Here is a 125499-nt window from a genome sequence, read left to right on the forward strand (position 1 = left end):
AAAAAGTACAGCACCATGAAGAGGATGGTGCAGCCCTCCTTTTTCGTCCCCTGAGCCACAGTCCTGTAGCCGTCATTGTTGAATTTATCCACACAAACAACTTTATCCTCCAGGAAAAACCCAGCAGCGTAGGCCACCGCCACCATAAAATAACACCCAGATAAGAAGATGATGGGCCTCTCGGGGTATCGGAACCGCCTCATGTCCACTAAATAGGTGAGCACTGTGAATAAGGTGCTCACACAGCACAGGATGGACCAGATCCCGACCCAGAGCCGGCCGAATTTTACCTCATCCTCCCGGAAATACATGATGCCGGTGGGTTTTGTGGGCTCACACGGGGCTCCGCAGTCGCTGACCCCCATGAATCGGTAGCCCAGGTAGGAAGGCACCTCCAGCTGTAAAGGGCAGGAGAACTGGTGGTACGGGCTGTGCTGGGCCGGGCGTTGCTCGGGTCGGCCTAAGTTTGGGGGAAGGGTCACTGGATCGCGTGCATTGGGCAAAGACGGGGATGCCGGGCTGCTGGGTTCGGATGTGTTCTGACCAACGCAGATCTCACCGGCCCCGTGAACGGGGAAAGCCTCGCAGCGGAGCCGCTCCGGCCACTGGAAGCCGAATTTATTCATGAGGGCTTCACATCCCTGCCGTGCACGCTCACACAGGGACCGACACGGGGGGATGGCCTGCTCCAGCACTGTGCAGACCGGGCATACATGGAGCACAGGAAGAACTTTAAATCCGCAGAGCACTGGACCTTGACCAGAGGGTAGAACTGGTGCACTTCTAGTCCGGCGTCCTCCTGGTTCGTGTGGCCCAGGAGGTTCGGCATGATGGTCTGGTTGTAGGCGATGTCGGTACATAGCGGGATGGAGATGGGCTGGCAAAACCCGTGTTCTGGGATGGATATTCCACTCTCACTGTTGTAATGCTGAGCAGAACTAGGTAAGAAAGACAGCCCGCACACCAGCCACATGATCCGCAGCAACACGGAGCCAGTGGTGGACCTGGCCGCCGCCATAGTTGAGGAGGAGGGGGAGGGAAGGAAAAACTTTGATCCAAGTAGGGCGACTTGAAAACGGTTGAAAAGCAAAGAAAATCTAAATTAAATTAACAACATGTACCATGTAGTCCGAGTACTTAGAGTTGAAGTTGCCGTAATAGTCTTTTCCTCCTATTTTATGAAGATAAATCCAAGTTAAAACGTTCGTCATGTCATGACTTCTTGATGGTCTTTGTAAGTGACTCCAAGCAGTCCACTCTCACTCACAGTCCCGTGGGGGGGGGGAGAGAAAAAAAACACTTAAAGTCCCATTTTCTTGAAATTATTCAAACCGAAATTGTTCCAGCGCGTTTGACACTTAAGCGTTGTTACTTTAGCGCAAAACAAGACACATTTAAAAGTTAAAAAGGCTCATATTTCCATCGTTTTCCGACCTGACTGAACACACAGCGTCGGTTCACATGCGGAGCGGTTGGAAGTCCAGAGGCTCGCTCTCCTCACTCCGTGCAGATTCCACCGGTTTCCAGGCGCCCCCTCCATTCACAAGACCACCCGACAGATCGCGGGGCGCCTTGAAACCGATGCCGCGTCTCAGCCAATCCTAGCATTTGTTTTCCTACAGGACTCGTTCTTGATTGGCCTTTACTCCCTAGCGAAGAAAACGTGTTACAGTAATTACATTACACCAGAGATTAGACAAAAATTAATACTTTTTTTCTGGTTTGGTTTTCAAAAACAGTTTGCCTGTGGTTGGGTTTTTATAAAGAATTTAAATTTCATTGATGACAGGTAAAATGTATTCCTCTACTTTTGTTGCATTTATGAAAAAACAAGGGGTGGGGGTGGAAACAGCATGATGGCATCACCCCAACACATTACCTACTGTCATCAAATTCTTCTGTTAATTAGATTAATTATTCCTCTCTTTAGATATTTCTCTTCCTTACTTTTACTGAATAGTTCATGCTAGGGAATTTATTGAAAAACAAAGCAAACCGTGCTTCTTAAAAAAGGAATGGTAACACGTACAATAAAGCTTAAATTAGAGTGTTAAAATGTACTGCTCGTGTAGAATGGCACTGTTGCTTTTATTTAGAATAGCACAAAGCCTATAGATTCTGGTAGGAAACACTTAAAATTATAAATAAAGTGCATAAACACAGTCCCCTAGTTCCAGACCTGTAGTTACACCCCATATCTCAAATATGTTCATCTTTTTCAAATAGTTAATGTTAATGAGGTGACATGAAATGGTAATAGGTATGACTATCAGGCATGCACACAGTAAAGCCAGATTACCCAGCTGTTCACTTTCTAATGCTTGTACAAAATCAGGATAGAGCAAATTTTTCTATTCCTTGCTTTTTCCTTTCTATTTTATCATGCTTCATCTTCTATGCAAGCAATCACTTGCTGTAGTGCACGTGGTGGTGTTCTCTGTTCCGAACAGAAAGTTGTGTTTGTGCCTGTTTCGTTTTAAGCTTGAGTTCTTGAGCTCTCTCCATCTCCTCACAGAATCTCCTCCACACACAGTCACTCACTGTGTGCAGGGCATGTAAACACATTGCAGCACAAACCATGAAAAAAACATGAAACCCGAATGGATTCCAGCAACTTCACCACTCGACCACTGCAAGTACCGCAAGTACCTGTTGCTGTTTACTGCTTAAAGGGTTTCATTGCAAACAATCAAGCGCAGCTCCTGAACTGAACATTGTGGGAATAAACAGCAACAACAGTCAAAGCAGCGGTAATTTGGATTGACACCATGATCGATCTGCCCACAGGCGAAGTGTGGGAGGTGTAGGAGCTTCCTGGTGGCCTTGCTGCATTTGGTGTGTTTTCTACCCAGAGTGGGATAAAAGAGGGTGGGGGTAGTTTGGGGTGGGGGAAGGGACAGGAAGAAGAGAGAAGGTTGAAGAGGGCAGGGGGAGAAAGAGAAGGAGAGAGAGCAGGAATAGAAACTGAACCAAAAGGAAAAGTCAGTAGATTTACTCGTTGTAAACTGACCCGTAAAAAAGAAGAGAAGATTGAAACAGACCAGTAGGCTAATCTGAATTTCTGACCTACCGCATCTAGAAACTTATTCAGGCAAAATGCCATTCCTAGTCCTAAAGAGTCTTTGTGCCGCCTGTTGACCATAACACTACTCAAAAGACTGGAAAAGTGGGTTGGACTTCACAGTCCTCCAGGGCAGATACTTTTTCTCATTCAGCAACTAAAAGCAAATCAACATGACACGCTCTATCCCCACAGGCTCAGTCCGTGGGCCTCTTTTATTCAACCTAAACATGCCATTAGGTCAAATTATAGTTTTAGTTAGCTCTGTCACCAAGCAACTACAGGCCCATAACGATTCTCTTCACATGTACATTGAATAAATAACAGGCTGTTCCTCTAGCTATCCATAAAAACAAAGGAATAAAGGCTAGTGTTGAGTGATCATCTCCACTCTCGTGTTGTAATCATGGAATTAGATCTACATTTAAATATCCACATCAAATCATTAAGTGTGCTTACTATTAACATAGTCCATGTGGTCCATGCTCCCCCCTTCCCCCCTTCCCCCCTTCCCCCCTTCCCCCCTTAGCACACTGGATCTCTGAAACTGAAACTTCAGCTCACTCAGAATGCTGCTGCTATGGTCATAATAAAGGCAAAAAGAAAAACTGAACAGGTCACACCCATTCTCAGGTCTGTGCACTAGCATACATCCATCTGTTACCACTCTGGTGTCATCTTGTCTGCTAACCATTTCCAGAGTCCAAATTTTACATAGGGAAGCAGCATTTAGTCATTGTGCTCCACAGAGCTAGAACAAATCCAGAGAAGGTTAAAGACTTCCATCAACTTTATAAAACATTGATTATAATTACCTTTAAAACCAGTTTAAAAACATGTACATTCTCTACTGCCTTTGGCTGAACTTTAAGTACTCATTACCCACTTTGCACTTACATGTTTGTTGAATTTATTTATTTTATTTCTCTTCTTCTTTTTCTCTTTTACTTTAAAATGTGTTTTTATTTATTTTTTATCTAAGGTGAGTGAAATGTGCTATATATCTCACCTTTACCATTATAGCTGAAAATGCAAAGTCACATCAAGGCAATTTTAATTTGTATGTGTGAATGTTAAGTTTGAATGGTTGTCTGTCTATATAGGCTAAAATTTGTTAGCTCTGTGATCCCAATGTAGCCGTCCTGCCTCTCACTCAGGGTGTTTTGCCTCAGGCTCGCAAACAACCCTGCCCAGGATATGATTGAAGGGATTGACACTTGCTAATAATGGAAATCTGCCTTGGGTGTCCACACGTTTGGTATGCAGCTTGGACATCCAGGGCGTCTGCTGTTGGAATCCAGCTGTGGACCTTGGCAGATACGGGCCTTTTTCAAAAGTGGTTTTATAGATGAAATCAGTCTAAAACCTTATTGGCAAGGTGCAACAGGATGACCTCATCTGCAGCTGTGACGTTTACTATCTATATACCCAACCTGTGTTGCTAATACAATCAATACACGCTGACCTTAATTTCATACCCAGCAATATACTGATTACTGGAAAGCTGTATTGATGTATTGATGAGGAGGTTGGTCCACTGGAAACATATTCAATGTGCTTTTTGCACTTAAATAAACTGACCTCATCAGGGTGTGGAGTTGTTCGGAGATATGGGGGTCAAATATGTGACCTCTTATGAGTACATGAGTATATGAGCTGTATGCCACGAAGACTATGGCTGGGAGCTTATCAGTCTGAAGAATGTGTCAAAGTTGCTGGCCACTGCTTCTGATTAGAGGATTGGTTTTAACTGGTTGGGTTAAGCCTCGGTATGCAGAGCTGATGGACAGCTGTGTGATAATTAAGGACTCCAGCTATTGAATAAGACTGGTGTACTAACAACATGTACTAACACTGATTTCCCAGAACTACTGATAGATGGATGTATGGGGGTTTTTTTGTTGTTTTTTTGAGGGGGGCGGGCGTCTTTACATAAGGAAAATTATTATTTTGTCAGTTTTAAATTGACATAAGATAAGATGAGAAATAATTGTATTCATCCTGGAAAAATTGTTGCACCAAAGATACTCATACATACATTGATTAATTTGCACAACAATAACTCAAATCATATAACTGTGTAATTCAGATGATAATACCAATATCCACATGCAAAACACACATTTCACTGCATGAAAATTTCAGGTGATGGTACAGTTGGAGGTCAGTGAAAAAGACGCCTGACAGTCATGTACATTTCGGATTTATATGGACATTATTTATATTGATATAGCTACAACAGATTTATGAAAGATACCTAAACGTTCAGCTGTAGAAATAACACTCATTGTAATTAGGCACTTCAGAAGACTACAGGCCACTAAGTGGGGGACCACTAATTTGGAGGATAAGTGATGATAATATGAAACTGTTATGTAAATAGTTTGCTGGAGTTTGATGATTAAACCTGCTGGTACATTTTCAGCAGTAGAGTACTCCCACACAGGCACAAACATGCCAACAAACACACTTTGTTCAAATTTACAGTTTATGATTGAGGCAAGATGATGGTGTTTTGAATGGGCTTGAAATTATTTTGATTTCTTTCTCCCTGCCTCTCTCGCTCTCGCTCTCGCTCTCTCGCTCTCTCTCTCTCTCTCTCTCACACACACACACACACACACACACACACACACATTCCTCGTTTCTCCCTGTGGTGTAAAACGCAGCAGTTAGTAGCCACACCAGGTCAAATGGACGCACTTCATCGTGTTTAACTGTAGCTGTTTGTTTATCCGTGTGTATTTATGTAGATGGTGTCTGCAGTGGTCAAGCAGATGTGGGCAGTCCAGCAGGTTTCCAGACAGTCAGTCACTGTTTGAACTGCAGTCTGCTGCAGCTGGACATCTGCTGAAGAGGGGGGGAAGTGTTACACAAACAACAACTAGATTTACAGTAGACCAAGGTGAAATAAACAAAACAGTAAAGATTTTGGATTTGGATTGCGCTCGCTCAGTTCAAGGATAGCCAGAAGCGTGACCGCCATGCAAAGTATTCAAGCTACCGTGTGAAACCCAATACTGAACAACTATTTAGATGTGGAGTGGAGGTGGAAAAACACAAGCCTTTTTGTTTGGTCTGAGGATGGCTTACAGAAACATTTTGGCTGACCAAGTTGGTCTAACCAGCATTAAGTGTTTTTGAGGGGTGAGCAAAAAATTTACATGCATCATGTCAGTTTATGCTCATGTTTATGTATGTGAATGTTTTTTGTTGTTTCTTATAAACCCATGCAACCTGGGCATATTTGCATGAGAAAACAATAAAACATCACCATCATTTGTCTATCCATCCATTGATAACGTGGACTTTATATGACTACTGATCATTTTCCAGAGCATACCCTAGATGTATATGCTGAAAATGCAACGGTGTGAGGTTGTACTTTTGGATGCTTACTTTAATTTTGTTTGCTTTAAGTCTGGTTATGTGAAATTAAAGCAGCTACAATGAATATTTTTATATTAACAGTGGTTCACATGACGTGACAAACATGCACGGAGCTCTTAGAATCTGCTGCTGCCAATAGTTTGAGGGAGCTTAACTTTGAGCTCATTGTATAACAACTTTGTTTTAGTTCACTCTCTTTAGTAAAAAAGCTCTGATAAAGACACTGTACGCTACCTGGCCAGCACCAAACAACAGACAGACAAAGGTGGTGATTAGCTACTGAACAAAGTGTATCATTTTAGAGAAAAGCACAGGCAAAAGGTGAGTGAATATATTGGACCTTCATTCCTCCGGTGGAGTCAGTTATTGCAGGTGTTATTAAATAAATTAGAAAAAAAATAAGTACAATCATTCCCCAAACAAAAAATAATAATAATAAAAAGATAATAAACGTGCTGAAACATGATGGGAAAATGCGGGGCGTCAGTTACCTCAGACTCAAGATAGATGGCAAAACATCAGGATGAGTGACGGGTGCTGAATATGGTAGCTTTGAAGCCAGCTGTAAAAGGTGCAACATACACTTACTATATCTTCATTAAGCTCTTTCCTGGCTGGTTTCCGTGTGTGTGTGTGTGTGTGTGTGTGTGTGTGTGTGTGTGTGTACGTGTCTGAGTTATGGGTTGGTATTTATATATAGCATTATAGAAGTATGTGTGGGACACTAGTCTGAATGGGGGGAGGGAGATCGACCTTAAGAAGTCAGCAGAGAGAGAGAGAGGAATGCAGGCAGCTGGTTTGTGTCTGTCAGTGCAACACAGAGAGCCTACAGTACTGCACTACTCATATATACACACACACACGCTTAGACACAGTGATGAAAGAAGGATTTATTTGGACCAACAGAGTGTGTGTTCGGTCCAGTGGCAGGCAGCAGGAAGCCCACTGGCTGACATCTCAACTGCTTGGACAAAAACTCCATACGAGAGTGTGTGGCCAGAAAAATCCATGCAGTAAATTACACACAAAATGTTGGAATAGCAATAATAAAATACACTCATATGAAATACAATCAGAGTTAGCACGGTGTGTGTGTGTGTAGGTCAGTCTTGTATTTATGCGGCTCAGCTTTCTGAGACTAGCTAATCACCTCACTAGTGCTGCAAACTAATGGCAGTCAGAGACACTGACAGTGTTTTTCATTGTTTAGGCTCTGTTCTCCAGCACGATTTGAACGCATTTGAATTGCAACAATAACAATTGGGTATAAGTACTGATTTTTAGTTTTAAATCAGTTATCATTAAGAACATGTGTTAGGATCCATTTATCAATAACAACAATATGGAAGGAATTATCAGATCAATAATATCAGAATATATAATTAACTAGACTAAGAGTCTACAGACATGATAGCAGCACTGTAGGCTGTGCTTTGAGCTACATGCTAATGTCAGCATGCTAACATGCTCACACTGACAATGCTAAGATGCTACGCACACATAATGTTTATACCATGTTCATGTACTTAGTTTAGCATGTTAGCATGCGAATGAAAGTTAGTACAATTAAACATTATACTCAAAAAATGTCAACCTTGTGGTGGTGCTAGAAAAAAAGTCAGAGCATCACTAAAGTCATTAGGCTTCATCCTCTGGGCATCATAATTGTCTGTAAAAGATATGGTAATTATCGGTATTCTTTTGATATTTGTTGAGCTATTTAGTCTGGACCAAAGTGGTGGACAAACCAGCCAAAAGACTGACCGACAGCCAGACAATGCCTTCTAGATACTATACCATACTAGAGCCCTGCTGCTAGTATGAGTATAAAATGATAACATAAGATGATTAAATGTATAGAAGAGCACTAAGTTTAAAAATAGAAACATGCATACATATGTACGATACCGGGACAGTAATATTCTAAAATATTACACTGAACAGTAATTGTACATAACATCAATAGAACATGTTATAGAAGTTCACATGGTATGTTGACATAATGTTGCATGGTGAATAAGTAGCAACAGCATTAAAGTACTAAATGTCAGATGAGTGTTAAGTTTTAATGTCTTAAATGTTATGGAGCCTGCGGGTCTTTCAGTTCATACTCTGAGACTGATATTGTCTGCCAGAAAGCAGAAAGGTAAACAGTTTGTGCACTGGGTAGCAAGGGACCCTGATAATAATTTGGACCTTGCACGTAGACAACGTGTGTGGTTTAATGTCCTGAATGGCAGGCAGCTCCCTGCCAGTAGTCCACTGTTCTTACCAATCCTTAGAGGGCCTTGCGGTTGTGAGCAGAGAGCTGCCAAACCAAAGATGAAACCAGTCAGAATGCTCTCAGTGGTGCGTCTGTCGAAGTTCAAACCACCAGTTTTGTTTGACAAGTCCAGTAGACTTCAACCAGAAATGTGCAGAGCAAGGAAATTTAAGCTGCTGACCGTCTCAGCAGGAATGTGTTTGCTTCCTGTTGTCCGCTATCATCTCTTTGGTCTTGTTGATGTTAAGGTAGAAGTTGTTGTCACAACACCAGTTGACTGGGACTTTGACTTCCTCCCTGTATGCTGACTCAATGCTGTTAGTGATAAGGACCATGATGGTTGTGGCAGCCACAAATTTGCTAATAATGCACAAGCAGTGCATTGTGACGTTGTGGTGAGTGAACAGGTAGCTCAACAGAGGGCTGAGCACCCGGGCTGAGGAGGTGGGGCTGCCAACCTGTGACAGAGTCACTAATACATATTGGTGTTTCCATCCGATAAGTCCCTAAACATCTGTTGGACTGTAGTCTCAAACAGTCCTGCAGAGAGACACTCACACACACTGGACAGTTATGTAGAACTGGTTGGTCCTGTTTGATTCTTTGTTTGTGTGCTTCAAAGCAGGAGAATTGAGATATGATCTGCTTTCCCAAAGGCAGGGCGGGGGAAGTTGGTATAGCAGTGGTGGAAAAATGTGGAAAATGAAACTGCCTTGGCGTGGGCATTCTCCACACCACTGATAATATTACATTTATATTATATTACAGTTCGTCCATGGCGCTAGGTTAATTTCACTTATTGTGGAATGTAAACTACACTGAATTCTCGCGGGAGGTCGAAGAGTCTTACATCTGAAGTGATGAACTATAAAGACCATTTTACCTCCACTGATAGCATGTGTGATGGTAATATTATTACAACAGAGCCCAATCTCAACCATCTAACAGAGTGGTGTCGTGGCAGTAAACATGAAATCCAGTTGTTAGAAGTCCCAACACAGGATCAAGCCACATTTTGTTGTGATAGAAATTAATCCCAGTGCTCATTTAGAGGACTGAGCATCAGTGGTGCAGGAAGTATTCAGATCCTTTACTTAAAGTAAAGTTAAAGTAAAGTGATGAAAGTACTGATAGCACAATGTTAAGTAAAAGTCCTGCATCATCAGTATTAAAATACTATTATTATTATATAATGATTATTTTCATTATGGATTCATATGCAGATTATTTTCTACATTAATGATTGATTGTTTGGTTTGCAAACGTTCTGAAAATAGTAAGAAATGTTGTCACAGTAACCCAGAGCCCAAAGTAGTAACTAGTAATTAAAGCTGTCAAATAGTTATAGTAGTGGAGTTGAAGTAGAAAGTGGCAGACTCACATACAAGTACTTCAAATTTGTACTTAAGTACATTAATTGAGTAAACCAGAATAATAGTTGGAAGAAGGGTTCAAAGTACTTTTTGTTCTTGTGTTCTGCAAAGAGGTGCAAACAAATGGGAACTTGTGGTTGGCGCCTGTTGTGTAATTGGTCATGTAAAAGTCCGTTCAGACTCAGTGTTTTCTTTATCATATTGTATCAGCTTAAGTTAAAATAGACAAAAGTAATACAACAGCACACACAAAACACACGAGTAGTTTGTGAAAATTTGCCAAAGCATCTATTCTTTACACCGGAAGCAAAGTAGGACGGTCAAAGAAATTGATTAATTAAATGGATTTAACAAATTGAGTTAGGCAACACGGTAAATCTGTTATTTTCTTACACACAATAGTCTTTACCTCCCATCCCCCACGCACACACATTCTCACACCAATCTTGGAGGTGATGTGCTAATTGATGCAAAGTAATGGAGGAGGTGCAGCCACAATGGCTTCCCCGCTAAGCTTCATGCATGGCTTTTCTGCTTGTATTCTGTAAGCTATGTATTCTGTATGTGTTTTTGATTGTATGTGTTTTTGATTGAGAATTAATGAAGAAATTGGAATAAAAAAACAGAGGAGGGGAGGAAGATAAAGACGAAGAATAGGAGCAAAGGGAGAAAAAGGGGAATATGGAAAAGGAAGAGGATTAGGAAGGGGGAGGCCTCCTGCGGTTTTGAGGTCAAACACACAGCTGTGGTCCTCACCATTCACTGCGGGGGAATCACACTCACTCACACGCACACAAACTCTACTGTGATCATGACTCTCTGTGGGAATTTGACCTGTGCCAGATGGTCACCGCTGTCCCTTTTTATGGCTCCCCTTTTCTCTCATGTCCACACTAAGCTAGTGTTTTTCACACCTTTAAAAACAGAGCTTTTCAAATACGCTCTTCACAGTGGATACTTTTCAAAACACCAGTCTTGCATTGTAGTGTGAACGAGGCAAACAATGCCAAATCAATGATGTATCAATAACATGCCTTTACTGGGAGTTGTGTAGTAAAAAGACAAATTGCTGTCGCCTTAAACTCTCTGTGATCGCTCATTTTGAATGCCAATGGAGATCCCACAATGTAGGTTTGTGATTAACCTGAAAGCTTGTTTTGTGAAACTAAAAAAAACTCTCAGTAGTGGAGTTTTTCCAAAAAGAATAAGAGATTATGAAAACTAGGACAAAATTATGAACGATTAATATTTATTTAGTGTGAACATAGACAGTGATGACTGTGCATGGTTGTATACATTAATTTAAAAATGATTGTTAAAAGCTTTAGTCCACATTCTCACTCTGTCAGGCCTGCAATGCATAAGTGCTTGTATATTACAAACTTATGTATAGAATATTCCCAGTTAATGCAATATGATGTGTTTTCTACATCTAAAAGTTCTCCTTTAACGTTTTAAGAGTAATATCCCCATGCTGCCTAACTTTACAAATTTTGTTTTGTTTTGTATAATCACAACATTGTACATATTGTATACAGTATGTCCTGCATAGGCTGTAATCTAAATCTGTTCAGTACATGGATTTGTGGTCCAGATGGATGCTTGAGACTGTGGGATGATTTCTTTCAACAAATTTACAGTTTATTACGGTTTATTTTATTAATCAAAATTAATGGATAAGTAATATTAACAGTTTTAAAGTGTTTCATATCAGTAAGGGTCAAAATTAACCTGGTTTAGTTCTTCAGTGTTTCTTCTCCAGATATTTAATGCATGTTACCTTTGTTTCCCAGAAGGTCAAACTTCCTCCATTCAGGGGAGCGTGTTTGTGTGTGCGTCTGTGTGTGTGTGTGTGTGTGTGTGTGTATGTAAAGATCATGCCAAATTACCCTGTGCCTAAAATGTTTTCATCGAGCTCCAGACATGTGTTTTCAATGTTCTTTAAATACGCTGCCTACACACACATACATACACACACACACACACACACACACACACACACACTTCCAGCGCCAGATAGTTAAATTAAACCCCTCCCTTGTTGTCTCAGAGACAAAGTTACATTTTTGTTCTTTTGGCTTCAGATTACATGTGAATAAAATACTGATAAAAACAGCAATGAAAAACATCACAAATTACAATTACAGCTATTATTTATGAGTCTTTTTAAGTAAATCCCAAGAAGAAGTTCAAAATCTCTATTAATGCAAGATGCTAAGTCATAATTATGAGAAATAAATTCAGTTTTTCTTTTTCCTTTGTGAAGAAACATGCTTTTAAAAGCTGTGTTTGGACCAAAGGGACTATACCCCGGAACTAGGAACCTTTGGAGGAACTCAATGCGTTTCCACCGAAGGGACCAGAGTCTAAATTTAGTTCCAGGGTCTTTATTTTACCCCACAAAAAGTCCCTACCGGTACTTTGAGGGGGTGGGGCTTGCCTTGCAGTGAATTTCTGAATGGGCGAGTAGAGGCTACAAGCTTTAAATCGAGCATGACAGCTGTTTTTCTACAACTTCTCCTCTCTTTTCCACCTTGTTTGCAAGCCAATAAATCACAATCAGCAGTCAAATACCACACAAGTCTCACCTGAGATTGTACGTCGGCATTAAATGTGAGAAACAGCAGTCAGCATGCCGCGGTGTGTTTACAGCGAACAGCTGATTGAGTTAAGCTAAATACTTGTTCCGAAGCTGTTGTTTTAAATTTCCATCAGTCAGGACATTTTTACACAGAACTGAAGTGGGTCTCCTCCTCTCCAAAACAAGTGGAACAGCTGATTACAGCAGGTAATAAAGCTCGTTAAACATCCCGTTCCTCCGATGCTCAGGCGACACAGACGTGATGCTGTGGCTGATCTTCTAAAACTTCTAAACTTTCGTGATTTTATTTTTTGTGTTGCTTATATGCTGTAGTTATTTTAAGAACTTGATGGCTTTATCCAATTTGTTATTAAATGTGTAACAGACTTTGTCACGTGTCTCTTCATTATACTCCCACACAAAGAAAAAGCTGTTTTTAATGGTCGAGCAGAGCCTGTTGTTTTTCATTATATTCCAATCAAATCTGATGTTCATTTACAAATTTTGCTCATAGATAGTGGTTACAAATAATAATGCCTGTGCATCGCTTTGTACGGTGTACAGGTCTACAGCCTACGTCAGCTCGTTAATTTGCCTTCTGTCTTCGCAGGTCTTTAGACCACGGCGGAAACGCACACAACAGTGGGCTGAAGGAACCTTAAAAGTGCCGCGGCTATTGACAGAATGCATTCCCTAGCACCTTACCCTAACCTAAACCTAATTTTAACCTGAATCCTAAAATCAGTCTTAATCCTCTAAAAGCAGTCTCTTTCGTCCCGACTGGTTAGTGTGCATTAAAGTTAAAGTCCTCACAGGGATATACAAACATAAAACATACACATCCACACACACACACACACACACACACACATACACACACAGCCTCTGCAGTCTTGTAAATCCAGGTTGTGTTGATTCCAGCAGCAGTAGAAGTTTATGAGGGTTTGGATGGGAGAATACTGGCTGCTCAGGTCACGACATGGGGTTACCGTGTGTCTGTGTGTGTGTGTGAGTGCGCTGATGGGTTGGAGATTCAAGAATGGGAGTTTTGATGTTGTTTTGTCTTTGTTGTGTTGTCTGATTTTGTAAGTATGAACTGCAACCAACATGAAGTTTGCAAGTACAGCTTGTACAACTCGTTGCATGATCATGCAACCCCGTCTTTAATTAAAGGACTACAACAGTTTCATTATTTAAAACAATTTACTACAAGTTATATGTATATATATGTATATTACATTACATCCAACTCTTCCCTGTCTCCTATCAGACATAGTTTCCTATCTTCAATAATGGAAAGAGAAAATGAAGATTGCTGTCAAAGTTATGTTATTGTTGCATAGAAATACAATTGAAAACACAAGTTAACTTCAAAAGTTTGCTGATGTGGCGGGATCAAGTTCGGGTGAGAAGTCTGACATCTGTTATGTGACAGTAATCTGCAAACAGCAACCCATTCGATTTAAGAAGCTTAGGAAACACTCGCATCACCTCTGTGAAATAGGCACTGGTGAACTAACAGTGGTCCAATGTAATGCTGATGGTTTGTACCAAAAGAACATGAACAACAATGACATCAACTGTGTGTCTTCAAAATGATAGAGCTGAACTTGAGGACACTCAGATGTTTGTGGGATGAAAACTGAATATTAGATTAGCAAGAAGAATGAGTGTATGTTACATGTCAGACCCCAGAAGAGGCTGCCAGCAGCTGTGATGCTTTAATGTCTCATGTTCAGCTCCAAGAAGAAAAAAAATATCAGCCCGTCTTTCTCTGGATTCACTGCTCTTGTTCCTTTTTAAATTTTTTTCCCCCTGTGTTTTATTGCAGGCAGTAAAAGTCGGAGCCAAAACCTGCTGGACTCTTTTATATAGAAAACACTAAAACGGCAAACAAGAGCTGATCACGAACATGGTTGAAAGGGAAAGGGAAAAATGGATGTAATAGTGGAAGATAAATACAGACACCCTGAGCATATCTATCAATGTAAACATAGTGTGGAAGTGAAAAGAGAAGTGAAATTGTAGATAACATGATGAGACACAGGGCTTGATAGTCTCAAAAACTTCTTTAAAAAAAAAACAGTTCAGCTTAGAGAGTCCAAAATTACATCAGGAAGGGGGTCAATGGACCCCAGTATGGAGCCCAAAGCCAGGTAATACAAATGAGGAGTGTGGTGAGACACCATACATCTGTGATAAACATTATACTGTAGCTCTCTCAAGGACCGAACACCACCTCCGAACACTAAAGGGACAATTAAAATAAAAACGGAGCTTATATTGAGAGACTTCACAAAACACCTTATCAAAAACAATTATACTTGGTATTAACATGTTATGCATGCTGTGTTGTCTTATGTTGTATGTACCCAAAGACATGGTTCAAGGGTTTATTTGTAGAGCCTACATTTCAAACCTTGTTAAATATTAATGTGTCCAAGCCCTGTAGTTCTACCTCTTCTGGGTCCCGGTGCTCTACATCTGAGAGGAAATCTGAGCAGGTGTAGTGAAGAGAGACCTCTGCTGTTCCAACACAGAGCTGAGGAATCACATTAACCTTTACACACGTGTACATAAACTTTTTTAATAATAACAGCCATTATGGAAGTAATAAACATTTTCAGCTATCCCCTTGCTGTAAAGATAACACATAAGCCATTAAATTTTGGATAATTATTGATTATTTATCATAATACTATTATTAATTATTAAATATATTTACTTTTAAGAAGTCAATTGTGAGAGAAGTGTTAAAGTTAATATTGCATTGCATTTATAGTACATAGTTTTGGCCTTTAGTAGCATAGTATCACATGAAAAAACAATAATTACCTGAATCGACCTTGAAACTGCAAGCACGTGAAGCAAGCATTGAAGTTAACAGAGCAAAGCATTAAATGATTACAGTGGTTAGACGGCTAATATAAAACCGTATAAAACAAACACACTAAAGCACTCAACTGTATCTTTAACTGACAGGCTGTTTTGTTTTTACGCTTAAGTTAACTCAGCTTATATCAAGGGCATCACTTTGTGTTGTGGTGGGGACATAAGGACTCAGATTAGGGGCGTGATGATGTACATGGATCGTGACGATGCATGAGAACAAGACGAGAAGATTTTTAACACTATTTGAATAGAAAATGCTGAAACCTATGAGCGGTGGGGTCTGGGGGTTCTTAATTTCCTGCTTTCTGCTCCATGTCTTTTTTTATGTAAAACAAAACAAAGAATTCTGCTGGGAGACAATGATAATTCATAAATATAAAAACACAACAGAATATAATGCGGTAATCAGCTGCTTGTTCTTTTTAGCTATTTAGTTTTTTTTGGACAATGAACATTTGCTTCTCCTATATTTAAATTGCATTGCATGTTTTCTTAGTGTGGAAATAAATCTTTATCAAAACATTTTCCTTTCTTGGTGCTATCTTTCAGAACATTTTTAACAAATCAGCCATTTCAAAATGTGGTGGGGACATGTCCCCAGCGTCCCCAGTGTAAATGACACCTACAGCTTATTTTTGGACAAACATTACAATCAAAAACAGCTAGTATTTTACACTTAGGAGGAATTTGCTATGGTGATTAGGTGCATAGACATAAATATACAGTTGACATAAATAAAGATGGACTAAACACATGTTATAAAAGAATAATGGAAACATATGTAAAAGGAAAAAAAAAAACAATGTGGCAGTTAACTATGTGTTAAATAAAATATTGGCACATTAATGGGTAACTGTATCTGAAAAAGTAACGATGGTAGCCGGACTCCAGTGCTGGACCCTCTTTGTTTCACCTCTTTCACAGACCACAGCAGCAACAAGTGTGGCACCGCCGCAGTGTTTGTCCCTGCCCGGCTGCCATCCGTCGGAGAGAGGCGGCTACCAGGACCAACACAACTGTCAGACACAACTTCTGCTTTCACTGCGCCGCACTGATTTTTTAGGTACGAAAAAATGTCATAGCTCAGTGTTTCTGCCGCGACACTTACACAGTTATCCGGACATATCTTAGAGGTGCAACATCACATATCTCCGCGACGTTTTTCCCCGAGGTCAAACTGGGAGTTGGTAAGTTTAGTTAGCTTCTTTAGCAGCCGTAGCATTGAGCTAGCCAACTTCAGTCTACACGCACGTTTATTATTAATGAATAATAATACACGATCTGGCTTCATTCTTCATTCAGGAGAAGGAAAAAAAACCGTGTAACGTTAAACGTGTTGAAAAATGTATGTTTCCGTTATTATTCTGTGACAGAACACGTCTGCTGTTTATTAGCCAAGTTAATCTCTGTGTTGGCTTTTAACGTTAGAGCAGCGATTACGGGCTCCGTGTTGATGTGATGTTTCCACAGATACCGACACAGGTGGGTAACTTAGTGTTGTATTTTTTATGCAAGGGAGAGCTGGTAAGGAGCATGTAGCAACAAGTGCAAACCTCTCTAATCGTTTTACTGGGGATTGAGCTGTTGTGACATGTCAGCAGTGCCATCACAGACAGTAAAGCTCCCAGTGGAACAATTCGTTGGATAACATGACAAAAGACGACTGAAATGAATGTCCGGAGAGCGTGAACGTTTATTCTTGAACTTGGAAATGTTAAGTTTGACAAAATAATCTTAACTCAACGTTTCTGAGAGTCCTGGAAATTGTATATTGCTGATGAGGGATTAAGCAAATAATTGAGTTACAACAAACCATTGTCTTTGAAAAAGTTATTTAAAAAAAGAGAATAAACTAAAAACACATATACAGCTGGTCCAGAGACCTTCTCAGTCGTCTGGTCCCGAGCAAAGGGATACATAATCATTTACACAGTCCTCTACCAGCCTTGAATGAACATTCAAGGAGAGGAACAGCATGAGAGGAAAATACTAAATAATAAATAATCTTACAGCTCTGACCTGAACTCTACATATATGAACAGACTTATAAAGAGTATAATAGAAAGAAAAGGTCTTAAAAGAAACACACACACACACACACAGACATATGTGTGTGTGTTGTGTTTATTATAGCAAAGACATAACACTACTACTACTGCTAATAATAATAATAGAAAGATTAAATGTAGGGAGAAACAATTTTCTGCCATTACACTGAGCAAGCTGATGTGGACTGTAAGATACATTTGAAAGGACTGATGCCGATATTTAGAGAGCAGGGTGATGGTCGATATGTAATGCCGATACCAAAAGAAAGAAAAGTCATTTATAATACCATTATTCCATGCAGAGTACAATCTAATATACATGGTTATCTTAGCCAGTAATGTGTTGTTTTAAATTGAATTATAATTAATCAATGAAATACAAAAATAGATTAGGTTGTGCTGTAGACTTCAGAGCGTGACTGGTGTACAGTACATTCGAAAGAGACGTCATTCAACTGCATTATCCTGTACAGTACAACAATGTAAACACCAGATCTAATCTAAAACTAGTAATGGTTTCATTTAGGATGATATATCGTCTGACCGGTCTATCACTAGTTGAAAGTCTTGGAAAAAACTATTAAGTGGACCATGAGTGATGATTTGTTTTAGTAAAACTATAACGATAATATTAACGAGCATAATGTTTCCAATATACAGTTGCAGGAAAAAGTATGTGAACCCTTTTGAATTACCTGTATTTCTTCATAACTTCAACATACTTTTCCCACCCTGCACTGTGAATGTGTACACGCTGTGTTCACCAAAAACATTAAAACATATAATTGTTTGTGTGGTATCAGTTTAAGCAGACTGTGTTTGTCTATTGTTGTGACTTTGATAAAGATCAGGTCACATTTTATGACTGATTTATTCTGAAATCCATGCAATTCAAAAGGGTTCACATACTTTTTCCTGTGACTGTAAATATATGATATGGAAGGGGAGATCACATAAATCAAATGTTTAATGCAATAACACAGTTGAACACTCTTAGAATATTATTATTAAGTTTTAGATATTGCCATGTCCTTTCATATCTGTGCTAACATAAGGTGACAAAATATTCACTGTCATGGATTACCAATGTCAACCGAGTTTGTGTGTAGTGTTGATTTTAGCATAATGAAATGAACGCATATCCTCTGTGGACAGTTGCAAAACCAATAACTATATATATATATATATGATATTATTTTATAGTTTGAAAACAGTCAGCACTTTGGTCCTCTTAATAGTGTTTATAAAAGTTAACATTTGAATATCGTCCTGATCGGAGAACAAACTGATGTATAATAATAATAATAAATAAAATAATGTCTTTATTGCACAAGCCACACTTCATGTTAGTCAAGTAAAAACTGCATATTTGTTTTTTGTTTTTTGACAAAAAAAGGTGTTTTATAAAGAACAAGCACCTGAAGTAAACACCTGACCAAAGATGCCTTCACTGTCCTGTGGAATGGAGAGTCTGAAGTGATGGAGAACAGAGAGGAGAGGTACACACACACATTTGATCTGTCCCTGTCCTGATTGCATCTCCCCAGCTACCTCCAGTGGAAACATGTCGAATTTGAGTTGGTTTGGATAGAATGTGTTTAGGCTCATGGTCTGTGTATTTATTACATTTAAGGCCCATTACAGGCTAACGACAGTGATTAATTTGTTTGCGTTATTGCAGCCCTGCAGATGAGCAGGCCCCCACACCTCCAGAGCGAGGACTGCTTCACATCTGGCAGTCGACGGGCCCCAGTGAGCAGCTCTGTCCAGAGCGAGTGCTGCTGTCCAGGCCTGTCCTGCAGGTCGCCCTGGGTGAACACCATGGTCTCTTGCTAATACAGGGTGTGTGTTTGTGAGTCAAAGTAGGGCTGTATGATAGTTCAGTGCTGTCACTCGGATAAGCGGATTGCGATTTTAATTTCTCATATTAAGATAATGTTCGGCGTTCTCCTTTCTGAACATACAAATTGAAGTGTCGAAGACAAACCCTCAGCAGGGCCAGATGTCTTCAGGTACTTTTTACACACAAAACTTGGGTCGAACAGAGTATGCTGCGATTTTTTTTACTGAATATTCAAAACAGAATACAGGTGCATCTGAGCTGGTCGCTATTTCGTTTTTATACACTTTCTCACTTATGTGGGCCTTATTGTGAGGCCCACCTTCTCTAAACGTATCCTGCTTTCCTTACCAAAAGTGGCTTTGTTTAAAAATAAAGGCATCTTTTCCCCTCATGGCTGGCATCTAAAATGGACTCTTTCCCTTTTTGTAGAACTAATGGTGTCTCTTTCCTTCAGCAGACATGTACAGATTTATGCACATTAATTCTCTACTTCTGTTCTCATGATGTACATTAACTGTCTATTCCCTATACAGTACACAGAAAGCAGGTTAATTTCGCTATCTGTCCTCATACACACGTATACTAACTGGAGACACCATTACAATCCACAATCCATCTTGAGATATTAAATGTAAATGTTTTATCACAACATAAATGGTTGTCAAACTTAATTATTTATATATCAGGGATGATCAGGAAAAGAAATAATTCCCACAGAAGCGTGAGATTTTACTTAGTACTTTTTTTAATTGATTAAGCCTATTAATCAATGAATAAAAACGAGTCATGAGTATGAAGTGATTCTGAATCATTCAGGATCATTGAGAAAATATTGTAACATAATATCAAACATAATTTATTGGAAGCGGAGATTTTCTGCGGGGAAGCCTTGTCCAAATTAGACGCCTGTCCTTTTTACTGGCCTATTGTGTGGCTACACGTGTTGACAAATAAATGCAGGTCTTTAGTCCATAAAGGTCCACCGATCAAAAAGTTTTTCAAAAAAATTGATCCAAGTTGAAATTACTACAGTAAACTTCAGTTTTTATCCTTTCAACATTAGTCTCTCTTTCTGTTTCTGTGCGGTTGGCCTAGATGGCCTGTCTCTCAGAGCTAGATTAAATGAATGACTCATAATGTAATATATAAAGTAATATTCACACTGGTTGAAATAAACATTTCCATAGTGGCCTAGTATCTCCCATCTTTACTGAGTTTTGTGTGAAAGATTTAAGCCTGTCCCATAAATAGGCAAGGTGAGCAAATAAATGCCTGGGCTATTATTTGAAGTTTTACGGTAACAAGTAAAGAAGTTCTACCCTGAGCTACAAGTGCGTCGGAGACGTCTTAAAGTCAAAATGAGCGTTACAGTTGTTGCTGTCTTCCAGGCGGTCTGGTGTATTCATTTGGTGAGCTGTTGTGGAGGGATCTGAGCATCCCAGTGTCCTCTCCGCTCCAGGAGGTCTCTCTGCTGGGGAGGACGGTGGTCCGTGTGGCTGCCGGCGGCTTTCACTGCGGAGCGCTGAGCGAGCAAGGCACCGTCTTCATGTGGGGGGAGAACACTGCAGGACAGTGTGGGCTTACTGACAGGGACACAGACACAAGTATCACAGGTTGGTCAGAAACTTTCCTTCTGTCTTACTTCCTTCTTTCTGTTCTTCACCGTGTCCACACACTACTTGCCCTTTTCACTTTCTTCTTCCCTCAGTGTCTGCATCTAATCCTTCATTCCTATAATCCATTGTTGAGAAATAGGCAATTTTTTGGCCTCTTTTTTTTCCTATCATTTGTCTTTCTTTAAATTTGACTTATCCTTTTTCGTATCTAGTCAATTGCTAAATGTGTTTGTCAGACAATAAATAAGAAATAAGCTATGTAAAATATCCTGTGTCAGTTTCAGAGCCATGCCCAGTGACTGTGGTGGACAGTGACGTTGTTCCTCCAGCTGTGGTTCGGGTCGTGGATCTGGCTTTAGGACGGGAGCACAGCCTGGCTCTGTCGGCCCAGAATGAGCTGTGGGCGTGGGGCAGCGGCTGCCAGCTTGGCCTGGTCACCAGCACCTTCCCTGTATGGAGGCCAAAGAAGGTAAGTTTTTGTAAGGCTCAATAAATTTCAGCATTCGAAATTCAGAATGAATAAATTAACTTTATTTATATAGCACCTGTCATGCACAGAATACAGCTCAAAGTGCTGCAAAGTTCAAAACATAAACAAGAATGAAGAGAGAGAAGGAGTTACTCTATATAAAATAGCATTAACACATTTCTTAGAACAATTAAAACCGAGAGCTGCTGGTTGTAGGCTATATTAAAAATAAACTATTTGAGTTGTGACATTGGGAATAGATAAATAGAGTTGCAATGATTAATCGACTTGTTGTCAACTATTAATTAATAGCCAACTATTTTGATAATCGATTAATTGGTTTGAGTTTTTAAAATAAAAGTCAACATTCTGTGATTCCAGCTTCTTAAATGTGAATATTTTTTGGTTTCCTTACTATATGACAGTAAATGTAAAATCTTTGGGTTGTGGACAAGACATTTGAGGAGACATCATCTTGGGCTTTGGAAAACAATGATTGACATTTTTCACGAAACAAATAGGAAATAATCAACAGTGAAAATAATTGTTACTTTAAAAAGCAGTGGAGGATCTTACGGGTCATGGAAGATCATAAAGTGATAGGGAGTCTGAAATAGAATGGGACGTGGCCATTTAGTGCTTTAAAAACGTGTTTTTAATTTTATGACCGCTCATTTCAGTTGTTATTAAAACGCTGACAGTAGCATTCTGAAAGGTCTGCCCTTTTGCAGTGGCTGCTTTTGATGTATGTATGTATGTAGAGTATATGAAAGCCATTGACTCAACCCTGTTGTGGGTATTGAAACTCTTTACTATTGATTATTTTCAAACTGGGGAGAGAGCCAGTCAGACTAATGTGTTAACTGTTTGATGGTGAACTGATGGCCTTCTTGTATGTGTGTGCATGTGAGCACTTGACAAAACTGTCAATTTAAATGTAATTATTACAATTTAATTATTTACATCTCTGGCACAGGTGGAGCACTTGGCAGGCAGGCATGTAATTCAGGTAGTTTCTCTTCCTGTTATCTTTGTTGCCACATTTAAATTACAGTGAATGCAAATGTTCTGTGTCCAGAAATACCATCTCTATTTATTTCCCACAGGTGGCTTGTGGTGCCTACCACAGCCTGGCCCTGGTTCGCAGTTTACCTCCACAGAACTACAATACCCAGAATCCTTCGGAGACAAGGGAGCAGGGCCAGTCACCTCACCTCTTAGTGACAGAGAGGGAGGAGCCGTGTGCAGTTGATACTGGTCACTACTGTCCGCTGGGGGTGGAGCTGACTGAAGGCATGACAGGCGAGGTAAATAAACTCCAAGAGGAGAAATCATCCTGTCGCAACCAGAAAGATATGAAACTACATAATCTAGAGGCCGTAAAAATCTGTTACGACATGATCTTTGATTTACAGAGATTTTGGGTTGACTCCCAACTTTGGTTTGCATTCCCAGACCTCTCCCAGAAGAAGAGCCCAAGGACGAAGTCTCCAACCTGGGGGAAGGTCAGCTGGCAGCAGTTCATGTCCATTTTCTGAAGACTGCAAATCTAACACTAAACAGTACAGAATGACTCATGGGTCTCTCTTTTATACTTAAATCTTTACATTTTTGCATGTAATGTTTTGCTATTTCAGTTATTCTGCGTTCTCTCTCTTTCCCTTCTCTCCATTGCAAAACTTCAGGAAGAATCTTCCAGTTCACACCAAGCTCGAGCCAGGTGGGCACACCGACCCTCTCACTCAGTCAGACAGCAGCCTCAGGTCTCACCCACTGTCAGGCTGGAGAGCCAGTGACAACTCCGCTTTCCCTGACGAAATGGACATTCAGAACCTCCTCCAGAAAATATCTAGTCAGTCATTTGAGATGCGCCACATCGCTGGACCAGGAGATACCGACTCACTGAGCAGTTACACTTCAGGTTGGTGATTCAGTTCTGTTCTGTCTCCTTTTGTTTTGAAGTTTGTTTATTTGTTCATATCTTTATCCCTGTGGTCTTTTGGCTTTTTGTTCCCAAACTTGTTTATTCTTTTTCACTAGTTCCTTTCCTGTAGCTCGTTCATTTTGTCGTTCATTGCTTCTTTGATTCTTCCCTCATGCATTCCTTTGCTCGCCCCGTTGTTTGTTTTGACTTTGGTCTTTGCAAGTTTTGTATTTAATATATTTTCTTTCACCTCTGGAAAAACATCTCTGTTTTTCTTCTGTCTCTCCCGCCATCGTTCTCTCCAGATGACAGTTGTGTTTCCTCAACTCCTTCCACGGATCTGTTGACTTCCAGTTACAAAGAAGACTCACCAATTAAGAGTCAAACCAACAAGTAAGACCAAGTTTATTTGACAATGAGGCACTTTTTAGGCAATTAAATTAATCAGTGTGTCAATAATCTCATGTTGAGAGGTAAAATAGCATAATGAAAACTTTTATTGCTATTTTGGTGGATCTTTATTTTATTCAGAAGATGTTCTGCTGATGCAGATACACACTCAAACTAAACTCAGTTATGCTGCAGTATCCACATACCAAGGTGCCTCACATAAGGCGAATTTGAGCCCTGATTTTTGACCTCCTTTCCCACAGTAACAGTGGAGTGGCCGTGCCGTACTCCTCCTCCCCAGTGTGTTTGGAAGAAGTTCGTCTTTGTCTGGAGGCGGAGAAGCAGGCGCTGCAGGGCCAGAAGAGCTACAGTCTCACAAACATAAACCAGACAGGGAAATCAGGAGCAAACCTGAGACGCTCCCTGCCTGGAACACCCATATGTGGTAGGAATGGTAGGGTGTGAACAACTACACTTTTGGGAGATCATTTGTTTTTTTGCCAAGAGTTAGATGAGAAGATTGATACCCTGAGCTTTAAGTATGGAACCAGGATGCTATTAGCTTAGCATAAAGACTACAAGAAACAAAGATTTAAAGCATGTAACTCCCTCTAAAATTATAAGTTTTTACATTTCTGTTTTGTGTTTTAAAATAAACCAGCAAGATACATCATGTTAATTAGCCATGAGCTTTAGAGGTGCTGCTAGGGGTGTTTTTTAATTTTGGATAGAGCCAGGCTTGCTATTTCCCACTGTTTCCAGTCTTTATGCTAAGCTTTTTCTGGCTTCATTAAGTGTGCTATTGCCTGTGGAGTCTTTATAGATGCCAGGCACCAGACAACATAATTATCATTTTAGCAACAAAATATGCCACCTCAGGCTGCCAATACACTTCTCATACATTTTCTGGTATCAGTGAAATAAACAAAATGAGCAGTTTCTGCCTGTTTCAGACGTCATCGTTGTTATCTAGAGGTAACAGTATTTGCTTTCTTGAGATAACATGACAATTAACTTGTTATCAAGAGAAAATTTAAAAAATGACTTCATTTAAAATTAGAAAGCTTATTGTTACAAATGCTGGGCAGACAACAGGATTTGACCTTCAGGAAAACCGGTGACGCAGAAGACTAACTTCTTGTTTTCTGTTTGCTCATAGTTTCAGGAGTGTCAGAATGAAAGTCTGATTTTGAATAGAAGTAAACAGTTGCTAACATTTGTTAACCTGTGTGGCTGCACAGAAAGGTTTATACCAACTTTAACACAACTTATCTCATGTTTATATTCTTACATTAAGAGTCAGAGTTTTTCCTTTAGTTTTTCCTGCTTTCTGTTGTTATTGCTGTGGGTCCTCAACTTGACAGACATGCTGTTTTGGGGATACAGAGTTTTACAGTTGGTTTCAGAGGAGCTCACTAAGTCGTTAGGGTGTGTTCATACCAAACCTGTTTGGTGCAGTTTAGATGTGAAGTTTATTAAATGTGAGGTGAGAAAATTGCAGTCTGAACATCTGGTGCAGTTTGTTTGTGGAGAGAACGCAACACAGCCCGGCTACAGGCTTATGTTATGCTTGTTATGTGTGACACTTTGTGTATAGATTTTCTCTGATCATGTCTGCTATTCCCTCTCTCATGTTGCCGTAGGAGACACATCGTCTACTTGCTCTGTTTGTAGTCGCTGTTGTTACATACAACAGATGAAGTGCATTTGCAGTCTTGACAGACGCTCAAATGTAACTAGTAGGTGATGGTTCAGTTGGTTAAAACAACACTGTAACCAGGACTTTCTCATTAGGTCGTGTGTTTTTCTTTCAGGGTCTCCACGGCGACGGCGGCCTTGTCCCTGTAGGCCATCGTCTGCTGGTCGAAATCACGCTGCTGCACCGGAGGAGGCCGGAGACGGCCTGCCGTATCTGGAGACAGAAGTGTGGAGCTGGGGCCGCGGGTCTGAGGGGCAACTGGGCCACGGAGATCAGCTCGCTAGGTGTGGACACACAAACGCACACACCACTTAAAATATATCCTGTATGTATGTGTGTGTTTGTGTATATATATGTGTGTATATATATACAAACATATATATATGTGTGTGTGTGTGTGTGTGTGTGTTTGTATAATACACACATATACCACTTACACCACTTATAATATATCTTGGCTTGTATAGATATATTCTACATTTACAAAAATCAATATGAGAAAATAATACGACAGAAAGAGGTAGACGAAACATCTCCTGTATAGACAAACTGTTATGTGTGTGTGTGTGTGTGTGTGTGTGTGTGTGTGTGTGTGTGTGTGTGTGTGTGTGTCCAGACTCCAGCCGCTGTGTATCAAGTCTTTAACAGGCGAGGAGGTGATCAAAGTCGCTGCAGGGTCACACCATTCAATGGCTCTCACCGCTCACTGCCAGGTAACATACACAGAGCACACACACACACATACGATGGTTCTTCTATACATGACATAAGATGCTACTCAGCCACTGACACTTTCAATAACTATCATAACTACGAGCCTTACCTTAATCTCAACCTCAACCTTGAGCTGTTAAAGTCTCATACAACACTTTAGGCGAAGTCTGACTAGAATGTCATCACTTTCAGGGTCTAAAAATCAAATTGTTCCTGACCTCACAAACGTAGAAGTACAAGAGCACACGCAGATTTACACAAACCAACTCTCGCGTTTTGCAGGTGTACTCGTGGGGCAGCAACATGTGTGGACAGCTCGGCCACGTCAACAGTCCTGTCACTGTACCTCAACAAGCAAAGGTACACAACAATCTGTTCTTCAAGTCATCCGGTCATTAGTGCTCAACTAATACTAGTCATATATTTATTTGTTTCTTGAAATGCTGATTTCTTCTTCACATATTCACTGACATAAATTCACACAATCGACAACAACAATATATATATATATATATATATACTGCACAGTATACTGTATTCCAGGTACTGTGTGCATGTAACAACAACACATAACAATATACTGTAAAGAAATGTATGAATTTACAGGTTATCATTGAATCATGTTGAAGTCACACAAACAGATCTACAACAAGCCAGTAAATCACCTAATGGCAGTCTGTGTTTTGTCCCTGGCGGGCCACTGTAGCTGTCCGAGGATCTAAGGGTTTGGGACTTGTCAGCCGGTCAGAGCCACTCCCTCCTCCTGGCGGATGGAGACTGTGTCCAGCCAGTCCTGTTGTACTGCGGCCTGCAGCGAGAGCCAATGTCAGCGCAGAGTGAGAGGTCACACCAGAGTCAAAGTTCATGCCAGAGGTCACCCAGCAGAGCAGAGAGTTACACAGTCAGACCCACCCTGCTGCCCTTCTGCATGGAGGTTTGTATGAAACAGAACAGTTTGTGGAACAGGAGTGACAGTAGAGAAGATAATGGGTGGGGCACTTTTCCAACTGTAACACTGGAGTATGTTTTTCTCTTAGTATGGTTCAGAAAAAGTATGCTTGTAAAGCTACATCTGTGGTATTGTATCAGACAGCAGATACATGCATCCCACAGAGACAGCAGTTTAAAATCTGGTTGACACACATTGAACAAAGAGACAAAATAAAAAAAGAAAGAATGCAAGCTTGAAAAAGCCGTTTTCATGCAGTTAATGTGTGACTAACAGTTCTTTCTTCTGTGTATGTGTAGATGGGTTACATTAGAAGTGTGTGCAGCGGCGGTCAGAGTTATGCGTTGCTGGCAGACCAGAACGTCATGGGTTTTATCTCAGCTATCCATGAGCTGGCCTCCAGAGAGAGACAGTTCTACTGCTGGTTGAGCGACGTCAAGAAGCTCCTCCTCACACCGCTACGCAACAGAGGTGTGAGGGTCTCTGTGCTGTGGCATATCTTCTCGGCATTCCCACCTCTGACCCCTTTTACTATTGTGCAAAATACAACAAATAATCTGTGAAATAATGCATGCCGGCCTTGAGCGTCTAGTCAGTGCTGTAATAGTAAATTTTATGTGTGTGTTCTCCTCCACAGAGAATTTGAGTCCGTCGTTAGGTAAGCCATGCGCTGATCTCTTCTTCTCTCTTTGTGAGAGTTTTGTTCGTTTGAGCGTCCTGATCGGTCGACACTCCACGTCACTCAGCTACTTCCTGCACAGCGAGCAGGGCCGTGATGTCACTGCCCTTCCCCTGCTGACGCACACTGATCACTTTCTGGACATTTATAAAGAGTAAGGGTCACCTTTTGTCTGTACACACAAAACGTCCATTCTTGTTAGAAAGAGAAACTCTGTCACATGAGTTCAAAACACAAACCAGAAAGGTGGCATTGTTTTTCCAGAGCAAATAAGCTTGCGGAATTCTCTGTTGACAGTAGATTCAAGGACTGAACAGCCTGAAAAATTTCATTTCAGCAATAGTAAGAATACCACTGATGTTAGATAGAGGATACAAGTTGTTTTCACCAAGGACTTACTGATTATTTAACATTCCTCTATTGTATCTAAAATAAAACATCTCCTTGCCTCTGTGTCTCTCTCCAGGTATTGCTCTTCAGTAGGTAACTTCCATGTGATGGGTGGATTCCAATCACTCCATAAACTCTCACTGTAAGCTCCTTCATTTCTTCTTTATGTTTTCACTTGTGAGGAGTGCTGCTCGCCTCACTTGCTCCAAAAGTCATCGACTCCTCTGCAAAAGCCGCCAGCAACAGTGCCTTTTTTTTTTTGGTCTCAATGTAGCCTTAATGGTAGCAGGAAAATTATCTCTATTAATTCTGATGATCAAGCTTGGGCTAAACCAGTTTTCCCCCCAAAACAAGCCCCAAGCTTAAAACACATCACTTCCTGTGCAGCAGGAAAGAGTTACCAAACATCAAGTTTTCAGAATTCCATCGACTGAAAACACATTTAGATAAAAATAACTTATTTCTCTTTGTGTGTCTCTGTCCAGCGAGTGTTTAGGCTCTCAGCAGACCACGCTCGCTCTGCTGTGTGTATCAGACCAGTCTGCCAGTGGTGACGTTGATCTGGTTTCGTTGTTGTACTGGCCGCTGCAGCAGCTCCATCAGTACAGCCGAGTCCTGCTCAAACTTGCGGTCTGTTATGATGTGGTGAGGAGCAATCTCTGCTTCTTCTTTCTGTCGGCACTTGTGCTCTTTCTCACTGAAACACTCTTTTGATCTTCCTTTTTTTTCTCTCTCTCTTTCCAGATGTCTGTATTTCCCATGATTGAGTAACTTTTGATATATTGTAACTTATTACTGTCATTGTGTTGGCTCAAATATAAGATGCTCCACCTCTTCCTTTATGAAGATATAGTAAGAGTGATTGAAAAAAACATTATATTCATGTAGCTGGTGCTTTTATCCAAAGCTACTTACAAGAAGTGCACTGAACCGTACAGGTGCATCTCAAAAAATGCGAATGTTGTTGAAAAGTTCATTTTCTTCTGTAATTTAATTCAAAAAGTGAAACTTTCATATATTCTAGATTCATTACACATAAAGTGAAAATGTTCAGGCCTTTTTTTTGTTTTAATCTTGAAGATTACGGCAGACAGCTCATGGAAATCAGAACTCCAATATCTCAAAATATTATAGAATTTTAGAATAAAGAATTTATTATACAGAAATGTCGACCTGAGAAGAGCTCTAATTAGCTAATTAACTCAAAACATATATATATATTTTTTTTGGGAAGCTGTGGGAGATTTTGACTTCATTATCTTTAAACATTGACAATAACACATTTAGAGCATTTTACCGTCTTGACAGAGGTTTACGCTTTCTTGTGTTCAGTCAGTCCCCATCATAATTACTACATTGAATATATTCCACTGTGTCAGCCTCATTTCGTGGGCAGAATTAAAATGGTCAGATTTGCAGCCTGCTAGAATGTCTCTAAACTGTGATCTGTTAATGGAGATACACGTTTGTATAAAAGCTGGCCAAGTTAACTCTTCTGTAGGTTCTGAAATGAAAAGAAAAAACAATTAAACCTCTCTCACTTTTTCTTTCTCACCCCCAGTTAACAACAGAGTATCAGTCCCTCCATCAGGGCTGTGGTCAGTATGAGTCCCTTTCTTTGTCCTTGTTGAGGAGGAAGAAGGAGGCGGAAACCACCTTCCTCTTCTGGAAGAACCACTCTGGAAAAACTACAGTAAGCACAAATCTGTGTTAAGTTATTTAAACCGGCTTTCATTCTTTCTGATTGTACTGTTTAGGTAAGAAAATGTTACATACGGTGAAAATAATTTCTGAGGTCTACTCAGAGAAAACGCCACGCCAGCACACAGGATATAGGAACAGCTTTATTCACCAAACATGGCTTTTGTTGTTCCTTTTAAATCAGATATTATTCACAGAGACTTTTTGCAACAAGTCCTGTAGGTTATCTGATAGCTGAGGTTGAGATCAGGGGTTGGGTTGTAGTTATAGTCTGCAAGTTCTATCAAGCAGAAGGCACAACTCAAGAGAGATACATGTCAATAGTCCAGAGCAGGTAGTGAACGTGTCGCTGTTACATATACTTGATGTCAGTGCTCAGATGGAAACCCTCTTCCCCCAAAACGAGTGAGTGATATGCAGATCAAAGCTAACTAATGTGACCATTAAATCACAAATGTCAACATGTTGATTGTCTTTAGTGGCTAGTTTTCTACAGTGGAACAGAAAGTCTCAAGGTGGTAATTTGTAAATGCAGCATGTCCCTCTACTGAATCTACTCACCTGGTTAAAGCTAGGGTCGCAAGAGACTTTAGATGTATCCAACTGAAATAATCCCACTCCTTCCCTTCCAAATCCACTCCCTCAATACACATGTTCATGTGCAGTGAGTGCACAGACAGAGTGCACAGACAGAGTGCACACAGGTAGGTTGGCTGGGCTTATTACAGGCGTGTGACAGCCACAGATACCGGATATTTTTAGGAGCATTTGATTTATTGATTGCTGTCGGGATGTAAAGAGGTTTTCAACAAATATAAACAAATATAACAAAAAATGCTTCTGAAATACCTTACCACTAGCTTTAATGCAGACAAGGTTACTGGTGAAGTGTAATACACAGTTTTATTCTACAGGTGGTGAGATTTTAATAAAGAAGCATACATGTGTGTTTGTTCATCAGGAGGTTCTGCGTCTGCCGCAGCGCCGTGTGGTGTGTGAAAGCAGCAACAGATCTCTAACTCTGCAGAACGCCGGCGCTTCTCCAACCACTGGTTCATGCTGTTCAATGACGCACTGGTGCACACGCAGGTACACACACACCCAGCACCCAGAAAATCTGTACAAAATGATTGTATTGTACAAAAACTTCAGATTGTATCACCCGCTGTTTAAACATAATCAAAATCTACTTTGTCAGTCTTGTTCAGATCAGACAAAGCTTCCACTGGATCTGTGTGTGCATCTCTTTCTTCCTGCCATTTATGAAAGTTTATATTTGTACATTGTATCTTTCATTCACGCAGGGCGCCATTCCCTCTCAGAGCCTTGTAAGTATATCTGACATCAGTTGAACCACCCTGAGCTTTGTTCCGCAGCAGCATGGGTGGGCTGGCCTCTGCTCAGTGCTTTCACTCTGACAGGTTCACTAATGCTAAAAGGACTTTTTATTGTCTTGCCTGATTCTGAGCTTTAGCCGCCACACAGCAGGCTGCTGTGTGTATATTTGAGTTTAGACATGTTTGCAGTTAATAAGTAGGGGTGTGACGAGATCTCGTCCCTTGAAATCTCGCGAGATTAAATTATGAAAAGATTTCTTGTCAGGTGAAAAGCTGTCTTGCAAGACAAAACATTTTTCACACGCTGTCAAGCCACACATTAATTTTCTCACGCGGTGAAATATAAATGTATCTTAAAACTTATAAGACTCAAAGAGCGAATCAACTCCGCCCAGCTGATTGATACCAGCGTACGCTGAGATAGTAATCAGCTGAACACACTCGCGTTGGGAGTGCAGACAGCTGTGATGAGTGCTAACCACATAACTGGTAGAGTTTTGCAACATAAACATCTAACGTTAGAAACTGAAGCCGGGCTTGCTCTGTTTGGGACTGTGAGCACTTGATGAGCTGTTGAAGTTAACATGTATGTGGATTTATGGTGAGATTTCTGCCTGATCAGAAGTGTTTCAGTTTCTTTCGGTTTCACAAGCAACAGGCAGTCCCAAACTGCGTCGGTCAAACGTTCTGAAGGGGATAACGTTACTACCAGCGGATCAATAACATAACGCACAGCAGAGTAAAGGGCAAGTAGACTTATTAAATGATGACGTTAGTCTAGTAGTAATAAGATTTTTGTGAAAGATATGTGGGAGAGATTCTGAATGTGCAAAAAGTTTTTGACCATGAGCAGAAAATCTGATGAAACACAGGAGTTATTAAAGTCCAGGAGATTATTACCAAATTAAAATTAAATAATGTATCATTCTGGTGAAAATGTGACACAATCACATTTAACGAGGTTACTTTCCCAAACAAAGACACAAAGAAGAGGGAACACTAAATCATGACTCATCAAAAGTTGATCTACAGGAGAAACAGATCTGATAGCAGCACAGAATCACTGAGAGCTGCACTGACTTATATTCTGTTATAGTTAGGCACCTGCCACCTGAATTTCTCTTTAGATAGAAAAATCACCATAAACTGGTGCTTAAATAATCATCAGAATTCAGGAATTAAAGTGTTTAATGCTCAGATAAATCTCGTCTTGCCTCGATCTCGTGAATCCAATCTCAGATCTCGTCTCGTGGGTTAAGTGTCTCGTCACACCCCTATTAATAAGTGGTGAAAACACAAGAAGTCACAGTTGCAGTAGCTCATAGCCCCTAAAGATGCTAGTGAAAAGATGTAACTCACCACTACATTTTAGCTTCGTGTTTGTTATAGTGTAAAACAGTTTGAACCCTAAATCACAGTTTGTTTTCCTCTCCGTCAGATGCAGGGTGGTGTGTTAATAAACAGTAGATAGTGGTGAAACTGTGTGTTATCTGTGGTTTCTGGTTAATGTCCTGTGTTGTGTATGAGAACGCTGACATACAGTTAATCCAGCGTTACACATGTGAACTCATCTCGCCTTGTAAATGTAATAGTTAGACTTTGTTATGTTAAACTGGACAAAATTTAACTGGAAGGAGCATATCGCAGATTTTGCATGTTTTTGTGCATTATTAATAAATCACACATACTTTGCACTTCTACCTTCCGGGCTGCCTTGCTTTTAGTTCAGTCCAGTGTATTGTGAAACTCATTTTACAGGGATTGAAACTTAAGATAAGTGAATCAATCGAAAATCCTAAGGCATGCTGTGGGAAATATTTAAGTTTGGTTAGCAGTGTTTGTCTGGTGTGTTCTGGTTTAGTTTCATGGGCTTAAATAATGAAAAAGAAGTGGTGTGGAAACATAAGTGAAATATCTAAACAAATCATATCAAAACTAAATTGACGAAACGATACTAAATACAGTAAGAGACTTTAATAAAATCAGGAACCAACATTTTTCACACACACATACTGAGATTACACTGGAGATCTTTTGTTTAACTTCCCTGATTCACCAGAAAATTAAAAACTACATTGAGACATGTACATAATGCCGATCTGTTCGTCGCTCACTCACACACACATGATCTGGATTTGGTCATTTCTGAAAACATTGGATTTGGTAATCTCTGATAGTGTGATGACACCTAATGTGAGAAGTATCAGTGTCCCACTTATGCAGAAAGATGGTGATTAAATACCGCCGCTCTGTCTCTCTCTCTGCAGTTCTCCACATTTCACGTCTATCCTCTGACCTGTCTGTGGGTGAAACCAGTTACTGATGACAGCAGCGGACTGTGAGTTTGTTGTATTAAAAAAATGCAAACTATGACTAAAGTAAACCTTTAAAACCTCTTTAAACCATAAAATCCAAGTGGTGAAAGGAAGTGAAATTTGTTCTCTTCGTGCACTTTATATTGACTCAATTCTTTGGATTTAGCATCTAGTGGCCACTACATGAACTGCACTTTAAGGCGCTTGAGCACTGGTGAACATTCAGCCAAGGTGGTTGGCTCATACCTTATTTTTTCTGAAACTCATTTTCATACGATAGCTGGAACATCTCGCTGACAGTGCAGTGGGTCTTAGTTGTACCTGAGACAGGTCAAGTCTAAGCGCAGATACTGACCTGCTTAAAACGTTAATCTGAATCCCATTTTGTATGATTTTTATTTTTTATTTTTTTCCAAAAGCCACAGAAAAAGTGGGTTTTTACATTTTCTGCATCATTTCTGTTAAAACATTTATTCATATAGATCAAGTTTATTACTGTCCTTGTTTTGTGTTTCTTCAGCTATGCCATCAAAATTACATGTCCAGAGGAGAGTTTCACCCTGGTGGCCTCGACACCACAAGAGAAGGTAAATTTATGATTTATACACTTATAACCGCTTATTGCAACTTGGGTGTCATTGAAAATTTGTCATAGCAAATATACTATATAAATATATATAGTATACTGCAAATTTATCAACAAAAAAAAATCAATATTGTTAAAAAAATTAAGCTTCAACGTCAATAGGGATACGATTTGTGAATAAATGATTAGTCTAGGCATTATAAATGGTTCAGCATTATTACTGAACAGTAAAGAGTAGCACATCTTTTTAAGCAAAGCTTTTTATGTCTTGTTTTGGCCATCAGCTGCAAGCATTAAATACAACTACCGTTAGCTGACACTAAGAAACAGGCTGGACGAGGTAGAACACATAATTATGGGAGCAGTAACAGTATCAGGACATCTAGTTGTAAGGGGTTTCAACAATGGCCAATCACAGAGACACCTCGCATGTCTCCAAAAGCAGAATGTGTCCCTTTTTATTAGTTGAGTTTAGTCAGGAGGCACTGAAATATCCTCAGAATATATTATGATTATTTTGTTGTCATCTTTCATTCAGAATTCTCTGCTCATATTCTGCCTATTTTATTGTTTCCTTTCTCCAGAACAAGTGGCTGCGATCTCTTAACCAGGCGGTGGATCAGGTGTTGGGCGGTGGAGGTCAGGGGTCGTCGCCGGGGATGACGGCAATGTCTCGCAAGGCCTCCTACACGTTCTCCGGAGAGGGACGGTTTAAAGACGCCCAGTACACTGGGGGCTGGCTGGCAGGACGGGTTCATGGCAGGTTAGCGAGCATTTCATCTCCGTCTCTGCAGCTACAGTGTGTACTGAATAATGTTGGCAGTGTGTTCATTGTTTTTTGCAGCCCACTATAAACTCTTGGATACTGGAGTGTCCTTGAATGCACCATGAGGAAGAATATTGAAAATGTTCCCAGCTAATACCTGTAGTACTTGTAGTAAATCAGTAGAGACCTGACCAGTACCCAAATAAATGAATGACCAATCAAAACATGTGCAGGGAGTGAGTGAAGCCAGAGTGAACTGTGAACAGACAATTTCCAGTATTGTTGAATCCAGAATGAAGGCTGAAATTGATTCTACCTGGTAGTAGCTAATTAAATGGCCACCGAGTGTTAACACTGGCTCTGTGCAAATAGTTGGATAGTAAAATATATTTGCCTTAACAGAGGTACCATGAAGTGGCCAGATGGACGTACCTACAGCGGGAACTTTAAGAATGGACTGGAGGATGGGTGAGTACATCAACCTTGTTTAGTATTAAAGAGCTGGTTAATGTGTAATGTTGTTCATTTCCAAAATGACGCAGAGAGACCCTGTGAGCAGAAGTATTTAACATATTTAAGCACAGGCTTTCGTTTTAAAGTTTTAAACATCCACTATGCCTGAAACTGTGAAACAGGCTGGTGATTTTTGATATTTACTGTGTGATCAGGGGGGCGAAAGGAGTGTTACTACCAAAGTTCCTGGCTCAGAGGCGGATCAAATTGGACCCCAGTCTCCGGCTCATACAGCGCAGCGAGCCTGCGCAACACCGGCATATTGGCACAATACTCCCGGGAGATAACGCAGTGTAGTTAGGAGCTACGAAAGTTGTGCATGGAGTGTTCAAGCATTTAGCTAGCTAGCTACCACCGTAATGTAGCAACATTTACAAGATGTAGTAACCAAAAAAAACACAGACAAAAAGGAGGCTGAAGCAAAACATAAAAATAGAAAGTTGGCTGTCCAGTTTAGTATCTGATCCACTGTCAGATCTTCTTATGCTTCAGTTGTCAAGGACTGTTCAAGGCGTACGGTTCATAGACTGTATAAAAATGTTGAACCTACAAAACCTGTGATGCTGTGGCAGGAGGACTCTGTAGGAACCAGGAGGCCAGACTTCCTGGACCGTGCACATAGGGTGATTGTAGAAAGTGAGCAGTCTGATGAGGAGGTTTAAGCTGAATGATTAATAAGCATCTTGTAAGTTAAAACAACTTACTGTTATGACTTAAACACATTTAATATGTTTAACATTTAATATATGTTTGGCCATCTACCATTCCCGTTGTCAGGTGAGCCAAAAAGTAAATGTCCACCCCTGTGTGTAATTAAGTAGCATCAATTGAACTGTTGTCTCATTTCGGTAAATTGTGATTTTTTTTTCTTTCCAGCTATGGAGAGTGTTTAATACCTAACAAAGTGCTGAATAAGCCTGACAGCTACCAAGGACACTGGAGAGATGGCAAGATCCATGGTTTCGGCAAGTACAAGTCAGTAAACAGTTTTCTATTGATTTTTTTAGTAAGGCAGAACGCCCTTCTTATTTCTCAGTATGTTCCTCCTTTTATGACCTCAGATGAGCATAACAGTGTTTGTGACAACTTATATATTTACTTTTAATTCATTTCAAAACATGGACATAAAGTGACAAGAATGTAAGGATGTCATACTTTTTTTTATTTAACACACACAAACACACAGACATAAATCATTCACACGTCACCCAAACAAATTACTTTCTTAGATTTAGAGATCCACCCACATGGACATTTCTCTCCACCTCTACGGGTCCATGTAGGCTATATTATCTTTTAAATCATGTCGAGCAGCGCAAGCTTCCCAGGTGATTTCTTTATGGTGTGTTTTACTGTAGTATGAGTGTTTTAATAATTTAGCCTATTTCACCCACCGCAATCCATCTGCTTTTAATCACAGTGCCCATCTTTGCATCACCAGCCTACAGTTAACTGATATCAAGGTGAAATGTCATTAAGGAGTGCGGTTAGAACAGTGAGGCGCTGCACAAACTGTGAAGGGCAGAAGTTTGATCATGCATTTGATCATCTCACGCCATTGGTTGTATATTCCAGCTGTGTGTCAGGCCTCTTTTATATGTTACGGTGCCAGAAAGACTTCTGTAAAGGAAGTGTTAGTATATTAACGCTAACTATCAACGCCATTAACAGTTCATTGACAGAGGAAATGTATAGAAAACGTTATAGCTCATAACATGAAGTAACACGGCTTTTAACATTAGCTAGCTAGATAACTAGTTTAACGAGACGTCCCTTCATCATCCAGAGAGCCGACGTTACGTACCTCCTCTTCAGATGCTCCAGCATAACTGACGTGCTCCCAGGCCAGAAGAGGTGGCTTTGCAAATGCTGCAGTTCACAACCTTTTTGGCTTAGTGAAGAGTGAAATGCTCCCATACTCTGGAGGTTTTAGGTTGTGAAGGTGTTAATACCACTGCTGTTGTTGTGTTGTTTTATTAACTTTACTGTTCACATCACTTACTGACAAAATAGAGAAATGAGCTTTCAGTCGTCTTGTCTGGATCAGCAACAACCTGAAACACAAGTGACCTTAATTGGGACTACATCACCTCTTAACAGCATTTTGTGGCCTGTGTGGGCATTGAACCCACGGCCCTGGGAGTCTCAGTGGGCCTCTATATATATATGTGTGTGTGTGTGTGTGTGTGTGTGTGTTCATGACTGTCTGTGGGCTCTGCCTAGGTATGCCAGTGGCGAAGTGTACGAGGGCTGTTTCTGTGATGGACAGCGACACGGTTATGGCATGCTGAGCTCCGGTAAGCTGACCAAGACCTCCTCCAGCGTTTTTCTTGGCCAGTGGGTCCATGACAGGAAGACAGGATACGGAGTCTACGATGACATCACCAGGTGGGATTAATGATTTGACTCAAACCCTAAAAAGCTTCATATTTATGTAACATGTATAAGTAGGAAATCCAGATTTACTAGTTTTAGGATACACTCCCTCCCTAGGAAGTTTGCTTTAATATTTTTATTTTAGCCTGAAACCCCTGGATACTGAATTGTATCCTTGTTTTTCCTGTAATACTAAGGTCAATAACTATCAGCTGAATGTTGTTATGGTCTCCAGTAAAATTGGGAATCTTGTCAGCTCCTAAAGCAAAAAGAAATGACTAGACAATTTGAGGAGACCATCTACGCTTTCTTAATATAACCGGAAAATGTATTTGTTGGCAGGTTGTTAATTTGCATAGTTTGTTTTTATTATCAGTTGCAGTTTTAGTTGTCAGTTGAACTTACTTATTATTTCTGCAAGCAAGCACATTCCCAAATAGTAAATAATTATCTTGACTGAATTTAAATGTCATTCATGAAGACAAACAACTGTCATTAGCCACTGCTGTCATGTTTTCTATTCTCTTCTCCCAGAGGTGAGAAGTACATGGGACAGTGGTTGGACGAGCAGCGGCATGGCAGCGCTGTGGTTGTCACCCAGTACGGTGTGTACTATGAAGGGACCTACAGAGACAACAAGATGAGTGTAAGTTCACCCAGGAGTATGGATTTTCTGACATTTACATGAGATTTAACTGCACAACTGTCTGGCGAAAGACAGGCGATTAAACCTGATTACCCAGTAGGTTTGGGGCCAGTAAATTCTGCTTCATCTAGCTGAATCTGTCATTCTCATGTTATGTTTCTTAGCACTGATTTTTTTTATTTTAGATACAAACCTATTAAATATGTTACAGGATTGAATTGGATTATAGTAACTTGTATGGGGATTCTCAGATGTGTAGTACCTCTTAAAGACAGGAGGTGGTGCCACTGAGCTTTGATTTTTTTAACATCAACTGTAAGTAACAAATGACTTCAGGCAATGATACTCAGCAAAAAAAGAAGCATCCTCTCACTTACAGCTGCTTTTGTTTTCAGCCAACTTTACATGTGTTGATATTTGTATGAACATAAAACGATTTAACAACTAAGACATAAACTGAACAAACTTTCACAGACATGTGAGTAACAGATATGGAAAAAGTATAGACATTGCAATGTATGTATGCTCTGGCAACATCAGCAGTCCTCATGCCTCCTTGCAGCATGGCTAAAGCACGTTCACGCAGATGGGCATCTTTCTTTTGGTGTTCTTCAGAGTCAGTAGAAAGGTCTCTTTAGTGTTCTGGGGTTTTACAACTGTGACCTTAATTGCTTACCGTCTGTACGCTGTTAGTGTCTCAGTGACCATTCCACAGGTGCATTTTCATTGATTGTTTATGGTTCATTGAACAAACATGACATTTACAATAAAGATCTGTAAAGTTATTTGGATTTTTACAGAATTATCTTTAAAATACAGTGTCCTGAAAAAGGGACATTTCTCTTTTTGCTGTGTTTATATACTGAAAATCAGAATCACCTTTACTGCCAAGTAGGTTTGCACATACCAGGAATTTGCTTTAGTGACTTTGTGCTTAACAATAAACATAAAATATATAAATATTAAATTGACACATTAATACAAAAAATAAAATTAACTATAGTCAACTTAAGTGAATAAAATAATATGTATGTGTAATTGTTTATTTACAGTGATTACTTCAATGTGTGGCCATTAAATCAAACTGAAACAAAGGGTAAGGAAGTTTATGAAAATATGCTTTTATTTTGACATTTTTAAAATAAACTATGGATCTAAAAAAAAGCAAATTATAGGTATGTATTTTAATTTATTTAGGTATGTAAATATACATTAGAGAAAACATTCATTATTTATTAATTAAAGTTAATACACCCTGAAACCTCAAATGATACATTAGTTTAGTCACAGCGGCATGAATAGCTGGAAGAAATATTTTAGGCTTTTTTAGTTGAGTCAAAAGCAGAATTTGCAAGTGTGCCAATATTACTGTTGTAAAAATGTCAGTCATTCTAACTATTTGTCCTCAGCATCCACCACTTCAAATAACACAATCAAAACCTTTATAATTATAGTATGAAGAAGATGTGAAAGTCCTTATTATCACATGTTTTGTGTCAACTAATCTGCCCTTGGTGCAGATGTCAGGCATTCCTCTACCACTGTGTCCCATATTTAATGTCAGACCTCTCCTACAGCAGAAGCCACAGTGGAAATCCTGACTCGATAGCTGTGGCCATTTGTAGGGAATGAATCCTAATCATTGTACCTCCTTAATATGACTTTGTAAAGTTTAATGCAAGGTGTGTGTTTTCTGTCAGGGTCCCGGTCTGTTGGTGGCAGACGACGACACGGCTTTCCATGGGGAGTTTTCTGATGACTGGATTGCCAACGGGAAGGTACAAAGCATCTCTGTCCCCGTTTATCTGTGTATCAAGTCTAACTTGTGTTCAGTCACTAAAAAAAAACAACTTGTACAACTGCACAAAATTGAATATGATTTCATACACCTTCTGCACTCCCTCTCTCTTCTTCTTCAGGGCGTTTTATCCCTGGCTAACGGTGACTGCTTGGAGGGCCTGTTCAGTGGAGAGTGGACCACAGGGCTGAAGGTGGTTGGAACGTACACCAAACCAGCCATCGATGACCCAGAAAACAAAGAGAAGAACCTCCTGCTGTGAGAAGAAGGACTTTGTACTTTTTAAAACCTGGATATTCTGTGATAATCTTTGTGTATGAATGTTCAAGTTTGTGCTTAGCTAATGTGCAGATTATTGTTCAAGTCTAATACAGAGTTTGTTTCATCTAGTGCTCATGTTCTGTTTTAATAAATATCTCAAATGTGCGCATGTGCAGCAGGTTGGGTCAGTACGTGGTGCCCGCAGGTCAGAGGTGGGCCTGTGTGTTCGATGAATGCTGGAGTCGTCTGGGCTGTGATGCTGCTGGGAGAGGAGAGAGGACAACAGCCTGGGAGAATATCGCTGTTACTATAACAAGCGCACGTCGACAAAGGTAGATACAGCTGCACACACAGAGGCAAATGTAAATGCTATTATGCTTGTCTTACATTTGCAGCTGCATATCAAAATAAGTGAGTGTATGTTTTGTGCGTGTTTGTAGCCCAGACCTGAGTAGGTCTCAGAGGAAAGTGTTGGAGTGTTTGGAGTTTATTCCTCAGCATGGTGAACCAGTCACCACCGCAAACTATGACAACATACGAAGATACCTCATCAAGGTACGAGTGGCTGTGAGGGAGACTCTGTTTGTGTGTGAAACTCTCTCTTTCTGTGTGTCTTTATAATAATATGTGCACATAGACCAAATATTAGATACAGTAGCTCTCAGTGTGACGTTATACACTTCAGCAGCACCACAAACTACATCCTACATCAAGATGAATAAACCCCTTTCTAAAACAGTCACAACAAAAACCTGGACATTATAACCTTCATGTCGAGAGCATTTATTGCAAGACTGTTGTAACTGACTGCATTCGTTTTAGCTAGGTGTACTGCTGGCAGCTAAGTGTACATATAAGTGGAGAATCTATCAGGCTTCGCTTAGTGACAATAGGGGAAGAGGGACCCTCTGTACTTTTTGCTGAAGTACCCGATGTTAGAAGTGTTAAGAAGTGTGGATTCTGCCTTTAGTCTTGAATTGAATCATGGAAAGCACTATCTTCTCCTTTATCAGTAGTGTGTGTGTATGTGTGTTTGTTTGTATGGCAGGCATGTGAGACCCCTCTCCACCCTCTGGGCTGGCTGGTGGAGACGTTGGTGACCGTCTACAGGATGACTTACGTCGGTGTGGGTTCCAACCGCAGGCTGCTCAGGCAGGCCGTCCAGGAGGTTCAGGCCTACCTCACACATTTCTACAGCATTCTCCGGTAGATTCGAGTTCAAAGTTACCTCTTTTGTTTACCTCATCGGTCAGTGCCCACAGCTTTTTGTAGACGTGCATCCAGTGTACGTTGTGTGGTATTTTCAGCCCTGGTGTTTCCTCCATTCTGTTCATAAGACTGGAGAAACTCACCTGGGCTCAGGTGCCACAGAGAGCTTCTCATGTATGGTGTCTGCTAAGGAACGCTAGCGGGAGTGAAACACCAGTGCATTTGTAGCTGTTTGCTGCTAGTGTGGTTGAAGCAGAGTCAAACAGCTTTGTGAAAACTCAAACTGACACGTGTCCGCAAAGTTAAACACATAATTGGAGGTTAACTACTAGAGAGAGCATTGCAGATTTTACTTTTAGCGCTGTTTTCGTCATACGTGTGTAGATAGATGCAGTTACAAAACAAGGAAGAGCCTGAGTTTCTGCCACTAAGTAACATAAATTGGTCCCTGCAGGTTTCTGTTTCCGGGGCTACCAGATGATGGCGGCATCATCCCAGACCCCCTTCCCTCTCCAACTAAGAGCAGAAACAACTCTAATATAGAAGAGCAAGAGTGAGTATCAACACAAAAATAGAGCTTTTTATTTGTCAGCTTGTTCGTCTCAGTGCTGTTAAAACAAATCTCCTCCTTGTTCTACAGCAGCGTTCTGGTGGTGAGCTGCTCCTCTCTGCTCCTCCCTGTGCTGCTTCCTCGACTCTACCCTCCTCTCTTTACCTTGTACTGCCTGCAGGAGGAGCAGGCGGAGGCCCAGTACTGGGAGCGCATCCTCCGACTCAACAAACAGCCCGACCAGTCACTGCTCAGCTTCCTTGGGGTGCAGGAGTGAGTGTGTAGATTCAACAAACACACACACACACACACACATATTTTGTGCTTGTCTCTAAATGGCATAACGTTTGACAGTGTAGTTCTGGTTGTTAACCAGTATTTTAAATACCTTTTAAATAACCTCCTAATGCAGAGAGCTGTATGCTTACAAAGAGAGTGTGTCACAAATAACCTGTCCAGTTATGCTTTCTGTTGTCTATTATTTTTTAAATTCTCTTATAGGAAGTTCTGGCCAGTGTGGATGTCAATACTGGGAGAAAAAAAGCAGGTCAGATACTGAGGCTACGTTCACACTGCTGGCCTTAATGCTCAGTTCCGATTTAGTGCCCAGGTCCGATTTTTTTGATTGACTGTTCACATTATTTTTTAAATGTGGCCTATATCAGACAGTGAACAGGCCACGGCCTGAAATTTACCCGCATGTGCAAAAGAATAATACGACGTCACACGCAGCACGCTGTCGTACGAAAGTAAACACGGAGGCCACAGAGGTTAGCGCAACCCTCCTGATTTTCATTGCCCTCTCCCTTGTTTCCTCCCGGGGTAACAATTATCCTGATTTATGACAAAGGTTCACAACTTTGTGTCTTTTCTTTTGCATTAATTACAGTTTCTGGCACTGTACAGCGCTACAACTCTTTCTAGCGTTTCTAGTGGCATCTACATATTGCATGCAGAATTTTGACTGTCCACACTGATTTCACGCATTTCAAACAATCCAACCTGTATCTGATTTGGACCACATATAAAGTGGCTCTAATCTGAGCTGGAAAAAAACAGAGTGGGTCATTTTGGCCGGCAGCCTGAACGCAGCCTTTGTGTACTTTTTTCTCCTCATGTATCTTTTTCTAAATGTCTGCCTCCCTCAGACACATGACACATAAGGTTACATTGTGCTGTTGCATTTATTGTGTTGTTTCTTTTATCACAGATTGTGTCTAGCAGTAAAGATGCCTGCTTCGTTTCCGCTGTAGAGACACTTCAACAAATCAGGTAGCTGCTATGTGACGCCCTGTTTACCGGCTACTCACTGACCCAACCTAAGAGTGTCACTCCATAGCTAAAACGAAGCGTTCAACAGAGGGTGAAAGAGGAGCTGCAGCAGTGTACAGTATGAAAAAAATATGCTACCATGTAAACCTGTTCTGGTACAACCCCTAAATAAGATTGTGAACCTGAAAATGAGCATAATACCACCTCTTTAAATCATAGCGTAAACTAACTCCCATCTCTGACACGAGACAAAAAAAGACTCAGGGCCGTGAAAACAAAAAGATCCTGTTTCCTCAACAGCTTTTACTGTAAAACCATCCAATTTCTAAATGGCTCCCCAATTCTGCACCAGTGCTTAAGAAAGCAAAGCTCTAACTGCTACTTTCTTTTAAGCACAGACATTTAACTTATTCTTATTTTAATATTTTACATCAGTGGATGTGTTTTATGCGGTGGGGGCTATGTGTCTTCTTACAAAGTGTCTTGACTGTTATGCTGTGATTGTTGTTGTTCTGTCATGAGCACACTGAAGGCAGATTCTTAACAGCTAAGTTGTATGGCAATATAAAGTATTGAATCTTGACGCCACAAGTCGTGATAGAACACAACACAAATCTTTATTTGTATAACAGTGCAACACAGGACGTTAGAAAAATTGAAAGAGCATTATAACATGTATAAATAAAACTGTTGTCTCCCTACACATGCAGCACCACCTTCACGCCGTCAGACAAACTCCTCGTCATCCAGAACACGTTTGAGGAATTGACCCAGGAAGTAAAACCTATGCTGGATGACAACTTCCTCTGGTGTATGGATGACCTGCTCCCTCTCTTCCTCTATGTGGTGCTCAGGGCGAGGCATGTGAACACACACACACAAACATCACTTTGTTTATTTATTGTCTAATGTCAGTCTGTTATTCTGGATACAGCTAATGTAGCTAATTTGCACCTAAATTCTGTCATTCAACTTACATCTTGATTGCTGATCTGTTTGGTGAGCGTAAATGACACACATTGAAGAAGAGGCTTCGGTCTTATCTCAATGTATCATGCGGTTCTAACATGACTGAACATGTTTTTGCTGCTCTGCTCTCCAGGATCAGGAACCTGGGAGCTGAGGTCAGTCTGATAGAAGATTTGATGGATCCCAACGTTCAGCACGGAGAGTTGGGACTGATGTTCACCACTCTGAAGGTGGGGCCCCCCCTACACACACACACATGGATAATGGTTTTATTCATTTCCTGAACGTAGCTGCAGTTGGAATGAAATTTAGGGGACACCTAGGCAGTCCTTCCATATCTAATGACATTCTGCCAATAGCGGCATGATGATCATCATCGGTCAAACACACTTTATACAATTCATCTTCCAGATTTAAATTACTAAAATAACACATTTAGATGATTACAGCCTTTAAAGATGTTGGTGCTTTTTAGTTTATGTAATACATTTATCAGTGGTCCTTAATCACTTACACATCAGTTAAATGATTCTGCTGCAGGCCTGCTACATCCAGATCCAGCAGGAGTCGACTATGTAGGAGCAGGACAGGAAGACGCCACACAGTCGGCAAAAAGTGGAAACAGCAAGGAAAGCACTGCCGGGGGCGGCACGGTGCTTCACACACAGGAACTGCCAGAACAAAACCAGTCAAAACCACTGGGAAGCTGTTTTCTTTCTAGAACCGAAAAGATCTTCTTGCACTTGTAGCATGTTTTTACCACTCGTAGCATTGTGCAGTGTACGGCGAGCTCTGCGTTTCACTGGTCCCAAAGCAACTGCAGGAGGGTAACACAGGTGGACTTAGCACAGCAGATCCAATCTGGGCCTCCTGATCAAAGATCAGACCTTTGGTTCATCGGTAAGCAGCTGCAGCAGCTGGGGAGCAGACTGGATGGAGGGTTTTGCTTTTTTTAGCAAAATAAAACTTCACACAGTTGTAGAGTTTTACGGTCAGCGTGAAAACAGAGTAAACAGCTTAAGGCACTTTATGCCTCAGCTGAGGTTTGAGATTGCTTCCCCAGAAGCCAAACCAAACTCACCAACTCAGAAAACTGATAAAAAGGGAACAAAAGCTTAATTTCTCATGAAACAGTATGTTCATGCAAACATAAATTATATGCAAAGCATCTTACTTTGTTTACATATAAATAAAAAATCATCCCCTCTCACTCTTCCAAACTAATTTAGACCTTTTTACACCTTTCAGTTATTATGAATAATGTACACTTTTCTGTACTACAAACCAAACCTGTGCATGCTCCTGCATGTTGAAATAACTGTTTGTCTCAGGTCCACACTTCTGGTACTATAACTAACATAAACTGACCAGTAGGACAGTAGCATGTAACTACAGAGGGAAAGGATATTGTACTTTACCTGAAATAAGTCATGAGCGCACACTGATAACCTAAGCGTCAAGGAAATGTTTATTCCTCTGTTGATATTTCATTCAGTTTGTTATTCTGTGTGTTTCTGTGTGAGCGAGCATTTATGAACAAGTCTGACAAGGAGCACTTGTAACGTTGCACTGACAACTTTCTAGTTTGGTTTCACCGACCAGCCAGGAGAGTGTTTGAAGAGAGATTATATTATATATATAAAAATAGTTGAAGGTTGGCTGAAAAAGTGATGAATACTTTGTGTGAAGTCAATCATTTTTAAAGAATTAAGTCACATTGTGACACATTTTAAGAAGGTCATATTATGCTTTTTGGGTATTTTCCTCTCCTTTATTGTGTTATGTGTATTTTTTGTGCCAGTGATAAGTTTGCAAAGTGAAAAAGCCCAAAGTCCACCCCAAAGGGAGTTTGTAGTCCAGTCTTCTGTAAATTATCTGCGTAACAATGTAGCACACGCCTTAATGCTCGCCTAGAGGCTAGTGTGGTACGACCATTGGCTATATATAAAAGAAATGGACGAAGTCATCGTGACGTCACCCGTTGGTTTGTGGACTGTCGTTTTGAAGCCTCGAGTCTGGCCTATAGGACGCCGCCATGGTGATTTTTTGCAACCAGAAGTGCCTTGACGTGACCATATTTGGACAAGACGGAGGGGCCGTGTGCGGAGCTAGCTAGCTTGCTTAGCTAGGTGCATCTGTAATTCACGTTAACTGTCATTTTAACAGGGCTGACAATTTAGTCTAGCAAACAAAAGTCTTAAAACTAAATGTACTCACCAGAGAAATTGAACAGACAACTCCTAATCAGCTTTTTCAACCACTGGTTAGATTGGGTATGAGTCACTCTAGCCTGATTGACAAATTGCCATGGTAACAACTTGAATCACAGATAATCCCACCCTGAAGCATACTCTATTTTACTCAATTAATTAATTTAATTATTCAACTGAGAAGTAGGGTCATTTTACCATTATTGCTAATGGAGCCGGACTTTTTTTGCAACCAGAAGAGTCGCCCCCTGCTGGCCGTTCAATAGAGTGGCGGTTTCTGGGACTTCCGCATTGGCTTCACCCGCTTGGGTACGACCTTCAGGCAGTCAATGGACATAAAGTTGTTACTGTTATGTAGAGATAGTGCACAATTAAGCGTTACATATGAAAGGTAAATTTTTTACAAATTAATTACTTACCACTCTTAAACGTGTGAAGCTGGTTTGTGTAGTTCTACCTGTGTGTCGAGATCACAATTGGGCTAGAACATGTACGGCTGAACCGAAGACAGAGTTACTGGCTGAAGTGGCTTTGTTTTGGATCAGACTACCTTGCTTGTCAGGACCCACCCTACCCTGCTTCTGATTGGCTAGTAGTCCTTACCTAGGTATGTAGGTAGGATGGTGGGTAGGTAAGATTGAATAGGAGTGAGATGCTTCACTCGGCAGCTAAAACTGAACATAGAAATATGGTGTTTTTTGAAAATGAAACCATTTAAACCTGTTCTTGTACAACCCCTAAATAAGATTTTGAACCTAAAAATTAGCAAAATATGACCTCTTTAAACTCTTTCACTGCTTTCTTGTGACCTACTGCACTTACTTAATTGACAAAAAATATGCCATGCGAATCAAGTATCAATGTGTGTGTTAAATGCAGATCCAGATTTTAAAACAATATTATCATATTATATGAGTTTATCTGGATCCTTTGAATCCATGTGTACGTGTTGTAAATGTATTTTCATATCCAGATCTTTAAGGGACATCAAAGTATTCATTTTCAAAGGTAAATGACATTTTTAAATGAATTGTATTACTTCATAAAATTAATATTATAATTTAATTTAAATTATTTATTGGAGACAAATAAAAAATTTTAATCAATGTTTTGTCTTAGATCTGAAAATCTCCTACAACTCTGAAATCCTGCCAGCAGTGATTGTTAGATAATTCACAGTAATTATGGAAGCACTGATTATAAAAATCCACTACGGTGTATTTAAGATATAGAACCAGTGTTACATCGTACATTAAGACACGATAGTTTTTTAGGAGCAGATGTGTTCAGAGTACAGCATGTGCTGCTGTTGTTTTACTGACATGAGATTGATTTTATGTGAGGAATAAAACTAAAAGCTCAGATTGAACTGCACAATGCAGCAAAACGCAGCTGTTGGGTTGAAAATGTCGTTATTTCTCTACCATTTCAGCGTTAGTGAAATGTGTTTGTACTGTATTGTCACTTGTGTCTTTGCAGAACGTATACCCTCAAAACCTGTATGTGTTGGGACAGTCAATTCAATGTTCTTCTTGATTTTTGTTGTTAAAACCACTGCAGTGTAATACAGATGTAACATCTAAGGATGAGGATGAGGCAAAATCATTCAGCTGACCTCTGACACCAGGTTAAAGGACTTTACAGATGTGCATGTAAATCACCTGTAGTTTTCTATACTGCCAGCCATTTTTCATCACATACTGCTTTCTGTTTGATTTATTTCCTACCTTTTAGGTTGGCACTGGTGTGAGATCATTTCAGAACAGCATTAAATCAGTGAGATCTAGTCTCTTTATTTTCTGATTACTGACATATTGTCAAATATCCGTTTTAAAAACTCCTTTGTGTTATGTTATTGTACTGAAATAAACTAAAACCAGTGACTCAAAGAAACATAGTGGATAAAATAAAATGGAAGTGACATGAAGTGCATATGCTTTCTACTTCATTGGCTAAAACACGCCAGGATCTTTGTAATACCTAAATTTCTTAGGGGTTTTGAGGATATAACCTGACTGAATTTATCACTTTAGTCTATATTTTTATAACTTCATACATTTATAGAAAGAGGTGGTCAGTGGAAATGATTGTAGAGTGCTAATTAGTTTTGATTGATAACTGCAATGTGATAGGAAAAATGATCAAAAAAGGGCAATAAATGTGGTTTAATTCTTCAACTGTCTCCTGATGAATATTATTTATTTTCTACCGTCACTCATTTTATTATTTACTCCTGTGCTTTCTCTTCTGTGACATGTCTTCAGTGAAAAAGCCTGTAATTCAAGTGGAATTACATTTATTTTTGCTAATAAACACACAGCATGTCCTTGTTGTTTGGTTTGAATGGGTCATTACAACAAGGAACCTTTGTAGATGTGAATATTGGGTGATTTGTGGGCTACAATTTGATTGGTTTACAAGATCTCAAGTCAGAGGAGTTCTTTAGTGGAAATGGGATCTCTGACAGAAAGAGTGGTTTAAATATGACCTGATGATTTGGGGGCGGTAGTGATGAGGTGGCAGATTGGCTTCAGTCCGCGGCTGCTGGTGGAACTAAGACGCTACTTTGTCATATCATTATAAAGTGCCTTTGAGAATTCATAAGATTCAGTGATTTTCCATTTAAGGTCACATATATTTTATTAAATACATCTCAAGCTTTGTCTAAGGGGAGTCTCAGACTTTGAAGAATGTGGGGAAACTAACCCCATGTCCTCCATGTAATGTCCAGCCTGTCATAGAAGGATTGATGATAGATCTTCACTAAAGTTAGCATTTAATAAGCACAACAACAAAAAGTTTCTCAATTTATTAATATTTCTCTATGACAGGGTCACAATTATGAGTCTAGATCGTGCACATTGTCACTAGACTGCTGGGGGGCAAGCAGTGAAACGCTATTGACTGACTAACCAACTGCAAACTTTGGATGACAGTGATATGGTTTGCAAAATATACTGTTATCACATAAGAGGGGATGTAGCTCAGTGGTAGAGCGTGTGCTTGCATGTACAAGGTCCTGGGTTCAATCCCCAGCATCTCCAAAATGTCTGTCTTTAATAGTAACACCAGGCGTAAGAAAGAGCTGTGAGACAGTATGCTTACATTTAGGATTTTAAAAGTATCTAATTCAACAATTTGACTGGCTAAACAACAGCAATAATACAACTAATGGTTTGTTCAAGACCAGACTAACAGCAAAATGCATTATAGTGACTTGGGTTGCAAAACATATTGACATCACGCAAGTTTTCAATTTGGCAACAGTTTGCCGCTGAGATTATTTTCCAACAGATGATGAGATTTCACTCTGTGTTAGTCCATATCTGCAAAGGTACAAGAGGGGATGTAGCTCAGTGGTAGAGCGTGTGCTTCGCATGTACAAGGTCCTGGGTTCAATCCCCAGCATCTCCAACATGGTGTCATTTTAATAATAACGTTGGGCTTAATAAAGAGCTCTTTGACTGGCTAACTGACGGCAATACAACTAATGATCTGCTGAAGACCAGACTATAAGCAAAATATGTTGGATCACACAAGTTTTCAATTTAGCAAAAGTCTGGCACTGAGATTATTTTCCAATTTATGTGCAGATGTCACTCTGTCTTAGTCCATATGTATGGCAGCGCAGCATAAAAGGGGATGTAGCTCAGTGGTAGAGCGTGTGCTTCGCATGTGCAAGGTCCTGGGTTCAATCCCCAGCATCTCCAACGCAGTCATTAAACCTGGTATATGTGCTGTTCAATGTTACTTTAATGGACTAAAAAAAGGAGTTACTGAGCCGTAATTGTTGACACATGTCACTAGAACAAGAGTGGGTAGCATCAGCCACTTTTCAATCTCTGCACTGTAAAATCTTTTTGTCTAGTCATCATATATATTTTTTGCAGTCTAGTGACAATGTGCACAATCTAGACTCATAATTGTGAAATAAACGCCAACACAAATTTGATGGCAGTTCTCATCATTCGTCAATCGTCTGTGAAAGCAACAGTAAAAGGGGATGTAGCTCAGTGGTAGAGCGTGTGCTTCGCATGTACAAGGCCCTGGGATCAACCCCCAGCATCTCCAATTGTCAATGTTTCCTTTTCTGGTGTTTTTAGCTGTCAGACATACCACTCACAACTGACATGACATTAGCACAGGAGAGGCAGACCAGACCAGTCTCACCAGAGACACCGGAGTGATTAGTTGTTTTTAATTTGCAGACGTCATCAGTATATCTCTATAGGCTGTAAATGAAAATAAAAGCAGCATACCAAAAACCAGCAGGGACACACGTTTTACACACGCGTCACTCATTTTAGAGATGTTGTAAGAGACAATGCATTCTCAGAACAACGCAGAGAGTGGGGATGTAGCTCAGTGGTAGAGCGTGTGCTTCGCATGTACAAGGCCCTGGGTTCAATCCCCAGCATCTCCAACACCTGTTGCTGCTCTTTAAGTATATACACAGCTGACAGACAGTAATTTAACAACTAAAATGCTGATAAAAGAGTACATGCAGATATGAATGAAGACGTGTGTCACATCTCAGTAATCAACCAATTTCTGCCTATTGTTGTTATTTACATCTGTATACCCTGATTTATATCACAGGTACATCAAAAAAAATGGTAGTTGTTAAGTGAACTCAGCATTCCAGGGTCTGTGGATCTGACGGGCAAGTACATTTGTGTGTCATCAGCATAAATATGATGACAGGTAGGATGAAAACCATTCTAGGGCCGTACCAGAGATCCCCACTCAGTGCCTCAGTCTGTCTAACATGATTTTGTGATCAATGGTATCACAAGCAGCGCTAAGGTCCAGGAGTACCAGGACTGAGCACATACCTTCATCAGCAGACATTAAAAGGTCATTGGTGACTTTAAGCAGGGCAGTCTCAGTGCTGTGGTACTTCCTAAAACCAGACTGAAACTTTTCAAATATTTTGTTATTTTCCAGCACAGTGAGCAGCTGTTTGGACACAATTCTTTCTAGAATCTTTGCAATAAAAAGCAGTTTTGAAATTGGTCTAAAATTATGTGGGAGGGAGGGATCTAAACCAGGTTTCTTTAAAAGTGGGTTCACGCAAGCTGTTTTAAAATAATCAGGGACACCACCAGTAGATAGGGAGCTGTTGAAAACAGAGATCAAATGGGGCCCAACAGAATCTATTACTTTCAGGCTCTGATTGACACCACTGTATTGGTAAAATAAGATAAAAACAATTCACAGTCATGATTACTTCCAGCTGAGGCACAAGGAGGGGTTGGGTTTACCAGCTGATCCACAGTCTTCAACAGAAACCTGGGATTGTGTTTATGTGTAGTAATGAGTTCAGAAAAATAGTGTGTTCCCGCATCCTTAACCATGTTATTGTAGTTAATTAATAAATCCTTCAGACTGAGGTAATGGACTTGGAGACCGGATTTTTTCCATTTGCGCTCTGCTTTCCTGCATTCCCTTTTTAGGCTGCGAATGCTGTCATTCTTTGCCAGAAAATATTAAAAATATCCACATAACACACACGGTGAGCACTGCAGGCGGCCTGGAGCCAGTCGTGGAGGCCAAGGAGTCTACTGAAGCGGCCAGCACCGCGACCAACTGTGGGAACTCTCAGTGGTAGAGCGTGTGCTTCGCATGTGTAAGGTCCTGGGTTCAATCCCCAGCATCTCCAACATGGTGTCACTTTAATAATAATATTGGGCATAATAAAGAGCTCTTTGACTGGCTAACTGACGGCAATACAACTAATGATCTGCTGAAGACCAGACTACAAGCAAAATATGTTGAATCACACAAGTTTTCAATTTAGCAACAGTCTGGCACTGAGATTATTTTCCAATTTATGTGCAGATGTCACTCTGTCTTAGTCCATATGTATGGAAGCACAGCGTAAAAGGGGATGTAGCTTAGTGGTAGAGCGTGTGCTTCGCATGTGCAAGGTCCTGGGTTCAATCCCCAGCATCTCCAACGCAATCTTATTTGAAGCGTATTGACATTAATCTACATGGAGGGTTTTAAGGGTGAACTTCATCCATCAAAAGTCAGAGGGTGCCCTCCACCCTGCAATTGAACCTGAATCCATGACTTTTACCTAATTCAAGATGGCAGCACCAGGTGCAGATCTTGATGCAGATCTATGAAATCTTGAGTGCTAAAATGTTAGATAGGTTGCCAATGTTTTTTAGATCAGATTGAGGACTTCACTGAATGATTTAGAATTTGACTTTTGATGGATTTATTTGTTTTGCTGCGGCAACTTACACTATGGATTAAAGCATATATATAAATAAATAAATACAATCATATACAGAAATTTAAATGTGTGAATACATGGATAAGTAAATTAATGAATAATTATACAAATTAATAAATAAGGACAAAAATGTGTGAATTTATAAACATATATATACAGTAATTGAATAAATACATAAATAAATGTAACATTTAAGTTGTGATTTATTCATTTGATTATTAAGTATAACATTACATAATAATTATTTAAGCACTAAATTCTATAATGATTTATGTTTTTATATATTTAGTTTCAGCCCTTAAAAACCTCAATAATTACACAGCTAGACAAAAAATATATATGATGACTAGACAAAAAGATCTGACAGTGCATTGTCTTTTTCTAGTGGCATGTATCAACTATTATGGCTCAGTAACTCCTTTTTTAGTCCATTAAAGAAACATTGAACAGCACATACCAGGATTAATGACTGCGTTGGAGATGCTGGGGATTGAACCCAGGACCTTGTACATGCGAAGCACACGCTCTACCACTGAGCTACATCCCCTCCTGTGCTTTTGCAGATATGGACTAACACAGAGTGAAATCTCATCATCTGTTGGAAAATAATCTCAGCGCCAAACTGTTGCTAAATTGAAAACTTGCGTGATGGCAATATATTTTGCAACCCAAGTCACTATAATGCATTTTGCTGTTAGTCTGGTCTTGAGCAAACCATTAGTTGTATCATTGCTGTTGGTTAGCCAGTCAAATTGTTCAATGAGATACTTTTAAAATCCTAAATGTATGCATACTGTCTAACAGCTCTTTCTCATGCCAAGTATTACTATTTAAGATGGGACATGTTGGGGATTGAATCCAGGATTTTGCACATGCAAAGTGCACACTACACCACTGAGTTACATCCCCACACTTACCTAACCAAGCTGACTCTGAAATAGATTTTGCGCCTGTCACATAGATTAAGATTAAACATTAAACCTTAACGTTAAGATTATCGTGTATAGATGGTGTGTAGTCCTTGAAAAAGAAGCTACCTGAAGGTTAGTGACACATAAGCCTATTCACTCATTAACATTTCTGTGTGATTTCACCGTTCCTGACTCCACCAAATGACACAAAGGATTATATTTTTAAACTAAAACATGCTTTCTGTTGTTGCAGGAGACCCAGTCAGAGTGTCACTGTTGAGTGCGCTGCTCAGAGATCTTCACAGCAGTGTTGTAAACTGCAGATGCTGTAGGTTGGGTAATGGCACAAAATGGACACAAGAGGGAAACGTTTGCTTTTATTAGTGTGGATCACAGTGATGCTGCGCAGGGGCAAATTCTCCAGAGAGATGGAAGGACAGCATTGCACTGATCTCCTCGGTCAGTACTTGTTGAGATATCTTAAGACAAACAGACCTATCAAACCGCCTTAATTTATTTTAGGTCACTAAGGCAGAAGATCAAAACAAGCTGGCATACATGAAGCCCTGACATGTGGATGAATCCCAATATTCACCAGGCTTTTACCTCTGCTAAAAGAGACTAAAAGCTGCATAGGACTGGTCTATATGAGTGAATCCTCTTCACTTTACACGTACACATTTTCATATGAATCAGCTGACTGACAACTTTAATATGACACCAACTGCTACAGCATCTGGAGTGTCTGCAATGTTCCTGTCATAAATGACAGTGTTCGACTGTAGATGTGACCAGCGTTGATTCAGATCTATTTCACTTCCTGTATAACAGGCTATGGTGCCACATAAACCTCCAGTGTGATACCTAAATGGCCATAATGTCACACCTGCCTGTGGAGTGTGATCCCGGATCAGCGCCTGTGTTGTAACGAGAGCAGGTATCTTTTTCATTATTCATTGATGCTGTCGTTACTTAATGACATCACTTGCATGGGTGCCGTTATCTCTTTCCCTATCCAAGGCCCAATAGCCAAAGTACACTCAGTGTCTGTCTGAGCAGGGTATGAAGTGAATTTATAATCATATACGGTACATTTCAAGTTTCTGGCTCTTTGCTGGTGGTTTGATTTGATATAACTGAGCAGTGAGGGAACATTGAGTTAGATGCTGTATGTTTCCCTAAAATCTCAACTCACTGCCCTCTGCCCAGAGAAAACCTCCTAATATCGATTATGCTAGGTGCGTGGTTTAATTTGGGTTAGCTGCCTCTGAGTGAATCTGCTGTGAGTCTCAGTGGTGAGCAGAAGAAGCTATCCTTGTTTTTGATTTAGGTTAAGATTGTCTTGTTCCTACAGAAACACACACTCATTGCTGCAAAACAACAGCACTTTGATCGACGCTCCTTCAACTTCTTGCTTTTGTATATTGCTTTATATTTATGTATTAACTGTCTAGTTGGAACGTGCTGGGAGAAAAGTACAGTGATGTTGTAGCACATGAATATGTATGTATTATGTATACTTACATACAATGTAGTGTTATGTACAGTACACAGATCATCAGTGACTCCATTTCAAGCACTGCTGCGATTTAAAATGCAATGGTAATGTTTAAGTGACAGGCAGAAAATAACTTAATGACTTGTTCTGAATCTCACGGTGATATAGCAGATAGTGTTTGTTCATCCGTTTCCTCTTTCCAGCATCAGTGGCCTGTGACCAGGTGTGAAAGCCGGAGGTTGTTTAGGGAAACACAGGATGAGTGTTTAAAAAATATCAAACCTGCTGGCATTTGTATTGGAAATACAGAAGAGACAAAAGAGACTATTGGAAGCTGTTTTCAGTGGAAACAGGCAGCAGTATATGACCTTTAGGAGCCAAGGCATAGCCTCTGCCTATTGCAGATTCAGACATGTCATTTGCATCAGTGAGCAAAGGAGATATAGAAAATTACATTGGTGTTATCTTTCAAGTTAGGTTTAGGCAAAGAGATAAGACATTACAGAAAATAGCAATATCTTTGAGGATTTAGCTCGCATGCCTTAAGAATCTCTCAAAGTAGTAGATGACCTTAGTTGGCTTACATGACGATATGTCAAGCCTGTGAATTAGCCTGATGACTCCTGGACTACTCGTTAAACGTTACTAACGTTTTGCAGAAGATTAACACACAAGCTGAGCTACAATGCCAAAGTTTCAACTTAAGGTTAACGTTAGTCCCTGATGGTTCCAGTTTCTTCAGGCTGAGATAATATCAGCGAGACATTTAGCTAGAATGGACCTTTGTTAAGTCTACCCCTCCCACACTGACACATATTCTGTTTATAGAGCAATGTCATTAATCTATCATTATGCTAAAACTGGTTATAAATCCACATTTAAAGCTGATTTTTCAAAAAGGTCTGTCCTGATGACAGCTATTTGTCTTTTAACATGACAAAGGTACACTGCCCAGAGTGATGACGGACACACCAGACTGTAAACACCACCGAATCATCGAGGATGGAAGAGACCCACAAAATCTGGAACAAATCACGAAGACGCCCTTCAGCCACCTGGAAACCCAGAGATGGTGAAAACAGAGTGGGTTCACTGGCAAGACAAAGCTGCAGTATTTAATACCTGCACTGGAAACACCAAGACAACACCATCCAAACACAATCACTGAGAATAACAGTGTCACAATCCTCCAGGATGAGAGAGATGCAGGCTCAAAGACAAGGAAACCAGATGCATGCTTAACCCTGCGAAACCATCCCAAGAAACAGCTCTGAAATTCACACACCTGTTATCAGACTACAAGTACCTGGAGTATTAAGACTGAAACAATAAATTTGATTAATTGACTCATTCATTTTGTGATGCTGTGTTAATCTTCATGATTTCACTCCATCTTACAGCCACATTCAGCTAAAGGAACACTTTTTTAGTAGGGGGATATGGATGTTGTGCCGTAACAGTCAGGTTTAATCAGTAACCTCAAACCTGCATACCATAGTTTATCTCCCATAATAAGGATACGTAATCAAATAATAAGATGTGCTAGAATAAAAAATAGACTTGTGTGAGTTTCTGGCTGAATCGCACTGTGTAGGCTGGCGTCCAACTCATCTGCAGAGGGAGAGAGAGCGGAGGGCCTGGCAGAGCTGCAGGTCAGTGGGTTCAGGTTGGCACAGCTTCTAACACACACATTTTGATTGGCCATATCTCAGCTGTGTGTCTGCGGAGAAGATGAGAGGAAGTAAGGAGGAAGAGAGGCAGACAGGAAGAGCAAAGGAGAGAATACAAAGTAAGCAGAGAAGGGAGAAAGAAAGAGATTAAGTCTCATCACCTTGACCTTCTTCCTTCTCTTGCTGAAAATCTTCCTATTAGCAAAATGAGGCTCGCACAAAAAGAGCAGAATATGAAGAAGAAGAAAATGTCTAGTGTTAACACCTAACATATTAGCAGCTACAGATGGCAATGAAGGTTAACGTGCTGGAAGATTTTCATTTAGATTTTTTATAATAGACAGAAAGGGAAAGGAAATCAATTGGAAGGACGAGAACACGAAAGACAAAGAAAGACACCTCTGCAGTTGAAGCACCGAGCTGCTGTTGCCGCAGAGGCGTCTCCTCCTACACAAGGCCAATTTGTCCTCTCCTCTTTGTCTGTTTCTGTGTTTGCCTCGGTCCCTCCTCCTGTCCTCCAGATCCAGTACCATTGAATAAACGGAGGAGGGGGTCAAAGGAGGACACGAGGGATTTGGGATTATTGACCTGCCTTCACTAAATGCTGGTATGGCCAAGCCTTCCGGCCTCCAGTTCATAAATCTGCCATCACCATTCATTCACCAATAAACACTTTCCACCTTACTGAAACAAGTGCAGATTAATGACACGCTAGGGGCATAAAGTAAAACCAAAAAACACAAACATTTTCCATTAAGTAAATTAGTATGCTTTTTGAAGCACAGCGCTTGACCAGGTTGTTTTTTTGTTTATTATACCTTTATTTTACCAGGAAAGTTTATTAAGAACAGTGTCTTTTTTACAATAACAGCCTTGCAGGAGACAAAGGCCTCCTGTGGGAAAGGGTACTGGGATAACATAAAAACATAAAACAATAGACAGAGGATGCAGGACAACAACACAGTCCCAACAACCAATCTTCAAACCAGGCACAAGGACACAAAGAGACCAGATGAGAAAATAATTAAAAGACAGATAAGAAACATGATAACAAACTAGACATAAGATAATCTACAGAGTAGACGATACAACAGATGGCACAATAGTTGAATAGTCTATTGTCAGGTGTGCAGACATCTAAAAAATAAGGCCAGGTGACCTTCTCTCCCAAGCTATTGTTTTCATATTTCACTGCATCATAACTTTTTGTGCACATGCAACACCATGACTTTCTTTGAATAGCGACTGTCTGAGAGTGTGCACCCTTATTCCCCATTGTCCTGTACGATTCATTGCTGCAATACAACAAAGACAAAGAGTTCTTGGAGAGCGATCAGGGAGGTGGTGTACTGCATATAGTCAGGAGGTCATGACCTGAACCCTTCAGTCCTTACTACTCCTTGCTGCCCCTTGAAAAATCAATAATACAAAGACTATATGCACATCATAGTACTTCATCCGAAGCAATGTTTCATTTGACCATCATTTTTTGCATTTGTGCATGAATAATTCTGGGTGGGAATGCTGGAAATTGGAAGAAAATGTGCATAAAAGGTTGGCATGTCATGAAAAGAGTCATGCTTTCCACTCCCTGCTACATGCCTCTGATCCACTACAGGACAGTTAAGCCTGTCTTAAAATTATACCCATATGCCCATATGTTTGGTGAAGAGAGATGGGGGTCAAAGTCCACAGTCCAGCTATTCAAGACAAAACATGAAAAATGACTCCATCGTGTCGGTCGCATCAGAGGTGGATGACACTGCTAACAGGATAGTATGTTGCAGGGTGCCTATGCAGTATGGAAAAGTATCAAATTAGATTTTAATAATTTCCAGGTCTAGATAAAAGTATGGAAACCAAGAAGAGAGAGTATGGAAACATACAGTATAGTCAGAATGTAACATACATGTTAACAGTTGGATTTTAAAACAATTTATTTACATAATTAACATCTATCTATTAGTATAAGTCCGGAGATTTGAGTCTGGAACTTTGAAATGGAAAATGTGTAGGAACCCTGATGTTGGCTAGGAGTTATTTATCATTGTAACACTGATACATACACAAATAAACTTGTTTTAGTCACAAAGACGGGAGGATGTCTGCTGTAAGGACACTTCATGCAATATTTTCCATCTGGGTGGAAACAATCTATTGTCTGGATTTCCACACATACAGTAGTTTGAACTGCTAGCTGACGTTTCCTCACAGCAAAGTTCTCAACCTTCACCAAGATTTTCAATTTGTGTCAATTTGAACATTTTGGAAGATTGTCACTTTTTTCCTCTTTTAGCCTTGGGTAAACGTCAACATTAATCTGCTTGGGCATCTTGTATTTCAGTGTACACATCCTGTGTTGGTATATATTTGAAAGTGGTCTGAAGGAATGCGGGTTGGTGCTTGTGAAAAGTTAAGAATGTGTACACACACAGAGACCCTAAACAGAGTATCTGTGTGTTTGTTTAAACAGTTTGGTCTGCCCCTATACTGTGGTGGATGTGATGTAGTGAAGGATGTCTGTTTAATTCAGTTTATTTCAGACTGTGTTTCCACATTAACAATTAACAGTTTCAAACATTACACTCACATGTATACCGCATTTCGTTGTGCTGTTCTCTAACTGAACCAATATGCCCGATACCAGGGTATATAAAATGTACATGAGGTGGGCACTTTGACCTCTAGGTAAAAAAGAATTTGATTTGGTTGAAAATCTAATATTTGCTGGTTGCTGTTAAAATTAAATTTCAAACAGAGCTAGAACATTTTTAAGATACTCTAGTTCACTGTTTATCTTTAGTCTGCGTGCATTGTAAATTAAGTTTCATCACCAAATAGCATTAATCACCTGCCTTCACCTAAGCTAATATATCAAGTATACCATAAGTTCATATTCATATTAATGTTTTCATGATCACCATCTCAGTTTAGCGTGTTAGCATGCTAACGTGTGTAATCAGTAATTCAACACACAAAGTTCAGTTGAGGCTGTATTGCATGGATTTATTCATAAACCAAACTTTGACCTGATGGTAGCGCTATTATATTTATATTTGCTAGTGTGGCTAAAATTAGTATAGGCTATAACATACAGTATGAAAGTAATATACTAATATACATTATATAATGTAAGCTAGCTAAGTAACACAAGAAGGTGGCATTAGAGCTACAAAAAAGACGCATTTGAATACTCTGTCAAACAACAGTGACTCCTGCCAAGTCCATCATTGCAATAAACACAAGTCATTGCCTCATTATGTTTTAGAGGAATGTAATGCTGATGTCAAAACAAAATGTTTGAGCATATTTGCAAATGTAATACAATACATGAAACTTTTTTTCCCCTACAACATCCGGTCCTTTTTTTCTCAGTTTGTTTATACAGCTCAAACATTTAGCGAATGTTAGGGCATGGTCATGGTCTTCGGTGCTTTTTTAAAATACACTGATTTGAAGCATGAGATTGGACACAAGTCGTGCACAATGTCTGTCAAACTGACCACCTCAATGACCTCCCTGTGACTTTTCACTGCCGTACATTAATGTTACTTAATGCAAAGGAACAACATGTTGCCAGTGAACCCAAATCAGGTTTAGATTAGGGATGGTAATTTCATTAAATGTTATTGACTTTTAAATTAAACTTGTGTAACCTACACACCACTAGTCTCACCTCTGTCTATTTCTGCTTTTTCAATTACGTTTGTTGAAAATGAACTTATTCAGTCAGTTATTTGTATTGATATTTTCGCTCCGTTTGTATTCTGGTCACAAGCTGGTCCGTGTGCAATAATTTGCTGTTCTCACGCTATGTGCTCATTACTGCTGCTTTCAGTGATCGCTCGGGGTGTCGTGTATCACTCCCTGAGGACACATATACACACAAACACACACACACCTCAGCCATATGAGGTACTGGATAAGAGCCATGTTTGTGAGCAGAGTCATCTACATGACAGTCTACAGCCACAATAGCTCTTTGTCCAAGTGAAACCAAAGCACCTAAACATCACACGAAGGATAATCTTAGCCTACGATGGCCGCCTCAGAGCTCTGCATGTATGTGTGTGAACAGGCAGACTGGTGATTGTTACTGTAGCAGGAAAGGCACTGCTTTGCTCAAATGAATCTTGTGACCACAAAGGTGGCTTTGCTTGTTCCAGCCCCTCACCTACTGAGCATTTTCAAACGCATACATAGCATTAACTTGTTTTTAGCTTTACAAAATAATATTAAAAGTAAATTAAATGAAAATTTGAATATGGTTGTGAAATTATAGTCTCAAGAATATTTACATCTACCATTGACAGGCGACATGTATTCTCTTTTTCTTCTAACTGGGTGCATTTTTACATAAATGCTGTTTGGCTGGCTGTGACTTACAAGTTGATGTCACAGGACTACTGTCTTAAAGAGCTGATTTTGAACAGTCAGATTTCACCGCAAACTTGACACACAACGGTACCACACAATGATAATGTAAGTACCAGGGCAAAATAACGCCAAACTGCCCTCTACATCTCACGCAAGTTTAAAATCTCCGCAGGAGCCAACAGGGCAAAACTGATGTAGCAACGTGTGTTACCACTGCAAACATTCGTGCAACCTCTGACTTTCTCGTTCCATCTGAATGCACCATTAGACATCTGGCACTGTTCATCACAACACGTATGTGCTGCTAGGATTTATTTACCTGACTCACATCACTAGTGCTGCCCAGGAGGCCCTTTGAGTTTCAGTGGTGCACCAGTAGTCACACAACAATGACATTAATTTTCTCATTTTGTTGTTCATTCTTTTACACACAAATTAATGTTTACCTAGAACTGACACTTCAGGGAAAATGTGGACACTTTAAATAGCAAAAATCTGATTACATGTTGAAATATTGGTGAGGATGATGATGTGAATAATTAAGAAATACAAGAAACTGTTGGCTGAAATGCAAAGGTAAAACAAACATATGAAGTTTTCTTTCTTGTCCATACAGTGACTACAGGAATGCAAGCATAATGTCTGCCAACGTACACACTGATGGCTACCTGGCTGATGAGTCACTCTTTTCTAAGAAACGGTGGGAGGCTCCCATGGTACTTAATCTGCTAGCATGCGAGTAAAAGAAGCATGTTAGCAGGTGCTGATAAAACAGTCTCAATGAAAAAGAATTTAAGACAAATGCAGTGTAGTTTTTCTGAGCCCTTTGAGCTGGAAAACTTGAAATGGCTCCACCTTACTTACAGCTGAAACCAAATCAGACCCACAGGAAAACAAGAGAGCACATAGACGTAGACTGGGATGTTATTCTTTTGCTGCAGACGCACTATACTGTACTGTGTTGAATAGTTGCTTCAAAGGTGAAATGTGCAATATTAAAGAAAAGCCCTTTGCTTCACGTCTGTTTGTAACAAGACGCGTTCCGGCATCCAGCCAGTGAATTTCTGCAGCGTGGCTCCTTTCATTTCCATGAAAAGTGTCAAAGCATTTCCAGGAAGGCGTGACACATCAAGCCAATGCTCATTAATTAATCACAGATTACTTTCTGTCACGAGGAGGCCTGATGTGAAGCTGTTTCCTAAAGCATCCACATAAAACACTGTAAGAGGAGATGGAGTTCACATTCCTATGTAGCGTCGCCCCCTCAACCAACACAAACACACACTTGCATCACTCATGGAGGTCTTCTTTCACATCCAGATGAGGAATGTTTGATTTAACCATTGCCCACACACAAATAACCAAGCTAAATATTACCTCAGAGGTGCCACTGCTATCACTGTGGATTTGTAGTTACACAATCACTCTCACCAGCAATATACTGGTGCTTAAGAGCACTGTTTTGAGGGTGTGGCCATCATAAAGACCAGTGAGACCAGTGAGGTGAACATATGTGGTGTGAAAAATGTTTTCCCTGTTCCTGATTTCTTATTTTGTGTGTATTTGTCACACTGAAATGTTTCAGATCATCAAACAAACTGAAATATTAGACAAAGATAACACAAGTAAAACTAAATTCAGTTTTTAAATGAAAGTTTTTATTATTAAGGGGAAGAAATTCCAGAAAAAGTGATTGCCCCCTGTTGAAACATAAATAAACTGTGCTTTCTTTGGAAAGCTGAGTTCAATTTCTGTAGCCACACCCAGGCCTGATTACTGCCACTCAATCAAGAAATCACTTAAATAGGACCTGCCTGACAAAGTGAAGTAGACCAAAAGAGCCTCAAAAGCTAGTTATCATGCTGCGATCCAAAGAAATTCAGGAACAGAGTAAATAAGAAACAGAGTAATTGAGATTCATTAGTCTGGAAAAGGTTATAAAGCCATTTCTAAAGCTTTGAGATTCCAGCGAACCACAGTGAGAGCCCTTATCCACAAATGGCGAAAACATGGAACAGTGGTGAACTTTCCCAGGAGAGGCCGGCTGACCAAAATTATCCCAAGAGCTCAGCGACAACTCACTGCACAAGAAAATCCACAACAACATTCAAAGAACTGCAGGCTTCACTTGCCTCAGTTAAGGTCAGTGTTCATGACTCCACCATAAGAAAGAGGCTGGGCCAAAATGGCCGAGTTCAAGACGAAAACCACTGCTGAGCAAAAAGAACATAAAGGCTCGTCTCAGTTTTGCCAGAAAGCATCTTGATAATCCCCAAGACTTTTGGGACAAGAGACAAAAGTGGAACTTTTTGGAAGGTGTGTGTCCCATTACATGTGGTGTAAAAGTAACACAGCATTTCAGATACGGAACATCATATCAACAGTAAAATATGGTGGTGGTAGTGTGATGGTCTGGGGCTGTTTTGCTGCTTCAGGACCTGGAAGACTTGTTGTGGTAATGGAACCATGAATTCTGCTGTATACCAAAAAATCCTGAAGGAGAATGTCCAGCCATCTGTTTGTAACTTCAAGCTGAAGCACACTTGGGTTCTGCAGCAAGTCCATCTCTGAATGGCATAAGAAAAACAACATTAAGACTCTGGAGTGGCCCAGTAAAGGTCCTGACCTGAAATCCGATTGAGTTGTTGTGGCAGGACCTTAAAAAAGCAGTGAAGGCTCAAACCCTCCAACGTGGCTGAATTACAACAATTCTGCAAAGATGTGTGGAGCAAAATTCCTCCAAAATGCTGTAAAAGACTCACTGCTTGTGAGTGTAACCCCTCTTGAAAACATTCATTCAAACACAATGTGCACAAAATTTTTATCTCACTTTATTCATGCAGATCTGACAGTTTGAATTATCACATATATAGGTATGTTCCCCAGCAGACAGGTGTCTTTTGCACCTGTTTAGCGTGAGGCAGCTCAGATTGATTATAACATAACAATGTCAAAAGTCGTCATGAGCTCATGTTGCAACATTTTCATTTCAAGCAGGGGAACCTAAATTTGTGCTACTTGTGTTCACTTTGTTTCTGTGTGTCTGTTCTGACTGTAAATGTCATTGTGTCTCATTTTTATGAAGGCAGCACCTAAAACACCATTGCATGACATGGAATGGTTTTGGTCTATATATATATATATATATATATGGCTAGCTACTTGCTGGTTTTACCCTCTGTATTCCTGCTGACGAGTGAAGGTCCGTGTTTGTAAAAGAAGCCCCTCCTCATGCACCCAAATAGGACGATGATGTAATCAGGACAAACAATGTCCTCTGTGTTTCTACAGTGGTTTCTCAGCGACTGTTCAACTTCCAAAACTCACCAGGCGAGCTTGACTTCACCACACACACTCTGAGGTTTTAATCACATCGTCATGTGGGAAAATAACATACAAAATATAGTCACAACCTCTTCACTCTGTTGTCTTTTTGTATTTCCCTTGAAACTGGATGTGGATTATGTTCCCACAGAGTGTCAGTGTTATGACTGTAGTCACACGGTGTTTAATCATAACACAGGCTTTATACAGATTGATGGCAGGGGGAATAACAAGCTACAGCAAACAATCCAGAGTGTAGTATTCCGTCCAGTGTTTCTAGGAAGAGCCGCCTTTATTGATCCTCTACCACGAACTCTTAAATGAAACTCAAAGGTGAACATTCATCAAGCCTGTCTAAAGGATTTTTGACAGGCTTGATGGCTTTGAAAACATTTGAAAAACTACAGCAACATGTCATTCAATTAATTCATGTTCCAGTTACTCAGGATAATATACACACCTCACTGTCAATGGTTGTCATTGGGACTGCTTTCTAATTAACAAATAGCCCCTATTAAAACAGTTGACAGTGAGGTCTGTGGACTACTCTGATTAAGTGGGACATTGGGCCTCAAGCAAGAACGACTAACAAACAGATTTGTATCTGGCAGGTACGAGTGATTTAAGAGAATCAGGAAAGAATGACTCTCTCCACAGTATCATAATGCCTTAACCTGAATGAATTTAGAGTTTAAATATGTTACTAACAAAAACTAATAATCCATAATCTGATCACCAGATCATCATCATCATGGCCAATTCGGAGAGGCTCTTTTATTTTTTAGAGGTATTTTGTGATTTTTATATACGACATATTTCGCACAGAAATTTCTACAGAATTCTCTATCATCATCCTCTGTTGAGGATCAAATCTCATAAACACAACAGGTGGGACAATTTACAACAAGTTTGCACAGTTAAGAGGGTTTGGTGTAACCCTTGTAGGAACAAACCTCACAGACAAAGTCAGAGAGATTTAGAATAAAACAAATATGGAAATGTCCATTTATGAGGCCCAGTATGTTTCTGGAAAGACAAGATGCCTTTGAACATTTCAAAAGTAATTTTTCACAGGCAGCACGTTCCAACTCTCAGTATGTTGTCCAGTCCATCCATCACTTTTATGTCTAGAATTTACAATAGAGGCCTCCCGGTGAAATCACAGTCTATACCGTTGGTCACTAAGCTCCTTTATTGAACACTCTGCGTCTCTGGGAAGACGTTTCGGTTAGTCCTCACGTCTTCAAAGGGCTCTTTGTGGGTTAGGACTTGGTAAGATTAAAGCTGGATTTACGTTAAGGTCAGGCTCAGGGCTGAGGTTTGGCCTGTAACTGTTATGGTTTTAGTTAGGGGTTAGGGAATGCATTATGTCAATGTTTAAATAAAGAAACAGTCCCATCTTTTCATGAGTCATTGCTGGGCTCTGATACCAGCTAAACGAAGGAAGAGGCAGAATCAGAAGGTCTGTGTGGGGGTGTGTGTGTGTCTGTGTGTCCTTGGCTTGCCAAGTGGTGACCCAGTTTCTCTGCTGTGGGTTGGCATCACCTGCGAGCAGCACCTCCGGTGCACAGAGAGTCACTCACACAACTGCAAACAACCATGCTCAAACCAAAAAGCAGCAATGGGATTGTGTTGGAATCTGTACATCCATGAGGGTGAGGTGCCATAGAAGCCCGCTGTGAGCATTTTTATGTTTGTGTGCATGTGTGTGTGTGTGTGTGTGTGTGTGTTGACCTTGGCTGAAAGAGAGACTCAGCGCTCTTTAAACAGTTTTGGACTCTTCTGTGGCAGTCCCAAGTCGGCAGGAAAAGGCCATTTTCCAGCATGTTTATCCAAATCACACACACACAAAAAATGAAAATAAGCAGAAATTGGTGCAGTCATTGATGATGATTCAATTTGACTCTTCTTGAAGCGTCCCGCTCATGTATGTTGTCTGACTCATGGTGTTATCACTGTGTGTGCGTGTGTGTGTGTGTGTGTGTGTGTGTGTGTGTCTGCCAAGCTATTGCATATTCATGGTGGAATTACTGCAGGAGAAATATTCAATAGATGCAGGAAGATCAAGTAATTTAACTGTTTATTTTATTCCACATGAAAATGCAAACGCAGACTTTCAGTTTTCACAGAGGCCTCTCATCAGGGAGAATATTAACCAGAAAGAGAAACCAGATTGTGATGTTCATAAACTGAGTGAAATCTAATTTAAATGCTCATCATTTCATCATCACCTTTAGATACCATACCAGTCCATCTCTATTGCAGTTGTCTTATTTTCAAGATTATGTTCAATCTTGTCCAAACAAGACTTTGAGATGGAGGGAGAGACAGGGAGACCACACAGTTACCTGGGGTTATTTACTAAAGTTAAAATACATTTTTGATAAGAAATGAATGGTGTTGCTATGTCCTGCGTGTGGTTTATTGTTCATTGGACTGTGACATGATTTGAATCACAAGGTAGCGTCCGAGTAGGTTACAGTGCTACTCGTTGTTGTGACTTTTAACAGTCATTTGTCGTCACCACAGCTTGACCCATGTACGAGAAAGCTAACGCTAGCTCTACCCTTCAGCAGATGTTGAAATAGCATGAATGAAACGTAATGTTTTGGATACAGAGCTAATATTAGCAAGTTAGGCTAACTAGTTTCCACTTTCCAAGTGAAATACAAACTTAACAACCCAGTGGGTCCTACTAAATAACTGAATGTTGTAAAGGGTCTGGTATATGCACGAGTCAGTAGCACCACAGAAGAGTTTGTCTCCTAGCAATGTGTGCAAAACTCACAGTATCATTTTAGTTTAGAATCTGTTTAGAATCTGTATTTGTATTGAAGTCTTGTAGGGATGAAAGTCAACAGTGTGCAGGTCAACACGTGAATCACGCTCACCTGCTTTTATGACTGTGTATACCTGTAGGGGATGAACACCTAGACAAAATATAATTCTAACAACCAGTTTTGCTTGTGATTGGATGTGACTACAGTAGGGAGAGGGGAGATATAGTAGAAGTGAGGAATGTTGTTGTGGAAAAGAAGACCAGACTTCGGCTTCCACAGAGCCTATCATCAAAGCAGTTTCTGACACACGCACACACACACACACACACACATTCATCTCGTCATCCTGAGCTGAACAATGTGGGGCCAGAGACACACAAACACTTTAGAAGAGAATGAGTTGAAAATGTGTTCATGGCTTTCTCCTTTTGCTGTGCATTTTTTGCTGGCTTCTGCATGTACACTTTGGGCTTTTCTGCACGTGTGAGTGCATGTGCATGTGCGATACTGTATGTGTGTGTACATCTTTGCCTTCACACATACAGTATACTGTTAAGTGTGTATGTGCCCTTTGCCCCTGGTTCTTGCGTTCTCTCGGGTTTTCAGGCCTGCCGTCATTGTGCTTCCTTTGTCTGCGGCTGCTTTGTTTAACTAGTGGCTGGTCAGTAAAATAGCAGCGGTTAGCTGCTAAACCAGTGTACTGATTTTGTGTCTCAACACAGCAGCACAATATGAAGCCAGCTGGAGCTACATAACCGCCAGAAGACCCAAACAAAGAGGTGCTGGGAGCACTAATCGTCAGGACAATGAGGGATGAGCAACCACTCCTCTTTCCAAAGAGAGATTTTTTGATTTGACAGGCCTTAATGACAACTTTACATTTAAACCATTCTTACAGTTTATGCAGTTCAAATCCTCATGGATAATGAGTTTGTTGTGTTCCTTCCTTTCTACAATGCATTGTTGGAGTTAAAATGCCTTGGCCTCTGTCTTCCCTTTATTTATGTATTTTTTTAATTTTTTTACTTTACCTTTATTTTACCAGGAAATCTCATTGAGATCATAAATCTCTTTTACAAGAGAGACCTGGCCAAGGTAGCAGCCATACATAAACACAACATATTAAAATACAATCAATACAATCTTGACAAAGTTCACAAAAAAAACCCCTACAAAAAATACATCTATTCAAACACAATGGCCTCTCAAGAAAAATAACCACGTCTCCTTCACCACATTTAATTAAAATTTAATTAATTTAATCTAAGTTTGCATTCTGTGAGAGACTGGATCATTTTCCAGGGTGAGTGACTTGCTGAGGATGGAAATACATCACTTGGCTTCAGTAATGTACTGGAGCCCTCTTTGTGCGCGCCGGATCTGACGGATCACTAATAACATTGTGTTGCTTTGCATCAGTAACAAAGCAGACCGATTGGGTTTTTTTCACAGTGAAACTGATGATAGGCATTGCAACATTTATGGAAAATTGAGAGCATTTGCTTTCTTTCATTGTTTTTACATTACTATCTGTAAAGATTAAAGGGTGCTTTAGGCATTTTGTTTTTTAACTAATGCCAGGCTCCAGCTCTATATTTTATCATACTTACATTAAATAAGTATATGTAAATATTAATTCTGATGGTGTTTGATAGTCATAATCCTATCAACCATTTAAATGTGAATATCCGTCTGGCTTCATTCAGTACTGAGACCTATGAGAAGTATCACCTTGTCACTGAACCCCTGCCATTTGGCAAAATACAGTATTTATTGTAGGCGCTGATTTCAATGAGGAAAAGGCATCTACATTTAGTTTCTGGGGATGAGAAGTTCTTCTTTGTAAGTTCAGCACAAAAGTGGGGGTCATTCTTGACACTTCTTAAATGGTAATTAAAACTCAAGGTCCACATATTGGCTTTTTCAGAGCTTATAAAGGCATCTCAAAGTCTTCATCGGCAGGTGTGTGCTCAGTCATCACGTGACTTAATTATGAAACATCAGTTATTTGATATGAGGTGGTCAAATACGGGTGGGGAAGATGTAACCCCTGTTTCTGTCCATCCCCTACAACTAACGAAGACATGTGGTTGAAAAGCCCATGGGAAAAAGCCAGTGAGATTCTTTGGAAGTGATTCAGTGGAGAGAGACTGATGAGAGGATGCTCATAATGACTGTGGAGATTGAACTTTGAGTTGTTGTAACAACACAGATTCACACACACACACACACACACACACACACACACACACACACACACACATTTCTGCACCTCCACCTGATGAGTAGCTCTTGTTTAAAGTTGAATGAGTGAGAGGAAGTGATACTGAATCTGACTCATCACGGTGTCTGTCATTGGCTGGATTGTGTGTTATGTCACAGAGCAGATTAACGTCCTCGAAAGAGAGAACCGTTGATGTGAGATTGAAATCATGTTTGAAAAGCAGATTGCAAATCGAGGCACAAGTGACTCGGCGCTCTGGCCAAGCCAGCCAGTGTGCACGTCCATCCCTGTGTGGTGTTTTAACGCATGCATGTGGCTGTGTGTTTGTGTATCGATCCAGCTTCAGATTAACCCTTTTGAGACCACAGTAACTTCCAGGAATCCAGGAAACTTTACCTGCATTTCAGCCGCAGGAGTATAGTTTCAGGTTTGGCTCTTAGGCTGCAGTTCTTGGGTTTGCAGTACTGAACGCTGCTGATTGGACAGATCCTCACTTCCTAAAGAGGGAAGAGGGAACAGAGTCTGAATTTTAGGGAAAAAATGCTTGTGTCTTTGCTTGCTTTGTCAAATCCAAATCAATGACCTCACAACATGATCATTATCAGTTCACGTACTTACTGGAAGCAAGGAGTGACTGAAAAAAAGACACAATCTCCAAACCATTTTAGTTCTATGCTGTATGACAATGTTAAATAATAATTTATACATCCACCCAGGACCACTTGCAGAGAGATGTTGGTCCTCTTGGTGCAGAGGTGAACATCAACAGCAACTGAGCAGGTTAGTTTTGACAATGAGAAACTTGAATCAGTGAACAAATAGGCTGCTGTAAAACCAAATGGCAACATCTCTATCTTTCTTTCATTATTAGAGCAAGACCAGTTTTCACCTCAACACATTCCTCCATGTATTTCTGAATAATTTCTGCATGCAGATGTGTTTGTTCAGTACTACAGCCCCCCATAAGGGAAACAATGAGGTAGAAAACAAGGTCATCTTGGTCTCATTCATCTCAGTGAATGGCTTCCATTATGCATTTGGTGAAAAAAAAGTGTCCTGGACGCACAGAGGTGATATCAGAGTTCAGGCTTCAAAAAAGCCACTTGTGATATTTTTAAGCAACATGAAGGCATTAATAAATAACAGAAATAACTGCATTTGCATCGGCCACAAAAGTTTCCAAACATTTCAGTCAAAGGAAATCACAATCTTTAGCAAATTGTGCTTTATTCAATTATTAATTTTCATTGCTGCATTATGTATATCTTAATATTATTCTTATTTATATGTATATATCATTCAAATTAAAATGCATTCTACATTTGGATAGGTTGATATTATGTTGTGTTTTTGTAGCAGCATACTTTAGGTTATGTTTTTATTAAGATTTATGAGAACTGCTATGGTGGAGAGACTGCAAACACACATACAATCCCACACACACACTTCTCAAAGCAGTCTATGAATCTGGCATTCAAAGTGGGTCACATTGCTGAAGAGGGTGGGGTGCATAGCACTGCTACACCTCACTCTCCAAGACTCAGGGGACAATTGAACCAGTTTAGGTAAATGTGATGCCGGGATTTATTCTGCTCCTCTTGGTTTTCTTTGTCTTGGTGAAATATCTCACTGGTGAAGACGCTGGCACCCCCCATCATCTGAAAAGTGCGCAACTTGTATGGAGAAACTGTTTTTTTTTCACCTTCTGTCAATGAAAATGATTTCTGTGTGTGTAATGTTTATCCCTCTGTGGGGCAGAACCTTCACATTGACAAATTGTATTTTAAACCAGTGATCTTTTTTTATATTGCTTCCCATTTTCACCACCTCTTCATAATCTATGATTCACTGTTCTTATTTCAAGCCTTCCTGTGACGCATTGGGAAATCCTCCTTTTTGAGAAATGCCATATGGATTCCAGTGTGACTGTCAAAAATGCAGCCAATCATTAACCTGGTAATTAGTGACTCAGTTTCACCAAGTGACCATTAGAAATCACATGTCAGCCAGTCAGTGTCACCCTTACCTCATAAGCTGATGTGATGCAGTTTGGTTAGATTATAAAAAAAATGCATCAAAAAGCTTTCTTGAGAATATAAAACTGTATCCAAAATACCGTAGTATAAAGCAGATAGTTAGCATAACTTTACATAAACCTGAAAACTGGGGCAGACAGCAAGCTTGGCTCTGTCCAAAGGTAACAAAATCCTCCTAAAGCGCCAATTAACAACTTATGTCTTGTTCGGTTAATATGTAAAAAAAACAAAGTGTTAAAACAAAGTGTTGTGTGTTATGTGTAGGAGTATTTCTCAGCCAGCAGCAGTGACTTCCTTCCATGATGTCACTGCATCCAGCCAAGACATAGTCCAATGTTTGCCAAAGTCCAATACTTAGCACAGACTGTGATGTTCCGTTATCTCTTCTTCTTTGCTTCAATGTACAAGTTCACTGCTGTCATGGCCGATGCAGTTTGTGGAAATATTGGATTGGATGTGGTTTGGCTTTGTTTTCACATAAGGCAAACACTTTATCATTCTGGGAAGAGAGTACAGATCTGTTGGATGACAAAAACACCTTTGAAGATACAGCAGACTTCTGGGAACGCTAAGTGACCAAATCTTGGAGTAACATACAGTATGTGGTGCTGAGGTCAGCAGCATCATACAAACTCAATGCCGATGAGTGTGACCTGATATGAACATCAAAGTTTGGGCTTTTTCCCTTTTGAATCATATAAAAACAAGATGTACTGTACTACAGTATATCACGCTCCAAGCAGACAACAAAACAAACACTTGTATTTTTGTCTTTACATGTGCCCTCTGGGGTTGGAACCAAGCTCATTACTCATCCAGACACATTGCAGGCATCCTTGAGCTCTAACAAACATGTTGAATACATTTCCTTCTCATAAAACATGCAAAGCCAATTTTATTCCTCCTCGCAGGCAACAGACTTGGCTAGAGGCATTATGTTTCCGTCCGTCCGTCCGTACCTCCATCCCATACTTATGAACACAATCTCAGGAACACCTTGAAAGTTTGTGCCATATTTTGGACATGGGGGGCAAATCTTTTTACATATATATATATATAAGAACATGGCGCCGTTGCGTTTGGGGCGTGTCCAACTCCAATTTTGTGAAAAACACCATTTAACTGATTGAACTGCAGACTCACTGCAGAGAGGGGATATGGAGAGAAGTGTGGACGTGATATAAAAACCGTCTCTGACCATGAAGCTTGTGTCCCTCTGCTGCTCTGTGGTTTATCAGTGAAGTGTCGGAACTCCAGTCTGTTAACAGACAGATGCTGTTTCCTCCATGAAACGTCTGGATCCTCACTGCGCTGCGTTATTGTAAACTATGATGAACCGGTCGTGGGTCACATCTCTCCCACACTGGTTTCTTTATTTTGTGTTTTATTGATGTATGAGTTACGCGATAAAGTCGCAACAAATATTGTGGTGTATTTGAGCAGCAAAACAGAAAAAAAGCTGGTTATTAACTTGACATGACAAGACAGAGGAAACAGAATTCAACTTTTAGCGTCTGAAATTATTTAGACGCTCTGATGGAGCTCAGGATTGATCAGGAGGACGGCTGCTTTACTCTAAACTGGATGAACCTGGACTGTGTGTGAGACCTTTTGGATGTGGAGAAGAACACAGAACATCAACTAACATTAGATCCTGACCGATCCTGTCAGCGTGTCAGGAGATTTTAATAATAAATGAAGTGAAGCTACTTGGTTGCTTGGCATGCAAATGTCAGCTGTGCCGGTTGGAAACTAGACACTTGTGCTGCTCTTTGCGTTGCTTTGTGCTGGGTGCAAGATAGGGCCAATAATCTCTTTGGTCTTTTTGATAACACTAGGTTTTCAGCCTGCTATGCCAATTTCTGTACTTGTTTTTATCCTGTGGGTGGAAAATGTTGGTGCTGCATCATTCGTGCCTCCCTAAAAGTCACTCTATTCAGCCTAGCCTTGCTGTTGGCAGAGGAAAATGAACACAGCACTCGTCATGGCGTCCAGCGCACTAAAGAGATGCGAAAGATATGAGCCCTTTTGAATAGATAATTTGGGACAGTATCCCACAGTGGTAATTTTTTATATCAAAGGGACACATGTGGGAAAGGGAAAACATGTCTTTAGGTCTACAAAGTTGATGTACAGGGTTTTTATATGACAGTTTTCAAACAAATGGTATACTAGCCATCAGCTCCAATATCCTTTTTAGACCAGTGTTTTGACTAGTAACATGACCATGAACAATAAGGGCTTTTTCCTTGCTCTTGCTGACCCTGAGAGAGTTTCTATGGGAGTACATTTATAAGGCTCTGTGCGGCTGCGACATTCTGACAAACAAAGTTTAAAAAAGACAGTACACGTAAAGGAAATAAACTTGAGCTAGGCACTGAAATGAAATTCACAAACATCAACTAGAAGTGTGAAGCTAGTTCATGCTAGTTCTAGCGATGCCTGATTTCCAGCTTTGTCCAGTTGTACAAAGTATCTATTCAAAAGGACTCATATTTGTCGCATCTCACTTGTGCGCTGGACGCCATGACAAGTGAATACAGCAGTGCACTTAATGCAGTTTGTGTAAGTTGAAGAAGTCCATTCTCAAAGTGCAGCTGCTAAACTGCACAATCTAGCACAGTTTATTGCTGTAATTGGTGTCACGTGTTGTTTTAAACAGCTTTTTAATCAGAACTTTGTCACCAGTGGCATCAGTTTGTTTGCTGTAAATCACATTTATATGGTGGATATAATCACAGTTATCGCACTACCAACAGAAAATGTATAATTATTCAAAATATTTCCAGAATTAAATCAACATTTTATTCAAACTGAAAACACTTATTTGTATTTTGAATATATTGTTGTATTTTTCAAGTTTCAGACCAAAACTTGTTCAATTATAAGTTTTAGTTTTTCTATAACTGTTTTTTTCTTTTTCAAATTAACAAAACATTTGGCCCAGATTTAGCTCCATAGATTCAAGGCAGGACTGATTAGAAATTGGTGGTCATAGTCAAAAGTCACTGTGACCTCACAAAACGGGCTTTTGACCATAACTCAAGAATTAATGTGGTAATTATGACAAAATTTCACACAAATGTTTAATGGAATACAACGTTAAATACTTTTCACCCAAAAGGTCAAAGGTTAACTTCACACATGTTTGGCTTATAAAGGGAAGATTGTAACTATGTTTCACAGTTGGTCAGATACCGAATTACTTACTTTGGACTCAAAAGGTCATTATGAATAATATATATATATAATGTATAATTTGCAGTTAGTAGTAAATATTTTCTTTGAGAGTGGAAATCCTGCCCATGTATTTTAATGTGTTTTGGGAAAAAACATACAGTTGGAAGCTCTCTCAGCTTTTCAAGGGCACTGTTAAAGATCTGTGCTTGTGTGGCAGGAAAAGTAACCATGTTGTTTCCCATTTGGGACAGCAGCACCGAGGGATTCAGAGAGCGAGCGGCAACACTGACGCTGACTGTGATGCTGGCCGAGTGGCTCCAAGTATGCAGTCCAGGTGTATTTATTTGCCAGTCGAAACAGACAATCCCGTGCAGCAATATGTACAGTGCCTCTTTTAAATTTTATATTTAAATGTTTAATGCAATAACTAGGCCTTGCTTATTACAGTCCTGCAACAGCCAATCATGCTACGCTAACACTACAACACAGACATCACCAAGCCGGCTTGATTTAATTATTCGCTGATCTGGCTATGTAGCGTTTGTGCTTGTGCATCTTACTTTATGGTGCATGGGCCAACCCCGCCACACTGACAGCAATGAGACTGAACATCACAGTTTGCTGACACGAAATGGACTGAGCCTAACAGAGCTGCTGCTGTGTTAGAGACTGTGTATGAAATTACAGATGAAGCACTGTCTGGCAGCATCAGGGCCCGTGGCAGTGGGCCAGCGAGGAGTAGGGCAATCAAAAGAAAAGACGGGGGCTTGTTTGGGACGTAATGAGTTTCAACCCAGCAACCCGCCTATGTTTTCATACAGAGCCTATTTTGTTCATGTCACACCCTCACACGCAGACATCAAATGCTTCCCTCCCTCCTCCACCACTCCACCCTCGTCTCTCTTTACCTGAATTCATCTCTCACGTTTCTGGTTTATTTTGCTAGCATTAACTGCTGTTTATCCTCCTCTCGTGCGGTGGTTGAACTGCATGTTTCTCGTCCGCAGGGTGCGTTTGGACTGTAATGAAAGGGGCAGGTGTTTTGGGGTAAACAAGCCAGAAGATCAAACATTCTCAGTGTAACAGATCCAAAACACAGCTACTGTGGGTGAAGCTTGGGAGTGACAATGGATGATGGGTAGTTCTACACAGCAGCAGAAATTGAATTTAAATGAAGTTGTATCTCCTGTGTGTATTCCTGATGTAAACAGCCTCCCCCACCTCTGTCTGCATTTTGTTTGCTCTAACTAAGAGCGAGAACATATAGGTCACGCTATACTTACATCAGTGTTATTACTGATACTGTTTGAACAGATGGAGAACTTCCGCACGTCTGGTCTGTACATTTGGGCGTCTGTAGACGAAAATGAATATGTTGCACAATGCCTTGTTTCTTCGCTGTCCACACAGCAATTTCCTCTCACTTGCTTGCCGTGTAACATTTAATTTCAAGGCCATTTTGACTGGAGTGGGTGGTTTTGAATATGCTACTGAAAAAAAGAATGCCCTTCCTCCTTTCTAAGCATTTTTTTCTCAACACTGATGGAAATCACCAGACTGAGGAAAGTTATAAAGAAGGACAGAAACAGGACCAAAACAAAGTGCTGTGAGATTTTGACTACATTTAAACCAGCCAACATAAACACTGTGACACTGGTTGCAAACCTCTCGTAGACAGTAACATACACATCTTTCTTCATCAGGAATGGACAAATACTAAAACCATATATCATAGAATCTCCAAAGCTCATTAGACAGGATCTCTGTACTGAGCAGCAAGATATCTAAGTGAAAATAAGTCCTAACTGCAATAAGATAAGTGGTTGTCAACAGTATGATAATAGAGAAAATGCATTTTTATTCATTTATTTTAACTTTGATTTTCTATTTAAAGCAGGAAATACCTTTATTCATTATTGTAAGACGGACACGTTTTCAACACTTGAATCTTTTACACTGGGTACAGATACAAATTTCTCCTGTGTAGTTTTTTCATTGGTGTTTGGTTGCAGAAATGGTCACATATTGATGGTCCACTTGTTCAGAAGAATTAATCATTAAGACAGAGATATCTGTACAGGTGGTATTTTTAAGGACTCTGAATTAAGAATGTATGAATGTATTACTGAGGGATTGGAACGTTTCATCCCAGCTGACAATTAAAAACTTTAATATTTTGTTACTGTCCTAGCCCCTCTCTAATGATTTTTTGATTGGCTTACTGATGCTCATCTTTCCTAAAGGTCAACTCTAGTCTATTCTCTCTCACACACACACACACACACACACACACACACATAGAGAGACACAATGGAGACCCCGGGGATGGGAAAAAGAGCAGCTTGAAATCCAGGTCATGCACTGATGGTGACTTTGAACGCACAAGGACATTTGATCTGCAGCCAGGACCTCTGTTTGCTTCTACTGTCTCTCTCACACATGACGAGGGATGTGAAAAACCATTTGTGGTTTCAGGGGGAAGTTTTGTGTGACAGTCACAGACACTGAAGTTCATGCAGACGTTCTGGGTGGATGGATACACTGCTGAGGTAGCTCCCACGTGTAACTCTTCGGCTAAAATCTAAATAAACAAGATACATCATGTTAATGAATGAGCTTAATAGGTGTACAGTTTTTGTGCTAAGCTAAGCTAAAAACACTCTGGCTCCCTCCAAAAATGTTCCTTTAATGCCTTGAAGTGCAAAGTGTGCAACTGTAAAGAATTTCCCGTCTGGGAACAATAAAGTATTTCTGATTCTGATTCTGGTCCTTAAACACACACCAACACTTCTAGGATGGAAACAAGTAGTCAGACTTCATTGTGCCGTCCTTTCAGCACTGATAACAATATGAGGCCTGGTGATGTCGCTGCATGTGTTGTTTCATAATATGTCAGCAGTATACGGTTATTATTTGAGACAAACCAACAGAACCCTTCAGTGCAACACGAATGTGTCGGTCCACACTTCATTGGTGGACTTTGTGTGTCCCTCCCCAACCAAACCTTTTGATGCAGTTGCTAGGCAACCTCTGCTGTCTCTCTCTCTCCCTCTCTGCCCTCCTTTCTCTCTGAGCAGCCAGATAGCTCATCTTGTCAGATGGAGCGAGTGACGTAAGTCAGCTGTAACTGATTCAGAAGCATGCGCTCATCATACCGCATAGAGCCAAGTTGTCATTCCTCACGTTAGCCTACAATTAAAAATGTATATTGGTCTCTCTAGTTTGCTTTTATTATGATAACATGGCCAGACTTCTGATGTTGTGCGCATCACACAGACCTTAAGAAATCTTGCCAGCAGGCAGTGATTTCTCCACTTTATGTACAGAAGTGAAGGCTATAATTTAAGGCTGGAGTATCTTGGAGTGAAAAGCTCCCGTGACTGTGACACGCAAGTGTGGAATTAGGACTGGAGTAATTCATTCAGTCCAATCATTCTGTTTGATTATACATGTTGCACCATTTCCTACCTAGAATCTTCTTAGAGTATCGTGCTGTTATGTTTGGTTTAGAGAAGTTTTGATTTAACTTTTTGGTCTTTTGGAGGCTGTAGTTTGTGGTGCAAACATTTTAACCTCTGAAAGTAGGAATTATAGCAAGACTTTTGTATTAGACTGCAGTAGTTTTAGCTTGTGCATTAAAAAAACTGACAACTGGTTGTATATTTCAATAAGAACATAGACTGTGTCTGTGGCAGCCTATAGCTACTTCTACTTACTACTACAATCACCTAAGTACAACTTTTACCTCCTGTCTTTTCTTTTCATTTTATTTGTAAATGGATAGGTCATTATCATCCTCTGTATGTCAAGTGATGCACAATCAAAACAGATTGGAATAAATACACATAAATACAACCTAATACAAAAAATAAATAGCCTAGAAAAAGGCAGCCACAGCTTTAAGTTTGTGAATAGTCCAGAGACACTCATATCCCCATGCAGAGGTCAATCAAAAACAAAAGAAATAAAAACTAGCAGCAATAACAATCAAAAATGAAGAAAGAAACCCATGAAATTGAATTATTAAATCTGTCCACAAAGAGAAGTCATTAAAATAAAGAAAATGGTATCATAACAATATTTAAATTTATTCCTTTTTTTCATTTGATTAGGCTAGATCTTTATCTGCTTCCGTACATGTCAGCCTGTTTCATTTACTGCTGTAACATAACATTTGAATTTCCCACAGGGATCAATTACAGCACTATCAATATATTTTTTAAAATATCCTACAACTGCAGTGTTGTTCTCTGTCTTTTGGTTTACTTTGACAAACATAAAATAGGAACAGACTTGTCCTACTTTTTCCCTCCCGAAATGTAATCAATTAAATTCATTATTGACGATTGAAGCGCGCCCCTGGCCACGCGCTCATCTCCCCGCCAGGTGCAAAGAGAAGCGCTGTGAAGAAAACCAACATGAAGCAGGTACGTTCCCGCGACAACCTTCAAAATAAACGTTTGGACAGACAGTTTACAATGATCTTGTTTTGAAAATTAAAAAAAAACACGACAAAAATAATGAGGCCAATACAAATTCACTCGATGCGGCTTGTAAAATACAAAATGTCTTGCCGCGCCTCCACTTGAAAGGCCAATATTTTCCCGCCACCACCGTTTCATACTCTTATTTTGACAAAGAATTGAGAAAGTTTCCGGTTTCATTGTGCCAGAGGTCCGCTAGCTTGATGCAGGGGTGCTGTCGACAGCCTGCAGCTCCAGAAGATAACGGGCCAGTTTATCCTGGGTATTGTAATCGTTCCGGAAGATGGTGGCTAAACAGAGGATTCGCATGGCCAACGAGAAACACAGCAAGAACATCACGCAGAGAGGAAACGTAGCCAAGACGCTGGTGAGCCGTAAGCCGACAGCGAGATGCCAGCATGACATTAGCCCAGATAGGTGACGCTCAGTCCGGTACAGGAGCATGATGATGATGATGGTGATGGTGATGGTGATGATGGTGATGATGATGTGGAGTGTGCCCTGCTTATCACACATATGCCATACAGCAAATATTCAGTGTAATTACGACCCACCAAGCTGTTTCATTAACATGTATTCAGACTGGATTCACTCTGCTCGTTACCGCCCTCCACACTGTAACTTAACGTTACTTTGTTAGAAGTACAATAGTAAGATAAATTACATAAACGCCTATTTAATGATTATATAGACTGTAACCAGTGCTGCTGGGTGTTTTGAATGCATGCCAAACTGCAGCGCGAATATCAATCAGTAGATGATCAGTTGATTGTTTCAATAATTTTTTAAGTAATGACAAAAATTCACTTCCTCAGCCTCTCACATGTGAATATGTGATATTTTTCTTCTGTCAAATATTTCTATAATAGCTAACAAGTAATATGGAGATGTCAACTTGGGCTCTGGGGAATGATGATGGGCATTTTATTACTAATTTTTTTAACATTTAATATAAAAAGCAATTGAATAATCAAGGAAAAAGTAATCACAATTAGTCAGTTGAGAGGAAATCAACTACTGTTTTGATAATTGCTGTAAAAGTAATTTGTAAAGCCAGTTTCCAAAACATTTACTGGTGGCCGCTTCTCAGGTGTGAGGATTTCACTGTAAACTGAATAGATGTAGGTTTTGTACTGTAATGTGAAGACCTCACCTCGGGCTCAGACAGTTGACAAAACAAACAATGTCACTTTTGATTGTGTCCCGCGGTTGCCATTTCCTCGGGCCACTCCAAGGACCTCTCGTCCATGTTGGCTTGAAAGTTGAGGTTGAAAGTTCATTCTTGACCTTTTTAAACCGCAGTTGACCTTCCTTTCTTGGCCCTTGAAGATTGTGTGATAAAATCAAAAGCTCCAGAGCAGAGGATCTTTTTCCACTTATTTCTATTGTATGTCATTTATGTTTAAGTCCACACCATTTTACTCAAGGGTATTGATTTAGAGGGGCTTTAATAGGCTTACTCAATCCTTTCTCTCGCTATGTGACAATTTATGAACTTAAGGAATAATTTAAAAAAGGATCAACAGATTAAAAAAGCATCCCTAGTCTTAGCTGTATAAAATTGGTGTGAATGTGGCCAGAATAGTGTTTAGGGCATTAACAAGATTACACTGCAGTTTTTCACCCAAAAGACCATTTTTCTCATGTGGGCTGTGGTGTACAGTAACAGTTAGTCATTACCCAGGATAAACACACACCGCTGTTACTGAATGAAAAAAACAGCTACTTGAGATCACCGCTGTATCACTGACTTTAACAACATCCTCTCCAGCAGCATACAAACATGGAACATATCCAAACAGATTCCATCTAGTGGAGCTGAAGATTTCTCCCTAAATCAGTCTAGACTGAGGACAGGCCACAATTTGAAAAACAATAAAATAAAACGTTTACTCAGCACTTTCCAGTGTGTACACTTTTGTTTGTTCATGGCAATCACACAGTTGTTATTGTGGACATTTTGAGGAGCAACATCTCCATCTGGTTTCCCAACTTTAAAAACACAAGATAATTGGTTGTGGCGGATTTAAGAAGGAGGGGTAACCATACAAAAAGCAGGAGTGGCGGAAATGGGAAACCCCTATGTGAATCTAGCCATGTTCAAGTAGTTTTACTTTTGCTCTGCAGCAATTATCACATTTCTGTTGTAGCAGTATTGTTAATGTACTTTATGTGTGTGTGTGTCTCTCCCATAGCGACCACAAGAGGAGAAGTATCCTGTGGGTCCCTGGCTGCTTGCCCTCTTTGTATTTGTTGTGTGTGGATCAGGTAACTGTGTTTGCGTAATTTTCTTCTAATTTAACATGGTAGCTTCATAGTAGGCTTATGTTGATTATATGGTGGTTGATTACACTAACATGACAAATGTAACATTGTTATAAGCTAATTTGGTTAATTAATTAAACTGATATGGATGTAAGCTAATGTGTCTAATTTGGTGTTAGATTACACTGAAATGGTAGCAAGCTAATGTAGCCAATATGGCTAGAGTCACAAAATTGAAGATATAAAAAATACAATAAAAACAAAATAATGAATGCTGTCATAAGAGAAAAATACTGTTTATAATGGTTTAATGAACTCTTTGTGCTCTATGTCCATTCTCCGGTGAATCCAGAGACAATTAGACTTAATAAGTCTTTTTCACAGCAGACATTTTCACTTTGTAGTAAAAGCACAAGTGTTACTAAGAGCCATGAACAATGGCTCTGCTCTATTCAGGTGTGCCAGGGAGCGATGACAGTTAGCCAGCATGAACAATACAAGGACCCTGAAACTGAAGCAGTTAAATGGAATTTAAAGCCTTTAGAATATTTACTGTGTGTCCGAGGAGAACATGCCGCATTTTTGACATCTTTGTTTCTGTATGTTGGTTGTGAAATTGTTTATGTTTATGAAAAGCAAACAAAAACTAAACAGAAACGGTCTGTTGCTCTCAGCCATATTTCAGATCATCCAGAGCATCCGTATGGGAATGTGATCCAGAAAGAGCCTCCTGACCCCCTCACCCCATGCCCTCACTGAGCCCGGCTAGCCTGCACCTGCACACCCCTAATCCCTTCCAGAGGCCAAAGCTACAGATCCAGCAGATCTCAGAGAGAAGCTTCCCCAACCACCACCTCCTCCCTCAGCCCCTCCTCGGGACATCTCCCTGCCCCCGATCAGCGTTTACAGTGTTGCAGTCTGTGGTATGACAGCTTTTCTATGGACAGTCTAAAACCACACCGGCTGGAGAACATGTGTGTCTCATTACTCACTTGACACCTGTGTGCTTGTGTGTGTGAAGGTGTGACTGATAATATGAGTGTGTGCAGCCAGTAATTCCTGCTGACAATGTGCCATATCTGTCTGTTTAAGTATTTGTCTGTGTTATGTGGGAAGAATCTTTTTTCAAATAAATGTGGAGCATTTAGGGAGCGTACAGTTTTACTTCTGCTTTTCTCCCTGTGTTCATCAGTGCACACACATACTGTGGCGGTTTGGTTGTAGTGCATGAAGAAAGCTTTCTTGTCAGGAGGGCTCTGGGTCTGAATACTGAACACTGCTGTGTGTTTTAAATCCTGTAATTAGGTGTGCAAAATAACAGTAGTATTCAAGGAAAAACTGTTGATTATTTGTATGAAAACAATACATGATCAGCATGTCTCTAATCCAGTTCACCCTTAACAATGACAACCTGTTCTCAATCGGCCTACCGGGTTAAATAAAGGTAAAATAATATAAAATAACCTGTTCAGGAACAGCTCCACAGCCGCCTTGTGTGTTCAGAAAGAGTCTCTGTCTGCAGGAGAAAACAAATCTGTTACACTGTGAGGCACTTTACAACCCGGATGAGCAATTGTATATTATATATATATATATATATATATATATATATATTTATCTTTATATCAACATCCAGGAGGTTTCCTTCTAATCGCACCGATTGATCCCCTCCCCAAAGGGGTACTTATGTGACCAGACTTATGTGGGATTATTGTACTCAGCTTTTTCTTGATATTTTTGGTACATTTTGTCTAGAATATTCTGGAGATCAAACTACATTGTTTGAATTAGAATTTTGTCAGATTTTCACCCTTAAATTGTGCCAAATTTCATAGAAACCTGAGAGAATTATCTGACCTCTAAATGTTACCAGTTGTTTTTGATTGAACTTTAATTTAAATGTGCAGCTTCAATCCAAACACCACTTTGTTCAACAACATAGTAGGGAGCCATTCAATTACAACCCTGAAGCAGAGACTCTACATATCATGCATGTAGGAGGCAGAATGACTCCACATGTGACTTTGATGCTCATAGGAACAAAAGTGCCTTTCAACACTCTCACCCTCCAGACAGACAGAGTTCAACAGCCATGAGGGAGAATAACAAAGAGATCGTGACCAGGTGGTTATTCTTCCTTAAGCATGTTTATTGAAAGTTGTGATGTGCAGCTATCAAGTGCAATTGTGGTATGTATGTTACAATATCTTATCCGGTCTTCGCAGAAACATGCACAGAACATGAGCATACAACTGATACACAGAATGAAAAAAAAAAAATGAAAAAACAGCTCCACAGTTTGTATTTGTTTTTTGTTTTTTTAAATGTTGAGTTGTAAGATATTGTTCATCCAGAAGTACTTCACTGTCAAAAAATGAAGAAGAAAATCATAAAGGTGCAATACTCCAGAAAGAAAAAGAGCCAAGTGAACATGGTTTTACAGTAGGAGTTAATGTTGCAGTAAGGGCTATGGACATTGTTGGCTGTGTGTTTGTCAGTTAAATAACCTAAACTCCTTGAAAATACAGCATTAAAAATAGATACGACACAGACTGGGCAAGACCAGCACGTTCCTCGCTCATCCGCTTCAATCTGTGTGACCAAGATAGCATCTGTTGTTTTTGTCCTTCCCCCTCACTATTTTACATGGTACTTACACTATACAGAAATATACATCATCTTCTGCCCATCAAACTTTTAGGAAAAGAGAAAATGCAGCGTAGCCCCATGTCTCAACCCTGTCAAATAAGGTTTAAGGTACATGCCACTGCAGGGTTGAGAAAACAGCAATGATGAGCTTCGTCGAGGGCAAAATGAGGAGCTTGAAAGTGAAATACTGAAATAGAATATCATCTCCATAAGAAACCATGTTTTTGTCCGTCCCACCAACCCACTGTTGAAGTAACATCATCAATTCTGCCAAGTGTTATTCAAAATACCCTCCCACCCAAACTCCCCCATTCCAGATGGGGACTTTGATAAGAATTGCTCACATTCTTCATTTGTCACTCTGAAAAGGCTTTTTTTTTTTTTTAACTCTCTCTCTCTCTCTCTCTCAACCTGTAACGTTAGGATCTAGCCTTGGAGTGAACTTCATATTTACACCATTCAGCCAAAAAAAAATAATATAATAAAGGTAACAACCAAATACAATTCTCCACCTCCTACTCTTCCATCGCTGTCATCAGTAAAATCGACATCACTTAAAATCCATACACAGGCACAGTGATTTTTTTTAAATCTATAGTTAAGTATATTGTCGCCACTGATAAGCTATTTTGTTTCTTCTTGGTAAGACATTCTAGTTGATATGTCCAAGGGTTATTTGGCAAATGTTCGATGATTCAGTCCTCCTCTGACACCAACCCCTCCAAATACAGTATCTCAAGATTGTCACCCCCCAAGGTGCTGTACAGCACTGCATCGCTCGTCCCGCTGGCTGCATCCTTCTGAGAGATAAATATGTGCAAATTCTTGTCTTAACAGCGTAACCTTGCTGCTGTAGAAGGCAAGGTTTAGCTCTGCTGCTGCAGCAAAACTAAAAAAAAAATTGTCAATTGGTCTGTCTGTCAGTGCAGACCAGGCTACGCCAAGGGGCCGGAGCTGTGCGAGGTGGGCTGGGCAAGGGTGGCAGAGCTTGGGGGTCCCGGTGTGGCAGCTGTTGGAGGGGCAGGCGGGGAGCCAGTCTGAACCTGGGCCTGGAACTGGGCCATCTGCTCTGGGCTGGCCAGTGTCTTCAGCAGGGTGTTCTCCTGCTCCAGCTGAGAGTTTCGCTCAATCAGCTCCTTTATCTGCTCCTTTAGGACTTCCACCTCCTCTCGAACAGCATACATCAGGTGACTCTTCACCAGGTCCTGAGGCAGACAGAGATATGGGTTTATCACTGGATCAACAAACTTGGATAAAAGAAGAGTCAGGAACTAAACCAAAGCTTCTCTATTTTTGTTTTTGTCTTAGATGTTGCATGATGCCAGAAATTAGATTATAAATGAGAAATAATCACGAGTAACAAAGAATTCTAATAAATGTCCCAAGACCACAACTGTATATCAAGCTAAACCACATGGGGTCCTGGTGGGAAACTGCACTTGTGACAATAAAGTACACATAAAGTAATGTTAAATATATTGAAAATGGGTAAAATCTTAATGATATAAACATATGTGGCACTACCTGGCCTTGTAACCTATTACCATGTGAAACACTTCAATCAATAAATTTGAACTAAAAAATGGTTTGCTTTTAAAGCCAGTCCTGACAACCGCTCCTAAAAAAAAAAATAACTTTACTGAAAATACACACAAATTGTGTCAATTAGAAACAGTGATTTTAAAAATACAGACAATTGTATGTATTTTATGAATGGTTAATAAAGCGCTGACAACATATTCAATAGTGAAATATGTTTAGTGGAAATCAATTTGTGATTGAAATGCCCAACAAGAAATGGGCTTACTGCCAGTAAAGCGGTGGGAATACACTTTTTAATATGTTCACAATGATTTTTACCTGACAGTATAACTAACTAATCACGCATGACTCCGGATGCCTCATCAAATCTAATCTGGTCATAAAACAGTTTATTCCCAGGGTGCTACGTCATTAACTCTGCCCACATTCACGTGTGAGCCAATCAGAGGCCGAGATATTTATAACCAGGCGTGTGAGCCTGCAGGTTTGCCTAGCAACAGAGCTGACACCAGGAACAACAACACAGTGAAACCACAGTCTCTACGGCTGAAACAGAAAATAAAACTGCGTTTGGTTTCTTTGGAAATGCTCTGAATTCCTGATTTTATAATACCAGAATTTAAGAAGACAACTAATGGTGCTGCATTGATAAACTGTCTCAAGGTGCAGCGGTTGGTGCGTAGTTTGTTTCCGTTATTTTGTCGAGGACGCTAGATTTAAGCTAACTAATAATAACGTTAACTTTACTTTCACATTGGCATATTTATCATAACTTGCACAGTTATTTATGAAAGTGACCAGCACATTTTAATACCAAGTAACATTTACTCCACAGTAACATACAAAAGACTTCTTAGTTGTGTTGTTGCCGTAGATTTAAATGAATAACGTTATTGTCCCTGTCCCACACATGAATACTACGATAAAACTACGCAGAAGATCAAACTGCATGTAAGTCGGTCCTATCATTCAAACAAACATCCATACGATATGATACTTTGGACTAAAAGGGTTTTCATAAGTGTAAGGACATAATCCGGAAACTCACCATTGCTTGTTCGATCTTGTTGTCTATTGCCACAACGCTGGCTCCAGACGAACTGCAAAAGCAGAAAAGAGAAATGTGTAAAGCATTTTAAACCGATCTGTGCTGTAGTACAACAAAACAAAACAAAGCCGGAGACGCAGGCTACGGCAAACCACCCCGGTATCCCTTTATAGAAATGTGGGTAGTAACAGGAAGCCTCTGGAAATTTCTATAAAATCACCGCCCCGGTGTCATTGTGGCACACCTCTCCTACACAGCGTTCATGGCAGTGTGGCCTGATACCGGAGCATCCATCGACTGAGCGCAACCTCCATCACGCAGCGGGGACAGAACTGGTGCAAGTGAAGGCAGCGGAGCCCTGACTACAGATGCAGCGGTGTATGTAGAGAAAGTGCTCCATAACACACTATTTACCTGTTGTCGAGCTTGACGTGCGAGCTCTCTGCGCTCAGTAGCGACGAAAGAAACGATATGGAGAAATTTCTCAGCTGGCAGACGCCTAGATCCATAGCCACGGTGTAGCACGGCGTATTCATGCTGGTCATGTTTTACAGTCCCTTCACAAACAGTCCCTCCACAAGAGCAGCTCCGCGAGACACATCCACACGCGCTACTCTATATTATGTACGGTGAAGCTCGTGCACCGACCGCAGCGGTACAAGTACCATCCAAGGTTAGCTCATCTCGGCTCTATACAAAACCCTGCAGCTCTGGACCAAGCCAGCATATTTTATCCAGCGACAAACAGAGAGGCCGGCCCCCTGATTGGCCGAGACGGAGACCGTCTGAATAATTTATTCAGGAACGCCCCCACCTGCCGCTCAGCTGACACGTTTTTTTTGCATAAAAATGTTCCAAGACCGGAGAGGAGGTGGATGAAACCGGGGAAAACCGGATGAGAAGGGAAGAAGAAAGAGCTGTAGTGCTGAAAAACAAGCGGGGGAAGGGCGAGAGTTTGGTCTGTTCAGTCTTAACGACAATACACACGAAGCAGCTCTTGTTTAAATATGAACGTGCCCGGCTGCTACTGCTTCTTGGGTATTATTAACACAGGAATGTATATTAGTTTAACCTTGGAGATCATGTTCTTATCTACCCTAACGAGAAAGCGAAGTGTTTTTCCATCCCCGGGGAACACTTGCAGGGAATCCTTCCGCTACTAAGTTTACCACTCAAAATTACGTCAACATAAAGGCCTTTTTGGAGGTTTAGATCACACATTTACATATTTTGTGGGGGGTTTTTGCATCGTTTTGCTCATTTTTAGAGATGTTACAATGTGTAAAATTGCTCACCACAGCATTTCTATACTACAGCCCCTTTAGGCATTGCTCCGTTTTGGGAACAATAAAGTAGTATACAGAGGCGCGCTGTTCGTGGTTACTTTAACAGTATTAAAAAAAAAATTATACCAGCGCAACAAAAATGTTTTCCACCATACTTTAACACATTTCTGAAAATAATCCAGATGATCCACACTATCTACAGTAACAGCATGATGTCTAGAGGATTATACTCTGGAATTAAGCCTCTGGGCAGGTATTCACACAAAATGCTTTGGACTACTATGTCTTTACGTATGTTGCCCCCATGTGGCCCTGTCCAGCATTGCAGAACTGTGGAGTCTGAGCCACATTCAAGGAAGCCTGGCAAAACAGTATTTAAACACTTGCATTCATTTTCAAAAGACTGAGTCTGTCTTAGCACAAAGGGCAAATACCACATACAGACACAGAGGCAGTCACGTGTGACGCTGGAGACTGCACTGATTGATATGTACCTTCCAGTAGTTTCAAAGGGTGACATTTAAAAAGCTTTTGTGCACAGTGGATGAACACAGTCCCATGGGTGAAAATATACTAACAAGATATCGCCACTGATTGAACTTCTGTCTGAATTAAACAAACTGTTGAGTGGTTTTGTCAAATCCAATCTCAGTCGCTACCATGAAGTTTTGTTGCCCTATTAAGACATTTGAAATGACATCTTTCATATGCTTACAGCCATACGTGGTTTGAATTGATGCAAAGCAGTAAGAATGGCACAGGCAACATGATACTCCACTGTAGCAGTATCGAACCACTTCAAAAATAAGGTGTAACTGGCATATTCTCAAGCAATTTGTCTTGGAGACACGCCTGGACTGTCAGCGACTTGATGAAAACATGTCTTGTGTGGTTTTAACTCCTGTGTGGTCCGCCGGGTTGACAACTGTTGCTTGCAAGATACTATTTGACCCGTTTCACTGGGAGATTACACATCTGTCAAATGTCTTTACAGAGGTCAATCAATAACTTAAAACAACTAATTCCTCACACCCAAAACTTCTGTCTTCACAACACATGATGGAGGGGAGTATCCTGGTCACACAGACACACCTAAAAACGACTCCTTCACACAGAAATTCCCACCACAGGCATCCTAGTGAACAAGACCCCCCCACACACACACAACCCTCCCTAGACACTCTGAAAGGCCACTTTCACACATTCCATGTACACCCAAAAACCCACAAAAACATGTGTACACATTCTTGACATTATCGTCTCTGATCACACACACACACACACCTCAGCATAAAAGAGACATTTAAAAATCCTGCGTGGCCAATTTGGAGATCATGTAAATCTTTGAAACACTAAATAAAAGCCAATATGTTAAGCTTATAAAATAAAATCAGGTGTGGAAATAAAAAGACAAATGAAGGGGAACCTACAGGTATGGTTACGTCTATAAAAGGCACTGCAGCATAAAAGATCTATACTGAGGTTAAGGTAAAATACACTAGCAAATCCAGTCCTTGTGGTACTGAGTACTCCGGTGTGTAACTGTTGTATCAAGAGCCTGAATCGCAGGCAGCTAACTGAAAGAAATCTTGAATCCAAACCATGAAAACAGACTGTACAGGTTAAGTTCTGTCCAAGCAATTTAAAAGTCAGTAGTCACCTTTAAAACAAGGGCTTAGGCTAATTTGGGTGTCACAGCACATTTCCCGGCTTATGAAAGCACCAGTAAAGTGAACAGAAGCTCAAATATCTTTGAGTATTTGTACTGATGTCAGCTTCTGCTGACCTCTAACCCCCAGTCAAACACTTTAACAAGGAGCCAAATCGCTTAATAAGAGGCTCTAAGCCATACTTATCTCTTCCGGTCTTCTTTGACTCGAAGAGGGTTGAGCCAATTACCCAGACCCAAATAGCCGGTACAACTGCAGCACTTTGAGGAATAAAACCTACTTCTAATGTGGTCATGCTCAGAAACACACACAAGTACACAGGAGCTATACATGGCTCAACTGGCAGCTCGCCAAGAGAAAAACCAGATGCTGTTCCAAGAAAATTCACTTGACGGCTGGTCAGAGACAAGATTTTCTTGCCTTAAACAACAAATCCAGCGTTAAAGCAGTAGACAACACTAGAAAAGACCTGGATCGAAGTTAATGTTTTCTGATGTTTAAAGGTTGTTTAGATTAGTAAGAGTTGTAAACAATGGTTCATATTTTACTTTATTTCAGCTAAGAAAGACAAAATGTTGATTATTCTTTTATAATCATTCAACATTATTTTAAACTCTACTGCAATATCACCATGTCCATTTTCCATCAGTGAAATTCCTGTTCCTGTGATGCTTGGTGGAGATCACAAAAAATACTGCTTTACAAGTACAGTTTTTTAAAGCAGACTGTGTTAGATTGTAGTCGGTCAGCAAACTGATGGCCTTGCTGCTTTGCTGTGAAACAACACTACCCCAGTGACCTACTGAAGCAATTTCAGACAGAAATAACCCAAACTGTATGCAGACCAAAGCTTGAGGTCCTTTGACAGAGGTCTGGTCTACTATCTGCTTTTATCCTCCACATACTAGTATTGGACATTTCCAATACATGTAAGGACACACCTTTTACATCTGTACCTTATTTATCATGTCAAACATACAAATCTGACTGTAATAAAGGCCAATCTGTTACAGAGAACATTATCCAGGGTTATATAAAAATAAAAGGCGCTTACACACACAAAATAGGGACGATAAGAAATCCCTCAATATAATGAAGTCTAATTCAACACTACCACTAACTACGGCCTTAAAATTAATTACCATGGTGCTGAATCAACACCTGATACAACACAAACATACATTTCACCGAGATGGTCAGTCGTATTAGACTGTACAGCTGTACCTAACAAACTAGTAACTGTGTAGCTGTGAATGCTAAGATTATTCTCTAAACGAAAAAAAGAGCACAGCTTATCTTGTAAAGCAATTATACTGTGGTGATTGTGTGTTGCTGTTCTGTTGCAGAAGAGAGGGTGACTTCATGTGAAATGATGGACCAGATGGACCAACAGAGCTGTTACAAAACTGCAGAATATGGCAAGCAATTCAGTGACTAAATAAACACGCGGTGGGTTCAATTACTCACTGTCCCCTTGAGATATTAGTGGAACAAATAGAAGTGGAACAAATATATACTACTACTACACATTAACACCTCCAATATTTTTTCTATAGATATAAAATTGAACTTACAGTATGATGAGTACTCAGTTAATCACCTTATAGTATCTGCTTTAAGTATCCCTCAGTGTTAATGCAGCCCCGAAGCCATGAATGACTGAATGGAAAGGACAATATAGCCATGCAGCCCTTTGTGTGCAGCTACTGTAGTGATTGGCCCCAGCAGCGCTACACTATACTGCCTCCCTGGGGACTCCCGGTCTTTATTTTACCTTTTGAGATGCTGCTCCAGCTCCCAGAACAAAAGCTTCATAGCCATCTCGTCATGGCCTTGCACTCGTACTCCCCGTGCTCTCATGGGGCCGTCCGTCGGCGGAATCATATACACTCCAAAGTGACAGAGCAGTGCGTCCCAGAGCGTCTTTGTTTTGTGTTTTCTAACACCCCTCGTTCCTTCTTAAATTTAGCGAACAGATCTGGGTCGCGCCCTATACGTGCATCAGTGAATGCAGCTGCACAGGGAATCAAAGGCAGCATGCCAGGTTATGATGACTGTGTATGTGTGCTCCTCATTTTCCCTCTGTCTATGTCATCCATTTGTGTTTGAATGGTCGACTAGTGAGTGAATTACTGGGCACAGACAGTAGCTGGGCGGGTGGTGACGTGTGATCATGTGATACTGGGAGTTACATAAACCATCAACAGAGATTAGCATGTGGCCCGGTGATTTCTCCACCCCTGCACCATAAGCCCTCTGCCCTTTATAGCCTGAACACAGACATACAATAAAACTTTGAGCCTGAACTATTTAGCATCACTAAATCTCCTCTTCTTCTTCTACCAAGTATTTTAATGACCCAACATAAATTATGTGTCTCTTTAAAGTCATGCAGTTCTTTCTAAAAATCAAGCACATACACGGGACCACAGGAACGTAGAACACGCAATATCAATGGGACGATCTGTACTGTCTGCTTATACATCAAATGAGACAAAATTGAGGGGTGACAGAGATTGCCAATAAGACTCCATACTGTTATTGTCACATGAAGGTTGTCAGAATCTTGTTGGTTTAGTTGGCAGTTTCAAAATGAATCATGGTTTCTTTGTAGACCATGTTGTTTTCTACGCCTGCCTTCTGCGTGATAGACAAGAGACCCTGTAGACCCTGTGCTTCAGGGTCTTATCTTGTCATTTCTCATTGAAAAGCTGCCTTAAGATGGCTTAGCGCCTCCACAGACAGAAAACACAACATGCACTCACAGAGCTTCCACCGGCTCAGAGACGGCCAGCCAAGAAACAACAGGTAAAGGACGTGCACAATGCGGGGGATTTCACTTGTCCTAACTGACTCGGTGTGGTGGGGTGAATCAGTATCACATGACTGCTGGATGGGTCATACAGCAGCCTGCTCTTCAGTTTAGCTAGGCAACCGAGTAACAGGCTTTAATAAACTCTGACAACTTTATTAAGAAAAGTGATTAAAAACTATTGGAAAACTGTCAAGAGCTCAATATTCCCTAACATACCTGCAGTCAGAGTACGCTGTCAGTGGATGAACATAACCATCGCTTGTGATGTGAAATACAGCCTTTCACAAGCAGCTAAGGTTACAAACATTTTATCATACTTGGTACATCATTAGTTTGATGCCAACTGTGTAGCACAGCATCATTTTCAGGAAAAGCTTCAGGCTACTGTGCAGCAGGCTAACGTCACCAAAAATGATTTGGGCAAGAGCCAACAGTGACATGATTACAGCCACACTACACACTTGCTACTGGATACACTGATTACTTGTATCTATCCACACTAAATGGCGGTAAAAAGATACTTTACCAGGACACCACTGAGGCAGGCAGGAATGACTTCAGGAAATCAGAAAAAAGGACCGACACATTTCCATTCAGCTTTCCACCAAATCAGTTTTGGAATACATCTGAGTTGCAAAACCGGCCATGCAGTTGTAGCGTCAAGCTTAGTGTTTCATCTACAACGACTAGCTTTAATAGTTGGTTGTGAAAGTTCAGGAGTTTCAACAAGTAGCAAGTCATCATCAAAGCACTGCCCATAGCTGACACACTGCTTCAGTGCATATCTTATCAGGCGCCGATGATTAATGATTCTCAGTGGATGCTATTCAGACTTAAACTAGTGCTTAAAAACTTGATTCTGAAAATGTAGTCTGGCTTTGTGAAGCTAAACAGATTAAAAAAAAAACACAACAATAGTAGAGGAGATTAGAAGTGTGCACACGAATGTAACTAATAACATAATACACAAATACTAACCTAAGTCATGACATAATGTATACAACCATGAGCAGGCCCCCTTTATTGGTGCAGTTTATCTACTAAAATTAAATATTTTAAATGCACTTCATCTACCATTGCCTTTCTTAAACCACAAATAAGAAAAGCAATCTAACCAACTAATAGCCGAAAGCATGACAAGCATGACACAATAGTTTATTTCCATGGTAATGTACGAGGCTAGCACAACTTTACATGCTTTATTCCAACAGCTGGTTCTATGCATAACAAACAATACTTAATTAATAGGACTCACTATAATAGTGTTTCCTTTTGATTATGTACGTATGTAAGCGTTTTGTTTCCGACTTAATTTGTGGTTTTGGGCTAAATGTGTCTCCTACAGGATGTGGAAATGTACTCCCATCTGCTGTGTTTCAGGGGGAAATGCAATGTCTAAAAAGTTCATAAAAGCAGCCTGGCATGTCCCAGCGATGAAAAAAAAAGAGGCCTATTGAATTGTTGAATTGTAAAGGCTTTTGGCTGAGCTGTAGTTTGATAGTGGAAAGCACACACAGACTTTGCCAGTAAGCCCTGGCAGTGGTTTTCCATAGTCACACCCTGACTATGGAGAATGACAGAGAGCCACTGAGTGAGTCAGTCAGAGAGGAAGGGAGGAATGATGAGTGGCCATTTTGGCCTCCATACGTAAGTGAGGGGTGCGTGTGGAGCATTTGGGCTGACAGCAGCAAGTCCTTAGTCCTCGCTCTATACTATACTCACACACATAAACTGGGGCAGAGGGAGAGAAGGAGGGAGAGAGAGAGTCTGCCAGAGACATAAGAGCTAGAATGGCCTAGACCCACCGCCTCAGCATTAGCTCAAAGGGTCGTGAAAGGAGGAAGAGCAGAGAACAGATGCAAAGACTTTTTTTTGCACTGTGTTTAGACATATAGCACTAAGCATTTATATAGCATTTAATTAGATTCTCAACCCCGATATTCTGATTGACCTTTCTGCTAAATTTAGAAAAAGATCAGATAAAGATTTGTGCATTTCTGCAATACAAAGTCAGAAACGTTAAAATATTGACACGGGATATTTGGTTGTGCATCGTTTCAACAAGCAACACAAACAGCAACCTGTAGGATGCACGATGCAAGGAGACATATCCTCTCGGACTCTAATACTACTACATATCTATCTATCTGACCAATCGCAAGCACCGCTGATGATTCTGCACATAAACACACAGACACTGCAAATGACATCTAGCACAGGGGCTTAACATGCACAAAAATACAGGCGTGGTCCTTCAACATCCTTATAAATTATTCAAGACTAAAGAAATGAAACAATGATGTCTCAGTTATAGGGTTGGGTATCGAGAACCGGTTCCAAGTTGGAACCGTTACCAAATTTCCAAGAACCATGGATTAGTTTAGACACGTGCATTTCAATTTTGCTTAATATATTTAATTCGTGCACCCGTTTGAACTGCAGTAAGCATTTTACAGTCTATAAAAGTAGCACTTACAGGCCCTAGCATCACGTCATGTGTTACTGTTGACATTGCTGGACCATGGCGGAGTGCAGCAGTCGCTCAAAAGTATGGCTTAGCTTCACAAAGACAACGACACAGCAAAATACAACACCTGCTGTAAGGATGTTTCGTGCAAGGAAGGAAGCACCTCCAACACGACGAAGCATTTACTTCAACACGGCGGCAATCTTGGGGAAGGCACAGCTTTCAATGTTTTGCGATCTCCCAGCTACAATGATGCCCCAGATACAGCTAAAGCTAACAGTGGCCTCGACAGGTACAAAACGCAGATGAGCTAAGTTTTTATGACCTTTTATGTTGAAGGTAAAGATGTCTACAAATTATTCCAATGTATATTTTCTTAAATATGAGTCCCCAGAGACCCGCCTCTAGTACAGAAACTCCTTTCAGTTTAGCCATGAAGGGGAAGATGAGTGAGGAGAAAGTGAACGAATATAACAGAGTTACAACAAGATTTGAAGGAGTCCGAGATTCGATAAGAACCTGATTTGATAAGTAGAAGAATCGGAATCGCTAAAATTGAAATGATACCCAACCCTACTCAGTTACAGCAGGAAGATCTTCTGCTTCTGATGATAAATGCAACCCGCGATATGTTGCTCAGAAAACAACATCAGCAGGGAAAAGTAACCTGTTTTAGAAAAGGTCCCAACTCTCCCTCTCTTTTTCACAACCACACACACAAAGAAGATCCAAGTTACATAAGTGTGTGTGATGTGTGTGTGAGCAGCAGGTTTGAGTAATGTGGAGTGAAACCTGGCATTAAAAGGATTAGCAGCCAAAGAACACAGAGCGCTCCGAGTCCAGACAACAGAGGACAGAAATAATGCTAACCGCAGCAATAAAGACGAGGAGAGAAAGGCGCATTAAGGGCTTGGAGGGTGAATGAAGTTATTAATATCTCCTTATAGATATGTAAATATACAGAATCAACAATTAGATGTACCTGTGTTTTTAAACAGCCAACACATCAACACAGTTTAATTCAGACCTGTCTTGCTGTAACAGTTCAATCATGACTTTCACTCCTGCTGTAGTTACAGCTGATCGCACTCCAGTATATGAGAATGTGTGCAGTTATAAGATACTCATTTTAAAGACATGTGTAATTTCTTTATATAACTCACTGGTAGTTGAAATTAAAAATAACTGAACTCATAATGTACATTCCCAACAGGCATCCGTTACATAAAAACACCTTACAGCTGTGTTCATATATTCAATGGCGTCAGTAATGGATTTTGAGAGCCATATAAAGCACTGAAGAATAGCAACATTAAAATCAAATCAAGATATGCCTGTTGTGCCCCAGGCTTTTCAGAGAAACATTTATCAAGTCAGCTGGGGTTTCTTTTCAACTTTGGCAACTTTGTTGACGAAACTACATCTTTAGAGAACGTTTTCACTTTTCAAGGTCTTAAAACTCAAATAGCTCCTCCCCAAAGATAAGGGAGTTTCCATTTCAATTGAACATCGCCGCCCCCCCCCAAGTACGCCTCATCATCTTTTAGAGACGGATGGAGGAGGACAGATTACTCACAAAGCTTTACAACACACACACCCTCCACCTTATAGCAAGCAGAATGATATACTCCAAGTGTGTTGGCTGGTGGGAGGCTGCATTCTCTTAATACTCCACATAACCACAATACAAAGTGAGTCATCTCTCTGTCTCTCTCATGCCCTAGTCTACATTTAAACAAACCTCCCACCATCACAATCGGCAGGTCTCCAAATCAGTGCAAGCAGTGGGTGGATGCACTGGTATTGTATCTAGATGTTTTTAGCTGACAAGATGAAACAACATCAGCAGGAGTCCTGTGTTTCTATTTGTAAACTGATGAGAGATACTGTACATTAACCAATGATCTCCCTTGGTTAGTCCAACTAAATACAGTTTTAAACACGCAGTATGTGTTTAAAACTAGCAACATGAAGTCTATTTTAGATCAATCAATGTTGAGGACATGCACCTATTCAAACATTTGTAGTGTCCCCAACTTTTCATTCAAGGGTAGTAAAAAGAACTAAAAATCCAAGTGATGTCAAATTCAACTACTTTTCATGTCATTATTTTCTGGTTTGTTAATAGAGAAAAGCTGTAAACGAGTGAACAGTATAGTTTCCACTACAGTTCAGCTGCTGTTGAAAAACAAAACTGATGTAAACAGAAAGGTGAAGCTATCAATATGCAAAATAAACTGGTAAAGATATTAAGGTATACTGCAAATTTGATTATTTTACCTTCTCTCTGTTATACCCCTAAAATAATGATGTTTCAGAGAAACCTAATCTCAATTTATTCCGATTTGCCCCTGACAAGTACTTTGGTTTGCTGTGTCTTACAGTGCTTTTTCATCAGCTGATGAAACAGGTCAGGGAGAGGTCAACAAATCAATAACTCTGCAACAAAGGGTTACAAGTCCTGCCTCTTTCTCGTGTGTGTGTGTGTGTGTGTGCATGAAGGATTACAAGTGAAGAGCAGTAGACGGTACAGCAAGTGGATTAATTAATGATGACTCCACCATCAGGGCCTAAATCTCTGACGCCAGCGGAGCCATCATCAGCACAGCTTAGCTACAAACAAACAAACTGTTGTTTCCTGAAGGCTTTACAGTCAGACAATCTGTACTGACCATCATTCTTCCACTTTCACTGAGATGGTCCTTCTAATACTTGAACTTTCTGTCCATTTCTGCCTTATTCCAAATGTAAAGAGGCCAGGATGTGACCCTTAATAAGGTCATTTTACAGTGACACTTAGTTCAGGCTGAATAACAGTTTACTACTCTGAAAGTTGTTTAGGAATCTGGGCCTGGTTTGTTACCGGTGATCAGCAGAGAACATCTGATAATGAATACCGTTTATATAAACAGTCTTCACTACAAACTGCTAGTGTTCTCACGACGGCCACAAAGCATGATATTTCCTACACATCTGGCTAGTTTGGTCACAGCTTTCTCAGCTGACCCAAAATGGCAAATGAACAAGATGACGATGTTTCAAATGGTGACCACAAAAAGAAAATAAGCTGTTTGAATTTGCAGAACAGTTGCCGAAATGTAGCAAGAACTGAATTTGTCCAGTACAATGGTGTCTCTCACACATTACAACGGTATGCAGAAGTAACAGCAATTCACACTGCCATCTACTGGTGACAAAGTCCCCTGTAACGCACTTGAAAAACTTTAAGTAAATTGTGCTTTCTGTAACTTCCCTCAAGTAAAGGGAGCGACTGACATCAAATAGGATGCCACGCACTTTTAATGTTGCAGACGTACTTTAAGTAGGGCCAGTTGGTTCAGCTTATGCAGTTAAGAAGAAGTTTACGCTGCCCTTTTATAATCTTAATTCCACAGAACTTTCTAAATTAATAAAACTTGGATTGTAGAGAGGCAAAACAATATATTTTTTAAAGTCTTACCTGTAACAGCAAAAGAGTAGGCCACAGGGAAACATGAAAGAAAGAAAAAAGAAAAAACAGATTAATGACAATATACCAGGGGGTCAGGAAGTACAGACAAGCTTTCTACTTTGGAGTATCACTGTAAAAACAAATAGATATCAGATGGAAATAACCCTGCACTCTGCCAGTCACTGGTTTAATGTTTGTAATTTACAATGGCAATAAAAATGGAACTGCTCCCAGTCCAACAGAACCTCACCGATAACCTTTAGGATACATTAATATCCCCCTGAGCAGAGGTTAAAAAAGGTTTTTTGACATTGAAGTAGCCACATTATGTCAGCCCCACTGGCTTTAGGAAGAGGCACTGAAACTTCAAAGCGCTAGGCTGGTATACACTGCCATCTGGTGGCAAATACTAGCACTACTACAGGCTTTACTACAAATTAAACTTTTACAAGACTTGAATAGATCCTGAAAGTCCTGTTTTAGGGCTGGATTCCTGTTAAGTGATTCATTTCTGCCAGAATGCCACCAGTTAATCCCAAACGCCATGCACCATGCCTTTGTTGGGCCTTGTTGATCAGAGAAACATCTGACAAAAACTCAAAAATCCAGTTTAGTCGGTTCTTGCTTTTCTTTGAACACAAAGCCTCAGTATGTCTGCAAGCTGTCATCACTGTCTGGGAGTAGACAAAAGGAGTTTGATTAGTTTTGTGTCTAATGATTTACTGTCATAGCACAAACAAGTCTGTACATAATAAACTCAAAGTCATTAAATATATATTTCCAGCGCCTTGTAATGGCCACAGTTTTTTTCTGATTCTGATAGTCCAGTGTAGCAGAGGTTTAACCTGCAGATGCTGGATGAAATCAAAAAAGGTAGTGCAAGGAAACGATCCCGGGCAGAACTTAAGTTTCACTTTCCAGCTGAACATTACATACATTCTACAGCCACAAAGTATTTTTAGGACCCACACAAATGAGAGGAGGATGTGATGTTTGGTTGTTTACCTGGACAGAGTGATTGGATCTCAGGCTACATCCATACTACTACATTTTTGTTTAAAAATGGAGCGATCTCCGTCCACACTAGCATTTTAGCAGCGTATTAGAATTGATCTACGTTTATATTAAAAATGATGAAAACTCACATCTAGTGGCCATTCATGTACACTGGGCATGCACATGCTGGTGTAAACATGAAGCAGATTGTCTACTCCGCCGTTGCAGAAGATTTGGCAAAAGAAGAAAATACACTAAAAATGAAGAACCACAATGGAGATTTTTTTTTTTTTGCACGGACTGAAAACAAGGTGAAACGGTTACTGACAGTTACACGGGAGCACAAAGTGACTGTGATGGAAGAAAACAGACTGGGACTTGGCAACATGCACAGTACTGTGTGTAAAATCATATCTAGATATAAAGAGCATTTTATTGCCAGGTGTAAATGGCCCTACTTTGAGGAAAAAACACTGCCCTTTTTTTAAATGATCTACCTCTTTTCATCAGCACAAACAACTTCTACTACCTGTCATCACAAATGCTTTAAAGCACCTAGGCAATAAAGATGTGCACATGGCTGATTCTCAAAGACCAGTGATTTACTTAGTTATTAAGAGGAATGGCACTGCCTTGTTTCCAGGACAATGAGTGGTGAGATTGGATGCAATATAGCACTGTACTTGTTCAAACGATACAGACTATTGGGACAAACCACCCAAATGGCCAACTATATCCCCCTCATTCTTCAACCCTTCATTACAGTTTTCTTTAAGACTTCTTTTGTGAGACTTAGATTTTTACTTTAACTTGTTTCCAGTGAATGAATTGCAACACTGCTGATGGGTTCATTTCATTGTAATAATAATTTAATAATTCCTGTTTTTTTATTTAACCTCTTTGTAAAACACTCTGGTCAAAGTTTGTTGTTTTTAAATGTGCTCCTACTAAAAAAAAATTTACCCCACTGGTCAGTTACAACCCCATGTTGCCTTTTATGCGACTTTAACGACTCTTTCGACTGCTTTGTGACCTCAATAACTTCCACATGACTGAGTGTCAAGTCTTAGATGTTACTGTATTTGGGGGGGGTTTAATAATAAGGTATTACAATTTGTTCGGCTGACTAACCCGACTGACAATGCACCACCACTGTTTGGTCAGAAAGAGGTCATTCTGCATGTGTGAACACAGATCTGGATTTTGTTTCCAGTGCATGAATGTGTGGCTCTGCTGCTTCACTTTCCCCTCCCAGAGCCCAGGCTAGCATGCCTGGGAGAATTCATAGCAGAGGTACTTCAGCACTCTCCCACGGTCATTTGACCAGTCAATGTTAAGACTTATAGGCCTTGACAAATATTGTGCATTTTAAGCATAAAACAGTACAGACATTATGAGCCAGAGGTATGCAGGCAGAACACAGCTTGACAACCAGCAGGGGCAGTACAGCACAGCACTATTTACAGAGCTGAAAGTGGTTTGCAGGCAGAGTATAGTTGGCATTAATGCTAAACTGGCTGTGCCAACAGTGACCAAAGTAAATGTATAAAGTATGTTATGCTAAGAGCAAATTGATTAAAAACATGTTTTGGTGTGATTTTTTACTTTTGATACACACACTCAGCTTCAAAACAGTATTAAATTCAAAATCTAATTACAGATTTTTTTTTTTTTTTTTTTTTTTTTTTTTTTTTTTTAAATCAACTGCATTTCAACACAGACTTACAAAGAAGCCAAGTTGGGTGGGCTACATGAATACATTCAATACATGGACACACATATGTGGAAGAGCAATGTGTCTTTGTGCTTTATTAATGCCAAAAGGAGAAGCAGCTGGCTAGATTATTGGAGAAAATTTTAAATAAAAACTTCACCCCTCCCTCCAGCAGCCCCCCACCCCCATTGTGTCACAGAGCATGGAGAAGGGGATTAGCTCACACAAAGCAAGAATGAATATCAAACCCTATGGGAAAAGACACTTGCTGGATAGAGCTCTCACGTCATCCACAGCCAAGCAGAAAGGCTGAAACTATCGCCTCCATCAACCTGAGCAAACCACACAAATACAGTCTTTATGCTAAGCTATGCAAACCTGTCAACCCCCAAGTCTAGCTCTGTACAGGCATGAGATTGATCTGATCATGAGAAACACTTTTAGTATGACAATATTTGTCTGCTGGTATCTGTCCCTCTGAACGTCTTTGTGCTTCTTTGCCGTTACCAGACCAGGTTTCATTTAATGCCTTGACAAGTCAGTAGTTCAGTCTGCATCTATTTTTATTTTCAATAACTAGTTTAAATGGGGGGGGGGGGGGGGGTTAAACTTCTATAGTAGTAATTTAAATCTCTTTGGATTTGGACAAGAACACACCACCTTGACTGAAGGAAATTGTGATGACATTCTTTACTATTTTGTAACATTTTATATACCAAACTATAAATCAAGAAATGAATCCTCAGATTAATCAATAACGTAAATAATAGTTTATTGCAGTCCTTGCTGATTTCTTGCCCTTTCTTATGTAGTTATAATATATACGGCATGACAACAATCAAGCGTTAGAGCCAGTGAATAATATTTAACTTATATTCAGGGACCTAAAGATGAATTGTCACTGCTGCGCACAGGATGCTCGCCTCATTATGGGCATAAAGCCAAGTCCAAAATGCCTCACAGGATCTTGTAACAGCAAACGTATTACTTTCTGACATACGGTTTACAAGTTAGTGTGTATAGTTTTGTGGCCATTTAGCTGCTCTGTTCAGCCCGTCAGCAAAGAGAACACAGATATGAATTAAGGTAGTACGTCATTATGGTTTTATCAGTTACTTTGCATATATCCTAAGATGACCCCGGCAGCTTTGATTCCTGTCAGGCTGAAGAAACAAATATATAAAACGAACCAAACTGAGAGAGAAGCAGAATAAACTGTATGAAAGACACGGAGGAGAAAAAAGCAGGAATGCCGATAGCAAAGTCATCCACTGCACTCTTTATTTGTGAGTGTGTGTGTTTGTGTGCGAGAGTGTGTAATTCCTGGAGCTGACTGGACAGTGTTCTGGCCACAGGAATCCCAGCCATGATTCAGCACATTGCCTGCATGTTTAGGGGGATGACAGTGGCAGCCCACTAAAGCCTACAAATATTAGGCCACACATGTTGTAGACAACAGGAGGTCTAAACTACCACAAAATAATGAATCCTCCTTTATCGTTCTGTTCGATAGCTGGCCTCTCCAACAGATGACAACCTTTACTACAACGCATTACAACAATACAGCAGCTCCAGCAAGTGCCTCACACTTACTTTGAGTATTTAAACCTCCAGTTAACGTGCAAGCACTTGCTTCTGAAGGGTCTTGTGTCATTCCTGTTTAAATATTTGTACCAGACAAAAAAGTCTAAGCTATTTTCTTTTGTTGTTTTTAAAGAAAATAGCATTTTTCCTCTTGAGGTATCTGTTCTCAAGAGCAGGATTTCTTCTAAAGAAATTAAGTAGGCTGAAATCAGGAAATTACAGAAAACTTACATTACAAAACTTGGCCTATAGAAAGTATCCACTGTGATTAAAAATGTTTTGGTTTTTTTTGTTTTTTTTATAATGACCACAAAATCAATACCATCTTATAGCTCGAGCATGCGGCCAAAAATCGGACAATGATGCTGTAATTTGTTAGCAGTGAGCACCGGACCAAACAAACAATCTACCAGCATGTAAGTTCTCCTGAATTAATAAGGAAGTGAATTAGTATGACAATCTATCACAAAAACATGTTTTTCTTTGCAGCGCTACAAACTGTCTTATTCACACAACAAAGCAAAAAACACCGAGCCTCTCGTGAACCAAACAGCACAACCCATTTTGAGTGTAATTATATTGTGACGACCTAAGACACTACAGACCCATCAGTGGAAAGATAATAAATGAACACAACAGTTGAAGCAAAAATGCAACTGCTTATATTATACAGGTACAAAAAGAACCAAAACAAAAACAGCAGGAGCAGTTTTTCAACAAGGTTAGACTATCATGGCTCTGTGTGTGTGTGTGTGTTAGTTCAGGGGTGGGCGGGCAATTTTCTCAAAGATGAAAGGCAGGCTAAAAACACAATCCATTATCGTCCATTACAAGCCATTAGTTTCCCCACCGCACTCTTAAGTGAAACAATCCTGTTTATTGATGGAAAAATAAACCATCTGAGAGAAGGGGACACAGACAAACGAAATGAATGACGCATCTGCACAAAGCAAATGAGCAAGCAACGGACCAAGGCATGTGGCAATTTAGAGAGTGGTTTTTATTAATCTCTATTTCATCAACACACAGTAAACTGCTTAAAATCTTCCTTGTTTAGCTGCGTTCTGCCATTCATGCTTCCCCCGCTTGGCGTAGAGAGACATAGTAAACATTCAGTAGCCTGTACTGAGACCTCCCTCCCTCGCTCATACACAGCATGTTTGCTGCTCTGCTGTTTTCTGGTGTTCTCTGGTTATGTCTGTGTGGTACGGATGGGGGAGGTGTCAGCAGCATAACAAATAACAAATGTTGTTTACTTTTAGTGAAACACTTCATTGACGTGCAACTGTGGACAAACCAGAGGTCTATTTAATAAAGCCAACAGCCTAAACAGTGCCACAATTACTGGTGCATTTGCCATGAAAAACAACAACTTTACAATGCAGTCTGAGTGTTTGCCTTGAAGTCAGTCAACGATGTTGACTGCTTGTTAAGGTACAACACGTGTCCAATCTTGGTCCGAGTGCATTTTAAGTCCTTTCCGGCTCAGTTTCATAAAATAATCTGGGAAATATGACTTTAAAAAACAAAAACAAAAACATCATCTCCTCAATATTTGTAAGGTTTGATTAAATAGCTTTACAAAAGGATTGAATCATTTGGAATCAGCAGCCTTTAATAAATGCCTTTCTTTTGGACTGACAAGGGGTCTCATTTATAAAACTGTGCCTAGAATCTTCACTAAAAGCGTATGTGCGTCCAAAAGCGGCATACGCCAAAAATATTCAGACTTATCAAACCATGCGTACGTACACTTGTAAGCAATGTTCCCTTTATAAATCACAATCCACTTGAAAGGTGGCGCATGTGAGGGAGCTCCATGTCCGACCCTTCAAAACACCCATAGTTTGAAGTCGCCAACTTGCCATTTCTCATTTCTACAGTTTATGAGTGTACATTCTCCGGTCAAGTTTGTTTTTCCACAGATCACAACCTTTGCTTGGGAAGTGGCGTACACACGTTTCCAGCCCTGTTTTGTACCTATGCACAGTTTATAATTTTGTTAATTACAAGATCAAGAATCAGATCCACATGAGAAAACGGACCAAACCCGATATGGGTTTTTGGCAGCGTAGCCTCCACCCCCCCCAACTACCGTAACATTAAACATACTGCTGTGAGCCGGGAGGAAGGCGGAAGAGGGCAGTGAAAAACAGGAGGGTTAGCAAGTCATGAATGTTTTCAGGAGAGGAGAAGTTATTGGGTCTGTTTTTATTATAATTATTTATTTCATGTAATTAACGTGACAAAAGTACAAAGACATTAAATATCACTTCCCAACAAAGGCAGGTAAACCTTTTACATTTATTTTAAAACATTTTCTAAATGTGATAAGTTACCATGCTCCATATAAGACAAAACTACAAACTTTCAATCATACAGAGTGTTTGATACTAATAATACACAACATTGCAAGCGATTCTGCATTTTGCAATATGTTACAAGAAAAACATCTATGATACACCATGAAACAGAAAAAGAAAAGCAATGGTGGGCGAGGATTCAGCACAGGACAGTGTTCCCACTAAACTCATACAGCTGTGGGTACAACTAGTGGCTATAACTTCAGTATTTTTAAAACTGGATCTTCCAATTTTTTTGTGTCTGAGTGACGAATGGAGAAAACAGTTTTTGAAATTAAAGTATTGAGTGAGCGTGCTGCAGTCCCATCAAAGTACGTCCACTAAAGTGCTTGTCTTTGCCACAGACAGGCTCAGATTGTTGTTACGTTACGTTAAGTGTCTGACAACATTATGGAAATTCTGACTTTTAAAGAGTAAGACCTTTTGTTTAAACAGCAATATATATCGCTATAGCACTCTATCCAAAGCAACCACAGTCCCTTGACAAACACAGTAAATAACGAAGTTACCCTTTAAAGGGTAAACAAACCAAGATGTGGCCAATGATCAGACCATCTCTTTTATCTAAGATGCACTGTAGAATGACAGACTGGATCATCTGGACATCAGGTTCGTCATAGTCTGTAGCATAACCTTCCCCTAGTCAATGCTCAAACAAAACCATCTACAGAGTGAACGCTGAAGGAAACATTTATCTAAGATGGAACAGTGATGCACAGCTCTGCTCAGTCTGGTTCCAACTGGTCCAGTCTGCTGTGTCCTCAGTGGTATCAACAGACTTCAGTTGACCTGACTAAGTTGGGTTGGGTCAGATTGGGTCACTTCCTCTGTGCGTTGTGAATTCTGGGGATCTCGTTGATCTCCACACAATGAGTAACTGGCCCATCAGACACACAGGTTCCCCGCACTGCCAGGGGGAAGATTACATTCAAAACAGAGAGCAGCAGAGATAGCCATCATGCTGCCAGCCAGCCCACATTCCCCTGAGCCTTCACACATTCAGTGTTCAGACAAACAATAGCAGTGCGTTAAAAAAGAAAAAAAAAAAAAAAGGCAGCATCTATATTCACTTCAATGAGATCATTGTGTGGCACAGCAGGGGCTTCTGCAGAAAGATGCAGGCTAGTAATGACAAAGAGGGTGTGCCTGGCTCAACTCAGTCATCACTGGCACTGCGGTGGTGGCAAGTCAAATACATGCAAGGGTTCAGACATGACAGCTGAAGTAACACGCCCCCACCAACAATTTTAGTCAGAACAACCACTTATACTTCTCATATTCAGTACGACACTGGTGTTGAATGCCGCTGACATCTGAGACAAGCACAAAAAAAGATATTTATGTGCCACACAGATATGTATATGTAATTTAGTTAAAAAGGATGCAGTGTTTCCCCTATATTCAATGAATGGCCACCTCTACTAAAATGTCATTTACTAATGACAATTACTAATTCTGATGATTAATGATTCTTCAGAAGACTTCTACGTGGCAGGTGCTGTTAGAGCAGCATAAGTTAGGTCTTCTAAGGAACAGGGATGTGAGTAATGTGTGTGTGTGTGCGTGAGTGAGTGAATGAGAATCGCAGAAAGGAAAGTGACAGTGAAAGTTAGTGGATTGTTTTTAAGGCTGAACTGAATTGAAAGATCTCCGCGAGTACTTTTTTTCTTTAGTGGCAAGTCGCAAACCTCAAATAGACGACAGTAAGAAGTAGAAAACGAGTAAGGACTGGGAGCTGCACATGCACATGCCTGAGAGTGCAGCTGATGCCTACGCTAACAACCGCCGTGCGGGCACAGTTATTTATTTCCTGATTTGTTTACAAATAAATCGATTGCATTACTCGTTTGACTTGAGAAGTTTTGATACCGGGCAATTTCGGTCGATACCTTAATCAAGTAGCAGTTAGTTGGCAGTGAATGTACAGCGTAAGTCACAGTGTGTCCATTAATAAAAGTCTGTCGGTTGTTTCCTCAACTACTAGAACAGTCCGGTCTGGAAGCTGAGCAGGAAACAGTACGTCTTTTAGCTGCTATGTAACTTTGGCTACATTTATAGGAAGTAACATTAATTAGCCACATGTCATTACTACCTGCTTGTCCAGGGTTGAGAACATCAGGTACAAGCTTGGATTAAACTGGTGTACAGCTCTGTCCTGTACACATACTGTATACAGGGCTCTACAATAACGGGGGCCCAATGGCCAGTAAAAAGTAATAATCGGGACAGTTCACATTTTCGAGTGGCCTTTTATTGTGGCCAACCGAAGGCGCACCAGTGCAACACCAATGCTGTCTGATCAACATCTTGATATGCCACACCTGCGCAGTGGAAGGATTATCTCGGCAAAGTAGAAGTGCTCACTAACACAGATTTTTGAACAATATTTGAGAGAAGTAGGCCTTTTGTGTACATAGAGAAAGTCTTGCTCGTGATGAATGGGGCAAAAACAAGAGTGTTGCATTTATAATTTTGCTCAGTGTATAATGATTCTGGGGTAAAAAGGTTTAGGAAATGAGGCCCAAAACAGCTTGGGTGCTGTGCTATGAATGTAAAATCATTGTGGAGAGCATTAAAACTAACTAAATCAATTTCCCCACATCTATTGGTTAAAATTACTCCCCATTAGACTTTTTTAGAAAGTTTAGCTTTATGATTGTTGTTTATTTATAGTCTGTTGAACTTTTCCAAATTTTTGTACACAGATATGGTAATAATAATGGTCCAAAATGATGTGAAATTGCATTATTTTTACTGGAAAACAGAAGGTCCCGCAAACCCACCAACCAAGTTTGTTTGCAACATGTGATAAATGTTGTGATTCAGTGTTTCCCCTGTTATGGGCGGCTCGCCCAAGTAAATTTGGCGACCCATTTTAAAATTGTTCTTGATTGCAGCACTGCGCAGCGCATATTCGCACTGCACATCCTCTCACTCGGTCGCGCCATCTCTTTCGCTCTCTCGCAAACACTGTAAACAGACCCATCTGTGAATTTAATGGTTGGTATCATAAACACAGCTGCACAAATCTGTCCAACACAACGCTGTCAATGTCAGAGACCCATCTTCAAAACCATTATTAGCAAGCATGTAAGGAGCCTAGCTAATAAGGAGAGCTATGTTAACTTTGGAAAACACCTGTCGAAGTTACCACGCTGTATAACTGGTAGTCTACAGATGCGCTCGAGATAACTGGCTGACTTTCGCCGACTTGATAAATAGGGGAATAAGAACAGCGCTATCAAGTCAGACACAATCTACCTCCGGTAGACTGCGTGAGCTTAGTGAGTTTATAACAATTATCAGGCCTTGCTCCCACGAGGTCTAGTGACGTTTTGCAGCGCAGGTGTTGTGCCGAATTCTGCAGGCCTGCCGTGAATTGCATACACCTCGCGGGAGGACACTTTGCTGTTTGAACGCGGTTAACGCCACATGTTTTTGCTGAATCTCAAGAAATGGTACTTTTACTAAGTGTAATAACATATTAACGATTCTAAACGTTCATAAAATATATACTGATCATTTATCACTATTGATGAACCCCACAAAGAATAGTATAGCGTTTAAAAGCAGAACTTTAATGCATTTTCATATAATTCTTGGCAGGCATGACACCTGTGACAGTCGACTGCCCCCCACCACAGTTACGCTGTCAATCTGTGTGAAACACTGAATGTTGGTGTTTTATATCCAGATATAAAGCAGGGAGCACATTGCCAGCGCACAAAATAAAATCCACTTCACCTCCGCTGCTACAACCCCATCCTAGGGGAAACACTGGGATGTATAAAAAAAATAAAACAAAAAACATATTTGAATCAAAGCCATCAGCCAATGTTTAGTGGTGACTCCATCAATGCGAATAGTTGAGTGGAATAACCTGAAACTGCACCACCTGATTTAGCAACTATATCAGGGCTGGAAAAATTAAACCAACTATCGATAAACAAAACTGTACTAAGATCATGTCACATGCTGACAGAAAGCATTAACATTGAGAAACCAAAGTACTTGGACCAAAATCTCAAATCTTTAATGATTGCTTATGAAAAACACCCCCCCCCCCCAAACTGAATTACATATTATTATTATTATAAGAAAACAGTCACACTTAGTGTGACTTGGAAAAGGGACAAAGTGAAAGAGGCATAAAATAAAAATAAAACTGTAAACTTATCATACAATAAAGTATCTGAAATGAGTTCAACCACTCAAGCCACATACAAAATGAACAGAACTAAAAGTATATAGAAAATGTGTTATTTTAAAAAGTTTATAAATGTATTTACATAAAGAGTACAAAAATTATACCATGCACTAAAATGCCAACCCTAACCTCTGTGCTACACCAAGGTCCTACCAAACAATGCCAATTTTGCTAACCATTACCTCTCGTCCTCGTCAAAACGCTGTCTCCAAGGTGTGAAACAAAAACTAAACTACAGGACATCCGGAAACACACACACACACAAAAGCGAAACAGAATGACTGCATAAAACCACATCCTTAAATACAAAGAAAGGACTCTTTGTCCCATTTAAATCTGCAACTGATCTAACTTTAGTCACATTTTACTCACACGATTAAACATTTGGTACTTTTTCTAATCACTGATTTACCATGAATGCCCTACAAAACCCAGGAGTCAAGCAGCAGCCTGCCCACACACATCCAGACCACCCACCCATCTTGAACATATCCCATTAATGACTCGTCAGTGCAGATGGAGCAAATGCACGATTGACACGCTACCTCATTCAATACACTCTCTCGCTCTCTTACACACACACACACACACACACACACACACTCTAAAGAGACTCTGGTGTTTTACAGCAGCACCTTAGGTGTGGATTAATGATGGCCGGGTCTTCCCACACGTTCAAACCAGAAAATATGTGAGCCACACAGCAGGTCATAGGAACTGTACAACCACTGACATGAGACACCGACACCCTGCCAGAACATGCCTGTGTATGTGTATGTGTGTGTGTGTGTGTGTGTGTGTGTGTGTGTGTGTGTGTGTGTGTGTGTGTGTATATATCTCCCTACAAGATAGAGAACAAATCAGTTTTTATGAGAGGGACTTGCACCTCTGCAATTAATACACAAATGGGAAAAAAAGTCCCATGTCTTACAAATGCCTCCATTAAAGTGGCTTTAAGAAGGTAAAATAACTTTACTCTCATTTTGTGCAAAGAGGCAGTAATCAATACCAGTCAGTCATACCACAATGACATTTAGGGCGAAAACTCAATAATACTGAACAAATGAACGCAAAAAGAAACTAATATGCACAAAATGTGTGGCCAAGCCCTGGTTAAATTTTATTAAGTTAAAAAAGGTACAGGAGAGATATCATGCTTTCTAAACAGAAAGCGACAGCCTGGTCATGTGTTTTAGCTGGGAATGTCCCAGGTTCCCTGAACTATCCACTGTGCAGGGGTAGTTTGAGTGAACATTGGTGCAACTTCCACTGAGTTGAATGAACTCATCTCTCAGAACTTCAATGAAACTAAAATATTAAGAGCTTCACAATATAATACTTATCGCTAATTAGACTGTGTGAAGTGTTAAATTGAGATCCAATGCCTGCATTTTAAATCATTATGCCAGTCCGCCTTTTTGTCCAACGGACTGAAGGTGAAAACCAATGCAAAGTTAGCAATTAAAATAGATCACCCTCTTTACCAGTATATTAAAAACTATTCATACACGAGGACTTTTTAATCTGTAATTAACTTCTACACAGAACAGGCACAGGCTTTTCTGGAGAAACACAAAAATTCTATCAGGTTAAGTTTGTTTTATTTTTATCCAACTCTTTCTTTTATCATAAGGAAAACAAGTAAAGTGACTTGACAGTGCTTTACATAACGTATAACCCTGTAGAACAGCTTGATGTTTTAAAATGTATTCTCCAGTCTAGTCTTAGAATAGAAAAAATATGTATAAAAAACTCAATTAAGCATCTGCAGATGATGACATATGAAATGACTTGAATCTGCAGAAAAAGGCTTGACTGGGACATCTTTGAAAGTGTATCAAATGTGTTTGCATCAGCTGATGAGGATGTGCTGTCATCTCTGGGTTTGCACTACTTCTTTGTCAATGGTGGGCGCTACAGTATGTATAAGCAGTCTAATGTGTGCTCCTAAATTAATTAATCTAATTTAGACTCAGTCAACAGAAGTTCATTGGTTAAGAATGACAGAAATTGAGGGGGAAACAAACTTCAGCAGGCACTGTCAACTAGAGAGAAGCAGAGAGCCGTGAGCCTAATTCACCAGGACAATCTTCTCATTTGTAACATGGGCTTTGGTTTAACCCAAATGCTGCTTATCATCAAAGACAATAATCCACCTGATCCCCATAGATTTCACATTCCTCAGAGTTAAACATCATGTGATAACAGTAGCCATCCTTCAGTGTCCATCTAACTGGCCCATAAAGACAGATTGAAACAAAACCAACACCGTGTCACCCTCTAAATTCTCAGTGATGAAAACAAGTGCAGTAATGAATATATCTTGGTTTCTCCACCCTATCTGTTCATTATTATATTTATGTTTAATATCCTAAACGCTAAAGTCGGGGAAAAGGGCTCAGGGTTGTAAGAGTGTCTGAAATGTGAGCCATTTCCTGCTGCAAGGTAACAAAGTAACAAAAATTCCCTTGTAGCATCAAAATCAGTTCTTATAACTCATTATTGGCAGGACAATCCACGAGGCTTTAAGCTGGTTCAACACATAAATCACTAGCAAACTGTAGTGACTGGAGAAGAGTAACAAAGAGAGGTGGAGGAGAGAGTGAGAGATTTAAATCAATAAGCTTTTAGTGAAGGAAAGGGACTACTGCACTACACTTTTCACGTCAACAAGTAAACCACCACGTCTTCCTCATGAGTTCATCCAAAAAGGCAGAAAGAGTATTTTTAAGCTTTTCTTTGAGAGACTGTAAAACAAAATTAAATATTGTCTGTAATGTTTCATCTGTAGAACTAGACTATTTTGTTGATTACTACCACATGTGCAGCCACTTGCCTTGTTCTACATCTAATTAAATGAATCATACAACCTCTGCCTTGTTTCTTGCTCTCCAACAACAAAATGTGCTGAGAGTGTGTGTACAGCGAACTGTGCACCTAGCAGAAAATTGTGCTCTGTAAGGCAAAGTATCGGGATTCAAGCAAGGAGGCAGGCTAGGTAAAATGTCAAATCACTGCAGCCACTTGATAAAAAGACAAGAGACGTCACGTCCAGCTGAGCCCTGCACTGTGTCCCACAGACAGAGGACAGACTGACTGTGGCAGCCTGGCTACTGTCTAGGAAAACAATAACACTTTTCTTCCCTCACAGCTGCCACAGCAACCAGTGAAATCATCCAACTTAAAGTAGACTCTGAATTCTGAGTTGGGCAACAAACATCACTTTAACAGGAGGCGTCTCTCAGTAATCTACTCTGATTCCAGACTAGTGCTCTAAATGTTGCGTTCACCTGTGCAGAAAAACATGTCACAAATGTGGTTGCAACTGAACAAATAAAGTAAGGAAACAGATTATCTTACCCATCCTCCTCTCCATCAACCGTTTTGAGGCCAGCTGATGCAGTTAAGGCACTGGCGGTAGCGACATTGCCCTCAGCCTCTTGACCCTGGCCAGTGCTGGATCCAGAGCCAGACTCCCCTCCGGACAGCTTGGGTAGCCCCAACAAAGCAGACTGGTGCTGGAGGAGCAGCCGCTGGGCATCCTGCAGCTGAGTGGTGGTGAAAGTGGGCAGACTAGCATAGAGAGCGCTGGCCTGGGCAGCATGAGCCAGGGCCTGGGCACTGCTGTGGTCCTGGGGCAAGCTCTGAGGAACGATCTGTGAGGGCATCCTACCACTATTCCCAGTGTTTTGGGCTTGGGGCTGGGGATCGCTCTGAGGGTTGGAAGGAGGCACGCTTGGTGCAGACACTTGGCTCTGGTGGACTGTTGTGGGCAGCTGGGTGCCGAGGGCCGGGTTTTGGATTTGATTTGGGAGTGACTGTGGCTTCTGCTGCTGGCAATCCAGATGGCCGGGGTGGCTCTGAGGCTGCTGGGCAAAACTTGGTACTCCAACATGAGAGGTGGTGGCCTGAAGGGAGGAGGGCTGCTGAGGCTGAGTGTGGAGGAGTGCCTGTGACTGCTGCGGGCTTCCCATCATCTGACATGCTCCATTAGCAGGCCCAGAGGGAGCTGCTCCAGCTTGGTTGGACAAAGGTTGAGAGGCAGCAGCCTGGGGGATACCCTGGTGTGGCTGGGTGTACTCAGGTGGCCTCACCTGCACTGGGGCTGCTTGGGGGGTAGCAGGCGGCTGCTGTGGCAGAGTGGCATAGCCTAACTTCTGCTGCTGAACACCCACTAGGCCCTGTGTGGAGCCTAGGGATTGATTAGCAACTGCCTGGGCATAGGTCAGCTGCTGCTGGTGTACAGCAGCGGCAGGGAGTCCAATGGTGGTCTGGTGGCCTGGCATGGGAGCAGGCTGATGAATGTTTGGTGGAGCCGAGGGGGCCACAGTAGTATTCACATGTGAATGGGAAACATCCTGGGGGTGCATGTGAGGTTGGGACACACCCATACTTAAGCCACTGGGGAGGATTCCTTGAAAGCCCTGAGGAGGGGAGGCATAATCCTGGGCATGCTGGGGTACTGCGGATCCGCCAGCCTCTCCGCTGCACACACTCTCAGTATAATGGCTCAATGTACTCATAGTGCTACTCACAGAACTACCACTTGTGCTTTCCCTCTCTGAGGCCCCAGCAAAGCTGTCAGAGACAAACTGACGCATGCTGAGAGACCCAGTATCAGTTGCAGAGGAGCTGGGAGCAGAGGCCGGGGTATCCTTGTCATAGAATTCAGTGCATGTCCATCTGCCCTTCTTAAAAGGCTCAGAGCTAGAGTCCAGCTTCACCACCCTAAAGCGAGAACTGGTGGTAGCCGCTGCAGGGGCTGGAGCTGGGGCAGGCGCGGATGGTACGGGGGCTGTGGCCATAGTTGTGACAGGGGCACTCACGGGCTGCAGCACAGCAGATCCAACTCTTCCCTGGATCCCACTGGAGAGTCCCATCCCTCCAGAGGCACTGACAGCAGCACCAGCAGTTGTCGTAGTAGTCATAGTGATGGTGGAGTTGATGTTTTGGTGTTGCTGGATCATGCTGACATTGGTGGTGGTTATAAGGTTACCACCAGCTGCAACAGCACCACCACCACCACCACCTCCGCTCCCCCCACTGCTGCTCATCACATTTAGAGGAAAGCCACCGCTGCTACTGCTAGCACTCGTGCTGATCCCCCCTCTCACAGGCACGTTGGCAGAGCTCAACATATTCACATTACTAACACTGCTGGTCTGGGGATTAACTATGCTAACTGTAGTGCCCGTGGCAGAGCTGTGCATTCCAGGGACCGAGCCAGGGGCCACAAACCCCACAGGCTGAGCAACAATACTTGGAGGGGCAGCCTGGGAAACATTCTCTTGAGGGACCCCCATGTTAGAAGGCATATTCTGGGTGACACAAGATAAAGCTCCAGAAGTAAGGGCAGATGGGGTGCTCCCAGGCCCAGAGGACAGAGAGTACACCTGGGCATGGTTAGGATGATGAGGATGCTGATGGTGTACAGTCCCGTTGACCATGCCCCCGCCTTGCTGCTGAGCCTGGTTTAGGCCATGGGGGTGTGAAGGCTGGTTGGGGGAGAGAGCTCCAGGGGTCTCTGCCTCATGGAAATTATTCAGTGTCTCTTCCGAAGAGCTTCGCTCTGCTCCCACTATGTCATTTGCTCGGGAGAGGGACACATCCAGGATTTCAGAAGAAGAGAGATCCTCTGTGTGGGACTCATCCAGGTCATCATAGCTCTCTGTGTCCTCTGCAATACTGTTGTTGGTACTCACAGATATCTGCGCTGGAGTGACACTTGTGATCTGGAACCCGCTCTTCTTTTTTATCTGAGCTCCGGTGGACTGTGTGGGCTGGGGCTGGGAAAGCAGATTCAGGCTGTGGGGTGGAATATGATGGGGACCCGGGGAGGATGAACCAGCAGGGGGTTGGCACTGAATCAACAGGGAGGGTGGATAATCATCGGCCGGGACGTGGCTGTTATTGACCACCGGGTTTGCCGGTGTTGACAGCGCGGAGCCGCTCCCGCTGCCAGTGTTGCTACCCCTTCTGTGAAAGACAGCCGGGTGCGCCATCTTTCTAACACTGCCAGAGTCTCCTGCAGGGTCCGGATGATGCATTTCGAGAGAATCCGGGGGGTAGTTGGTCTCTGACAGTATGAAATAAGGTCGCAGTTCGTTAACGGCGCCGTTTTGACAAAACTACGGTCAACAGACAACACGACCAAAAATAAATATCTGAACCAAGTATCGGTTGCTCTCAATTATCAGGCAAAGTGGTGCCAATATTTACAGCCTCTCATACACGACCACTGTGCTCCGGTGTGACAGTTAGCGAGGCAAAAGAAGCTAGTGGCCGCTCGCTGAGTGGCTAGCGAGCTAACGTCAGCTGATGCCAGTTGTACGTTAATTCGCCGGCTAACTGCCAGCGTTATCCGTGTGTGCCTTAGTTAAGCACAAGCTAACATTTTGTGGGTTTTCCAAAGTGAAGATATGTTGTAATGGCCGTCCGTGCGAAAAGCAGAATAGCTGCTGAGTAAGTTAGCAGTGTATTAGATGCTAGCCTGACAGAGGAGTAACGTCAGCTAGCTAGCTGCCAGTCTCCATCACCGGCTAGCTAAACACAGACTATAGTGAGACGTTTCAGCTGCTGAATTTGCTCAAAGGAAAGAACACGAAAACAAACAACCTTTCATCCGGTGCACAGTGATGTAAGCCCGAATACGATCACTTAACAGCGGCGTATAAATGTTTAATCCATTCCACTGAATCCTCGTTTTGGTCTTGGTTTTGCTGTCTCACTGGTCCTCCCCAGCGGTAGCGTTGTTCAATATGTAGCCTCCTGCACCGCTGCTGTGGCTCTGTGCTGTGACGGGACTGAAGGGGAGGGGTGCTCCGTAATATGGCGACCGCGCATGGTCTCTGCTGCCAGACATAAAGCAGTCTGGGAGAGGCGGAGACGAGCCCGACATCAACATCCACGAAAAGCGCCGGAAAGTGCCGAGGAGAGGGCGCTCCCTCAAAAACCAGTTTTGTGACAATAGATAATGTTTCTGCGAAACATAGACGCAGGGCGATAGATAGATAGATAGATCACACCTAATCCCAGTGGAGTTTACAGGAGTGACATAATTCACAAATAATAATAACAATAAATGCTTTACAATTAAAAGAAGGTAGGTAAGGAAAGACAATATAAAATAAAATAATAACTAAACCTAGACCATACTTAACTCTAAAATATACTGAAAGTTCTTTATACTGTACCTCTGTACTCAATTACAATTTTGAGGTACTTGCATTTTACTTGAGTATTTTCCATTTTATGCTAGATCTACTACAGAAATGTTGTTTATTTACTCCACTAGATTTATTTGACAATATCCAAAAAAGTAAAAGATCTGAATACGCTGTGCACACTCACTGGATATTTTATCTAATAGTGATGTGGATTTATCCCTGCAGAAAATGCCAACTAGTACAGTAATTAACCGATGAAAATATAAAACAAAAAATGATATAGGTTGTAAATATATTTTCAATGACATTCTGTAGTGGATTGAGCAAAACATCAACAACAGTGTGAAACAAAGGTAGACAGAGAGCTGCTGGATCTCTCTGCAGACACAGGTGTTATCTACACTGAAAGATTATTCTACACACTGTTTGGGGCCTCTCTCTCTCTCTCTCTCTCTCTCTCTCTCTCTCTCTCTCTCTCTCTCTCTCTCTCTCTCTCTCTCTCTCTCTCTCTCTCTCTCTCTCTCTCTCTCTCTCTGTGTGAGAGAGAGAGAGAGAGTGTGAGCAGCTGAGAGAAAATGTACACATTTGTTGGTCTGCAATGTTGGCACACAGGTCAATGAACCCTAGCGCTAAACTGTCTATCCATTTTCTGTGTTCCAGTCTTTTCTGTTCATCTCTGGATATAAAGATCCTGTCTTAATTCTAACCCTTTCCAATTAATATTTTCTTCTCTTTCTATGATCAACAATAAAATCCTCATCACAACCTAACTGTAATCTTTGTATAGAAACTTAAAGCACATTCTCACACAAATACTTAAAGCACATTCTCCTTTACAGGTGGGCATCAAAGTGGTTTAACTTATGATGGATTAAACAGGTAAAACATGTAAATCTCAATGAAGCTAAACTAAACTAAATTGAATTGTCTCTCAATAGCAAAAGGCAGACTCCACCACTCTACTGGTTCTAATCACATGTACTCAAATTCTGTACTTAAAAAATGATTTGACGCACATGTACTTTACCTGTGTACTTTCACTTTATGGACACGTCTACTTCTACTCCACTACCTTTCAGAGAGAAATATTGCATTTACTACATAGTTTTAGTTCCAAGTTACTTAATGCAATTTAAGATTTTACAGACAAAACGTTTGAATATCTTTTGTAACATGATGCGTTTAAAAAAAATCTACCCAACAGTGTATAAACCTGAACAATTACTCAATTAATCAATTAGTTGATTTGTCAATGATCAAAGAATTAATCAACAATGTTTTGATAACTCATTAATCATTTAAGTTTTATGATAATTTGCTGCTTAAATTGCAGTAACTTGACATTTGAAGGTGTCACTTTGAGCTGTGTGTGTGTGTGTGTGTGTGTGTGTGTGTGTGTATCATTAAATATACTATAGACTCACAGGGACCATTTCTCTACATTGAGTACTTTTACTCTTTATGCTTTAAGTTCATTTACCTGTACTTTAAGTAATATTTTCAATGTAAGACCTTTACTCAATACTTTTCACTTTCCTCCACCACTGGACAGTCCCATGAAAATGTTTTTAACATCCCAAATTTGAAGTTACTGGTCTCATTTTGGGCTCCATAATTTTTAATGCAGTGTCTATTTAGCAATCACATAAATGGTTCCAAAGCTTGAATCATTGCTTGTTCAGTCTCATAGTACTTCATTTATCTGAATAACCTTGGATTTCACCACTCAAGTGATATTTGACCAAATAAGAGTAGGCTTTTGCAAAAAGGTTAGTGTCTCAAAATAACTGAATACTGCATCTGAGTTTGTTGAAAGATCGTTTTTTTAGACAAACTAAAAAACATGACATGTTTAGTTCACTTTACCAGTTTGGCCGTTTGGAAATAAATGTAAATCTTCTGAATGTCTATGGAAGCCTTGAAATGGACAGAGGCAGGGAGGGAAACACCTGAAACGGAGAGAGGAGGAGTCGAGGTAACTAATAGAGAGGAAGGACAGGGGTCAGTGAAGGAGGCGGGGGAGCGAGAAGAGAAGTAGAGATTGACCATCAGGCAAGCAGACAGGCTATGTCCATCGATACAAATGATAGAGGGCGAGAGACAGCAGGAGCCTAGTGCAGTGTAAGCGTCTGGTGCTGTCAGCAGCTTTAAATCACACTGGCACTCCACAACAACAAAAAAAACACACAGCACTATTGTGCCACTGCCCCAACAATAATGAACAATTTATACTCTGGACTCTGCTGTCATTTTGTAAACACTCTGTTCTCAGTGGAAGTAATGATCTTTATTTGCATAATAACACTTTTATGCTCTCTATATAGCTGGTTGAAAGATATCCAGCTCTTGGATGTGCCTTACGGTAGTTGTTTGTAAATGGATTCAGTTTGATCAGCTGGGTGTTTTTTGCTCAGGTGGTAGGCGGGTGGCTCAATTCCCAGCTTCTCCTGTTTAAAATTCCTGTAGACATGCAAGACATGTGATGCAGTGATTGCACGAGAAGAAGTAGTGACCACACAATCAAACCTTATTGTTACTGTTAATACTGCTGTTGTTGCGTGCTGTTCAGAGTAATAGTGGAATAAATAGGGATGAATACACAGAAACAAGTTTTCTGGGAACTGGAAAGCTGTGGAGTACTGCAAATATGTACAGTTACACAAATACTGCAATTAAGTACATTTTTGACCTACTAATACTTTAATTCCACCACTGTACATTTCAGAAGAAAATATATACTATAATATAAAATACGATGCCTTATAGATTAAACCACCCAACACTACATGCACAAGGTTAAATTACTTTTGATTATTACTTACTTTTGTAATTTCCATTTATTTGTAATGGAGTATTTTTAACATTACGGTGTTGATTCCTTACTTAAGTTAATCTTCAGCATGCACATTTCTACTGTATATGGAGTGAATTTAGAAGCTCCCTCAGTTGTCCATAAGAGTTGCTTGTTCAGACTAGCTTTGAATACTGATCACTAAATATAGTCAGCCATGGCCCTCCGTGGTACGAGCTGGGGTGATGACAGTGGTGAAACCAACCTAAAATTCTTGAAACAACAGAGGCTTTGGATGAGGAGAGTACAGCGCCCTGCCCAGTGATGCGGGGCAGGGTGTCTGTGTCTCTGTCTGGGGCTTGTGTCCACTGAGCCTCCCTGCTCTGAATGGAGGCCAGAATAGATGCTGGCTTTATTTTGACTGGACGGTCCTCCCAGCAGAAAATCACAGTGTGTGTTACTAAATGTTTAAGGCTCACCACATTCATTCATGAGTTTTTCTTCCCACAAAACCCAACTTTGCACTGCTGAACCCTACTGTAATAACAATAGAAAACAGAAGAAATGTTAAACTCCAAAAGTCATATCAGATGCTATGAACAGAGCAGGTTTTGCAGTTAGAAAACCTGTTATTCATTTACACAGTTTCACACATTCATGCCTCGAAAATAGGGATTGCTCAAAGGCACCCCAAAAGCATAATGCATCATTTTCAAAGTCCATATTTGCTGATTCAAACATCTGGACACAGGCCCATTTCTGTGAAGATTGCTGCCCCCTGCATCAGACACTTCACCCCAAAAAAGATCAAACATAATCCAGATATTTCAGCTGTGAGTTACTGTGGTAACTGCAGTTTTTCTTTTCTTGCACAAGTTTTATAAGTCCAAAGAAAAATAAATAATATTTTAAGTTACAGGGTTCAGTTAAGCATTGCTATGTGTCTCCTTTTATATCTTAAATGTCACATGGAAACCCACACAGTCTGTGGTGTCTTATACATAGCCTTTCCGTCTTGGTCCTCTATACATGTAACAACCAGCAGGCTCAGACATAATATATATTTGTCGACTCCACTGTTGTGTCACAACAAAGTCCTAGAGTCTGATTTCTGACTGTCTCATCAGTGAAATTTAAACACTAAAAAATGACTATTTTGTGGTAGGGACTAACAGCGTGAAATGTGTTCACACTGTTAAATAACATTTATTTGCGCTACTATGGAATGATGATACAGAGTGAGGCTTCACGTGGCCGTTTCATTGGTGTGAATGTATATGTGTATATGTGAAGCACTCCTCAATTAGAGCAGATAGTCTGCCTTCAAGATAATAATGTATGACAGAAATCTGGATTATATCTTTAATGTTAAAAAAGCCATGTCGTTGTCGTCGTTGTTGATTTATTAGACAGGCCAGCATACAGTCAGCACGATGAATTAAACAAAGCAGTAACCTTAGATCTGCATGTCTGACTGATGAGTGAAAGGGAAACTTGAGAGCAGCTGGTGGAAATAATGTATTTAATAATGAAGGAGAGAATCTAAGATGGCACAGACTCACATACAGGTCGACAGAAACAACGTCTGTTGTAGTATGTTAAACTACTTTTGCCAGGAGGCAAGGAGAAAAATAATAATAATGATAAGTCTGTGTAAATCATGTTATGGTTTGTCTTGAAAGCAAAGTTCTGCATTGTAGAAGCATATCACGTTGATCACGTATACAAACATGACTTAAGGCGTTCCAATGCCTCAATTTCAAATAGTTAATAGCCTTCTTTTAGCATTTGATGGCAGGTAAAGTGAACATCAGTGAAGAATTGACCTTCCAATTTGTGGCCCATGACCACATTTGTAAGTGTAATAAACCTAATCAGAAAGGTTTCTTGTATCAAGTGTCTCATCAATGTAAGTAATTGCCTTTCCCTCTGTGATGCATCAAGAAAAATAATTTAATTATAGCACCCCCACCAGGTCAATCAGCATATTTATTAAATACTGAAACAATGAAAAGATGCATCCTCCCTCAAAGTTTCACATAAGCAGCTAAAGAATGCATTCTATCAATACTAAAAATGTAAATATATATATATATAAATCAAACTATACTTATTAACATCTGTTCCTGTCTCTAAATCTGAAGTTGGAGAAATGTGTGTGCTACTGCTACCAAATAAGAAAAGTACTGTAAGACAGAACATCATCTGTCTACATCATGCAGAATGTAGAAGTATACAGCAGCTCTTTCATCTTGACAGGAAAGCCAGATGACCTTTGACCTCACAAGAGCTGTTCACCATACTTCATAGCCTTCCACCTGAGGGAGCCACACTTCACTGTACAAGTGTGTATAAAAAGAATATTTTCACAAGGGTCAAGTCTCATTATAAATATAAGCCAGTTAATTAATCCTGTGGAGTATTCAGCTTTACAAAGAAACACAATCTGCAAGAAAAAGATCCAGCTCGTCTAGAAAGGGCGTCATGTCGTTCAACACAGTATAAAGAGCATGCAGACAGGCTCAAGAGATTGTCAGACACAGCTGTCTTTTCAAGATGATTTCAAGTAAAGGTCTGGAGTTTACAGAGAGCAATGCCATTGATCCAGTTATACTGAGGACACTGTCGCTGGATGACAAAAAAACATCTTAAATCCATTGATCTACCTGCCTTTTTTTCAAAGACACAGGCTGCTGGTGTTGAAATGGAGCCTGGCTTGTTTTCTTGGTCCCCCATCACCTCAGCATGGCTCTAGGAAAACTTCAGTTTATGACAGTGGAGTCTGCAGACGTCAGCCCAGTGTAATACCTTTGGTAGGAAGTGAAACAGGAGGTTTGTAGAATGACTGCAAGACTAGACAATCTACACAGACCGCTGCGCGATGCATTTGAATTAGCATATCATATCCCTGAAAAAAACATTTTTCCAGCACCTTGATTGATCCATTAAACCAGAACTGTCACTTATACTTTGTGCAAACAACAAATTATGAAGAAACAAAACAATGTAAAATGAAATATTCAGTGGGGCTCATATGTGTTGAGACAAAAAACAGATTTGTGAATTAGAAGTAATTACCATGAAATCTATTTCCCTTTCTCTTCACAGACAATTAAATCACCGTCTGCGCATGAAACCCAACCAAACCAAACTGGCACTACAATGGCAAAGCAATCAAGGTGAATAACCTGGAAAGACTAAATGAAGTTGAAATCTCTTACTGGAACAACAGGCCCTCTGCATAATGTCTCTTTGTTTGTTGGAAACTGTCCTTTTTGGTGTCCTATTTTTTAAAGACTGTATCTGGAGCTGCTATGGCAACAGCCCTTCAACACGCTGTGAGCTCTTACGAAAGACATTATGGCAGCGGGAATCATTAATGTATTAAAGCATGTCAGGTTCTGGAGGAATTATCATTTCAGCGAGACAACTGCTTCATAGGGCCATCAGAATAATATGAAGGCATTGATGTCGGAAGGTTTTTTAGCATCTGAAGGCTAGTGTGTGTTAGTGGACGCAGCTCAGTACAAATCAGTGTGCTGGCATTTAATTTTATGGCTGATTTATCTCCCTAGTCTGGCCCCTGAAATATACCCAGACTGTGGGAAAACAAATGCCTACCTCAAAGCGAGGATGACCTTGAGAGGAAAGCCAAAACCGTCAGCCAGTTGGTGCCAAGTCCCAGATGAAAAGAGATTTCTGGATCTTTCAACCAGCAGAGGGCTGATAGAGGAGGTCTGGAGTTTCACAGAGTTTCAAACTTGGGTAATAAGAGGAAGTTACACTTCATTGTCCCACAAACACTGAAACACACACGCTTTCAACACATTCCAATGATGCTGATAAACTGCTGCCAGCAACTGGGACACGTTGGAGGCTGTGTCTCGAGAGCTTTCTGCGTGAGAGCTTTGAGCGAAGTCTTTGTGTTGCACAGATATGGCTGGTTTGTCACACTGCGGAGAGATCCATTTGGGGCACAGGAAGTAATATTGATCCAGTCCATAGACGAGTGCCAACTTCCTCAACTCCTCGCTGACTTTTGTTGTAAAAAATATGCATCACAGTTACAATTTCCAACAAAGACAAGCCAGGTACAGCATTTTTAGGTGGAGGTCTTGGTGAGTGTTTACTTCCAGCTAACTGTGTGCTCTGCTGAGAGTGCATGTCTCATATAAAAAAACTAAACCAACTGAACACTGGTTCTACTTGACCACTGAAGGCTGTTGGCCTCAAGACTATTTTTGCTGTTTTCATCATCTTACTGAAGGTGGGGTTAAACAGAGTGGTGTTGGAGGAAAGGCCATGGGATCATTAAAAAGACAGAAAATATCATAGGAACCTTCCAATTAGATCATGAGATATCTTGGCCTTAGAGTGGCGCTAGAGGAAAGGTCAGTGCCTGAGCGATAAAAATGACAAAAGATTAGCAGGCTCAGTAAATTGAATTTGCCCATTTTTGCCTTTTCTTGTCTAAAACCATTTTACCCTGATGGTGGAACTACAGCAAAGGTCACCGTGTCCCAAAGAGAATTATGATTCATCTTCTGGAGACCATAAATACATAATGGCAATATGGCCAGTCTTTGTCATGTTGCTCTGGACCAAAGTGCTGGATAAACATACTAAATGACCATTTGACATAGTCATCCGTGACACCAGCGCATACAGTGCATACAGTGCATACAGTGTATATTGCCATATTTTTAAAAGATAATCTTTATTTCTCTCACTCCTCAATCCTTTACTTCACTATGACATGAATACTAATATGATACAATCTTCAAGTCACTATAGAGATTGGAGAACAACTTTAAACTACTGTTCACTTGGTTTTAATATAATATAATTAATATTTTGCTTTTCCAAAGGAGGCGCTGCTCTTGTGGCGACCTTCAGCAGCATCAGACTGCACAAACCACCCTCTTCCCTTTGAATTTGAGACTCTCCCCTCAGGCTGTAGGTTTAGAGTACACTGGTTCAAGTGCAACAGAAGTAAAAACTCCTTTGTTCTCCGTGCAATAACCCAAATTTAGAGATTGTTTTGTGTGTGTTCTTTTTCATATGTTGCATGTACAGAAACAATGTTGTACTTTTGTTTTTGTAGTTTTAGTTCTGTTTGTTTTTTATCTTGTGCCCCCGACTACGAAGTCAAGTTTTCCATTTGGGATAAGAAAATAACTGAACTGAACTTTGTCTTTTCTGATGCAGTTTTCAAGTGCACTTATAAGTAAGTCACCCTCTAATAGTTACTGTTAATGACCTTAAAGCTGAACTTGATTCACTCTGGTCTAAAGGTCTACATACACAATTCCTTTAGTGAAATAATTAGTGCAGTGTTTAACTGTCTTACCTCCTCATATGTTCTGTAAACAGCATAGATTTAAATATTTTTTGGGAAATCTCATTTTCAAGCATTATGTGTTAATGGCCTTATAAAATAAGGAGGGAGAAAACCTATATGGCTCCCTCCTATCCATGGTCTTTATATGATGTTTAAAATTCCATACAATGTTATCATCACATTATAAATTAGGAAGTTGTTCTAGAAAATGAACATTGTAACTTTCACCTAGCCCTGAGTTAATTCAAGCTCAACATCAAGCTCAGATGTCACTGAGGAAAATATCTCCAGCCAGCAGGAAAGACATTTATTTGTCCAGTGACAGAAATCTGGTGGATTTAATTTCACTGCTGATATACACAGAGCACAAGATAGAGAGGGCGACTGCAGAGATAGAGGTTATGAGACACATTAATTTAAGTGATAGTAAAAATGTGTAATAAGAGGTTCACAGATCATAGTGTCAGACACTGAGTGGAGATCATTGTCAACATGTTAGTGAAGAGACGGGTTCTGCTGCTGGACCAACTGGACTGCAGAGTGTAGAAGGGTGCAGGCTTTCTGTTGATCCACATGGTGGTGCTAGTCTGTTAAAAATGACATGGGGAGACAACATTTTTCATTAC

General features: G+C 40.5%; 3 protein-coding genes, 6 non-coding genes and 1 pseudogene across 12 annotated transcripts; 7 read left to right on the forward strand and 3 right to left on the reverse strand.

The window, feature by feature from the left end:
* Positions 1–1513, reverse strand: part of LOC119903923 — a 3044-nt pseudogene extending 1531 nt beyond the window's left edge.
* A 14795-nt stretch (positions 1514–16308) lies between these two features.
* Positions 16309–48967, forward strand: LOC119903924 (alsin-like). The gene is given in 42 exon segments (XM_038720224.1): positions 16309–16747; positions 19005–19107; positions 19290–19450; positions 20840–21064; positions 21346–21536; positions 22513–22545; positions 22643–22843; positions 22992–23041; positions 23222–23457; positions 23766–23853; positions 24114–24304; positions 25665–25833; positions 26166–26262; positions 26546–26623; positions 26970–27197; positions 27512–27683; positions 27850–28045; positions 28358–28423; positions 28767–28926; positions 29843–29974; positions 30944–31016; positions 31019–31071; positions 31287–31310; positions 33587–33657; positions 34155–34221; positions 34805–34983; positions 35389–35454; positions 36376–36474; positions 37723–37887; positions 38410–38521; positions 40222–40299; positions 40441–40577; positions 40757–40912; positions 41021–41135; positions 41629–41786; positions 42244–42342; positions 42430–42612; positions 42841–42886; positions 43550–43611; positions 44322–44471; positions 44714–44810; positions 45121–48967. Coding segments are annotated over 41 exon segments (4923 nt in total). The 5' UTR covers positions 16309–16747; positions 19005–19087; the 3' UTR covers positions 45160–48967.
* A 1165-nt stretch (positions 48968–50132) lies between these two features.
* On the forward strand, positions 50133–50204 carry trnaa-cgc. Its single transcript has one exon. It is a non-coding gene; the product is annotated as a tRNA-Ala (tRNA).
* A 224-nt stretch (positions 50205–50428) lies between these two features.
* On the forward strand, positions 50429–50500 carry trnaa-cgc. Its single transcript has one exon. It is a non-coding gene; the product is annotated as a tRNA-Ala (tRNA).
* Positions 50501–50789: 289 nt separating this feature from the next.
* Positions 50790–50861, forward strand: trnaa-cgc. The gene has a single exon. It is a non-coding gene; the product is annotated as a tRNA-Ala (tRNA).
* Positions 50862–51141: 280 nt separating this feature from the next.
* Positions 51142–51213, forward strand: trnaa-cgc. The gene has a single exon. It is a non-coding gene; the product is annotated as a tRNA-Ala (tRNA).
* A 1463-nt stretch (positions 51214–52676) lies between these two features.
* Positions 52677–52748, forward strand: trnaa-cgc. Its single transcript has one exon. It is a non-coding gene; the product is annotated as a tRNA-Ala (tRNA).
* A 761-nt stretch (positions 52749–53509) lies between these two features.
* trnaa-cgc lies at positions 53510–53581 on the reverse strand. Its single transcript has one exon. It is a non-coding gene; the product is annotated as a tRNA-Ala (tRNA).
* Positions 53582–79695: 26114 nt separating this feature from the next.
* Positions 79696–82944, forward strand: serp2 (stress-associated endoplasmic reticulum protein family member 2). The gene is made up of 3 exons (XM_038719889.1): positions 79696–79885; positions 81714–81786; positions 82458–82944. The coding sequence occupies exons 1-3, from the start codon at positions 79802–79804 to the stop codon at positions 82496–82498; spliced, it is 198 nt and encodes a 65-aa protein (XP_038575817.1). The 5' UTR covers positions 79696–79801; the 3' UTR covers positions 82499–82944.
* Positions 82945–83911: 967 nt separating this feature from the next.
* tsc22d1 (TSC22 domain family, member 1) lies at positions 83912–116380 on the reverse strand. 4 transcript variants are annotated; one of them, XM_038720225.1, is made up of 4 exons: positions 116191–116380; positions 112936–115651; positions 87023–87074; positions 83912–85637 (listed from the first exon to the last, which is right to left on the reverse strand). In XM_038720225.1, exons 1-4 carry the CDS (start codon positions 116195–116197, stop codon positions 85368–85370), a joined length of 3045 nt encoding a protein of 1014 aa, XP_038576153.1. In that variant the 5' UTR covers positions 116198–116380; the 3' UTR covers positions 83912–85367. The 4 variants fall into 4 exon arrangements, with proteins under 4 accessions (XP_038576153.1, XP_038576154.1, XP_038576156.1 ...); XM_038720226.1 differs by having other exon boundaries at positions 112936–116380; XM_038720228.1 differs by lacking the exons at positions 112936–115651; positions 116191–116380 and adding an exon at positions 91753–92105.
* Positions 116381–125499: the final 9119 nt, after the last annotated feature.

Source organism: Micropterus salmoides, unplaced genomic scaffold (genome assembly GCF_014851395.1).
Source record: "Micropterus salmoides isolate LMB-PRFRI ecotype aquatic unplaced genomic scaffold, ASM1485139v1 Ms_hic_scaffold_15, whole genome shotgun sequence".
In the NCBI taxonomy this organism is placed as follows: domain Eukaryota; kingdom Metazoa; phylum Chordata; class Actinopteri; order Centrarchiformes; family Centrarchidae; genus Micropterus; species Micropterus salmoides.

Bases quoted from the DNA above. Each gene is read 5' to 3' on its own strand.
- tsc22d1 (XM_038720225.1), bottom strand. The intron at 87,075-112,935 runs GTAAGATAATCT...CTGCTTTTGCAG, and splicing joins GTTGATGGAGAGGAGGATGG to TTCGTCTGGAGCCAGCGTTG. The intron at 85,638-87,022 runs GTGAGTTTCCGG...TGTCTGCCTCAG, and splicing joins ACAAGATCGAACAAGCAATG to GACCTGGTGAAGAGTCACCT.
- serp2 (XM_038719889.1), top strand. From the start codon at position 79,802: ATGGTGGCTAAACAGAGGATTCGCATGGCCAACGAGAAACACAGCAAG. The intron at 79,886-81,713 runs GTGAGCCGTAAG...TCTCTCCCATAG, and splicing joins GAAACGTAGCCAAGACGCTG to CGACCACAAGAGGAGAAGTA. The intron at 81,787-82,457 runs GTAACTGTGTTT...TGTTGCTCTCAG, and splicing joins ATTTGTTGTGTGTGGATCAG to CCATATTTCAGATCATCCAG.